The 144179-nt window shown below is 45.6% G+C and overlaps 2 protein-coding genes and 1 non-coding gene across 5 annotated transcripts; all 3 read left to right on the top strand.

Moving 5' to 3' along the window:
- The first annotated feature begins 52006 nt into the window (after positions 1-52006).
- AGO2 (argonaute RISC catalytic component 2) lies at positions 52007-112162 on the top strand. Of its 2 annotated transcripts, none has more exons than XM_066578760.1 (19): positions 52007-52191; positions 76593-76791; positions 80222-80342; positions 82053-82237; positions 82354-82490; positions 84068-84202; positions 85056-85143; positions 91531-91678; positions 92685-92804; positions 94854-94976; positions 100052-100185; positions 104103-104287; positions 105982-106141; positions 106946-107036; positions 107695-107889; positions 107968-108102; positions 108552-108653; positions 109583-109782; positions 110961-112162. In XM_066578760.1, the coding sequence occupies exons 1-19, from the start codon at positions 52170-52172 to the stop codon at positions 111067-111069; spliced, it is 2589 nt and encodes an 862-aa protein (XP_066434857.1). In that variant the 5' UTR covers positions 52007-52169; the 3' UTR covers positions 111070-112162. The 2 variants fall into 2 exon arrangements, with proteins under 2 accessions (XP_066434857.1, XP_066434856.1); XM_066578759.1 differs by having other exon boundaries at positions 94854-95003.
- Positions 112163-132215: 20053 nt separating this feature from the next.
- RPLP1 (ribosomal protein lateral stalk subunit P1) lies at positions 132216-136197 on the top strand. Of its 2 annotated transcripts, none has more exons than XM_066578758.1 (4): positions 132216-132437; positions 134469-134543; positions 134964-135075; positions 136077-136197. In XM_066578758.1, exons 1-4 carry the CDS (start codon positions 132366-132368, stop codon positions 136154-136156), a joined length of 339 nt encoding a protein of 112 aa, XP_066434855.1. In that variant the 5' UTR covers positions 132216-132365; the 3' UTR covers positions 136157-136197. The 2 variants fall into 2 exon arrangements, with proteins under 2 accessions (XP_066434855.1, XP_066434854.1); XM_066578757.1 differs by having other exon boundaries at positions 132217-132437; positions 136074-136197.
- On the top strand, positions 134575-134730 carry LOC136579389 (small nucleolar RNA SNORA62/SNORA6 family). Its single transcript, XR_010786861.1, has one exon. It is a non-coding gene; the product is annotated as a small nucleolar RNA SNORA62/SNORA6 family (small nucleolar RNA).
- Positions 136198-144179: the final 7982 nt, after the last annotated feature.

The following is a 144179-nucleotide window of genomic DNA, read 5'->3' as shown; positions in this document are numbered from 1 at the left end:
CACCAGTCCGGCTGCCAGAGGGGAACTTGGCCCAGTAACCACATCATCAAGGAAAGTGACCTGCCGCTGCAGAAACCCCGATAGCCACTTATCTGTGGCATCCTTAGGAATACAGTCCTGGGAAAGTACAGCGTCTCCCACTGGCTGGAGTACAGAGTCGGAGGATGGTGAGATTTATGTAACCCAGATGATACGGCGGGCCAAGAACATTTCTAAGTTCTAAAGAGACTATGTTTAAAAGACATTGAACTGTTTAACCAGTTAAGCCCCTTAAAGAAAAAGAACTTTAAAGTAATATTCCCTTTGCATAATGCAAGAAAATGTTTTTCATGTTGAAAGTTTAAAGGTTATGCAATGTTCATAGTGTTCAACTGATGTGCATGACGAGAAGTAAATGAGTGTTTGTTATTTTTTTCTCATTTACTCATGCTTTCAAGTGAATTCATTTTAAAGTCATTTATTCCTGCAATGCATATATGTTTAATTTAAATATGTCTAATTTAATTATGCCAATTTAGAAATGCTAATTTTCACAATGTCACCATGTGCATGAAACCATGTGCATAGTGTGAATGATACATGGGTATGACTGGAGATTTCTTGTGTCCCTCTAAGTCATGTCTTGGTGTTTACAGCCCGTTCTAGCCTGTCCCAGGGGGCAGGGCCTTCCTTTCACCTTCTCACAATCACAGACAGCAGTATTGACTCAAGCTACTGACTGCTCCACTGATTTTTGTCTCTACACAGATAGAGTGAAGTTCATGCCACTCGTTTCTTGTATTTTTCCTGCCACTTACCCTTTCATGTTTTTGTAGTGGTAACAGTGTGTTTCATCCTCAGAAAAGACAGTGACATTCATTCCACTGATCTTTTCTTTCTAGCCTTTGGAGTAATGAGTCATGTATGAAGCTCCATAGCAATACTAGTGCCCTTGAATTCAGTTCAGCCTAGTAGAACCTTACAAATGTACTTGCCAGTCATAGTACTTACACTCTGTCATGAAGAAAAACCCATATATAGAAATTACATTTCTTTTAGTCATAGTACACTGGGAGTGGGTTTATCCTAACACATAGGTGGCCAGGGGTAGGAGTTGTGTTTACAGGTCTCACCTTGCACACTCCATGACTGCGCAGAGATCTCTCAAGGGAATGCAAGTTATACAGTCAAGATGGCCCAACTCCAGATTTATACACACTGTTTTGGAGGCGCAGGGGCAGCTTGTTCTTAAGTAGGGGGGAAACTGTAGTGACCCAGTACTTCATTCTGGTATAAATGTCATAGATGTATGTCTTGTGTTGATGCACTGTGCAAAGCTGTCTTGTCATTTCCAGTGTGAATGTTGCACAGTTGCAGCGCTTGACAGGTTAATTTCTAAGAAAATCCAAAGACTGCCTGTAAATGTATCAGTTATGTCCTGTCATGTGGTAGGAGAGAGTTTATAAATGTGAGTGATTGAGAGCGGGAAAGTAGTTGTTCCATCTTCTAAGTTGTTGAAGATAGAGGAAAGGGAGAGATTTCACAATCTGGATGTGAGCTGGATGTGAGGAGAGTGAGCCCCAGGAGAGAGAGAGAGAGAGAGAGAGCATCTATAAGTTCTAATGTGTATTTCTTCAAGGCCAGTGCAGAGGTACTATCTCTTCTGTTTTTCCTACGTGGCCGTTTGAAGTCTGGGTCACCGCGTAGAGGTACACCTTTTATTTGTCACACCCATGCGTCCAAAAGGCTGGGTGGTGGTACTGCAAGATAATCTGTGTTCACACATGTGCGTCTTCGAACCTGTAAGAGCCATGTGGAAGTACTAAGTTCTGAAGTCTATTCATTTGCCTGCACTGTGAAGTTTACAATTGAACTGCCTTGTATTGTTTATTCTTTATTCAAGTAAAGTTTATTCCAAGCTCTGACCATTCCCAGAGACCCGTGGTACTAAATAACTGTCTGTGGCTGAATTACTTATCCACCGAGAGTCATACCGAGGTGTGTAGGAACGGGGGCGTCACGCGTGACAATTACTCCCCTGTTCTCCAGTTTGGTGGGCATTCCCTATGCTAGGGTTGTCCGAGGTGGACTGCAGTGCTGCTCTGGCCTTGGCTGCGTGTGTCCCTCCGGGAAGGAGCATCGTAAGTGCCACCATGACAAGTCAGCACTTTACCCTCGTATGTCAGGTATCCGGGGTCTCCCTATGAGATACTGCATTACCATTTATGACAGACCATCATGCAGTAACACAGAATTAGCATTGCTACTACTGTGTGATCTACATGGGGCATCAAGAATTGTAGTAAACCATAACCTGATCTCCATAAAAAGGAGTATAGGCACCTAGGGCCTAGACGAGGACACCATAGGAGCATGGGTATACATTTGAAAATTATTCAATTTTTCTGCAACAAGTTTTTCATTATATTTAACAACTTATTGTCCCAATTATTTTCCAACATATAATCCAAGCCCCAAACGTATGGTACTATAACCATAACTTAAAGGATATGCATAGTCTAGCAGGTATTTGATTCTTCTCTTTGGGCAGAGACTTGCATACAGTGGTTGGCATGGACCCAATTGTTTTTCACCTTCAATTTGACTGAAGGGGCAGTCGTTAACTGGATCTGGTGTGATCCATCAAATATCGGTCCCAACATTTTTTCCTGATATTTCCTTTTGAGGACAGACCAGTCATCTGAAAACACAACTATGCGACTTCTCTTTTGAGTCTGGATCTGGAGTTGAGGAAAATACACATTTATGAGTAACAACTAACTCCTGACATAAAGTGCCAGTTAACTCCTGATATGCCAAGACTGGAAACAGTGTAGGCCTGTTACTCGGCCCTACCAAACAAAACTTCATAGGGACTCAACTCAGTCTTACGATTAGGCACAGGTCTGACTGAGAAGAGAACTAATGAAATGTGTACCTCTATTATTTTCTATGACTTCTGGTACATCATATATAAACTGTAGTGGCACAGAACATATATTCCTGGCCCCTCCATAAATGTCATGCATGTAATGTCTTGTGTAGATGCACTGTGCAGAAACTGTCTAGTCATTTGTTATGTGTGTTGCACAGCTGCAGCAAATGAAGAGTTAATGTCTGCGTGGGGCTGGAATATATCTGCAAATGTAACATTTTCATGTTCTGTCATGTGTATGCTTGAGATTATAAGTATAAGTGATTTGGGCGTGATAGAGAGTTCCATCACAGTCAGCCAGAGTCAGAAATCCATCAGATTTCTGGTCTGGTGTTGTCTTGGTTTTGAGTGGAGTGCCAGCCGCATGGGGGTACCATCAACTCCCATGTGGTGAATAATGGAGGAAGAGGAGCATTTCCCTGAAGCCTGCTATTCCAGGGACCACTAAGGAGTAGAGAGAAAGAGAGAGAGAGAGAGTGAGCGAGAGAAGAACCCAATCACTGTGCAGAGGTATTGTGTCGAGAGTTTATCTGTGGAGAGTCTATCCCTTTTCCCTTCCAGGAGCGGTCCCGGACAGATAACAAGGACTGTCAGCCTGGTGTCATCATGATTATATCCTCTTCCAGGAGTGGTCCCGTACAAGTATCAAGCACTGTAGGGCCAGCATCACCCTGAGTTCCTCCCAGACCTTCTTTCTCTGTGTTGCCTGCATCAGTGTATCGTTGTGCTTTTGTAAAGTGTTCCAGTTATCTACAGTAAAAGTTTGACCAGACCCTGACCGTTCCCAGGGACTGAGGTACTTAATTATTATACAGTGTGTGGACAAGTGACAGCTTTACCCTTTCAGCTCCTCTGCATGGGCCTCGTGTCCTGAGTGGACCCTCCTGGTCACCATATATATATATATACACTACCGTTCAAAAGTTTGGGGTCACCCAAACAATTTTGTGTTTTCCATGAAAAGTCACACTTATTCACCACCATGCGTTGTGAAATGAATAGAAAATAGAGTCAAGACATTGACAAGGTTAGAAATAATGATTTGTATTTGAAATAACATTGTTTTTACATCAAACTTTGCTTTCGTCAAAGAATCCTCCTTTTGCAGCAATTACAGCATTGCACACCTTTGACATTCTAGCTGTTAATTTGTTGAGGTAAGCTTGTGAAATTGCACCCCACGCTTCTAGAAGCATCTCCCACAAGTTGGATTGGTTGGATGGACACTTCTGGCGTACCATACGGTCAAGCTGCTCCCACAACAGCTCAATGGGGTTCAGATCTGGTGACTGCGCTGGCCACTCCATTACCGATTGAATACCAGCTGCCTGCTTCTGCTGTAAATAGTTCTTGCACAATTTGGAGGTGTGTTTAGGGTCATTGTCCTGTTGTAGGATGAAATTGGTTCCAATCAAGCGCTGTCCACTGGGTATGGCATGGCGTTGCAAAATGGAGTGATAGCCTTCCTTATTCAGAATCCCTTTTACCCTGTACAAATCTCCCACCTTACCAGCACCAAAGCAACCCCAGACCATCACATTACCTCCACCATGCTTAACAGATGGCGTCAGGCATTCTTCCAGCATCTTTTCATGTGTTCTGCGTCTCACAAACGTTCTTCTTTGTGATCCAAACACCTCAAACTTGGATTCATCCGTCCACAACACTTTTTTCCAGTCTTCCTCTGTCCAATGTCTGTGTTCTTTTGCCCATCTTAATCTTTTTCTTTTATTGGCCAGTCTCAGATATGGCTTTTTCTTTGCCACTCTGCCCTGAAGCCCAAAATCCCGCAGCCGCCTCTTCACTGTAGATGTTGACACTGGTGTTTTGCGGGTACTATTTAATGAAGATGCCAGTTGGGTACCTGTGAGGCGTCTGTTTCTCAAACTAGAGACTCTAATGTGCTTATCTTCTTGCTTAGTTGTGCAACGCGGCCTCCCACTTCTTTTTCTACTCTGGTTAGAGCCTGTTTGTGCTGTCCTCTGAAGGGAGTAGTACACACCGTTGTAGGAAATCTTCAATTTCTTAGCAATTTCTCGCATGGAATAGCCTTCATTTCTAAGAACAAGAATAGACTGTCGAGTTTCAGATGAAAGTTCTCTTTTTCTGGACATTTTGAGCGTTTAATTGACCCCACAAATGTGATGCTCCAGAAACTCAATCTGCTCACAGGAAGGTCAGTTTTGTAGCTTCTGTAACGAGCTAGACTGTTTTCAGATGTGTGAACATGATTGCACAAGGGTTTTCTAATCATCAATTAGCCTTCTGAGCCAATGAGCAAACACATTGTACCATTAGAACACTGGAGTGATAGTTGCTGGAAATGGGCCTCTATTCACCTTTGTAGATTTTGCACAAAAAACCAGACATTTGCAGCTAGAATAGTCATTTACCACATTAGCAATGTATAGAGTGCATTTGTTTAAAGTTAGGACTAGTTTAAAGTTATCTTCATTGAAAAGTACAGTGCTTTTCCTTCAAAAATAAGGACATTTCAATGTGACCCCAAACTTTTGAACGGTAGTGTATATATATATATATATATATATATACATGCACATAATTACTTCATTTGGCAATCTCTTTGCCACAGATTTGGCATTGACATTTCTTTAATTCATTTTATTCTACAAGCCATGCCTCTAGCTGAGAAGAGCTTTATGCAAACCAAATAAACTCCAAAACACCTACGTAAAAATATATATAAGTACGCGCTCACCTCTCCTGCAGCCCTCGGTAGTATGAAGAAGATGTAGCGGGAGCTAAATCCTTGGAAAGCCGTCGGCAAGCGGCTACAGTCCAATTCCAAGGAAAAGAGGTGGAGGACAGCTTCAAACACTAAAAAAATCTTCTTTATTAATTAAAAGAGCATGGCATTCACAAACATCGTATACAGGAATTCTGAACGCGTTTTGGCCAACTGGCCTTTGTCAACAGTTATAAAGTAGAAGCTATGCACAACATATATAGCATATACATTGATTAAAACCAAAATATACCTGTTTGTTGCTGTCGGCTACAAAAGAGATTGAATGAGCTTCAAGGAAGTGGGTGTGATCCAAACACGTTTGATTCACCTGTTACTGTGTAGTAATTCATTAATCCTGTTATGGGAAGAAGTCCTATTCAAAAGCTTCTATGGAGAAATTCCCTTACTAAAGGAATCCACAAGGGGCGCTACAGTTGGAACTCTAAATGAATGCACAAAACAATAAACCTATATACATAAAAATAATGATATTAAATGGAGATTTACATAGCAACTCCAGATAGTATATACAGTCAGTTACCAAATGTGGGATGCTTTAACGAATCATTCATGAATAAGATTTATAAACAATTAATTGTTACAATACATGAGAAAATTGTGTACTAAGGTGATTATTATTAATACATTTAATGAGATATATGCATTTGTTTTGCTTTGATTATCAAGATGCAATCAACAGCAGTTATAAGAAAAAATAATAACATCAAAAACAAAACATAATTGAAAGTTATACAGATAATTATCATAATTGAGCTAATGTATAAAAAAAATCTGATTTATAAGTTAAACCACGTGGATGTCTGGTATTTAGATGAAAAATCCAAAAAGCTTCTCTTTTATATATATTGTACATTTCAATCATCTTCCTTTGATTATTTCTAACAAGAGATGAGCGAGTATACTCGCTAAGGCACATTACTTGAGCGAGTAGTGCCTTAGCCGAGTATCTCCCCGCTCGCCTCTAAAGATTCGGGGGCCAGCGGGGGGCAGGGAGCGGCGGGGGAGAGCGGGGAGGAACGGAGGGGAGATCTCTCTCTCCCTCTCTCCCCCCCGCTCCCCGCCGCAACTCATCTGTCACCGGCGTCGGCCCCCAAATCTTTAGAGGCGAGCGGGGAGATACTCGGCTAAGGCACTACTCGCTTGAGTAATGTGCCTTAGTGAGTATACTCGCTCATCTCTATTTCTAACCCTTTCAATGCCGTAGCGTGAAAAGTTGTTTAATTCCCCGTTATGAATTTTTTATGAAATGATTTGCAACTTCCAATATTGCCCTTTTTGGACATTTCTTATATGTTCAGAAATCCTAACATGAAGTTTCCTAGATGTATACCCTACATATCATACATCGTATTGTGTGCATGTAACCATATAAATAATCCCTGCGGTTTTACAGTTAATGCCATTTTTTATTGACATTTTTTCTTTTTGTCTGAACTAAAAAACTCTTACGTTTTGTTGGCCATATACCTGCAGCACCCGCATCGCGGATCGGCACATTTGTAACAGCCGCTAATCCTTAACCAGTTGGTATTGGATTTTATATTGGATAAATTGCTACCCGATATTCTATCACCTATACTTCTATTTATTACTCCATGTTACAAGATACTTTTAATATCCTCATCTTAAGAATAGGCAAAAATGTATAGAATACAATTTTAATATTTGATAACTCCTTACTATATGGTGTTGTAAATGTTACTTTATTTGAGATACCTCTATCTTTATGTCTTTCCGAGTATAGCAAGGAATTTCTCTCAATTCTTTTCATCTTATTTTTCGCTTAGTTTAAATGTGTGTATTATACCTTCTTTCCCGTAGTCTAGTACAAATTTCTAGTTCTGTTGTAACATATGTCTCCAAATTAGTGCATATTCTTCTGGCCCTGACTAATTCTCCAGTTGGTACTGCACGAAAAGTGCATTGTGGATGACAACTGGTGGCTTTTAGAGTGGTGTTCCCCGTCCCTGGTTTGTGTAATGAGATACGGATGTTTCTCTCGGATGGATTAGTCTCCAAGAGAAGATCCAAAAAGATCATTGTATTGGGATCATAATTTAGTGTAAATTTCAGATTACATGAATTATTTTTAATATAATCCTGAAAATCAGAAAGTCCTAGAGGGGTATTCACAGCTTCACTATATGTGGGATCCAAAACATTGAAATCTACACCGCAATTCCATATAAGTAGGATATCATCAATGTATCTCGCATACCACACCACACTGCCAACAATAGGATTATCCAAAGAAAAAGTCTAATGTTCCTCCCACCATGCCATATATAAATTGGCTAAAGTGAGTGAGAATTGTGAGCACCTACTAATTGCAGAAAAAAATGATTATTGAAAAAATTATTTTTTAAAAGAAATTGTGTACAAATCATAATAAATTCTTTAAATCATTATCATAATCACTATATTTGGTCAAAAGAAAACCCAAAGCTTGTAAGGCAGTGTGGTGTGGTATGCAAGTGTACAGACTAACAACGTTACAGGTACACAACGCATAAATCTTTTGCCAAGAAAATGTATCCAACCAGAGGCGTAACTTGAAGCTCCTGGGCCCCGATGCAAAACTTGTAACAGGGCCCCCAACTATAATGCTTTACTCATAGTACTGGGTTCCCTATATGGAGAAGAGAGGCCATATGGGCCCCCTAAGGCTCCTGGGCCCGGGTGCAACCGCATTCCTTGCATCCTCTATAGTTACGCGCCTGTATCCAACTGTTTTAGAACATCTCCGCTATCCTTCAAATACCCTGGGGTGCGTGTACCAAGAGGTTGAAGGACCTTATCTACTCATACACTCAATCTTTTACATAAAGATTTGATGCCAGAAATGATTGGGTTCATGGGAGGAGAGAAAATATCTTTTGGGGGTTTTGGGAGGCCTTATATCATAGGAGTTATAGAACTACTAGGTATAAGATGTTCTGCCCTTTTGGATGAAATAACTCCTAAACTGAAACCCTCTTGTACGATAGTGTATAATTTTTTTGAAAAAGCTATGGTTGGATCAGAATCTAGCTTTTTATACGTTGATGCATCATCTAAAACACTATTCACACAGTTTATATATAAGGTTGTATCCATGATGGTAATATTCCCCCCCTTATCTGCTTGGCGTATGATGATATTAGGGTGCCTTAATAATTTTGATTCAATTCTTTCCCTTGCAATAAGATTTCTTAAATTAACCTGTTTATATTGATCCTCTTGTGCCCTTGTATATAATGACCGCAGTTCTTTCTCCATAATCATTTGAAAGTCCTCTACCGGTTGTGTTCTAGTTTGGGTGGGGTTAAAATATAGATTCGGGATTCTTGTATGCAAACTATGGGTTAGAGTGGAGACCACAGTATTTTCATTTTCCAGATGTAAGTCCAGAAGTAGGGATATATCCTTTGGATAACAGCCCATATGTTCATTTTCTTCCCTTCTGGATTTGATTCTGTGTATCTAGAAAAATGTGATTTTTCTCATTCAGAAAAATTTTTAACCATTAGATTGTGTACAAATCTGTTAAGGTCCAAAATAGTTTTGAATACATTTGAGGTGTCTAGGACAAAATTGAGTCCATTAAGGCAATCCAAGAAAGGGGACCAAGAACAGAGTACCAAGAGATCAAGGCGCCGACTGAGACCCGAAGAGCAACACAACTGGCAAGCTGTTTTATACTGGTTCAAGTCTTCACGACGACCACCCGTGATGAAGGCCCTGATAGAAAGACTCCCTCCTACTCGAACTCGAAACCGTGACCTTGATTCCTCCTTTTATTAAAGGGTCCTGCAGCGGACACGACTGTAGTCTGCAGATAAGCAAACTCTCCTTTCTACTCTTTAGTCTACCCCTTTCCTGACCCTCCTTCTTACTCTCCCCCCCCCCCCCATTTTTTGGGGCTGTCCCCTCCCCTTTTTTTTTCTCCTCTTTCTCTCTCTTCGTCTTCTTTTTCTTCGTCCTTTCTCTATTTTTCTCAACTTGCTAGTTCTTCATTCCCTTTCTCCCTCCCACTATACCTCCCTATTCCTAGGAGAGCATAAAAGTTGCACTTGCTCGGCGGTGAAGGTGTGGGCAGACCTCTGTTGTCAGTCTCCCCTCTCCTCCACCTAGACTAGGCTGATAGTGTATTTAATTGTAGTTAATATTATAGTTCTGAGAGGCCTAACTAAGGCCGAATAATGTTTCTGGTTTGTATCCCCCCTCACCCACCCCTCCCCAGACATTATCCAACTCCCTTTTTCCCACCCCTATCCAATCTCGACCTCGATTACATTGTATAGGGAACTTGTCTGAAATCCGAGCCAATGGCTAGTCTAAGGGTGTGCTCCTACAATGCCAAGGGGTTGAACATCCCCTCCAAAAGGGGACAAATCCTGTATCATATGCAGAAAAAAGGGAGAAAGGTGCTCCTCCTCCAGGAAACACATTTTAAGTCTGGGGAGATCCCATCCTGCTCCACGAAAGCTTACCCCTCTTGGTTCCATAGTCCGAATCCAAACCGTAAAGCAGGAGCAGTATCCATTGCCTTTCATAACTCCCTGCAAATTCAACCCCTTGGCATGAAGAGCAATCCCGAAGGCAGGTACCTCTTCATCAAAGCTGATGTCTCGGGCAGAATAATTACACTAGCTAATTTGTATTTTCCAAACCAGGGACAGACCGCCTTTGGAATAGATACCATGAGGGAATTCGCAGACGAAACCTCTATCATCCTAGGAGGCGATTTCAATTTAGCGATGGACCCAGAATTAGACTCATCATCTGGTAAGTCCTCGGTCTCTCGCACGGCAACACGGTCCTTGGTAAGGGAGCTGGGGAACATGCACCTTGTAGACCTGTGGCGCTTGCTCCATCCGGGCGTCAGGGACTATACATTTCACTCAGCAGCGCACAACAGCTATGGCAGGCTTGACTATATTTGGATCTCCCATGTTCTCTTACACTTCAAGCCGGCATGTACGTTTGGACCTTTCATCTGGTCTGATCATGCCCCGGTATACGATGATCTAGACGGCCCCCTTGGGGATCCCCCGGCATGAGGATGGAGACTTAACGACAATATTCTAAAAGACCCCACATGCGTACAAGAGATCAAATCAACTATAAATAACTTCTTAATTGACCACAATAATGACCCCACACGGACCCCATTTAAATGGGAGGCACTAAAATGCGTCCTGAGAGGCATCTTAATTAGAGATGAGCGAACGTACTCGTCCGAGCTTGATACTCGTTCGAGTATTAGCGCGTTCGAGATGCTCGTTACTAGAGGCGAGTACCACGCGATGTTCGAGTTACTTTCACTTTCATCTCTGAGACTGTGGAGGCTGCTTTTAGCAGTGTTGCACTTTTTTTTTTTTTGGTATATCGGCCGTGCAGAGCATTGCGCCCTGCAGTAATACTCCAGGGACAGAAGTGCTTAGGCAGGGAGAGCGTTAGGAGTATTTTAGGCTTCAAGAACCCCAACGGTCCTTCTTAGGGCCACATCTAACCGTGTGCAGTACTGTGGAGGCTGCTTTTTGCAGTGTTGCACATTTTTTTTTTTTGGTATATCGGCCGTGCAGAGCATTGCGCCCTGCAGTAATACTCCAGGGACAGAAGTACGTAGGCAGGGACAGAAGACATATTAATATTATTGATTGAATATAGGCAGTGGGCCTTTGCTAAAAAACTTTGGGCAAAAAATCTATTTGGCCTGCCTGTCACTGTGCTCAGTGTTCTGGGTCTGTGTGTGCTGTGTGTAGTAGTTCTACAAAATCATACGCAGCCAGCTAAGTGTTACAGCAGGCTTGTGCCAAATTATTTCCTGGCTCTGTCTGGGCTCTGAAATCACCGCTGTGTTGCAGTTCACAGTGCAACACTCTGCAGTTCTGTGACATACTCCAGGGACAGAAGTGCGTAGGCAGGGGCAGAAGACATATTATTGATTGAATATAGGCAGTGGGCCTTTGCTAAAAAATTTGTGGGAAAAAAACTATTTGGCCTGCCTGTCACTGTGCTCAGTGTTCTGGGTCTGTGTGTGCTGGGTGCAGTAGTTCTACAAAATCATACGCAGCCAGCTAAGTGTTACAGCAGGCTTGCGCCAAATTATTTCCTGGCGTTCCGTAAGCGAAGTCAGCCTCCAACCACAGGCCAATAAGCGGCACATTTAATTACAGCGTTCTGTTTCTGCATTACTGGTAATACAGCATGCTGAGGGGTAGGGGTAGGCCTAGAGGACGTGGGCGCGGCCGAGGACGCGGAGGCTCAAGTCCGGGTGTGGGCACAGGCCGAGCTCCTGATCCAGGTGTATCGCAGCCGACTGCTGCGGGATTAGGAGAGAGGCACGTTTCTGGCGTCCCCACATTCATCGCACATTTAATGGGTCCACGCGGTAGACCTTTATTAGAAAATGAGCAGTGTGAGCAGGTCCTGTCGTGGATGGCAGAAAGTGCTTCCAGCAATCTATCGTCCACCCACAGTTCTGTGCCGTCCACTGCTGCAACTCAGAATCCTCTGGCTGCTGCTCCTCCTTCCTCCCAGCCTCCACACTCCATGAAAATGACACATTCTGAGGAGCGGGCAGACTCCCAGGAACTGTTCTCGGGCCCTTGCTCAGATTGGGCAGCAGTGGTTCCTCTCCCACCAGAGGAGTTAATTGTGACTGATGCCCAACCATTGGAAAGTTCCCGGGGTCCGGGGGATGAGGCTGGGGACTTCCGGCAACTGTCTCAAGACCTTTCAGTGGGTGAGGAGGCCGATGACGATGAGACACAGTTGTCTATCAGTGAGGTAGTAGTAAGGGCAGTAAGTCCGAGGGAGGAGCGCACAGAGGATTCAGAGGAAGAGCAGCAGGACAATGAGGTGACTGACCCCACCTGGTTTGCTACGCCTACTGAGGACAGGTCTTCAGAGGGGGAGGCAAGGGCAGCAGCAGGGCAGGTTGCAAGAGGCAGTGCGGTGTCCAGGGGTAGAGGCAGGGCCAGACCGAATAATCCACCAACTGTTTCCCAAAGCGCCCCCTCGCGCCATGCCACCCTGCAGAGGCCGAGGTGCTCAAAGGTCTGGCAGTTTTTCATTGAGAGTGCAGACGACCGACGAACAGTGGTGTGCAACCTTTGTCGCGCCAAGATCAGTCGGGGAGCCACCACCACCAGCATGCGCAGACATATGATGGCCAAGCACCCCACAAGGTGGGACGAAGGCCGTTCACCGCCTCCAGTTTGCACCGCTGCCTCTCCCCCTGTGCCCCAACCTGCCACTGAGATCCAACCCCCCTCTCAGGACACAGGCACTACCGTCTCCTGGCCTGCACCCACACCCTCACCTCCGCTGTCCTCGGCCCCATCCAGCAATGTCTCTCAGCGCAGCGTCCAGCCGTCGCTAGCGCAAGTGTTTGAGCGCAAGCGCAAGTACGCCGCCACGCACCCACACGCTCAAGCGTTAAACGTGCACGTAGCCAAATTTATCAGCCTGGAGATGCTGCCGTATAGGGTTGTGGACACGGAGTCCTTCAAAAGCATGATGGCGGCGGCGGCCCGGCGCTACTCGGTTCCCAGTCGCCACTACTTTTCCCGATGTGCCGTCCCAGCCCTGCACGACCACGTCTCCCGCAACATTGTATGCGCCCTCACCAACGCGGTTACTGCCAAGGTCCACTTAACAACGGACACGTGGACAAGCACAGGCAGGCAGGGCCACTATATCTCCCTGACGGCACATTGGGTGAATTTAGTGGAGGCTGGGACAGAGTCAGAGCCTGGGACCGCTCACGTCCTACCCACCCCCAGAATTGCGGGCCCCAGCTCGGTGGTGGTATCTGCGGCGGTGTATGCTTCCTCCACTAAATCACCCTCCTCCTCCTCCAACGCAACCTCTGTTTCGCAATCAAGATGTGTCAGCAGCAGCACGTCGCCAGCAGTCGGTGTCGCGCGGCGTGGCAGCACAGCGGTGGGCAAGCGTCAGCAGGCCGTGCTGAAACTACTCAGCTTAGGAGATAAGAGGCACACGGCCCATGAACTGCTGCAGGGTCTGACAGAGCAGACCGACCGCTGGCTTGCGCCACTGAGCCTCCAACCGGGCATGGTCGTGTGTGACAACGGCCGTAACCTGGTGGCGGCTCTGCAGCTCGGCAGCCTCACACACGTGCCATGCCTGGCCCACGTCTTTAATTTGGTGGTTCAGCGCTTTCTGAAAAGCTACCCACGCTTGTCAGACCTGCTCGGAAAGGTGCGCCGGCTCTGCGCACATTTCCGCAAGTCCCACACGGACGCTGCCACCCTGCGCACCCTGTAACATCGGTTTAATCTGCCAGTGCACCGACTGCTGTGCGACGTGCGCACACGGTGGAACTCTACGCTCCACATGTTGGCCAGGCTCTATGAGCAGCGTAGAGCTATAGTGGAATACCAACTCCAACATGGGCGGCGCAGTGGGAGTCAGCCTCCTCAATTCTTTTCAGAAGAGTGGGCCTGGTTGGCAGACATCTGCCAGGTCCTTGGAAAGTTTGAGGAGTCTACCCAGGTGGTGAGCGGCGATGCTGCAATCATTAGCGTCACCATTCCTCTGCTATGCCTCTTGAGAAGTTCCCTGCAAAGCATAAAGGCAGACGCTTTGCGCTCGGAAACAGAGCCGGGGGAAGACAGTATGTCGCTGGATAGTCAGAGCACCCTCCTGTCTATATCTCAGCGCGGTGAGGAGGAGGAGGAAGATGAGGAGGAGGGGGAAGAGACAGCTTGGCCCACTGCTGAGGGTACACATGTTGCTTGCCTGTCATCCTTTCAGCGTGTATGGCCTGAGGAGGAGGAGGAGGAGGAGGATCCTGAAAGTGATCTTCCTAGTGAGGACAGCCATGTGTTGCGTACAGGTACCCTGGCACACATGGCTGACTTCATGTTAGGATGCCTTTCTCGTGACCCTCGCGTTACACGCATTCTTGCCACTACGGATTACTGGGTGTACACACTGCTTGACCCACGGTATAAGGAGAACCTTTCCACTCTCATACCCGAAGAGGAAAGGGGTTCGAGAGTGTTGCTATACTACACGACCCTGGTGGACAAACTGATGGTACAATTCCCGTACGACAGCGCTAGTGGCCGAAGGCGCAGTTCCGAGGGCCAGGTAGCAGGGGAGGCGCGGAGATCAGGCAGCATGTACAGCACAGGCAAGGCAACACTCTCTAAGGCCCTTGACAGCTTTCTGGCTCCCCAGCAAGACTGTGTCACCGCTCCCCAGTCATGGCTGAATCGGCGGGAGCACTGTAAAAGGATGGTGAGGGAGTACGTAGCCGATCGCACGACCATCCTCCGTGACGCCTCTGCCCCCTACAACTACTGGGTGTCGAAGCTGGACACGTGGCCTGAACTCGCGCTGTATGCCCTGGAGGTGCTTGCTTGTCCTGCGGCTAGCGTCTTGTCAGAGAGGGTGTTTAGTGCGGCTGGGGGAATCATCACAGATAAGCGTACCCGCCTGTCAACTGACAGTGCCGACAGGCTAACACTCATCAAGATGAACAAAGCCTGGATTTCCCCAGACTTCTCTTCTCCACCAGCGGACAGCAGCGATACCTAAGCAATACGTAGGCTGCACCCGCGGATGGAAGCATCGTTCTCTATCCCCATCAAAAACGGGGACCTTTTTGCTACATCAATCTGTGTATTATATTCATCCTCCTCCTCCTGCTCCTCCTCCTGAAACCTCACATAATCACGCCGAACGGGCAATTTTTCTTAGGCCTACAAGGCTCAGTCATATAATTTTTATAAACAATTTTTAGACATTTCAATGCTCATTAAAGCGTTGAAACTTTCACCTCAACCAATTTTTATTTTAACTGGGCTGCCTCCAGGCCTAGTTACCAATTAAGCCACATTAACCAAAGCGATTAATGGGTTTCACCTGCCCTCTTAGTTGGGCATGGGCAATTTTTCTGAGGTACATTAGTACTGTTGGTACACCAATTTTGGGGGGCCCTCGCCTACAGTGTAATCAAATTAATTTTTAGCCCACCTGCATTACAGCTGACGTTACATCAGCTGTGTTGGGCACTGCAATGGGATATATTTATGTACCGCCAGTGGCTTCCTGGCACCCACCCATGCTGTGGGTCCACAGGGAGTTGTAACTGCATGTGTCCACTTCTAAAGAACCCCAGTCTGACTGGGGCATGCAGTGTGGGCCGAAGCCCACCTGCATTAAACATGAATTTATTACCTCAGCTGTGATGGGCAATGCAATGGGATATATTTATGTACCGCCGGTGGCTTCCTGGCACCCACCCATGCTGTCGGTCCACAGGGACTTCACAATACGGAGTTGTACCTGCCTGTGTCTATGAATTAAAAACCCTGCTCCGGTTGGGGCATGCAGTGTGGGCTGAAGCCCACCTGCATTTAATCTGACGTTAGCTCTGCTGTCCAGGGCACTGCAATGGGATACATTTATGTACAGCTGGTGGGTTCCAGGGAGCCACCCATGCTGTGGGTGCACACGGAATTCCCATTGCGGAGTTGTACCTGCCTGTGACTATTTATAAAAAAACGCGGTCTGACTGGGGCATGCAGACACCTTGACAGAATGAATAGTGTGTGGCACATAGGTTCCCCATTGCTATGCCCACGTGTGCAGCTCCAGATGGAGGTGGCACAGGATTGGATTTCTCATTGCTTCTGTACAGCATTGTGGACTATCGCCCCGCCCCGTTTAAAGAGGGTCGCTGCCTAGCCGTGCCAACCCTCTGCAGTGTGTGCCTGCGGTTCCTCTGGCAGACGCACTTATAAATAGACATGAGTATGGCGTGGCATGAGGGCAGCTGAAGGCTGCGCAGGGACAATTTGGTGTGCGCTGTGGACACTGGGTCGTGCAGGGGGGGGGGGGTTGGGCAGCATGTAACCCAGGAGAAGTGGCAGCGGAGTGTCATGCAGGCAGTGATTGTGCTTTGTTGGAGGTAGTGTGGTGCTTAGCTAAGGTATGCCATGCTAATGAGGGCTTTTCAGAAGTAAAAGTTGTTGGGGGGGGGCCCACTCTTGCCGCTATTGTGGCTTAATAGTGGGACCTGTGAACTTGAGATGCAGCCCAACATGTAGCCCCTCGCCTGCCCTATCCGTTGCTGTGTCGTTCCCATCACTTTCTTGAATTGCCCAGATTTTCACAAACGAAAACCTTAGCGAGCATCGGCGATATACAAAAATGCTCGGGTCGCCCATTGACTTCAATGGGGTTCGTTATTCGAAACGAACCCTTGAGCATCGCGAAAAGTTCGTCTCGAGTAACGAGCACCCGAGCATTTTGGTGCTCGCTCATCTCTAATCTTAATCTCACATGGGGCCAGGCTAAAAAAAGAACGCGCTAAGGAATTAGGGAACCTGCTTACCACAGTGCAGGAAAAAAAACTAGCAAATAAGAGGTCCCCAAGCGATATCCTGCTGGCAGAATTATCGACACTTCAACAAAAAATTATATGAATCTTAGATCAGAAGACACTAGCCTTCAGAGATAGACTCCGAAGGGAAGCTTATGAGACTGGGGACAAATGTGGTCGCCGCCTTGCGCGAGTCCTCCATCCCAGAACACCTCAAACGTTCGTCCCTAAGATCCAGAGGGCCAAGGGAGGGGCGTCGATCTCCACAAAAGACATCCTGGAGGAGTTTCGCCTCTATTATAAGAAACTATACGACATAGATAGGCCCACCGAGACAAGTGAGGGGGAACAAACTGAAGAAAGAGACTTCCTCGATAGATACGGACCGGCCCTCTGGCAGCAGAGGAGGCTGGGGCTATGGAGGAGGACTTTACCTGCGAGGAGATAACTGAAACAATTAAAAATCCTAAGATAGGGAAGAGCCCCGGCCCAGATGGCTTCTCAGCCAGGTTTTTCAAGCTGTTTGCGGAAGAACTATCTCCCTTTCTAACTCAAGTTTTTAACGACATCTCCAGGGGAAGCCCCCTACCTCTACAGGCTCTCCAAGCCCATATAGCGGTAATCCTGAAACCAGGCAAAGACCCCTCTTCGTGTGCTAGCTATAGGCCTATCTCCTTGTTGAACTTAGACATAAAAATGGTGGCGAAACTCCTAGCAAAAAGGCTCAGCAAACACATTCCCGACCTAATACACAAAGATCAGGTGGGATTTGTCCCTGGCAGGGAAGCGCGGGATAACACCATCAAAGCTATTTCCCTAATCACTCATGCAAGATTAGCGGGCAAACCACTGTGCCTGTTAGCCGTAAATGCTGAAAAGATGTTCAACAGGGTCAGGTGGAGTTTCTTGGAGGGGACCCTCCGCCGAGTGGGACTGGGGCAAAGGATGAGACAGTGGATCATGGCGCTGTATAATGGCCCCTCCGCAAGGATAGGAGTAAATGGTGCCTTGTCGGACGTGATAATGATAAAGAACGGGACACGGCAGGGTTGCCCTCTTTCACCCCTGCTATACGCCCTTACCATGGAATCCTTCGCCAATGTCATCAGGGAAAACGGATCGGTCAGAGGTCAGGCGGAGGGCCCCTCCGAGCGCAAGTTAGCATTGTTTGCGGACGATCTCCTTCTGTTCCTGTCGAACCCTAGGGTAGGGCTACCGGTGGTGATGAAGGAGTTTGAAAGATATGGCCAGGTCAGCAACTTTAAAGTAAACCTCCAGAAATCGGAAATCCTTAATGTAACCCTACCTCAGGAGGAAGCCGAGGCACTTGCTCTCTCCTTTCCCTTTAAATGGAAGACCTCCTCTATAAAATACCTAGGGGTTCAATTACCGGCAAACCCGGCACAGATTTTTTAAATTAAATTTCCTTCCTTATGTAGACAAGCTGAGGACAGACCTAAATAGGTGGAGCCCACTGTATGTTTCGTGGATGGGACAGATTAACTCTATAAAGATGAATGCTCTCCCGAAGTTTCTATATCTTTCTCAGACTCTCCCGATCCATCTAGGACGACAATATCTTCTTAACATTCGCTCCCTAATAATTAACTTCGTATGGATGGGACGTAGATCGAGGCTTAGCCACAGAGTGCTTACACGAGCCAAAGAGGAGGGAGGTCTGGGGCTCCTAGATTTCACGCTTTACTATAAGGCAAGTGTAGCCGACTTTGTCCTCACACTACTACAAGGGAAGGCGACAAAATTGTGGGTAGAAATGGAGCATGAGTCAGACGCTAGGGCGATACAAGGAACCCCATGGTTCCCAAGGCAATTCCTGGGAAACCTTACCTCCCTGTCGCCCCTCATCAAGGGGATTCTCAAGAACTGGGGGACTTTCGTGCCGAAGCTAGGACTTGTAACGATACCGGGCCCCCTCACACCGCTGTTGGCCAACCCCCAATTTCCAGCAGCTAGAAGTAACACATCATTACTATCCCTCCCTGGCCTTCCAATACCAAGAGTCAGAGATGTAGTAACACAAACCAGAATGAAGCCTTTGATGGAGATCCACGGGAACTCCATTCCACATCCGGGAGCCTGGCTGAGATACCTTCAAGTTAGAGAGTTTGTGGGGTCCCTGGCGCCTGAGGGGTGTGGCAGTAAACAGTTAACGTTTGTGCATGTCCTCAACTCCTACCAAGCATGGAATATCATTTATTTATAAGATGCTGCTGAGAAAGGAGATGGGGGACGAACCACCCAGTTATACAGCCCAGTGGGAATTAGAGTTAGGAAGAAGCCAAACGAGGGCAGATTGGCAGAGAGCATTCCTTCTATGCCATAAAAGCTCTAGATTCGGCAGGCTTCAGGAGCAAAATTATAAGGTCCTATCTAGGTGGTACTGGACACCATCGAGACTGCACCAACTTGATAATCAAATAACCCCAACCTGCTGGAGGTGTCAGAGTGGCCCCGGGACAATGTCGCACATATGGTGGGACTGCCCCCCAGTTAGGACCTCTAGCATAATATAGAAGCACTATACAATGAAATGACCAGGTCGGCGGTGTCCCTGACAGCTGAAATGTCCCTTCTCCTGATGCTCCCTGGATCTATTGCCAAAGTTAAAGCGGACCTATTAAGGATGGTTATACTGGTGGTAAGGATGTCTGTCTCTGGGTTGTGGAGATCCGCGACCCCTCCGTCTAGAATAGTATGGACTGAGAAGCTGATCCTCCTCATGAGATATGAAGAAGAGGGGGCTGAGTGCGAGCAGGAACGATTGAACTCCCACGATTTCTGGAGTCCCTGGATCGCGATGAAAGCCTCAGATCACTTCAAACTATGGCTGGAATCAGGTCGTATAGCTCAGTAAAAACCATCCAGAGTGGGTAAGCGAGGCCGACGTACTCCCCTAACCCCTTCTTCCCCCCTCCCCGCTTGATACGAGACGTAGGAGACGAATCTGTATAATTTAGTTCATACTGTTACGGCACTCTGACCCCCCCCCCTGAGCGCCAGATGGGGTGCCCTGTACTTACCGCACCCCACTGTCCCTGCCTACTTGCCTCGACCTGGCTAACCAGGCGGACAACTGGGCGGTGGTCCCTACTCTGGCTAGGGACCTGGGGACTACCTAGATGGAACTAACTACCGGGGGATAGAGTGCCGACAAGGAAGGCAGATGGAGATACCAACAGAAAATGCTGAGCACTAGACAAAGCTAGGGAAAGGAAGCTGACAAGCAGACTAGCGGACTGACTGGAGGGAACTGCAGACAGAACTAACTAGTAGCTGACAGAACCAATAACTGGCAGTGAGCTCAGGTCACTGCCAGCCTTATAACTGCAAAACTCCGCCCCTGGGTGGAGAGTGGGAGGAGCCAACTCCCCCACTCACACTACAAGAGAGAGGAAGGGGTGCGGGCGGCGCCCTACGGGTGGACCCGCCCACACCACCGCACACCGACCACCCAACGTCGCTGGGAGAGCCCAGACGTCACAACTCCGGGACGCCAAAGCCGAAGCGGCGCGCGCCGACCGCGGGACCCCGCGCTGTATGGTAACACATACTATATGTTATGCGACACCAAGATGTGACGAATATTGTATCTACATGTTCATATGAAGTCATTAATGACATTTGCACTATGTCTTTATAATACTTCTTTTTCTGAAAATTCATAAAACCTGATTGAACCCTAAAATTGAGTCTATTATTCAATATATTTATTTGACTTTTAGAAAAAATACGAGGAGTTAAACATATGATATTATTGTTATGATAACATACATAGATATAATATTATCCAAAACACCTACCTTTGGTAGCTCTGAGCTTTCAATCTGCAGTCACTGAAACAAATAGTCTGTCTCAAAGCGAGGAGGTGCTTTGACCAAATGGTCTGGATTGTGATGGGTGGATACCATGTAGCCCTTTACAAACCGGGTCCCAGCAGTGTTGATCCCTGTGGCAAGCCAAGCAGAAGACACTATACCATACAGTACCTCCTTGGATTGATGGGCTTGCTCATGGCTCAGGTGTGACATCATGGAGTAGAGAGTGCTGGGATGCGCAGAAGACTCCTCCTTCTGACCTCGTCAGTGTTCTGTTTGCTGTTCTTTCTTCTACCAGTTCTCCTTGTCTCCCTTAGAGACCTGTTCCTGCAATTTAAGCAACGGAGAGATATCTACACCCGCATTAGGTGTAACCAGGTTAACAGCCGTGCCTCAGTCAAGGAGAGTCTGGTTGCTGTGTCTATTCTCTCGGTCTTTGGAGCCTTAGGAGTTACATCCTTGGTCTGAGCTTGGCGGACCTTGATGATAACTATCTGTGTGGTAAGAGCCAACGCCTTGTGTAACAAAGACATTGCCTCTGTGTTCTGGATTGGTTTATCCAATGATTCAACAAAAATTTCCACTGCACCACAAGGGTGTGAAATCGAATTCGATTCCCAAAGCATACCTCGAGTCGGTGCTTACCTTCAAGCCAGTGTACACATTGTAGCAAGCGCCATCATCTCCAATCTCCTAGGATATATCCCAGGAAAGGAGTTTTTTTTCCCTCCGGATTACCAATATTGGTTATCAATGCCTAACCTGTTCTGCTTGTCAGTCTTGATGATATCTGGGACAATCTAAAAAAAACTCAAAATCTGCATTAGCAATTGGTTCATCTTTGACATGCTCAAATGTAACAGTTTTCTGCATCATAAAGGCAATGCAATCATGTTGACCTGGGACTTCTTTCATGGTGCTCAGTAGTTACTGTGCCCATTTCCCCCCCTTTTGAATCCACGCAGAAGTAATATTGTGGGATTCAACGTAGTTACTTTATGGTCCCAGCCTGTAGTAGGGCATGAATTGCTACTTCAATGGCAGCCTCCTGTGTGGGATTCAGGGGGTGCTGAGGTGTGGGAGGAAGCACAACTTCTTCTTTAAGCTTGACTAAAACAGGTGGGACTGGAAGCTTCCTAATTTCTTTCTTGTTGGTCATACCACAGGGGTTGTCTGTGATCGTATAGTGACTGTGTTACACTAGGATGGGCCACTTATGGCTCACTCTCATGATTGGCCAACAATAGTGGTTCGCTGGGCCGCCTCACTCCAGTATTCTGCCAGATTGTAATGGCCCAGCTTGGGATGGCAAACCAAGTTCCCATTTACAAAAATGAAAATTGTGCCATATAGCTCATCAGTTTCTAATTGCATCCCTACTATTAAGTAACATTATATTACTGGTATCAATTAAAAATAGCTAGTTGTGATGTCTGAATGTATACTGCAATGTTTATTTATAGAAGGAAACTACCACACTAACAAAAAAACTCACTTTTTATGCTTCTTGCTACAAATAAATGCACTACAGCCCTGTCTAGACAAGCCTACAACACTGCTTATCCCGAAACGTCTGAGTTCATGAATAGAATGTCAGAGCTACAGTGAAGACTGACACTTAGATATGTAAAGGCATAGATAAGAGAGAGCAGAAGTAAAGATGAAATTCTACCAAAATAAAAGTGATGGGAGCAGATTTTGGCTCTTATATGACAAAACATAACCATAATATCTGAAAAATAACTTGAATAATTCCCATAAACCACCCAGCAATTTGCAGGATTAAATAATGAAAATATTTCCACAACACTTGCTCTTATCTGCGTGTTTCCTTCTGGATCTAAGTAATGGCAACAGGTAGGTCTTAATTATCTGACACATCCCACCCTGAGGGGCCATTAGAATCTTATGCATAGGGGAGACAATTGTTCAACCCCAGTCAATATCTGCATTAGGAATGAGACTTAACCCCTTAGTGACGAAGCCTGTTTGCGCCTTAGTGACAGAGCCAAATTTTGGAAATCTGACATGTGTCACTTTGACATAGAATAACTCCGTAAAGGTTTTGCATATCCAAGGAATTCTGACATTGTTGTTTCGCCACATGTTGTACTTCATTTAGGCGGTAAAAATAGACAGATACAATTTATGCATATTTATTAATAGCGCCAAAATTGGGAAAATTTTGAAAAATATCTCGAATCTGTGCAAACATGCTGGACAAATTTTTGATAAGATATATATTTCCATCTGTTTACTTTATATTGGATGCACATTGGAAAAACCTTTGTTTTTTTTAACCATTTAGATGACGTACTAATTTAACATTGATTATCCACATTTTTCCTGCACCAAGCCAATATTGCAAAGGCTCATAGGTGTCAGAATGATGGATACCTCACACAAATGACCCCATTTTAAAAACTACAGCCCTTCATTCACTGAGGGGGTCAGGGGGATTTTTACCCCACAGTTTTTTTCAGGAGTTAATGCAATTTAGAGGAGAAAAAATAAAATTTCATATTTTTGCAAATATGTCATTTTAAAGGCTGATTTTCTTTTCTATAGGGCACATGAAAATGAGGATTTGCACCTCAAAATTGATCCCCCTGTTTGTCCCGCGTTCAGAAACATACCCATTGTGGCCCTAATCTTATGTCTTTATGCACAACGGGGCGCAAACCGAAAGGAGCAGCCGGTGGCTTTCAGATCAGACATTTTGCTTGAAGGCATTTTAGGCCCCATAGCACACTGGTAGAACCCCTGAGCGGCCAAAAACAATGGAGAACCCCACAAATGACCACATTTTGAAAATGAGACCCATTAACGAATTAATGTAGGGTTCTACTGCGTATTTTGACCCCACAGTTTTTGAATGAATTTAAGCTAAACAGAAGGAAAAAATTATGATTTTCATGTTTTTGTAAATTGTGTCATTTTAAAAACAGTTTTTTTTGTATGGCACGCACATGAATGAAGACTTTCACCCCAAAATGGATACCCCTGTTTGTCCTGTTTTCAGAAAGCTATTCATTGTGGCCCTAGACTTATGTCTCTATGCACCCAAACAAACAGTAGCAGCTGGTGGCTTTCAGAACAGTCATTTTGCCCACTTGTAGAGCCCTTGAGCAGCCAAAACAACAGAGAACCCCCACAACTGATCCCATTTTGAAAACTAGACCCCTCAGCAAATTCATCTAGGGGTGTACTATGTACTTTTACCTTACAGTTTCTGCTTTGTTTAGATTCAATTTTTGGCAATTGTGTAATTTTAAAAACATGTTTTTTTGTACAACATACATAGGAATGAAGACTTTCAACCCAAAATGGATAGCCCTGTTTGTCCTGTTTTCAGAAACATACCCATTGTGGCCCTAATTTAATGTCTGTATACACAAGGGCACCCAAACCGAAAGGAGCAGCCGGTGGCTTTCAGAACAGAAATTTTGCATGAAGGTGTTTTAGGCCCCATTGCCCACTTGTAGAGCCCTTGAGCGGCCAAAACTATGCAGAACCCCCACAAATGACCCCATTTTTAATTAATCTAAGCAAAGCAGAAGGAAAAAAATTACGATTTTCATTTTTTTAGCAATTGTGTCAATTCAAAAACAGGTTTTTTTTGTGCAGCACACATATGAATGAAGACTTTCACCCCAAAATGGATCCCCCTGTTTGTCCCGTGTTCAGAAACATACCCATTGTGGCCCCAATCTACTTACAGGACACATGGCTCGGCCTATAATGGAGGCCCCATTGCTCACTTGTGCGGCAAAAAATTGACTCCCTAAAAATATCCCCCCCTCCGCGCCCTATTTTGGCGTTCCCTAAATCTTAGATAAAAGTAATAATGTAAACTGTTTGGTATGTCCGAAGACAGGGGTAATTACGGAGGCCTGCAGCGGATCCCAGCTGTGAGCCCGTCCATGGCGCTGCGTACGGCTGCGTATTGTTCTGCGCATAACTGCAAATTTTCAGCATTTTGCCTCCCAAAAAACGCAATAAAAGTGAGCAAAAAAACCGTATGTACCCCAGAATGGTACCAATAAAAACTACAGCTCGTCTTGTAAAAAATAAGCCCTCTCAGAGCTCCGTACATGGAAAAATAAAAAAGTTACAGGACTTGCAGCGATTCAGAGAAAAAAAAAAGATTTCCCAAAAAAAAGGGGTTTTAGTGCAGGGAAGTGTAAAAATCTAAAGCGGCGGTGGCTCCATTGAACTCAATCAGGGAGCTCAACAATCCTCTGCCACAGCTGTGACAGCTGTGGCAGGGGATTCTTCGCTCCCTGCGGGGAGTCCCCTTGTCACTGAACACTGTGACAGTGCTGTCACAGTGTTCAGTGATGAGGGGACTCCCTGCGCGGAATATTGACACGCACCACGGACTTATGGTGCACACATGTCCTATGTTTTATAGGTGTGCGCGTTTGCATGCCTGTAAAAACATGGAGATGTGAACACAGTATAGGGAACCAATGGTTCTAATAGAAATGTGGTTATGTGTGCACTTATGTACGCACACAAACATGTTCGTCTGAATGCACCCTGAATGCATAGGGTATGTGCAGTTAGGATGTTAATAGTCGCATGTGTGTCATGAAGGGGTTAATTTCACACTTCACTCCACCATAAAACTATAATTACATTGCTGCGCAACTTTTAATAACGGGTCACTTTCTACAGCCATATGTTTAGTCAGTGACAGCGAGACTTGGTAGCAAGCTCTCAACCTGTTAAAGGAACCTTGCCACCAGGTTAATGCTGCCTGAACCATGGGACAGGTATATACTTTGCAAGCATGTATGTTTCATTGTGAACCACTACAGTATTGCAAAATAAACATACACTCATACACAACAGAGGTGATGTGTCAAAGGTCATACACACAATGGGCGCCATGAGACCAAGTGTTCTTCAGCCAAGTGCCTGAAAATGGTTCCGACAGACACAGGAGCGTAACTGTTATGTTCGTGTGGGCTAGTGAGCACCGGGCCCCATGAACATGACCATGGATAGGGAACGGAACACTGGATGAAACAACCACTGATTAACACCTCTTCCTATGTTCTACAAAAGAAAATGACCAAGGATCTATCTAAGCAGGGAACATTGGCCTAATAGGGAGCGGACCAGCGGTCTTCAGATCTGGGCCCTTGCTGCCCCTAGGAACCCACGCACCCAGGCTAGGATGCATACACATGCTGCCATTGACAAGCACAACTGGACAGGATAAGAAGTTACACAAAGCCAAAATCACATCATACAGCAGCCAATACGCAAACACTAGCAACAGATGTTAATGCTAAGAATGCCAGGTATTTGTTGACATTTTGGCCAAAATATGAAAGCTAGCAGGCCACATCATGGCTCCTGGCTATACCGCTAGTCCCTACACTAACCAGGAGTCCAGCGACACAACCAAACAAAACCACAAGACACAAACCTTTCTTTCAGCAACTACACATAGAACCTGTTCACACCACACACAGGGAGAGGATGAGAACAGAGAAAGCTGAACACACCCACACCTGGGAAGACAGCTGACCACACCCACACCTGAGAAGACAGCTCCTATGTGTACTGACCTGGAGTGATTGGCTGACTGGAGACACACACACACCCAGCCAGCCCAATCCCCCACACCTGAGCAGGAAAGCTCTTGAGCACCTGTAGTACCACAGATCTCAGGAGACAGGCGTGACAGTAACGATGGCGCTATCTGTCTCTAGATGGCGGACAACGAAACAGTTGGAGCTGCTCATGCTTGTTGGATGATCAGGCAATTCTCTCTACTGGTGGTCTGTCGGGGGCGTCCTGAGCCCGGTCACCTTGTGTGCCCTTACACTTCCATTGGTCCCAACACCTCCTAACAGTCTGGTCAGAACGGCCGGTGGGGGACAATTCATCGATACGACCATCCAGCTTCTCACATTCCAATAATGCGCCCCTCTCAGACTCTGGTAACGGGGTGAAATCTCTTCTCTGCCTTGTAGAGGCGTCTAGTGGTCAACAAGCTCTACACTAGTGGATAACAAGCTCTACTAGCAGAAGAAGATGTCACTACACACAAGGAGCCTCCGAGAGCCTCTTATAGGACAAGGGGGGAACCACTTATAGGGCCTCCGGTGACAAGACCGTCCATCTAATCACCACAACTCTCATCATTTACATATCTGCCTGAGATGGAACTGCATGCCGGGTTTTATAGCAAAACAACTTCTTCTACTGGAGGGATTCTTCTTGCAAAAGAGTATATTTTGAAGATCCAGTCCAAACGAAGTTCCAAGTCACGGGAGTGACACCACGCTGCACTCTTTCCCGCCTGGATTGCCTTGAGTGTACGCTCTCTTCCTGTTTGTATCTGGGAGGGAGCTGTCACTCTACATGATGCGTCAGGAAAAGGCCACAGCACCATTGACTCCATGACTTGAAGCTTTGTTTGGATGGGATCTTCAAAGTGTGCTTATTCTACAACACTGCAGTGTTCCAGAATCATGCATACAGGCCTGCGATGTACATACCTGCATGTTCTGTTCTGGTCTGATTTTTCAGATGACAGTCATTCATTCAACTCAATGGGTGCGCAAAATAAGTGCACCAACTGACACCAATGTGCCTTCTCCTTTCCACAGATAGTTGCTACACAGCACTAGAAACAACTAGGACTGCTTTACACGTGAGAGAAGCAGATGAAAAACAAATGACACACAAAAGTAAAAAAATGGGCACTTGTAAGCCAAATGCACGCAACACGGGCATACATAATAGATCAAAATCAGAAACACTTAAGTAAATAAGTCCTCAACATATATATGCGCATCTATACCCATAGAGTTCTCCTGACGGTAATGTTTGAAATGAACCACGATGAGTGAGAAGCATTATCTCTTATACAGATGACTGTGTCCGGTTTTAGTTTGTTAAAAACGGTCCTAATTTAATGTGTGCGTGTATCCATGTTGCATTCTTATACATTGCGTGTGTCCGTTTTTCATGTCAGTGTGTCATGCGATTTTCTTTTGCGCATACAAAACGAAAGCAAGCTTGATTTCTTTTTTCTAGCTTCTCTTAACAACCTATTATTCGAGCGCGCTCCGTTTTTTTGCACACCCATTGACTTGAATGGCTGTCAGTCATTCAAGAAATCAGAAGGGAATAGGACATGTTGAGATTATTTTACACTGAATATCAGTTTGTGTAAAACAAAGACACGTGTGAATAGTCCCATTGACTGTAGTGGGTCAGTGCACTATCTGTGTACAGTCAGCACACATATGGACAGCTTGCTATATTGCACTCACGTAAATAGGCCCTTTTTCCCGTAGAAAATATCATAGATATATCATAGATATTTAGCACTTTTCATAAAAGTCTTCTTGTACTACAACCCCAATTCCACAAAAGTTGGGCCACTGTGTAAAATATAAAGAAAAAAAGAATGATTTGGAAATTTCATCTAACCAAATTTTTTTTTTACAGAAGAACATACAACACATACCCTGTTTGACTGAAAAAATAACCTATCTCAAAAATAAGCCCTAGCCGGATTTTGGGGGAGGGTTGAAATATAAGCCCTACCCTGAAAATAAGCCCCAGCCACACTACATTTTAAAAAAAGGAATACATAATCTATCTGGCTAGGTCCTGGTCCAGGTCCCTCCCACTCCTCTTCATAACTCCAGCACGCGCATTAACCACAGTCCTCAGCATCAGAGATGCAGGCTTTTGAACTGTGTGCTGATGACAAGCTGGATGGCCCCTCTCCTCTTGAGTCCGCAGGACACGGCATTCGTGGTTTCCAAAAGAAATTTCATATTTTGATTCATCTAAACACAGAACAGTCTTCCATTTTGCCTTAGTCCATTTGAAATTAGCTTTGGCCCAGAAAAGATGCCAGCATTTCTGGATTATGTTGGCTTTTACTTTGCATGATACAGCTTTAACTTGCATTTGTGGATTGTACGGCGAACTGTGTTTACAGACAGTGATTTCTGGAAGTATTGCGGAGCCCATGCAGTGATTTGTATTACAGAATCATGCCTGTTGTTAATGCCGCCTGAGGGCCCGTAGATCTCAAGCATCCAATATTGGCCATCGGTCTTGTCCCTTGTGGACATGAATTTCTCAAGATTCTCTAAATCTTTTGATATTATGTACTGTAGATGGTGAGATATTATAAGTCTTATCATTAGAGGATTGAGGATCCAATGACAGTTCTACATTTCAGCTGAAGATAGATCTCGTAGAATAGTAACACTGTGCCAATGTTTCCAAACCCTTTAAAAATTTCCTTTGATTAATTAATCTCCATTCCTTATCTAAATCTCAACTTAAGGGCGCCCACCCACTGGCGATTTTTTTCCCTGCGAAATTCGCAGCATTTTTTTCTCTGCAGGGGTCTATGGGACTTGTAATGTTAAAATCGCGATCGCGCAAAATCGCAATTTACCGCGAAATCGCGATTTTGCGCGATCGCGATTTTAACATTACAAGTCCCATAGACCCCTGCAGAGAAAAAAATGCTGCGAATTTCACAGGGAAAAAAAATCGCCAGTGGGTGGGCGCCCTAAAGGGGTTGTCTCGCGGCAAGCATCAAAATTTAACATTAGCCCATTCCCCCTGTCACCCCCCTGGCATAAAATAGCAAATTAAAGCGGTTTTTAAACCGCTTGCTACTCACCGATCCGACGAAATAAGGAGTTTAAAAAATCTCCCTAAGATGGCCGCCGGTCCTTTCCCAGGGATGCACTGCGGTTTTCTCCCATGGTGCACCATGGGCTCTGTGCATTCCATTGCAGATTCCAGTCTCCTGATTGGCTGGAATCGGCACACGTGACGGGGCTGAGCTACGATGACGACGCGGTGACCAGCTCTCCGTCACGAGCGGCCCCATTCACCAGCCAGAAGCACGGACTGCGCAAGCGCGTCTAAAAACGCCAGAAGACATCAAAATTAGACGGAGCCATGGAGACGGGGACGCTAGCAACGGAGCAGGTAAGTGAATAACTTCTGTATGGCTCATATTTAATGCACGATGTATATTACAAAGTGCATTAATATGGCCATACAGAAGTGTATAACCCCACTTGCTGCCGCGAGACCACCCCTTTAACTCCCTCAATACCCCTGTACTTACTTCTGAAGTTACTTGGGTAATACATTCTCTCAAATTCCATAAAGCTCCAAGCCCAGACGGTTTCGCCAACAAATATTACAAACTTTTTGCAGATGCTCCAGGCCACCATAGTTACGATACTCAAACCAGGGAAAGCTCCAAATATATCAGCCAACTCCAGGTCAATCTCCTTACTTACTCGAGACACCAAGATCTATTCTAAACTTCTGGCCCAAAGACTCCTTACTGCACTTACGTTATTTACAACAATCCAGTTTGCTTTACGAAAGGGAGACAAGTCCATGATGCACTGGGAGGGTTTTGGATCTTATTGCAATGGCTGAGCTTTCTCTGCTCCTCACCTGGGATGCCGAGAAGGCATTTGACAAATTGCACTGGGATTTTGCATTCGCAACTATTCATAAGTTTAGTTTTCATGGTAGTATTTTTAATGTGATACGAACCCTACACAGCTCTCCTTCTGCTAGGGTTCTCATTGATGGTGTCTTTTCTGTTTCATTCCAGATTACAAATGGAACTTGTCAGAAATTCCCCTTTCCTTGTTACTTTTCATCTTAGTGATCAAACCCCTGACAGAGTTAATCAGGACAAGTGCATACATTAAAGGTATCTTAGCAAGAATAAAGGCCCATTTACACGGAGCGATGTTCACTCAAAGATCGCTCAAATGACAGTTTGAGTGACAGCTTTGAGCGATCATTTTGCATAAAGAGCAATTAAGTGTGCAAATGAAGCCTTAAGGCCCATTTACACCAGCCGATGATGGGTAAAAAAAAATCGCTACTTGGCGATGGTTTTAGCGATAATCAGTGCGTGTAAATGTGCACCCATCGTCCGCTTTTCGGGTACTGTTAGCTGATCGTTAAATTTAAGCTAACCTAAAAATCGTCGTTCACTTTTATCAGAAGTTCTCCACTGGGAGTGCTGATAGCATTGTTTCCCCGTCGAGAACAAAGGATCTGAGCGCTGCCTCTGTTTGGCTGAGCACTGTGACCAATCAGAGGCAGCACACAGCTGTCATTCATTAAATGAGCACTGGCTCTGATTGGTCACAGTGCTCAGCCAATCAGAGGCAGCACCTTCAGGGTGCAGGGATTTTTAAATCCCCGTCCGGAAGACAAGGAGAAGAAGAGTGCCGGCACCTGCAAGAAGACGCGCTAGAGATGACAGCGCTTCCCAGGTGATGTATTAGTTTTTAGTTTTTTTCGACAGTCATGTATTATTTTCAGAGAGGGGGGGGGGCTTATATTTTTGTTTTAAAATATTTTATTATAATTTTGTGATAAAACATAGCATGTTGTTTTAATGAGTTCCTCACGCAGGGGGCATCTTAAGATCAATATTATTACAGAAAAAGGAAAGAAATACCAAAAAGAAATAGAAAAGAAAAAAGATAAATGAATAACTAAGGTTCCACATGATTTGTTGAGCTCTATGATGTTAGCCGTCAGACTCCGAATCTTCCCCTTCTCCTCCCCTCTCCCCCCATCCTCCTACATCAGGTATGTGTTGTGTGAGGTCCTTGTCGTCCCACTCCTCTCTCACCTCTACATTTTCCGACGGTCCCCCCCCCCCCAACCCGCAGCCCCTCCAACGCTGTTGCTTCGTCATATACTCTATTCTGTCTTCCACCCTCCACCTCCAGGGCGCCAGGGGAAGCCGATCATCAATCCTGGTCCGTCGTCTTACGAGCTAAGAGGCCTGGATATGCACGGTATGTCTAGATGATCCACCCAAGGTTTCCATGTCTTGAGGAACAGTTCCATACTGTCTCCCCTCATGGCCGACAATTTTTCATATAGCATCATTCTCGATACTCTTGCTATGATAGGCTCCAAAGGGAGAGTGGGGTGACAGCCACTAAGAAGCAATATAAATTTTAGTCTCCATGCAAATATTCTGAGAAAGCTTATGTTGCTGGTTGTTGTAACTCAAGGGCTTGTCGGCCAAGAGGCAAGCAGATGGATATAGGGGGAATGTTCTGCCCAGGACTCCAGAAATAAGTCTGGCCACCCGTCTCCAAAGCGTCTTAACCAACGGGCAAGTCCACCATGTGTGGGCCATTGAGCCCAGGCTGTCACAGCCCCTGAAACAATTCGGGGATGTGGATGGGGAGTATTTGTGGATCGTGGAGGGAACCAGGTATGACCTATGTAGGATCTTTAGCGGGAATTCAATAAGAGCTACTTGATGGCTATCCTTTGAAATGAAAGTACAGCAGTGCTGCCATCAGGGTAGAGAGAGGGAAATGCCAAGGTCTGATTCCCAGCAACGCATAGAGGGGAGTTTGGTTTCTGGTAAGGGTTTGTTCATGAGGGCATATAGTGAAGATATCATGCCTGGTTGAAGTGGAGACCAAATGCAGGACCTTTCAAAGGCTGTGGGAGTGACGGAAGGGCCGGTGGCGCCTAGCTGGGAGTGAAGGAAAGTATAGATTTGTCTCATTTCTAGCCATAAGCGATCCGGGATCGAGTATTTCTCGGTTAGCTGTTGTGGGGTAAGGAGTTTGCCATGCAGCATAAAATGATAAAGAAGTGTGATGTTCCTATTTCTCCACCACAGGAAGCTCTCATCCTGTAGACTCAGGGGGAATGCCTGGTTAGGGAAGGGGGGGTGGTGGTGGTTATATTTTAAGCCCCCCCCCCAAATCCTCTCCACAGGGAGTCCCCTGCCACTGCTGTCACAGCAGTGGCAGAGGACCGTAAGCATCTTCCATTAATTCCAATGGGGAGGTGCTGCTGCCAGCCCCATTGAAATGAATGGGGGAGATTGCAATCAATCCCAATATCGCTCTTGCCAGTGTGCAGGAGCCCTAAAACATGACCCGTGATTATAGCCATACCCCCTTGAGAAAGCAGATGCGAAACGTGCTTTGGGTCACAGGATACAAGTCTTGCTTGCTATGTGGTAACAACTTCGTATTTATATTTTGTGTGATCAGACAGTCTTTAATTATCGCCTTGCATTGTCTGGCTTGTATTATATAAGACTTAGTAGATCCACTATTGTATATATTGTTATCCTACTTATATCATGCATGAATTCTTTATTCCATTATTCCAGTCCTGCTCCTATATATCCAGATTCTCTTTTCCTCCTACTACTTGTTTTTAATTATTGTCCTGTTTTGCAATAAAAATAATTTAGTTTAAAGCTCCATGTGTGGATCCTTTTTTGTGTTCTCATAGCTATATAATAGCGTTTTTGCATTTGTGCCTATCTTTTGGTTAATTTTACTTGGCACTTTTGCCTATTAGTACTAAATAGTAGCGTGTGAGCCGACGGGAGCTGTAATCGGGGAACGCACCACTCACTGTTCCCTGATTACTTTCACTTTGTTCTGCTCAGGGCTGACAGCTGAGAATTGCTAAGACAAAGTTAAAACAATTCAGGGGTGCTGGCCGACCATTGCCAATCAGAAGCAGCTGTCTGTGATTGGGTGAGCACCTCAGCCAATCACAGGCAGCTCTCACTGAATGACTGACAGCCGAGAGCTGCCTGTGATTGGCTGAGCGCCTCAGCCAATCAGAATCAGCTATTTCAGCAGGCGGGGATTAAATCCCCGCCTGACGAAAGAACTACTTTGAAGAGCCAGGGACAGCACTGAGAGGACACAGCTGAGCCCCAGCAGCTGAAGGAAGGTATGTTTTTTTTTAATGTTCAACACCACTTTTCCTTTTTTTAGGGAAGGGCTTATATTTAACCCCTGAAAAGCAATTACAGGATGCTGGCAGCTTGATCCGCTACCGCAGCTGTCATCTGTGACACTGACAGCTGTGGTAGGGAATTTTTATTCCCTGCAGGGATGAAGAATTCCTTTGCTGCATCTGTCACAGATGTGGCAGGTGCAGCAGGGAATTCTTTTCCCTTGCGATGATCAAGGAAACATCTGCTGCATGCGGCAGATGTGTTCTTAATCCCCACAGTGACACGGCAGCGGTGGACAGGTACGTTTTTTTTTTTATACACTGAAATTCTATTTTTTTCAGGGAAGAGCTTATATGTAAAGCCCTTCCCTGAAAAAAAATTCAGGGGTGCCGGCAGCAGCTGTGGCTCCATTGAAAACAATGTGTGCATTCCCTGTGGTGCACGCATGTCCTATCTTTGCAGGCACATGCCTGTAAAGCGCGGACATGTGCACACACCATAGGGAATGCATTGGTTCTAATAGAAGACTGTTTTTGTGCACGCGTATGCACACACAAAAACACGCTCATGTGAAGCCACCCTTAGGCCTTAGTCACACGGGCGCTTTTTCGCGCGATTTGCGGATCACATGATGGATGCGCATCCGCAAATTGCGTGACCGGGGCCAAAAAATCGCCCGAAAAATCTGCTCCTAGCCGCGTTTCATTAGAAACGGGCCGGAGCTGTCCAGCGCATTGAATTCAATGGAGCCGGCAATACAGCCGACTCCATTGTAAGCAATGCGCTGCGGGCGAGCGAGGGATGAATTGTCGGGAAGGGCTTAAATATATAAGCCCTTCCCTGCAATTCATCCAGAAATGTATAAAAATAAAAAAAAATGTATACTCACCTTTCCGCTGCAGCCGGAGACCAATCAGATTGATCCCTGTGCTGAGCCAATGAGAGGCAGCATTCACTCACCCATTCATGAATTCATGAATGGGTGTGTGAGTGAGATCTGCCTCTGATTGGTCAGCCTGTGACCAATTAGAGGCAGCTCATTCAGCAGGCGGGGATTTTAAAGCCCCGGCTGCTGAATACTATAGAGAAGCAGTTCAGGAGAACTGCCGGCGGCCGCCACTGATCTCCGGCTGCAGCGGAAAGGTGAGTGAGTATACATTATTTTTTTTTTTACACCTTTCTGGATGAATTGCAGGGAAGGGCTTATATATTTAAGCCCTTCCCGACAATTCATCGTGCGATTGCCGGCAGCCCATTGCTTTCAATGGAGCCGGCTGTATTGCCGGCTCCATTGAATTCAATGGGCAAACATCGTTCTTCTCTGCCACAGCTGTTACAGAGAAGAATGATTTGTCTTCTATATGTTCTCAATGGGGTCGGCGCTGCTGCCGCCGGCCCCATTGAGCGCATATAGAGAAGAGAACAGGAATCGCAGATCGCAGATAGGTGCGATCTACGATTTCTGTTCTATAATTTATCGGACGAGCGCATAAAAAGCGCTTATGTGTCCGATACCATTGCAAAGCAATGGTTTTATAAAATCGCCGGACGCATGCGCATGCGCAAATCGCGCGAAAAAACGCCCGTCTGACTAAGGCTAAATTTGATCAGTTTCCTATCAATTCCCTTTTCCAGGTCATTAAAAAAAATGTTGACCAACACTGGGCCTAGGACAGAGCCTTGTGGTACCCCACTTGACACATTCTTCCACTTGGATGTACAGCCATTTATTACCACTTTTTATGACTCAGCCAATTGTGAATCCACCTAACAAACAGTTCCTTGTCAATCCCATATTTGGTCATTTTTTCAATAAGTATGGTATGAGATACTTTGTCAAATGCTTTACTAAAGTCAAGATATACTATATCCACCGCATTTCCCTGATCAACCCAGTCAGTGATTCTGTCATAGAAGGAAATTAGATTCGTCTGGTATGACTTGTTTATTACAAACCCATGCTGGCTCTGGTTAATTACTCCATTTTTATCCAAGTACTTGCATACATACTGTTTAATAATTTGTTCAAAGCTCTTTCGCAGTATAGAAGTCAGGCTCACAGGCCTCTAGTTTCCTGGATCCACCTTCTTCCCCTTTTGAAGATAGGGACATTTACCATAGGGACAACATGTTTATTGTGGTACCTTATGTGGCTGCATTTGTTTTGCATGTCTTAAACATTAAAAAAAAAAACAAGTTAATGGAAAAAAGTGAGCGGCAACTATGAAACGGATGGATTGGTTGTTGCAATGACTGTGGAACCACTGTGTCAATCTACTGGGTAGATGATGATCCAGTCCAGTATGATTGAAAGAAGACCCCAGCATGGGAGGTAAGATACCGGATGTATGAACCCCATATGCAGATGGAAACTAGGTGAAGTATCTTGCCCAAAACTTATAACTAGGAGAGGAACACCCCTGCCTATAAGCAGAGCACTCATCCCAATAAGGATAACCCCACGGTCTTCTTCTAGGCGCTGACTTACCCTGACAGGACAGAGCACCTGTAAAACAAATGACAGAACAATACCGGGACGTACAGGAACCAAGGAGAGACAGGCTGACAAGGATAAACAGAGAAACAGACTCACGAGGATAACAGACAGCAGGATCCACGAACAGAGGACACAGAACATGAGCAGGAAGCAACGTAGCAAGGAAAACTGCCAGAGCAGCGGCTAAACATGCAGTTATGGACACGAATCACACAACAGCACTACAGCATTGTCTGAAAGGCCCAGGGCAGCTATATAGGGAGGTGATTAGAAAAAGTGCATCAGCTGAGCAGACGGCCCAGAAGCAATTAACCCTTGGAGGACTGGAAGAGAATAAATGTAAGATCAGGGAACAGGGAGAGCAGGGCGGCGCCCTCGCCTGCCAGACACAGAAGCAGAGGATTGTGTCTGAACAGTGCACCTAACAGTTGTGCAGATGGTGATGGCCTCCACGTTCCACAGATCGTTCACCTTGTGATCTTTTTCTCTTTGAGAGTGTTAAAGAGAGTCTACATACCACCCACCATATATGATTTGCAAAGATGCATCAGATCACAGAAGCCATTCCATCAGTCATGATCAGCTACAACGTGTATGGAGGAACTTGACATCAGGCTCTATGTGTGTGGAGTGACAAAGGGGGCTACACTGATCACATCTGATGTTGTGCAACAAAACCTTTAGAGCTTCTGCTTCCACTAATATCAGATTTATGTATCTGAGTGTCATTAAATGGGAGTTATGAGCGTTTCACATCAGGAAGATCATTTGTAATAACCTCTCACATCAGACTCTTTCTGGCCAGTGCTTCCATCTTCGGGATAATTTGTTGTAGACTATCAAGACACCCTTGAGAGTTATTCTTGTCTTTAATTTATTTCCCCAGCTAATCCTATCATCCTCCACTCCTGGAGATAAGTGTTGGAAAGTCAAGTATACATATTGTTAGAGGATCTACAAGTCTATCAATATCTTATCTCTGAAACAAATTAAATCACAATGACAGTAAAAATGCAAAGTATAGTGATCCTCAGGCTACAATATGTTTAATATACAATGGTTTTTCCTGGATCCTTGGAACTTGAAACTACATTCAACATAGAATGACAGAGACTCTGGCCAATCAGCATGGACATTTCACTGATAAATATACACATCTAGAGTGCAGCCATAGTAATCATCTACATATCCACAGTGAGTAGACTCCCAGTATAACATACAGAGCTGTACCCCAAGTAGACACATAGTGCATACCACATCGTGTAATTTGCAACAGCACTGGCCCCCTCGCAACATCACATCTGGCACACACCCTTGCAATATAGTCAAATTTGTCTCCCCAGAGTATAATAACATCTAAAGCATGCCCCCACAGTATAATCATAGCAAGAGCACACCTCAGTGGATAGCTAATGTGGGTTTGTCTTGGAGATGATGGTCCTCAGCATACCATCTTGTCAGCACCTCCTCAACTCTTTGCGGACAGTAGCATCCATGAACCTGCTCACGGCTCTGGTCTACACAGAAGCCACACAATATTGGCACCTGTGCCTTCTGCAGCAACCGAGACATGAGGCCCACGCTGAGGAGCTGGCGGGGTAGAGGTAGCACTTGTCATGGTGGCTCTACCAGGCTCCTCCCCAGAGGGACGCACGAAAGCCCAGCCAAGGCACCGATAGGCCTCTTCTAGGCAATGCTGGGACAGTGGTTACCTGTATAAGTGTAGTGGACTTGAAGATATCACGTGTGACGCCACCATTCCTTTCACACCAGCAAAACGGGCAATGTCTTGAAACTTTACTGTGTGCTTGAAGAAATACAGCTTATTCGCACGGGAGGAGAGCACAGGATGAAACTGGGCCCACAGTCTAAGTTATCTGTAGTGCTCCGCTCCTGGACACACATACACTCCGGGACTCTAAATAACTCCGGAGAGGGAAACAACACTCCAAGACACTCACTCAGAACTTGTTTGGGGAACACTGCAGAACCTTCACTCCTGGTGGTTCCTAGAATGGTGGTAATCTGGATACCTCTCCTCCACTTCCATTACTTCACCACATGAGGGTTGAAGGTACCCCCATGTAGCCGGCCCTCTCCCTCCTTTTACTACCATTGAAGTAAATAGAAGATCACGCCTTGCTCTCAATCACTCATACTTATAGAGGGTAGACATCACGTGACTGTTAGAGATGGGGTTTCCACTAGGGGCACCGGTGTTCGGGTGAGGCAGATCGCTCGTCCTGGAGCTGCGGGGGCACGGGCTGGCGGCTGCATCCGGGGGTTCCCCCGCTCTGGTGGTTGGTCGGGGCGGTCAGCAGCGCACCCCGCGCGTGCGCACCTGTCCGCTGGTCGGACGTGCGGCGCTCTGGTCAGTGCGCGCCTCCGGGGGAAGGCGACTTTGTAATTCCCTCTGGTGTCATGTGACTTCTCACCGCCCCTCTGGGTGGGGAGTTCTGCTTATCTACCTGGCTGGGCCAGACACAGGTTGCCAGTGTGTGGTTCTGACTATGTCTGCCTACACCCGGCCTTTTTCCCGACTCTCTCTGTTTGCTTAGTTGTTCGCGTCTTGTCTGCTACGCGGTACTCACCTGCTGGTCTCCCTGCCCTTCTTTCCTTGAGCTCCCTGTCTCTAGTGCAGTGCAGTGACCGTTGCTCAGTTGTTGCCCTGGGGCCTAGCCCAGGGGGGCAAGTAGGTAGGGACATGGGAGAAGGCTGGCGTAGGGACCCCCTGTCCACCTGTCCCGACCAGCCTTAACAGTGACTACACAGAATTGTTACTTTCCCAGACATATCCCAGCCAGTTTTAGACATTAACCTCTTGCATGCTGCAGCTGGGCAATTCACATAACAGCAGACAAGACACTTTGCACAGTGCATCCACATAAAAGACATGACATGTATGACAATTATGGAAGGGCCAGAAATATATGTTTTGGGCCACTACACTTCTATACCCACACCACCAACACTGGCCACAAACCATCCAGCATCACAGGGGCCTCCCGGCTGCAGCATCTTCCAACTACAACATATGAAGACTTTGGCACCACCAGCGATCATCTGCACCAAAATAGTGGTGGGGCTAGTCACAAATGGCAACAAAACTGAAAAATCTTATAAACATTTGCAAAATCGTGGTTGCATTGGTAATCCTTTTGGTTGCCACCTGGAACCCTGAGAGCGGTACTACATGTCCTGTACTCCTCCAGCTCATCCCCTTCCTGTGCCGGGATGAGCTGTTCCTGTGGACACCAGATGGGATGGCGCCATTTTATTTTTCTGGCACACTGTGTGCTTGCAGGATCCTGAAGAATATCCTGTCCTCTGCACAGAAAGTGATTTATTGCTCTCAGCAGCTATTTTTCGCTTTAGTGCTTGAGGACTTGCTTTATCTGTATTAGTTATCTGCTTATTTTTCATTTAAAGTGTGTTGTACCAAGATCTAAAGTTATCTCAAATCCACAGGATAGGGAATAACTTTATGATTGATGGGGGACCAACCACTGGGACCCCCACTGATCCAAAGAAAGGAGGGTCTTGCCGGTTTACATATGAATGAAGCGGAGGTAGTGCATGTGCCCCACTGCTGTATTCATTTCAATGACAGCGCCAGAAATTGCCAAGTATCAGCGCTCAGCAATCTCCGATACTAACTGAAATGAATAGAGCGGTGGTGAGCATACATAACCTCTGCCTTATTCAAACGGGGACTGTCAGAACCTCCGTTCTCAGGTAGTCCCAGCTGGCGGATCCCTAACGATCATAAACTTATCACATATCTTGTGGATAGGTTTAGATGTTGGTACAACCTCTTTAAGCATAAGTTTGTTTCTTATGAACTATGACACTTATATGGCTTTGGACCCGGGCAGCGGTGTTCAAATCCAACAAGTAAAGAGTACCTGCACTTTCACTTCGGAGTGCTCATGCTCCGCTGGACATTTTTGACTCCTTCCACCAGCTGAAGACGGTCTCATATAGCCACTTATATAGTACTATATGGGGCTGTCTCCAGCTGCCAGGAGACAAAAATGGCTGACGGTCCAGGACACTCCGAAGTGAAAGTGCAGGTACTCTTTAAGGGTGCTTTTACACAGGTCGATAGTCATCCAAACAATCACTCAAACGAACAAATCACCCAGTAGTTGCTAGTCGTTGTGTAATGGATAAACAGACAGTTGTTCATTTTTACCTGTTTGCAGTGAATGGAGGCAGCCGGTCAGATGAGATCCCTGGAGCGGTCCATCTCCATTCACTTAATGACTATCACTCCTATATGAAAGCACCGAAGCGATAATCATTGGAACGCCCGTCGGGCGCTTAAGCATTAACGTCATCCTGTCTAAAACCACCCTAATTTTGCAAACTAGACTCTGCCTGATAACATTTCCCATTCTCTGCTTATTATTAGTGATGAGTGAACATTTGAAAACTTCAAGTTTGCCCGATTCGATGAACATTTGCAAAAAGTTTGGTTGGGTCTGAATTAGTTCACCAAACCCCCTAAAATTGGTGTAAAACACTTTCTATGAGCCATAAAAGCCTTCCATAAGAACGTATTTACACGGCTAATCTTCTCATGCAAGTTTTGTGCATTACAAGACACACAAAATCCACATGAACATGGTTCCATTTGTTTGCAATGTGTCTATTTACATTAGTGATTTTTTTCCTGCAGCGATGCTGTGAGACCGAGACATTGCAGCAAGTTTAATTTTTGTGCATGTCTTGCACGAGAAAAGGACCTGCAGATGCAAAAAAAAAAAATGTCACGTGAGATGCAGGGAGATAAGGTGAAACCCCCGCTAAATATCACCTGCCTAACACAGGAGGGAGTGCAGAGTCGGTTAAAAAAGATTAAAATCGACAAACTGCCGGATCCAGGTGGAATACGATTACCTCAAGGAGAACAATGGAATAACTCCTCACCAGCACGGGTTCATGAAGGGTCGATCATGTCAGACCAATCTGATCAGCATCTACGATGAAGTAAGTTCTAGGCTGAACCTGGGAGAGTCTATTGATCTCGTATATCTGGATTTCTCTAAAGCATTTGACACCGTGCTGCATAATAGGCTGATATATAAAATGAGAAGCTCGGATTGGGTGAAAACATGTGTAATTGGGTAAAGAATTGGCTCAGAGATAGAAAGCAGAGGGTGGTAATAAATGGTTTGTACTCTGATTGGGCCCCCGTCGCTAGTGGGGGCCACAGGGTTCAGTATTAGGCCCCATTCTGTTCAATATATTTATCAACGACCTGATAGAGGGGCTGCACAGCAAAATATCAATATTTGTAGACAATACGAAATTATGCAACATAATTAATACAACGGAGGACAATGTACGGCTACAAACGGACCTAGATAAGCTGGGGGCTTGGGCTGAAAAATGGCAAATGAAGTTCAATGTGGATAAATGTAAGACTATGTACATGGGCAGGAGGAACGGATGTCACCAATATACACTAAATGGGGTACTGCTAGGGAAAAGTGAGATGGAAAAAGACCTGGGGGTACTAGTGGACAGTAAACTTAACTGGAGCAATCAATGCCAGTCAGCTGCTGCAGAGGCAAATAAAGCCTTGGGGTGATCCAGTGATTATTCTGACTGCCATTATGGGATCAGGAAGGAAAATTTTCCCCCCACAATAGGCTACATTGGCTTCTGCCTCATTTGAGTTTTTTTTTGCCTTCCTTTGGATCAACAAATGTGGTGGGTGGGGGGTGGAAACAGGCTGAACTGGATGGACATTATCTCCCTTCAGCCTAATATACTATGTTACTATGTGTGGTTTCCTGCACATCGCACAGATGTGCTGTCTGTGTTCTGAAAACTTTGGTGCTCAACTCACTACCAGCCGTGTAAATATGGACTAACACAGTGTTATATGAGGCTTTTATGGCTCTTAGACAGTGTTATACACCAGTGTTCAAGACTAGTGTTGAGCAAACCAAACCAGCACAACCTGTTTCAGGTAGACCTTGGCTAAAAGCTAAGTTCGAGCTTGTGCTAATTCGAACTTTTAGCAAAGTTCGACCTGAAACAGGTTCTACTGGTTTGGTTCGCTCAACACTAGTTCCTATATATGCCTTGCACTTCATTTGCAACTTGCTTTTTGGTCAGTGTTACCTGTTCTGTTCCTCAGAATCTTGACTTTGCTGAAGCCACCTTGTATTACCTTGTTTTGGTCCTGTCCTGGGTGAATCCTGATTCTTTGCTTTGTACCTGTGAGGACTTGTTTATTAAAGGTTTTTTTCCCACTCCAAAACTTTCTTTCCCTTTCCCTGTATGACATTGGCCAGCATCCCAAATGCCCCGAAGTACAGTTGGCGCTTGTATTTTAGCTGCTGTGCTCTCTATACACATTTTGGAGCTCCAGTCCTTTTGCTGTGGTCCTATGTGCTCGGCCGCGTCAATTCTGGTTTCAGACAGTGGGGTTTATATCCATCTGCACTAGCTCTTGCTTTTAGGCTAGCACTACTTCAGCCCTATTCCTGGTTCCTTAGAACATGTCTCCCCCCCCCCACACACACACACACCCACAGCGACCATATTAAAACTGCATTATTGTTTCATACACCCTTTCATACAGCAAATAAAACAATATATTTATTCAACAGTCTTATAGACCCTGTTGGATGCATTAAAATAAACTGGTTATTTCCATAAACGTCAAGGCAGGAGATTGGCTGGCCTGGCGCATGTGCTGTTTCAGTGTTCCAGCAATGTGGCTTTTGCTCTAACAATAGAGAATTGACACAGAGCATTTGGAATGTGCATGCACAAATATGCAGCTGTGGCAGTATTTTCAATACATCTGGTCTTGGTTGGAAGTAATAAGGCAAGCATACATGCGACATCAGTGGTAATAAAGAGGACGGCTTGGGGGATGGTCACCTGACTCCATCTCATAGGTCAAAGATGTTTGGGTAGGAGAATATATTAAAAAGTTGGAAGCGGTAGTATAGCTTTTAGATTGGAAAATATTTAATGAAGTGGGACAACCCCTACAACACCCTAATGATGCAATAAAGTTTTCATGTCATTCTTGCTGCAGTTTTTATGCCGTAAAAACAAGCCTTTCTCCCAACATTAGTCGTCAAAATAATTTATAGAAAGCGGGTGTAAACCGGGCCCAGGCGTTTTAATCGGTGTATATTTAATGGCCGTTTCTATCTCCTCCATTAGATCAGTCTCTGGTGCCTCCCTAGAGTCAGTATCAAGCGTCGTCGGAGCCGTCTCCGCTATGTACTCAGAGATGCGCTCCAGCAAGCTGGATGGATTCATATCTGCAAATTGTCCTCTAAAATTGTTCAGTTGGGATTAATACATTTGAAACACATTGAGGATCTTTGTAGGATTATAAGTAGAGATGAGCGAACGTACTCGGTAAAGCACTACTCGTCCGAGTAATGTGCTTTATCCGAGTACCTCCCCGCTCGTCCTGAAAGATTCGGGGAGCGCCGCGGAGCGGGGAGCTGCAGGGGAGAGCGGGGAGGAACGGAGGGGAGATCTCTCTCTCCTTCTCTCCCGCCCGCTCTCCCCTGCTCCCCGCCGCAACTCACCTGTCAGCAGCGGCACTCCCCGAATCTTTCAGGACGAGCGGGGAGGTACTCGGATAAAGCACATTACTCGGACGAGTAGTGCTTTACCGAGTACGTTCGCTCATCTCTAATTATAAGTATCCAAACCCAGAGTTCTTAATCCGAGGGATATAGGTATGTACAACCCATGGAAGTATCAGACGAGACAGGGGCCTACCCACTTTGCTAGTATGTTTAGTAAATGCGCTAGCATTGATCTTTAAGATGCAAGCATTTTTGGTTCAGCCTGGATTTAAGTTAGTTTCTGACCTGGACTAAATCTGCTAGTTTAGCTGGTGAGAATTTCTGTTTATGGGAGGCTTCCAAAGCATGGTTCTGTTGGAGAAGACTAGATATTTTAAATGCCCTTTCTTTCTTACGTTGTGTGCCATGTTTGATTATCATGCCCCTAAGTACGTACTTCCCATGCTGACTCTGGTTACTGACTCCATACATGCTGTTTAGTAATTTGTTTAAAGATCTTTTCCGGTATAGAAGTCAGGCTCACAGGTCTGTAGATTCCTGGGTCCACCTTCTTCCCTTTTTGAAGATAGGGACAAGATTTGCCCTTTTCCAATCTTCTGGGACTTTTCCTGTTCCCCAGGAATTTTCACAAATTACAAGTGGTTATGCAATGGCCTCTGCTGCTTCCTTTAGTATCGTAGGATATAATGCATCTGGTGTCAGGGTACTGGGGTTTGGGTACTGGAAGTCCCTAAAAGCAGCCCGCAACCCCTGTCCCTACCTACTTGCCCCTCTGGGCTAGGGCCCAGGGTGACAACTGGGCGACGGTCCCTATACTCACTAGGGAATCGGGATCAGGGGGTCAGACTTACAAACAAATACCGAGACAAACAGACACAGAGGGAAGTCAGGAAGTCTGGGTCGGCAACAGGAGAATACGCGGTACCAAGGATCAGGCGAAGTCAAGGTCAGGTGCAAAGCAGAGGGTCACAACGGGAAATTAGATGAGAACAATGCAGGTGTAGCCTGGAGACAAACATACACTGGCAATGCTGGAGAGAAACAGGCACATTTAAATGCTGTCAGAACTCCCGCCCCAGCAGCTGATTGGGGCGGGGAGCCTGCCAGCAGCCAGACCCAGGCAAAAGGCAGCGAGTGCAGGTCCCAGACATCCAGCAGCAAGTGCAGATGCTGCTAGTCAGGATGTCATGGCAACGTGGACTGCATCGCCGCATCTCCAGCAACTGACCACCCAGGCGCCGCTCCCTGAGCCCAGGAGCACGCGCCCGGAGCCAGTGTCCGGGACCCCGACGGCCTGGGGAGATCACCAAGACCGGAGCTCCCCTGCGCCGCACCCGATCAGCTTGGGCGATAGGACCGATGGTGCGGGCGCGGAGACCCCGAGAGCTGCCGGTCCTAACATTTGGACCTAGAGACTTGAATTTATGTAAGATAGCTAAGTGTTCCCTCACCATCTCTCTGCTTATAGATGGCCTGCATTCTTTTATTTCCCCCAATATCACAGGGAAGATCAGTTGATGCTACATTTACTTTCTGAAAGAAAACATACAAAATAGGAAATTATAAGTTCAGCCTGCTCAACATCATTTTTAACCAATTCACCATTTTCATTCTGTAAACATCTTATAGCAGTGATGGCGAACCTTTTAGGGACCGAATGCCCAAACTGCCATTGAAAATCCATTTATTTATAGCAAAGTGCCAACACATCAGGGGCGGGGCTTATCGCGACGTATGACTTTTTACCTGGCCATTTCAAAATAGACAGGGAGGAACACCCTGTGTTTTTTTTCCTAGCTGGAGCACCGGAGTAACCGTTGGTGCAGATTTTGACGTACCCACAGCTGATTTCATACTATGCAGCGCTCTCCCTCACTTCCTCCATAGGCTTCCCGCTGTCAGGGCTCCCCACCTTCCAGTCCCCAGTGGCCTGTAGTGGCCTCACCTGACCAGTAGTGCCGCACCTGACCAGGCCGCTGGGAACCGGAAGGAAACCGGCGGGGCGCTGACATCGGGAAGCCTTCGGAGGAGCGCCGCATAATATGAAATCAGCTGCGGATACGCAACTGATTTCTTGTCAAAATCCACAGCAATAGTGCAGATTTTGACTGTTTTTTTTATTGCAGAAATTGCCATGGAAATTTCTGCTGTGGACATTCTGTTGCATTTCCACCATGTGTAAACATACCCTAAGTCAGCTTGAGGTATGCTGCCAAGTGCAGAATGGCCTCAGTAGCAATACCGTCCCCCATAGTGGCCTCAGTAGAAATACTGTCCCCCACTGTGGCCTCAGTAGAAATACTGTCCTCCACTATGGCCTCAGTAGAAATACTATCCTCCACAATGGCCTCAGTAGTAATAGTGACCTCCTATAGTAACCCCATTAGTAATAGTGACCCCCACAGTGGCCTCAGTAGTAATAGTGTCCCCTGTATCAGTCCCAATAGTAATAGTGTTCCACACAGTGGCCTCAGAAGTAACAGTGACCCCCACAGCAGGCTCAGTAGTAATAGTGTCCCATATAGTAGCTCCAGTAGTAATAGTGACTCCAACAGCAGGCTCAGTAGTAACAATGTCCCCCACAGTAGCCTCAGTAATAATATTAACCCCTCTCAGCAGCCCCAATAATATTATTAACCCCCTCAGTAATAACAATATTCCCCACAGTAGCTCCAGTAGTAATACTGAACCCTTTAGCAGCCCCAGTAGTAATATTAACCCCACACAGTAGCCCCAGTAGTATTAACCCCTCTCAGTAGCCCCAGTAATATTTATCCTCTCAGCAGCCCCAGTATTCATATTAACCCCTCTCAGTAGCCCCAGTAATATTAACTCCCTCAGTAATATTTTTCCCCACAGTAGCCCCACTAGTACTATTAACCCCTCTCAATAATATTATTGACCCCTCAGTGATATTATTCCCCACAGTAGCCCCAGAAGTAATATTAACCCCCTCATCAGCCCCAGTAGTAATATTAACCCCTCTCAGTAGCCCCAGAAATATTATTGACCCCTCAGTAATATTCTTCCCCACAGCAGCCCCAGTAGTAATATCAACCCCTTTAGTGGCCCCAGTAGCAATATAAATCCCTCTCAGGAGCCCCTGTAGTATTAACCACTTCAGTAGTAATAGTCCCTACAACCCACATACTTACCTCCTCCTTGCAGTCAGCGCCGCTCCTCCTCTGCTCGCGCTGCTCCCGGGTGCACACTGATGTCAGTGTGCAGCCCAGAATGTTTCCTCTCTTGTCCTCTCTACTGTGGAACTGAGGAGGGGAGGACTCCGGGGAGGAGGATCCTGGGTGCACACTGACGTCAGAGTGTACACCGGGATCAGCGCTGCCAGCGTGATTAGCAAGAGGGAGGGAGCTGCGACACCCGAGTTGGTAATCAGTACAGGGGTGAGCGGCTGATGCCTCTGCGTGCCAGCAGGGAGGGTTCTGCATGCTGCCTCTAGCATGTGTGCCATAGGTTTCGCCACCACTGTCCTAAAACATCTTTGACATTTCTTTTGCTTTTGACATCCCCCCCCCCCCAAATCCTTTTTTATTGTTCTTGGCCTCTCTTGCAAGCCTCAATTTATTACTAGCTTTTTGACACTTGCCTTAAATTTTCTGCAGACTTCCTTTTTAACATGTGTGTAAGTTCTGTGTTCATCCATCATGGTCTTTTTAAATGCTTCTTATGGCCCATTTAGACACAATGAGAATCGCTTATAAAAAAAATTGCTCAAAGCCATCTTTTGAGCGATTCTCATTCTGTCTAAATGCAGGGACATTGTGCAGTTTTCGTGCACGAGTCGTTGATCACTGAATTCTAGTTTGCTAGAATTGAGCAATTAGCTGTTATCAGTGGAGTAGGCTATCACAGCTGGATGCGCTGATAAGATTCTCTCTTCTAGTTTCTCATTGTAAATTCACAGCAGGTACACTGGAAGTCAGAGCAGAGAATACATCTGTTTATTTATGCAAAACAGCTGTATTGTTCTATTAGTGGCCATGGCTGTGTCCCGCTCTGGCTGCATATTCTATAGTAGCTATTTAGCTACTATAAAGTATGCAAAGATGATCGCTTAAAACGGTCACTCAAACTATTGTTTGAGCAAGTTTTGAGCAATTATCTTTAAGTGTAAATGGGGTCTTATTCTACCTTCTTTTAGGGATTGTTAACGATTGTGCTTTGAGAATCGCAATATTTCCAAACCTTCTTGGACATTTCTGTCCCTAGGAATATCCAGCCATTGGATTCTTCCTATCTTCTTTCGGAGTTCATTAAAATCTAAATTCCAACCTTGAGGTCTGAGTTTTCTCAGGCCTTCCTCCCCTTTTTATCCAACATTCAAGGATAGCATGATCACTGCCTCCTAAGGTCCCAGCCACATTAACTTCCTCAACCATTCCCTCCTTGTTGGTAAGAATTAGGGCCAAGATAGCAGATCCCCTTTTTTCCTCTTCTACCTTTTTGGAAGATAAAGTTGTCAGCAAGAGCGGATAAGAATTTGTTGGATCCATTGCTTTTACCTGAGAGAGATTCCCAACCAATGTCTGGATAGTTATAATCTCTCATGATCACTATGTTGTCCTTTTTGAGAGCTTGGCCATCTGATGTAGAAAGAGTTCCTCAATATCTTCTGCTTGTCCAGCGGCCTATAGTAAATGTCTACAATGGTGTCCTTTCTGCTGTTCTCTCCTTGTATTCTTACCCAGTTTCTACAGAACTCCCAGCTCTGAAGCTTGGATCTCTGTGGAGATGAATGTTTTCCTAACATATAACACAACACCTCCTCCCCTTTTATTAGGTTTGTTTCTTATAAATAAGTTGTATCCTTCAACCCTGGTATTCCAATCATGTGTATCATCCCACCAAGTTTCCGTGATGCTTATGACATCATATTTCTCTTCCTGTGTTAGGAGCTCCAATTCTCCTTGTTTGTTTCCTATGCTCGGCACATTTGTGATCGGTGTCTCTTTCTCCTCTACCTTCCTTCTAAATGTTTTGCCTTTGTTCTTTCTTTTCACTTCTAATAACAAGGTTCTCAATTGTATTCCTTTGCAGTTTGTACACACACACACACACACACTTGCTTATATATATATTTTTTAAATTCTTTAATTTAAACTTTTTCAAGTATATGACATAAGAAATTTCTCCTGGAGAGACAACATTAAAATACATTCTTTGGTTCTAAGTACTACCAGTCTTTGGTCTAGTGAGGGCGAGGAGGTTTTACTCTGCAAGGTAACCTTCCATAGTCTGGGGTTAAACAGTTCAATTTGCTGTCTGCTCAATATATGCCTCTTGTGTAAGCCAGTATACTTTAATAGACGAGTAGATTCATATCAGACACAGAGAACCACTTAACATTGTTTGCTGTATATTTCTAACTAGCCTTTTACTTCCCTTCCCATATTGTTCTAGTTTAAAGCTCTCCTAATGAGCGAAGCAAGGCATCCACCAAATATATGCTTGCCTGTCGTTGTAAGATGCAACCCGTCTATAGCAAGCGGTCCATCATATAGGTAATTCACTCCATGGTATAAAAATCCAAATCTTTGCTGATGGCACCATTGACGTAGCAAGTTTTCACCTCTAGAATCCTGTTCCATCTCTTTATTCCATGGCCACCCACTGGGAGGATGGATGAGAAGACCACCGGTGCGCCTAAATCCTTCACCTTCCTGCCAAAGTCTTCAAAGTCCCTGCAGATAGTTGCAAGGTCCTTTTTTGCAGTATCATCTGTCCCTACATGTATTAGTAGGAATTGATGGTGTTCTGTAGGACTGAAGCGTCTTGAAAACCTATCGGACACAGCTCTGATTTGTGCACCTGGAAGACAGCACACCTCTCGTGGGGTGTCAGGTCTGCAGACAGCGGCCTCTGTTCCTCTCAGTAGGGAATCCCCCACAACCACCACTCTCCTCTTCTTCACAACAGCACATCCTCCAACCAAGAGGATTCCGAGTGCTTTCTAGACTGTTCTTTGTAGGTAGAGTCATTTCTTGCTGTACCTCTTAATTGTTCTCCTGCGTCAGAGCCTGGTACTGGTTCCCGAGCAGTATGGGTGCTGACTGACTCCTGATCCTCCTGCTTCTTTGGGTCACATGCTTCCATTCCTCGGCTTCTGCAGGAACACTAAAAATGTATTTTCCTTCAATATTCTGAAAGCTCATTTCTGCTCTGTCAAGAAAATCATTCTTTTCCTTATTGAGTTCAATGTAGCTATCCTCTCCTGAAGACTTTTCACCTTTTCCTCCAATGAAGACACAAGCTTGCATTTCTGGCAGGTGAAGGTGAACATATAGCATACGTTGTATCTCACCATATGGTTACGATTCTCTTCAATGTTTATGTCCACTTTCAAACTTCTAAAAGTCAAGAATTCTTGTGATGATACTAAGTGTAAAACTTTGTGTGCCGTTAGGCGTGTGGTCTGACGAAATCCTCCGAGCAGCTAGACCCAGCAATTGTTCCACTTACAGTGACTCTCTTTGCTCTTCCCAGAATGCATCGTGAATATGCAAATTACTTTCCAGGAGCTCCAAAAAGACAATCCTGCCTCCATTTTAGAAGCAGCGAACTAAACTCTCAAATATGGTGGAGCGTTTACTCAAGTTTTGTTGCTCCACATCTTTGGGAATGCCATGTACTCTAATACTATTTCTCCTTCCAGTTTTCTACGTCATCCAGGAAATCTGCCAGAAACTGCATTTAATAGGTATGGGAGGATATGTGACTCCTGTGCAACCACTTGGGCAGTAAGGTCAATTAGGGAAGTCTCTACAGTAGTGACTCTCGTGTCTACTTGATGTACCTCAGTACGGACAGAGTTCTCCAACCAGAGATATAAGCCTCCATGTCCGCTTTTGTTGGTATAATTTTAATGTGTGAAAGCTCTACTCTCTGCCAGCGCGGCCATATTCTGAGTTGGCTAAACCCATCATGGGAACTGCCAGGTCTTCTGTGGAGAGGCGTGCTGTCTGCCATATTGGGTGAGCTTTCCCTGTAAACAGTGAATGGCAGGAGAATCAAGGAGCCGTACTATGCAATGAAGAGGAACAGGTAGGGGAGGAAGCGGGGTATTATTATGGATGTTTGCCCTCACAGACAGCTAGACCTCCTACAGGTGACAGCCTCCCTCCATCATCTCCTCTGTCTGCGGGGTGTGGAGCCCGTGAGCGTCGCTGCCCGGAGAAATGCTCGGTGTCCTGCAGGGTCCGCAGTGCTGGGGCAGGAGTCCCCCCCCCTTGATGCCGCGTAAGGGATGGCTGTAAAATGCCTCACTTACGCGGCCCGCGATGGCGGGTGTGCTGCCACGGCCGCCATGTCTGCTGAGGTCCGCTGCGGGCTGGAGAAAAAGTGCTGGATTCTCTGTGAAGCTCCTGCCGGGGAGGAGGTGGGCTGGGAGGTTTTCCTTCATCTTCTGCCCAAGCAGGAGTCAGGGAATGCCTTAACGTCTATGTTAAATGGCAAAATCCCAAAGTAGGAACGGGAGAAGGAACGGGCGTCCTCAGTCCTCCACAGCCAGGCCATGCCGCCATTTACAGTACATTATATAGTAACATTGAAAAACACAAGTTGTCCTGAAAAAAACAAGCCCTCGGACAGCTACGCTGATGGATAAAAGAGTTCTGGTTTTTATTTAAAGTGCAGATTCAAAAATGAAGAAAATAAGGTTGTGTCCATAACTGCTTAAAAAATATATAAACCCTACAAATCTTCTCTCCGAATATCATTTGCCCACATCAAAGATGGCAGCATTACCTCGTAATGATGCAAGTTAGGGTTTCCTTAATTTCTTGACGACAAGAATAGTGACATATGATGTATTTCTCCTGCTTTATGTGAATATTACCTTAAATATCCACAAGTTTTCTCTCAGAATATACTTTGCCTACAGCAAAGATGGCCGCAATGGCTTAGAATGATGCCTGTTAGGATTTCCTTCATCTTAAAAGGCAAGTGTAGCCACGCATGCAGTATGTTTCATGGTAAATGTGAATAATGTCTTAAATAATCCCGTAACACACACATTTTCCCTAAGATAACATTTTGCCCACATCAAAGATGGCGGCAGCCAAAGCCAAACCAAATAAAGCCACTTGTTGCTGTTGACTAGTAACCACAACCGCCGCTCTGGCTCCGCCCCTTCTGGTTACCCGCCCTTTTTTTTCTCCTCAGATGACATCAGTGAGTCGCGGTTGAGGCTCCTCCTTCTCGCAAAGACGCAGCGAATGGGAGTTGGGATCCGCTGCGTGACGTCGCCGCTCCGCCCCCCGCCTTTCTCCCTCAGTTCATGTCGCGTACAGTGTAGAGACGGCGGCGGCGGAGTACAAGGAGCTCGATGGAGACTTAGCGGAGGAGAGTTCACCCGCCGGGAGCCGCCATTACTGCCTCGTTGAGAACTTTATCTCCTCGATTCGCTCCGTTGTGTGTGACTGACTGGTGGAATCAAGATGTACGCCGGAGCCGGCCCTGGTGAGTCCTGGTGAGGGGGCACGGGGTCTCCGGTGTGCGCCGGAGGGGAGCGGGGCTGCGGTCCGTTCTCTCTCCTCCATGACCGGACCTCCTCGGCGCCATTTTGAAAGGCCACCGAAATAGTTTCTCCCTTTTGGTAACGGTCGCGGCGCGCAAAGTCCCGCTTGAGGAGCTTTTGGTCACGTGCCAGGCTGCCCCGGGAATGCTGGGTAAACCCGTCTTAAAGGGCCAGTCCGTTTATCGCTACCTGCTCTTTATTTATAGCCTTCCCCTCCTGTATGAGTGGCTGAAGCGCCTTCCTCGTATAGTAGGGGGCCATAGAGAAGTTGTCTTCAAGACCTCTGCTTCTTGTCAGTGAATGGGAACAGCTTACACTGTGTGGCGGGGGGCCATTCATATACATTGTAGGCAGTCTAAAGCCAGCCGGTTAGAAGCGGACGGCTGAGGGTCGTTGACTCGGGCGTATTCCGCAGTGAATGGAACCTGTTGGCTTCCCCCACATGTCCTATTGGGAGGGTGTTTGCTCTGCCGTTACGTGTTTCTTTTTTGCGCACGTGAATACGCAGTGTGTTCACACGCCTGTAAACCACCTAAATATGTCTGTTGCCGCCACTAAGACCGGCCTACATGTGTGTGAAGGAGCCCTTAGGGCCTATTCTTCTTGTCCGCATCTCGTACTCCTCGCCGCGCAGCACACGGACGCAGTACGGTTATTTGGCCCCTTCGGACAGGGTCTTCTTGCGCCGACTGATGTACGTAAAATAATTGCATTATATCCTGGTTTATATTCATGTCCCCTGGGTAAATGGAATTGCGGATTTGCCCATAGGGCATCATTGCCATCCGCGGTCCCTTAAATTGATTTTTGCACCCGCGGATGGCATTTTAAAAGAATTGCGTTTTTCATGCACGGGAGAAAAAACGCGGCATGCTCCATTTGCCGCGGATCGGCAGCATTGCTATCACATTGATATCTGCATGCAAAAAAATGCCAATTAAAGCAAATCCGCCGCAAAAATCCACGGCAGATTCTGCGCGGATTGTATTTTTTTCGTGGACATGAGGCCTTAAAGTCTTCAGGCGCGTAAAGACATCGGAGGACACGCTTGTTACATGCGTGTCCGCTGCGGGTAGTCTTGTTTTTTTCCTCACCGTCTCCTGCAACGCGTAAAACAAGTGACCCCGGTTTGGGCCGCCTTGCAGGTTTTTTCTGCGTGCGTGGAACCCGTAGCTGGTACACGGACACGTATGTGTGGGGCTCAGCTTTACGTCACAACGAACGCCTGCTGCGCGCAGCGGGATCCGTCCGTATCTGTAGACTGAAGTGAAGGAGCCCTAATGGAGGCGGGAAGTATCTGATGGAAACGTTCGGCCGTGATCAGACAAACGGACTCCGATCTTCGCTTGCGTTCCGCTTCCATTTCTGACTGATCCGTTGATTCTAGTCGGCGTGCGTCAGAAATAACGGAAATCATTCAATTTATGTGTTTTTTTTTTAACCCCTTTGACTTTAGTGTTGGACGGAATCGACCGTTTGTTGTTGCGTTATTTTCCGGCTGGTTTCACGCGGGCTACAAGTGGCGTCTATGTGGAGCCCCTGCTGTTCCGTCACACCAGCGATGCTTTGTAGGCTGCCATATTGTGAAAATACAAATCCGTGGCGCGCGCTATACAGCCACAAATTGCGCCTTTTTTGCAGTCCATGTTTCCTTATGAAGCCTCCTTGTTTATCACATTTTCGTGCGATGCTATTTTAACATTAGAAAGTCCTATCCGTGTTCTCGCACAAGAAAATTGTGGCTAGCAGCGATACGAGATTTTTCACAAGATAGAAAGTGTCAGTGACGCTACAAATCGCGTGTCCGCTGCAGCGCTATCACTGTCGTCCGTGTGAAAGAGGCCTCAACAGAGGAAGCAGAACTGCCGACTGCGCTATGTCCTTCGCCTAAAGAATGGTTACAGAAAGCCCCCGAAGTGGGTTGGAAAGCTCGCTGTAACATCATGTATCTTTGTAAGCCATTAAAAGGTATCCTGTCTACAAGATTACTTGGTTTCTCTTAGGTCTCCTGCCCACGGACGGAGATTCGCTGCGTAGTCCTCGGCAGGCGTCCGCACCGTCGATCTGTGGCGAATAGCGCCCATAGCATGCTATGGGAAATCGAGTCTTCCTGCACTTGTGGCAACCAATTGCTGTTTCCACAAGTGGAAATAAAATCGCAGCATGCTCCATTTTTGTGCGGATTCTGCACTGACGGCTTCCACTGAAGTCAATGGAAGCCATCCGACCTGCGGCCCTTCCACAATCGCTTTTGCCGCGCGGACCATCCACAGCATAGATGAAAATAATCAGGTACGCATGGGCACCGCTGCGGGAATCCGGCTCTTCCGTGTTCAGGCGGCCTTACTGAGAACAATCCCATAACATTACGTGTTCTATCGCTGATTACTTCGGACGGGGATTATTCTGACTGCCAGGTTGGAGTGGGGAGGGAATTTTATATGAGGAGAATTGGCTTCTATCTCGTGGTGTTTTTGCCTTCCTCTGGATCAACATTGGTGGCGGCAGCTTTATAAGCTGAACCGGATGGACAGGGGTCTTTTTCTCAGCCTAACATAGCATTACTATTTTGGTCCTTATTACTGACCGAAGCGGCCCATTGAAGCCATTGGGTTTGCGTATTTATGCATGGGGTCATTGGGGCCTTTATGCACGAATAAATAAGCAGTGATCCAAGTTGTGGACGAGCCCTCAGCGGTTGTTTAATAAAGCTGGATCCTCATCTAATGGAAAGGCCTAAACGTTGTGTAGCGATTGATCACCATCTTGTGAGTGACCTTGTACAGTGTTACAATTGTATCTCCTCTTCTGAGCTGTGTGCTTCAGTGTATCAGTTTTGGCCCCGTTCACTTCTAGTTTTTTCCCCCTGTTGGGTCATTCCAGTAAGTCACCCACGGGGTAACACCCAACCATCTTCAATTTTACAAAAATTTGCCCACTTGTTACTAGAATGTACTTTATATAAAAAAAATCTCAATTTTCAGACCCATCAGGTCAAGCTATATAGAGGGGTCCATTTCCCGAAGGCCAGTGATGGCCATAATCTTGATGTAGATGGTGTCAGTTTCTTTGTGATATGTAGATTTATACCCTGTTTTTCCTGTAATTTGGTGATTTGTCCTAGAGTGACCCTATTTCTATTTTGTGTGTACAGAAGGAAGAGCTCCCGGCGTACCATATTAGGGGTCGTTCACACCAACGCTCTTGGTTCCCAAACCTCCAACACAAGTGTGAAGCGTCCCTTAGGCTCTGTCAGTACTTTTTGTAGCCTCCAGCGCTGATCTGTTCCAAAATTCTGGATGAAATGGTGCAGAACGGCGCACTAATTTATCTGGGCAAATGCCAGGAAGGCATAACTGAGCCCAAATACGGGTGTCAACCCAGCAACATAGTATACGCGGTGCAGATGTTTTCTGCATGAGAAAAAGGGGCCATGCCGCTGCTTGATGTGGATTTCGTGTCAGGAATTGCGCATATAACCGCCCATTTAAAAAGGCTGAATCCGCAGGTATCTCTGTACAAAGCCGCAGCAGAAATCTGGACTTCTGTAGCGTATTTTTAGAGGCAGAATTCATGCTGAACAATCTGTATGGGGCTCCTCTGTGTGAACATATCGCAGCATTCATCTACCGAAGGCTATAATGGCATCCCTGTAATCATTACGTACCCGTTACACAGGTGCCATTATCGCCCATGGGGGGCAGCGCTAATGTTGGGCATGTGTTTACTACGCTCGTCTCTCATATTGGCATCTATTTAACAAATTGGTTGTGGAAAGTTAAATCGGTGCCACATATTGGCATCCGTCGCCCACAGGCTCCCATGTTGCAGACTTTTCGGCTTTTCTGACTCGTCTGTTTTAGTAAATACTCGTATTCTGCTTAAAATACGCAGTCTGGAGTATCTTTTCTTAGAACTCTACATTGTGCTGTTCCTCTGTTATTCCTCTTGGAAATGTATGAATATATAGACATCTGGGTTTTACCAATTGGGGCAGAATACTGTTTAATCAGTATGGGCAGTGCGAGACTGTGGGACGCACCTGAACTGGTAACAGCTAGTTCTCAGTTTTCTTCATTTTTAGGAGGAATAACAGAGGAATGGTGCAAGACAATTTTGAGAAAAGATGCTCCAGAACAATTTCTTCCTAGGAAATGTATTTGGTAAAATGGGAAAGTCAGGATAGAGGAGAGCTTCTGTTAAAAACATATTTACTATGTGGTTTGTACTGTTTCTGGACGACACAGAAGAAGTAGTGTAACTTTACTCGTTTATATACTTTTTTTTTAATGCAGTATGCTGGTATATATGGTCTTATAGAGGCCATAAGGACATTCTTTGCCTTGAACTAATGAACCCCTATAGGCACTTTAAGTGTGCCCCTCAGGAACTCTCAGCGTACATGCTAACTGTTAACAAGAAATATGTGATCTAGCATTCTACACCCACCAGCTCAGGGAGGACTGAGAATTAAACATACTCTCTGTAGATTGGAAAACTGGTGATGGATACAAGTCCTGGGCCTCATGTCTACTTGCACGCATAGATGGCAACCTGCTGAATCCCGCAGTGGTATCCTTTTGTGTCTGCGGCCATGGAGAGGGAAAATACATTTTTTTTTACCTCTCCAGACGCTGCGGGGCTCTCCTCCGTGCAGGCTGGATCTTCTTTCCTTTGCCCGGCGGATGTACTCTTCACACTTAAAAAAAAAAAAAAAAAAAATCTCCTGCTCTCCCGCGGATCTGTGGCACAGCACAAAACGGCTGTGCCGCGGGTACGGATGGCTTCCATTGACTTCAATGGAAGCTGCGGGAGCCGCCCATGCGGGAGGTCCGCAGAAAAATAGAGCATGCTGTAATTTTCTTCTAATGCATCCCTATGGGCAGCAAGACGCGCCGATTTTATAAATAAAATCCGCATGTGGACATTGGGCCTTATAGTAGTATTTCTGGTGTGCTCTACACTTCCAACAGCTTATTCTAAGTAGTTATGAGGCTGTATTTACATAGCCAATCTTATCGCGTGAGATTCTTGCATTGCGAGACACAAAAAAAGCTTGCACGAGAATAGAACCCATTATGTGCAATGGGTGTTTTTTTGTGGGTGATTCTCCATTTGCTGCGAAATAGAGAAATCGCAGTATGCCATGTTTTCGTCCGAGCGTCACGCGATAATAGTACTTGCAATGTGAGGTCTTGCGGACATGCCACGGGCGTTGTGCGAAGTGAGTTGCGCCTGACTATCTCGGCTAGGACTTGCAGTTGTTCATGTAAATGGCGCCTAAATGTGTGGGGACACCTTAAGACCTTTTCCAAGATTCTGCAATCCATGATCACAAGCCGGTGCGACTTCTTGATGGCTTGGCTTCTTAACTGTCACTGAATAACACAAGCAAATGTGCAGCCGCCGGTTATTGGAAGGTGAACTTCAGTCCTTGTAAAATATTTACAATTTGGCGGTTTCTGTGACTTCTCTTACCACCCCCACAACGTCGCCTCTTGTATTCTTCACTGTTTCTTCCAATCTCTTCAGCTGCAGACGAGAGGTAAGGCCGCTCTCACACAGCCCGCTTTTTAGGGCGTTTCAAACGCCCCGCTAAATGCTTTAAAACGCCTCCATTGATTTCAATGTGGCTTCTCAAACTAGTGTTCTAATGCTGCGATCTTAGAGCGCCGTCTACTATTTTCCAGTGTTTGAACGTTTTTAAACGTGATGCGTCGCCCATTGAAATCATTGGGAGCGTTTTTAATGCTGTCACGAATGCTGTGGGCGGGATTAGCCAGCCTGCAAAAATCTCGTCCACATGCAGCGGCCAATCCGATGCGGTGCGGAATTGACAGCCGCAGCATGTCAATTTGTTTTTTCCTGTTTCGGCCTTACTCTTCTCTATGGGGAGAGAAAACCACAATGAAACGCCGGCCGAACCGCTTTAAAACACGGCGAGATGCCCCGGTTTTTGAAGCTTCGGCTCTCCCGCGGAAATCTTGGGGCTTTTCGGTGCGGCCAGGCTGCAAGATTTCTGTCCCGTGGAAACCCAGCATTAGTGTTTTTGTGCAGTTACAACGCAGGCAAAGCAAGCTGATAACGTCGCCATTTTCCCCCTTCCTGGAGGCGTAGTAAGCAGCGTTACAAACGATGTACACAGCGTTTTAAAGCATTAATGCACTCCATTTATTGCGATGGGTAATGCAGGGCATCAAAATCTTGCTGCAGTGTTCAAAAATAGAACATACAGCATTCGTTTTAGCGTGCGTTACAAACTCTGCGCTAAAACCCTCGTGGGAGAACCCCCATCGAAATTAATGGAGGCTTAGTGCAACTTTTAGCAGGTTTTAAAGGCCTCAGACTTGATACTGCGTTAGTATGGATGCTGTTTCCAGCGCTTTCACGGGGATGTGCTGCTAAACCATCATCTGATGTATAATGACTAATGAGTCACACTAAAAGAAATAGTTTCTGGGCATTAGTCACGCAGCAGTCACACTGTAATACGAAGGAAGGCTTACCCCAAGGAAGATGCGCCCTCCGGACATGGAGCCAGACGCCTTCTTCCCAACATACATGGCTTTGTGGCTGCAGTTACAAAAATGGGAAAAGTGTAAGTTCCCATCTGAACCCCAATTCATGTACTCAAAATGCATTATACCCCAGGGCTGCATTCTGAAGGTCCCAGCAGATCGGATAAGGGGTTATAAGGGGTACAGGTCCGGTAACAACTGGCAGAGTTATGGCTGCAGCTCTTGAGTATAAGGTTATGTTCTCCAGCTTCTGATCCTTTTTTTTTTTTTTTCCTGCTACTGAACCTCAGGTCACAATGAACGGCCGCATACATGTGCATGAATTCATAGAAACTCCAGTTTTCTGTGGAGCAATCACTGAAGTAGTTAAAGTAAATCCGTTTAACTTAGGATGCGTTCACACATCACTGATTTGCACCAAAAGCTGCAACAAATGAGCAATGTGTGAACACACCCTTAGGGCGAGCTCGCAGGAGTGTAATTTCATCATCAATCCCGTGCGCATGCAGTTAATGACAGTACATTGATTGTCATTGACCCGGTCAGCTACCTGCATGATGAGAGGATGCATCTATATGCACTCCTTACTCAGTAAGTAACGGCCGTTTACTGTGATTGTCATTGACCCGGTCAGCTACCTGCATGATGAGAGGATGCATCTATATGCACTCCTTACTCAGTAAGTAACGGCCGTTTACGGTGATTGTCATTGACCCAGTCACACTAGCGTTTTTTTATTGCGTATAATACATGCGTAAAAATGAACACCTCGTGTTCTATTTTACCACATATTATGCCCGATGAGGCCCTATTGTTCTCTATGGGTGCCTAATAAACGTGTACGAAACATCGCTAAGAGGGCGGAAAATGTAAAAAAGAAGCAAGTCGGACTGCGCATGACGGCGTGTGTGAGATGCGGTCATGTGCAGTGCCAGTGCTGCCCTAGCAGTGATACGCCTGCACACGGCTTGTTCACACAGCGCTAAAATGCTGTTATCAACGCAGCATTTTAAGCATATGCTTGTGTGAGCCCACCCTTAGGTTTTTCGCTCATACTCGTGGATACAAATTGCGTGTTCCGCAAGTGGAGGAAAAATCACAGCATGCTCTATTTTGCCTAGTGACAGCGCTGGAAAAAACACTTAAACTGGGGTCACAGCTGGATTCTGCTACGGGAACCCGCATGTGGAGCATGATGTTCACTTCAGCCCAGCCTTAAGGCTGATTTACACACAATGATTATCGCTCAAAATTCATCCAAATAACTGTTTTTGAGCAACAGCCGTTGCGTGTAAATGTGCGCGCATCGTGCACTGTACGTCCATCGCTGAGTTCAGCTCAGCATGAAATACTTGATGAGAGGGACGGCATGCTGTGTTCTCCGCGGGCAGCGCTGATGGCATTGTATGCAGCCCGCCGCAGAACAAAAGTAATGTATTCAGACAACAGACCACCTGCTGTTCTCTAAATACATGCAAATGAAGCTAGTTATGGGCAGATTAGATAATTGGTACGTAATGAAAATGATCGCTCATAACTGACAATTTCTGATGAATTTTGAATGAGCATCTTTGCATGTAAACGACCTTTAGTCTGTATGTCAAGATTATTCCAAGATTAGTAATGTATGTACACAGTGACTCCACCAGCAGAATAGTGAGTACAGCTCTGGAGAATAATACAGAATGTAACTCAGGATCAGTACAGGATAAGTAATATATGTACACAGTGACTCCACCAGCAGAATAGTGAGTGCAGCTCTGGAGAATAATACAGAATGTAACTCAGGATCAGTACAGGATAAGTAATATATGTACACAGTGACTCCACCAGCAGAATAGTGAGTGCAGCTCTGGAGTATAATACAGAATGTAACTCAGGATCAGTACAGGATAAGTAATGTATGTACACAGTGACTCCACCAGCAGAATAGTGAGTGCAGCTCTGGAGTATAATACAGGATGTAACTCAGGAGCAGTACAGGATAAGTAATGTATGTACACAGTGACTCCACCAGCAGAATAGTGAGTGCAGCTCTGGAGTATAATACAATGTGTTCTATCCTATCTGTTATGATAATCATAAAACGAACCTTTTGTATTCCCTGTAATGCAGTTAGTGGTGTTTACTTACTTTAGTCATTGTGATTGGTAGCGATTTGGCAGAAGAGAAAGATTTCAATCAGATCAGCCATTTAACAATACCCCAATTTAGCTTTAACAGCTACTCTCAGCAGTATCAGACTGCAGGCTGCAGCCCCCAGTGGGATCGACCCTGGCAGCAGTGGTGTCTGCATGTACCTGCCATTTCTGTTCTACATCTGTACTGCAGATGGACCCAGCGAGCCCGCTGTCTGACGTGCAAAGGAGACACCCCCGCGCGTCGTTGCTAGGCAATGACGCAGAATCCGCATTGCTAATTGCGTACAGGCCGCGGGTTGGACGGCTATCGTTGACTTGAATGGAAGCCATCTGTGCAAAAATGGAGTGTGCTGCAATTTTTTCTGCTCGCGAAAACTAATTTTATTTTTCCGCAAGTGTGCAGGAAAAAGCATTTTCCCACAGCATGCAATGGACGGTATTTGCTGCGGATTTCACAGCAAAAATCGGTTTGTGTGCAGGTGGCTTAACTCTGTAAAACTGCTGACAGCTAGTCTAGGGGTCCTGGAGAGGGAAGTCAACAGACCTCTGGCTAGGATTTCACCATCACCAGCAGTCAGAGCACTTTTATTCCCGCGTGTGCTACTGCGACAAATACCCCAAAGGTGGACCTTCTCCCCGATGCGCCTCTTTCCAGCTCTGATTGAAGCTCTAGGGGTTTCTGGTTGGGTGCTACAACTGTGTACCCTCCTGCAGCTGGGGAGCACTTCATAGAGAAGGTCCGTAAATGTGGACTCCCTTTAGTAGTAGTCTAACGGCTGTGACGTGCAGCCATATTTCATCCATGCTCTTGTGTCCGTAATACGGACATGTGTCCCGGCCGGACTGCGCGTCTCTTGACACAAACTGAGCATTGGAGATTCCTGTAATATTCGCAGTTCAGGTCAAGAAATGCATCCGAAATATGGTGACGTCACCGGTCCAACAGGTGGATTTATATAGCAAGATTGTTGTCGAAATAGTCGCTGAAGTGCACCAATTACTGCTTTTACAAAGGGCGATTGTTCACTTGTTAATTTCTGCAGTTTCTGAAGTGCACACCTACCTGCACACCTACCTGCACAGTTTTAGTCGTGCTTGAAAGACAAATAATTACCTATTTACAGCGGGTGATAATAGACCAGTAACTATTCTTAGCTGAGATGAAGCAACTACCATAGTGAATGCAATCTTGTGTATCACCCGCTTGGTGGCTGTGTTTACACTGAATTGTCACTTAGCGTGGCTTTAGACAGAAGGACTGTTAAGAACATAAGTGCCTGATGCTCATCCCAATGGCTCTCGCTCTTAGGCCGCCTGCAGACAGCCGGGTCAGATCCCGCTGCAAGGATTATCGCAGCGGGACCCGACCCGAGCCCCTGCAGGGACCAGCGCGGCACTCGCCTCTCCCGCGGCTTCAACTCTTTGATGTGCTGGCTGCCGGCCAGCATGCGCAGAGCCAGCGGCCAGGGAGTGACATTTCTGTGTGGGGCTCTGCGAGCCCCGCATGAGAAGAGCATGCCGCGATGTGTTTTCTGCAAGTGATTTTGCGTGGACAAATCGCGGCAGTCTGACTAGGATTGCATTTTCTAATGCAATCCTATGGCAGCTTCCACGGGCGGAAATTCTGCGGGAAATCCCACCGTGGAATTTCCACCCGTGTGCAGGGGGCCTTAGGCTTTTACACAGGAGCTATAGTTATAAAGTGACTGTGGGACGCGTCAGATCTCTACTGGCTGCCCACCTCTATTCATGGTGAACAGGCATTTAGTTTTTTCTCCATCTGATCTGCTTATCAAGATCTGACATATGTCTATATAAATATACCGGTGTACACATATTGTATTATACATGTAATAACGGCCAATCAAAAGCTGAAGGTGCAAAGATAAATCCCAGGAGAACACGAACAAAACAAGAGTTTCTTCATTGAGATGTCGATGAAACTACATTTCTGTGATTTCCTGCGATGACACATCCAGCGCAAATGCCTAGGAATATCTCATCAGTAGTCCGCCATCATATGCATCTCCCATCGTTCGCAGTCCGGTTCTTCCATGGTCACCAATAGTTCGCCATCGTATGCATCTCCCATCATCCGCAGTCCTGTTCTCCCATGGTCACCAGTAGTCCGCCATCATATGCGTCTTCCGTCGTCCACAGTCCTGTTCTCCCACGGTCACCAGTGGTCCGCCATCATATGCATCTCCCATCGTTCGCAGTCCGGTTCTTCCATGGTCACCAATAGTCCGCCATCGTATGCATCTCCCATCATCCGCAGTCCTGTTCTCCCATGGTCACCAGTAGTCCGCCATCATATGCGTCTTCCGTCGTCCACAGTCCTGTTCTCCCACGGTCACCAGTAGTCCGCCATCATATGCGTCTTCCGTCGTCCACAGTCCTGTTCTCCCACGGTCACCAGTAGTCCGCCATCATATGCGTCTCCCGTCGTCCACAGTCATGTTCTCCCACGGTCACCAGTAGTCCGCCATCATATGCATCTCCCATCATCCGCAGTCCTGTTCTCCCACAGTCACCAGTAGTCCGCCATCATATGCGTCTCCCGTTGTCCACAGTCCTGTTCTCCAACGGTCACCAGTAGTCCGCCATCATATGCGTCTCCCGTCGTCCACAGTCCTGTTCTCCCACGGTCACCAGTAGTCCGCTATCATATGCGTCTCCCATCGTCCGCAGTCCTGTTCTTCCACGGTCACCAGTAGTCCGCCATCATATGCGTCTCCCATCGTCCGCAGTCCTGTTCTTCCACGGTCACCAGTAGTCCATCATATGTCTCCCATCGTCCGCAGTCCTGTTCTTCTACGGTCACCAGTAGTCTGCCATCGAATACGTCTCCCATCGTCCACAGTCCTGTTCTTCCACCGTCCTTATTTCTTGGTGAGATCGTTTTCCCTGTTTATCACTTACATCACCAAGACAATCTGGAAATCCATCCAGAATGACTGCCGGTCCTGCGGTCTGATGCTCATGTTACACCCGAGTGTTCAGCAACAGGAGTGAGTGTATTCTCCACAAGTTCAATGAAGTTGACGACCTTGGGCTGCGTTCCCACGGTGGAAAGGCAGCTTCAAAACCTGACAGGTTTGAAGTGGTTTGTACGCCTCTACTTCGCTGTGGGACTCTCTCTTCCTATAGAGAGAAGAGTCCGCATCACAAACAGTGATACAATTGACATACCTCAGCGTGTGGATGAGATTTTTGTAAATCTCGTCCACTTTGTTGCTTAGGCCGAGTGTCCATGGGCGATTTGTCATTGTGTGATCCGTGGCGATAAATCGCATATGGAGCACGCATGACACGTGTTTCATAGGATAACTCTGGAAAGCGCAGCTCAGTCTACGTGAGCGGATTTGCTGCGATTAACTTATCAGTAAGATCGGTTCATTGTGGAAAATTGCAGTAACATTAGTGCTCCCCCACAGCGGAATGTTGCTCGCGATATTCTGTCCCACCCGTGGACACTAGAGCTCCTAGAAGGAAATGGATTTTTAATATTGTCGGCATAAAAATACCCATACTAAGGCCTAAAATTCCAGACGTCATAAAAACCTTTTTTTTTGGTTCCCCTGCAGGAACAATAATCGTCCTGTGTAAATGGGCCTTAAGGCTGGGTTCAAACAGGGCGGATTCCCGTCGCAAATCTCGCGGTTTGGCCGCAGCAAAAAACGCGAGATTCCCGCTGGGAGAACCGCCGCGGTTTAAGCCGCGGCGGCTTTAAAGCGGCCCGGCCGCATGCTTTTCCGTTGCGGCCGGCTCTCCCATAGAGGAGAGCGCGGCCGTGACATAAATGAACAAAAAAACGAAAGTAAACAGACATGCTGCTTCTTTTGAAACCGCGGCGGCCGCGGTTTCAACCGGATTTACCGCAGCGGATTAGCCGTCCCGTGTGGACGAGGTTTCTGAGAAACCTCGGCCACATGGCTGGCTAATCCCGAGATTAGCAGCCGCGGGTGGATCTGCTGCGGCAGAACCGCGGCAAATCCGCCCTGTGTGCACCTAGGCTAAGGGCGCCCTTTGTAGATTAGACAGTGATTGATAAAGGGAAACAATGGGCTGCATTCAGCTACACATTAATTTGAAGGTAAACATTTTAGGTTAGATTGTCCTTTAACATAACAAATTAGTAATGCAGATTAATTAGCCGTGCTATAGTTTTCACTATTTGGATTCTTATCTTTTAGGCTGGGTTCACATGGGGCAGATTTGCCGCGGAAATTGCCGTGCATCTGGAATTTTGCTGCGGCAAATCCGCCTGCAGCCGCTAATCCCGGGATTAGCTAGCCATGTGGATGAGGTTTCTCAGAAATCTCGTCCACATGGGACGGCAAATCCGCCGCGGCAAAGTCGGCGCTGCGGCGCCGATTAGCCTGTCACGGCCGCGTTCTCTATGGGAGTGCCGGCTGCAGAGGAAGAGCGAGCGGCCAGACCGCTTCAAAACACGCGGCTAAGTGCCGCGTGTTTTGAAGCAGCGCTTCTCCCGGCGGAAATCTCGCAGTTTTTCGCTGCGGCCAAACCGCGAGATTTCCTCTGGGAATCCGGCATGTGAGAACCCAGCCTACGGGCTCCTTCACATGGGACGTTGTCAGTCCGTGAAATATGCAGCACTTTCACGGACAAACTGAACATATTCACTGTGCATTATGGGTTTTTTTTGTGCACGTATTCATTATGTTCATACACACGCACACAAGAAGGCCCTATAGATTTTTCTTGTCTTTATGCAGAAGTACACATGTACTGTGTGTTTATGCAATCCCATTGACTTTACTGAGCAATATTGGACCAAAATAGGACATGCTGTTTGTTTTTTATTCACGCATGTCTGTTGATCCTCATGCTCATCAACGGGGTCTCAGCTCTTATGTGTTTGAACGAGCCAACAATGTTATCTGTACAAACAGGCTACACAAGCGAAAGGTAGCTCTGACATGGTTTGCTTGTTCAAACGACAAATCTGCTTGTCTAAATGGACATTTGTTGTTGACCAATACCTAGAGTTTGGGCTAATGTTTGAGAATGACTAATAACATGTGGCTGGTCTGTTCATGCTGATGGTTGGATTTAAGCATAACTCTTGTTACAAGCAGCCCCATGCCTTGCGGTCTGCAGTGATGTCTGCGATTGCTGCTTTATGATTTCCGTGTGTTGGGTTTTGTTTCTTTTGGGTCTCTGAGAAGCTGTCGTCTGTGAAGTGCCGCTCGTTACTCCGGAGGTCTGTTCTCCTGAACTACTGGCCGCACAGGAGGCCGGGCTGTTTGTTGTGCCTTTCACATGGTGATTTGTATTGTGGGCGACACTGCGGGATCATCTGAGGACGCGGGCCTTATATGGCAGTAGATGTTCATTCACAAGACTCTACCTTGTACAGTTGGCTTTACATCACAATGCCAGCTGCTCCGCTGGAGATACTGCAGAGTTCCCACCTCCTGTTATCTGCATGGCCGTCCGCTTCCCTGGTTTTCTTCTCTTGTGTATTGTGCGTAGAAACGAAGTTTTAAGGCTTGGTTCACACGGGACGGAATTACAGCGAATTGTAGCACCGAAAAACTGTGAGAAATCTGCTGGGAAAGACGCAGCTTCAAAACCTGTGGCCTTTAGCTGCAGGTTTTGAAGTGGTTTCGCCGTCGGCATACCGCTGCGGTTTTCTCTTCCCATAGAGAGGAGAGGTGCTGCTGCGGAAACAAAAGAATTGACAAGCTGCGGAATTGAACTCCGTGCTGCATGCCAGTTTCCGCTCGGCTTGGCCGCAACGTGTGAGCGAGATTTTTGCAAAATCTCGTCTACTTTGCTGGCTAATCCTGGGATTAGGAGCAGCGGGCAGAATTGCCGTGCGGACATTCCATACGGAAATCGCGCAGCAATTCCGTCCCGTCTGCACCCAGCCTAAAGCCTTTTTAGGAAGGATTATCGTTCAAACAAGCAAAAGTAAAGGATAATCATTCACTTTTCGTTTGGCCGTTTTACGCAGGCATAAAAATCCTCATTGGTTCGTTCACTTATCGTTTGGTTTAAATGGCGCATGTTCATTCAAACTATGATTGGTGTAAACAGACCCTTTCCTGAACAAAACCTCCCTTCTAACCAACGTATTCCATTGTATAAATCTAGATATAAAGTTAAATCCTATTTTTATTCATATGCAGGCCCAACTATTTTTCCTGTTGGCAGAGAACATTGTGTGAATTCGGATGGCTGTAAGCGCCTGTACGCAGGTGTGATTGTAATACCGCCACCCAACACGACTGGATTGTATGCAGTACATGGCATTTATTAGACCCCCTAGTTCTCTCACAATTGGCGCTTCCCTGTGTGAAAATTATTGCCGTGACCCCGGAGCATAAAATCACGCGACTTCCAACGAGGTCGGTCATCGGTGCTGGAATGATCAGTGTTTGAATGTAACAAGAAGCAGACGATGATTTTTATGCCGGCTGAAATTAAACGACGAAGCCTCACAATTCTTTCGCCGGTCAGTCGTTGGCTTGTGTTTAAACGATTATTGTTCACTTTTATTTGTTTGAACGATTTTTGGAGCGATAATCATTGTCTAAATGCACCTTTACAACTTTTAAAAATAGAATTGTTAATAGTTTGCATTTTAATTGACAAAAATAAACTGACTGAACGAAAGAGATCTGTAATCCCATCCGTATCTGGTGTGACGCCTTTTGCCTTCAAAGCAGCATCAATTCTTGATACACTTGCACACATTTTTTGAAGGGACTCGGCAGGGAGGTTGTTCCAGACATCTTGGAGAACTAAGGCCAGATCTTCTGTGGATGTCGGTTCGCTCCAATTCTTTTGTCTCTTCATGCAATCCTAGACAGACTGAAGGATGATGTGAGACTTCCAGGACTCCCTGTTCTTTATGTTATAGATAGTTCTTAATGACATTGGTGGATGTTGGGGGTTGTTTTCCTGCTTGTGGAATAAATTAGGTGCCATCTATTTTTGAAATAAGTTTCTGGTAGCATTTTTTTCCTCGCCTGCCTAAAACTTTTTTGCAGAGTACTTGCGTAGGTGTCGCCTCTCGGTGTAATCCTGCCTGTGATGTTAGTGAAATGACTGCAGTCAAACGCAATCCTAGGCAGACGGCCGCGGTTTGTCCGCGCGAAATCTCGCGCGGCAAACAAACCGTGGCATGCTCTTTCTCGCAGAGCCCCGCACAGAAACGTCACTGCCTGGCCGCCGACTCCAGACTGCGCATGCGGCAGCTGCCTGGCAAGCCGGCACATCAAACAGCCAGAGCCGTGGGCACGGGTGAGTGCGCACCGCTCTCTGCAGGCGCTCGGGTCGGGTCCCACGACGAGAATCCTCGCAGACGGATCCGACCAGCCCGTCTGCAAGCGGCCTATATGTTGATAGTTTAATGCCCCATTAAGATGGAACAATTATCATTCATAAAATCGTTCAAACGAAACTGAACGATAATCGTTCAGTTTAAACGCCAGCAAACGATTGAACGACGAGTGAGAATCATGAGGTTTTTGCTCGTAAAAACCAGCGCCGGCTTGTGCAGTTTGTCGGGCCGTTTAAACACTGATTGCTCAGTATTGTACATAGGGATGTGAACCGCTGAAAGATAAGTGACCGAAGACTGACAAAGTCTTAACGAGGATGGTGCAGTCTAAACGGGCGGCCCGAGAGCGGGCGAGCAGGTAAGGACGTCGTGAAATTCTGTATCCGTGTAAAAGGACCCTGAGGCTGCTCTACAAATGCAATTAGTGCTGCTACACAAGTGTTAAAGGCACTCGTGTAAATAGCAGCCTAACGAATTCCATTAATTTATTTACAGCGCATGCATATTAACGTCACTAGATATTTGACTCTGCTCTAATTGGGGCTCACAATCTATATAGAGGGCATGCTCTGTGACCCGTGCAGGGTGGGGGGGGAGGTGAGCTGTGACCTCACATATTGTCAATGTTGGTTCCAGTGTTATCTATATGTACAGATGTGGCAAACATCTACATTTAAAGGGAACCCGCCACCTCCCCTACAGCACTGTAGACTAAGTTACCATGCTGTTTGGGAGGGATGATGATTGGTTTTTCTTATACTCTCCTCGTTCTTGCGATGTCCCTCGGTGAAGATGGCACGAAAATCTGGCTCTTTTCAGACTGTACATGCTCTCACATCGAAGTCTATGTTCCCTTTAACGCGTTCTGGTAACTTCTGGTTTGTTCAGTTGTACTTGTCTACTTTGGTTTGGATATGTAGATTATTGATTAGACATGAAAGCCTCGTCCTACTATTAACCTTTACCTGACCACTGAGGGTCTGACTGCCGTCTACAGAAGGGGTTCCTTCTGCCGTCCATGGCTGCTGTCGGGGAAGGGTTACTTGTATAGAAGTTATCAGCGTGGACGATTCTCTCGGTGCAAGCCAGGGGTTGTAGTTTTGCCACAAGTGAAGAGCCCTAGTTGTGGTAGGGGGTCTCAGAAAGAGCCAGCAAGCCATAGAATGAATGAAGAGAAATGCAGGACCCCCACCCCCACAATCGCTGCTTTGTTGGGTGTCATTGTATTTACAGATTTGCTGATGTGTCGCAGCAGGTGCTTCGCCTCGTAGAGGTTATGTGACATATGGAAACGCTGTGCTCTTACAGGGAAGCTCTTTTGGATGCATCACAGCCAGGATTTGCTGGCTAGCGTCTATCGGCCGTTACTGGACAAGCTTTGGCCTATTTAGAGGTTTTAATCTATTTTAGGTTGGCCATAGACATAAAATGTAAACCATCTGCAAGATGCGCCGTCTTCTTTTGGGTGACTGTAAATTGTCAGGCTAACCACAACAACTAGAAACAATTGGCTCGTTCATTACGCATCTATCTAAAATCACAAAATTTATAGTGAGGTTTCTATTTATGTCGTCGGGGTGTCCCTCATTCACGGCTCTCCTATAGATGCCTTGCTCCTTAGGAGCCCCTTGGGATGACATGGGATTATACAAACTCCCAGATCACTTATTTCTGCTGGCCTCTTATTGCAGCCGATGGGAAGAGATGGTTTTGCTTTTTGTTTGGGGTTAGTCTGAAAAATTCCCATTCTATCCACTGACTGTAATGAGGATGAAGATGTAGCCGCCATGAATGTCCCAAACATGGAACAGTTCTCTAGAAATCTGTTTATAACTGTAATGGTATTTACGTTGAGTTGTTGTCCGTTCTCCAGGATCCTCAGTTGTTCCTGTCTTTAGAATTGGCTCCATCTTGACTTAATAGCATTAAAGGATTGGCACGGCAGCTGAAGGGTCTTCGTCAGAGAAAGATAACTTTGCAATGTGGTTCCTGGGGAAAATGTTTGACGTAGAATTATGGTAGACAGAGTTCGCATTAATGCCTACACAGGCAAATTGATGCTTTGAAATCTGCCTCATATTTTCTATCCATGAGACTGAACTTGGCATGTGTCCGCTGTAAAAGGAGAGCTGCAAGTTACTCGCCTGTCTTGTTTCCCATTTCTTCAGCTGCTCTCTTCTGGGTAGTGCCATCACTTGCTAGCTGGCGCTTGACTGCTGCAGCCAACTCCTGACCTCAGACTCTGGTTTGGCTGCAGCCGTCGCTTGCCGTGATGGGGCTACCCAGAAGAGAGGAAGGAGTGAAGCTGAGAGAGGAGCGATCACTCAAGCTTAATTTTACGGCAGATGATAGGACATTGCCGTGTACGGCTTTCTAATGCCAGGGTTGCACATGAAAGCTGTTGCCTGGTTGCTATGCTCAACCAAGTGTGTCAGCTGCTTTTCTCGGCATTTGTTTTAGGTTGCAGTCACTGATGACATCGCTCTTCTTTTCGATAAGTTGCATTACGTCACAGCCTTACGCTCGGTGTGTGTGATGTGGAATGTGAAAGGAATCCTTTACAGGTTCTAGAAAGGTTTCCTGCTGAAATCGAGTTTTTCACCCCATGTGTGCATATGTAGTGTTAATGTGCATTGCTGCAAATTGCATCCTCCTCCTTGGCTAAAATTACTCATAAAAAATGTTACGAGCAGGATTGTTACTCTTCTGAAAAATATGTAGTGGAATGTCTATTTAACTTGTGGATTTTGCATGATTTCACTGAGTATTCCCAACATAGTAAATTATGAAATGTCACTAGACTTTGTGTAGCAGCTCTCTCATAAGTAGGAATGTTGCCTGTAATAGCAAGTCTGGCCACAGTCGTGCGAATAGAGCTGTCTGCTTCCTATAAAAAATTAACCCAGAGAACAGCTGATTGGCAAGGATCCCGGGTGGCAGAACCAGCTGATCTACTATTGATGATCCTGTGATAGTTTACACCTGGACAATACCTTTAATGTTGGGTTCTGCTATGCACTGGTGGTGACCTCCATCCAGACATGTAGCCTCAGTTTATCCAATATTGCTCCCACATTTGCAGTTTTACTGATTACTGGGAGCCTTGCTTGCTGCCTGGGATAGTAGATATGTGTGGCTCTTGCTGCTCGCTTCATGTGTATATCTATGTAGACAGAGCTTCAGGCTTTTAAGGTGTGACTGTAAGCGTGTTTCTCCTAGATAAGGTCCCTCTTTGCACATCAGTTAAAGGGCCATCATAGCATAAATTTAGGCTATCGTGTTTGTAGATTGCAACAGTTGTCTTGGTGCTGTATGTCCTTTTTACACAAGCGGAGGGTCATTTAGACAACACACAAGTAGGGATGTCGGCGCCCCTGCAGAGCATTTAGACTGCTAGACATCGCTGGCTTCTTGCGGGCCTCGCTCAGTGCTTCCCCTATGTGAAGCGCTGACTGGGGAGCCTTTGCACGCAACCAGAAGCCAGCAATTGATTTAAAGTCAGCAGTAAACAAACGCAAACAAATAGCATTTATTTATTTCATTTACACTGAACAATTATCACTCATTTGTTCTTTTGAACGATTTTTGAGTGAATTATAGTTATGTGTAAACTGGGCATTAGTTTCAGTGGAAAGAAGGATGGATTGGAGCTCCCTGGCTGGTGTGTAGGTTTTCTTTAATTCTATTCTAGTAGATGCAGCAAAATATTAGATTTTGTACTATAAACTACATTTCATAGAATCATAGAGTTGGAAGGGACCTCCGGGTTTTACATAACTCCATTTACTGTGTTGGTCCATATGCCCAGCTCACATTATTGGAGCCTCACTCACTCTTAGAGCTGAAGCCTACACCTACCCATGACATGTACAGTCCTGGTCAAAGTTTTGAGACTCCATAAAGTATACAAAAAGTGCCTAAGGGTGTACACTGGGTTTATTAACACTCCCGATTGAAGACACTTATTAAAATCTAATCCAATAACATTGCGTATGGGCTGCAGGTATACACTGCACAGCTAAGAGTCGCCACAATAGCAGCTGCAGCATGTAAGCAGATCACCAGGGGGATCCCACGTCCCATTCTAATACTTAGTAGCATGCACTGCACAAGTAATGCAGTGTACTATCCTAATTGAATGATTGCATCTTTGTCCTTTTGACAGACTGAATTTTTTTCTGCTTTCAATTAAACTTTATTGAGCTTTTTTTGAACACCATTTTTTTTAGTTTAAAAATAATTTTTCCCTAAAAAAAGCAAACTTGTTTTAAATGGCTAAAATGTTTTTAGAATGGATACATTTTATTGAATCTATACAAACTTGGTATTGCCGTAATCGTGCTGATCCAGATAACAAAATGATCGTTACTTTTACTGAATATTGAACGCTGTAAAAACAATCTGTCTGCCGCGGCTCCCCCTATATATTCTCGACCTTATACATCCGATCTTGCCTAGAAGCCTACAAATTCAGGTGTGACGTTAGTGGAGGAGGATATTGGGCACAAGTGTAGTTGTGAACGTGTTGAGTGCTCGATAGAGTTTGGCTTTAGGCGTGTGATACAGGATGGAGTAAGCGGCATTAAGAGGGGGCTGAGGAAGTGATGCATCGGAAACAAGCTTGTTAATGAGAGCAGCCAGCTTGACCCTGGTGTGCAGGGAGATGAGCCAAGATGGGGCGGAAGTTTTTAGTATGATGTGGTGATACAAAAGGACACCCACTGAGAAAATAAACGAGGCGGAGGCTCGTTACAGAGAATGTGTAGTGATAAAGAACAAGCAGCACCTACACTTGTCACTATACATCATGGCTCAATCAGGCATGTGTGTCCTGTATAATATGTGATGCTGGAAGCCCACTGACTTCTATTGGGCCACTCACACCCGCAGGTTTTTTTTTCACGTGCTTAATGCGTTTTTGTCACACATATGTCCTATTTTGATACATATTACGCATCATTGTACGCTATGGGGGATTAATATATGCAGCTAATATGTCGGTACGATGTGAGGGGTTTTGGATTGCTTGTTACGGGGGGGGGGCTCGGTACGATGTGAGGGGTTTTGGATTGCTTGTTACGGGGGGGGGCTCGGTACGATGTGAGGGGCTTTGGATTGCTTGTTACGGAAGGGGGGGGGGGGGCTCGGTACGATGTGAGGGGTTTTGGATTGCTTGTTACGGGGGGGGGCTCGGTACGATGTGAGGGGTTTTGGATTGCTTGTTACGGGGGGGGGGGCCTCGGTACGATGTGAGGGGTTTTGGATTGCTTGTTACGGGGGGGGGGCTCGGTACGATGTGAGGGGTTTTGGATTGCTTGTTACGGGGGGGGGGGGCCTCGGTACGATGTGAGGGGTTTTGGATTGCTTGTTACGGGGGGGGGGGCCTCGGTACGATGTGAGGGGTTTTGGATTGCTTGTTACGGGGGGGGGGGGCCTCGGTACGATGTGAGGGGTTTTGGATTGCTTGTTACGGGGGGGGGGGGGGGCCTCGGTACGATGTGAGGGGTTTTGGATTGCTTGCTACGGGGGGGGGGGGGGGCCTCGGTACGATGTGAGGGGTTTTGGATTGCTTGTTACGGGGGGGGAGGGGCCTCAGTACGATGTGAGGGGTTTTGGATTGCTTGTTACGGGGGGGGGGGGGGGGGGGAGGGGCCTCGGTACGATGTGAGGGGTTTTGGATTGCTTGTTACGGGGGGGGGGGGGGGGAGGGGCCTCGGTACGATGTGAGGGGTTTTGGACTGCTTGTTATGGGGGGGGCCTCGGTACGATGTGAGGGGTTTTGGATTGCTTGTTACGGGGGGCTCTGTACGATGTCGGGGGTTTTGGATTGCTTGTTACGGGGGGCTCTGTACGATGTCGGGGGGTTTGGATTGCTTGTTACGGGGGGCTCTGTACGATGTCGGGGGTTTTGGATTGCTTGTTACCTGCTGACAGGTTCCCTTTTTAAAAAGAATTTGTCACAACGAATATTCTTGCGCTGCCAGCATAGCGCTATATGCCACCTGGCACACTAATGGAGCATGTGTTTGTAAAAAGTAGAAGATTTTTCTTTATTGCAGTAAAAACCTGGTTTTATAATCTGGCACCGTATATCCCAATAAGGGTGGACGCTCACTTGCGATATTTTCTCTCCTGCGCTGCGAGAGCGCGAGGAAACTCTCGCCTCGCAGCGCAAGAAAGATGCCGGTATAGAACCGGCATATCGCAAGTGGTTTCAATGGGGCCAGCGACAGCAGCGCTAGCCCCATTGAAAGCATAGGGAGAATGCAGCGGACTTCTGCCACAGCTGTGGCAGGAGTTTCCTTCATCCCTGCGGGGATGAAGGAATCCTCAGAAGTCCATGGCATTCTATGCCATTGCTTTCAATGGGATCGGCACTGCTGTGACAGAAGTCCCCGGCATTCTGCTTCTCTTTTCAATGGGGCTAGTGCTGCTACCGCTGGCCCCATTAAAAAGACTGGTGATATGCCGGCGTGATGCTGGCTTTTTTCTCGCACTGCGATGGGAGACTTTAACTTTAGTCTCGCATCGCAGTGGAGGAAAAACCGCCAGTGGGTGTCCACCCTAAGACTGACTTTGAGTTACAGAGATGAGCTGCCTGAGCCCTAAGCCACGCATTCTGCATTTATTCACTCTCCTCCACTGTTTCGGCGCTGGCCGTAGTCGTAGTGCAGGCAGCTGTGAAATCCCACTCTTGGGCTGTGCGGCTCTCTGAACCGCCAGGAAGAGGACAGGCACTCGCAATCCACAGGCCTAGTGCTTGCTCCTGGATGACCAGCGGTGTAGTGCAGGGAAATACAATGCATCACACCTAATCTTCAATGCGTATGTCCGCTACTCAATGGGGCAGAGAGCTGCACAGCGCAAGCATGGGATTTCACTATTGCTTGCGCTGACAGCAGCGGTGGAGGCGGAGTGAATAAAGGCCGGACTGCGTGACTCGGGGCTCTGGTGACCGGTCTCTGTGACTTGAGGCCGGCTCATTTGTGTATATGGAGCCAAATTCTAAAAGTTTTTGTTGCAGCAAAAACTTAATCTTGTACTTTTTCGAACACATGCTCCGTTTGTGCCACGTGGCACTTAGTGCTGCGCTGGCAGCTCCAAAATCCATATGTGGTGACAAAATCTCTTTAAACTGGAGTTCTACAGTGGATGTGATAGGTATCCTAAGGTGAGGGTCAAATATGACTCGTTGACCGGCCTATTAAGTAGACATTTTATATTCTGCATGACCTTAATAGAAATGTAATCCCTCCAATCCCCCAGATGACCGGCATTACTACTTTTGTCTCCATCTATTTCTATGATTTCTATGCAGCCAGAACAGTTGGGGACGCTTTCAGATGAGGAAATGGTTGTTTTTGGTAGAATTTCAATGCCTTTAAAAAAGGAGCGATCACAGGATTGTCAGCGGGCTGGTTGCGTGGCTCTGCAGAATGTTGTAGCTTGGCCGTGGCTGCAGAGCATTGTAACAAGCCCCTACAAGTGACCGTCTCATAGTCATTCAGTCTACGTACTGGTATGTTTTGGGGACGTATCTTAACTTCATTAAAGCTGCTTTAGATGAGAGTTGGTTAAATACTACTTCGGCCACCGGCTCCACTCTAAGCATGCACGTTCAGCCGATTCTCATGAATGTATATGGGCAGTTTAAAGGGGTTTTGGGGGACTTAAAGTAAAATGGGCAAGCAATGTTATAATATAAAACAATTGCTGTGTAGAGCATCTTTGGCATGCATTCATCAGTTCTTCCTGTCCCAGCTGCCCTGGAGATAAATGGGGAGGCTGGGATTCAATGCATTTCCCCGCTAGTGTCGGGTGACCGAAAACTAAGATTTGTATCTTATTTTTTTTCCCGCTCTCTCAATATCTCCTTGATTTTAATATCCCTTTTTTATGCTAAACAAGCGGAAATACCTTTTTTTGTTTTTTTTTTACATAAGGGAATTGCATATGCAGCATTTGCTTAATATATTCTTCTTAGAATTGCATGGGACGATTTTCATAATCAATACTTTATCAAAGAATTGCTGTGTATGCGATTCCCTTGTGTAAAAGATTATAGTGTGAGCTTTAGTTATATCCCCCCGTCATCACAGCCCCTCAGTTATATGTACTATACACACACCCCATCCCAGGCATCCTGCACACCCACAGGGGGCAGGGCTAATGTCACAATTATGACAAAAGCTAAAGCAAAATAGGGATTAATTGAATGAATACAATTTATTGCCCAGCCTTATTGGGCAGGCGAAGGACACAAAGCCCTACTTTTCTTTAATATAGATATGATTAGTGAACTGTATACAAATTCTCCTGTTCCTTGTTTCGAAGTGAAATAATTAACATCCACTTGTGTTTTCTCCTAGTGCTTGCGCCTCCACCTCCTGCGCCTCCTCTCCCAATGCCAGCATATACTTTCAAACCTCCGCCAAGGCCAGATTTTGGCACCTCAGGAAGGACTATCAAGCTGCAGGCTAACTTTTTTGAAATGGACATTCCCAAGATAGAGATTTACCATTATGAAATAGATATCAAGCCAGAAAAATGTCCCAGGAGAGTGAACAGGTAAGAGGCTGACAACGGGGATGCGGGACTTGGATGTAGCTGCACTGTGACTCTATTACTGCTGGGAAAGAGGTTTGGGGGTTTTGCGCTTCTATACCATAAAGCTCAGTGTGCACGACGAGTATCGGGCAAGTAATAGTCCTTGGGGAGTACAATTAGGCATCACTTTATTTCTCAGACACCCGTATAAACCCAAATTATAGCAATTAGGTTAGCACTGTTGTCGAGCAGCACCCGGGTCTGATGTTCAGATCTCGCCAAGGACAACTTCTACATGGAGTTTGTGTTCTCCCTGTGCTTGCGTGGGTTTATTCTGGGTATTTCTTTTTCCTGCCACACTCCAAAACCATGCTAAAAGGGAACTTAGAAATTGTTAGCTCCAAAGAAAAATACCAAGTCAAGTAAAGTGCTTCCTATTATGTATGTGCTATATAAAGGTGTGGTGGTTGATGTCGTTGGGGTTGGTTGTTGGTGTGGCGTGCTGATGTTACAAATGGGGTTGTGCCTTTTAGGATTTGTGTGTTAGAGTGGAGTTCTTCCCTTGGAACCCTTTCTATGAACCTCCCGTTCCATGGATTTTCTGTCTTTGTATTACAGGACAGCCATTCATCACTGCAGGGGATAGGTCAGGCTGGTTGCAGTTTCCCAATGAGAAATCAGCTGTTCACTGGGACCCAAGGCAATGAGCTGTTGAAAAGGGGTTGTGTCTGATGGCACGATCCCTTTCATCCCCACAAACTTTGCTTTTGTGACCTAGTGATTGCTCAGAAAGCCCTGAATCAATGTGACAAAACTATTCTTAAGTTGCTTTCTCCTTGAGAACTTCTCAGGAAATTCCTAGTACTCCAGGCTTATCTTTGTCTAAGGTCCAATGAAGACCCCTACTTTGCCTCAGTCAGCTTAGGTTGGAAGAAAGTCATGACCCTCTTCCTAGAGCTGTGGCAGCTTGTTTTATTCTATGTCCAATGATGGCGTGAACACCTTCTGAGGGTCCACTAGTGGCTCCCTCCACTTGATGATATTCCTCCTCACAGAGAACTGTTTGCTCTGTGGCCCTGCACCTTTTTGCATGCTGCGACTTGCTGGCCGCGAGCGGAGAATCGCAATGATTCTCTGCTCATGGACTCAGTGCTGGCGCTTTACATAACAATGCTATGCAAAGCTTCAGAAGGTGTGATTCGTCGGCGGTTTACTGCTGGCGAAATCACTGCCGTGGACAGGGGGCCTAAAGGCAAAGATCGCTGGGAAACTTGGAACACTGCCTTGGTTTATTTTGTATAACTTTTAACTGGTTGTTTTGATGGCGAAAAAATGCTAAGTCACCCGTCTTATTAATGAAAATAGGTCATTTTAAAAATGTTTATCTGGTCAGAAAAGCACAGTGTGTGGGGACTAAATTGAGACAAAATTCTGGCCAAGGATCGGAGGTGGATGTTGGTCTTCTGCGCTCATGTCCTGCAGATCTTTTGGTTCTGGGCCTTTCTTTTTTTTTCTGCAATCTTCTAACTAAATTACCTATTAATCCAAAGTCCTCTGTGCCGCCAATGCTGGTCACGCAAGCTGTGCTGGCCAATCAGAGCCAGTGTAGGGTATCGGTAGTCTGACAGGTAGTCTGAAGGTTGTGGTGGCTATGTTGAACTTGTGAAAATGTTACCTGAAACTGGAAGATCCATGGAATATTGGCACAGCAGAGAAACTCTGTGAAATACAGCTTTCCCCTCTGGTCTCTGGATAGAATTTTTTTCTCCCGGGACCAGATGGTCACTTTAACAGCATTTTTAAAATTGTTTTTAGAGATAAGCAGTTAGAAAATACCACTTACTAGCGAGGATGAAAAATACAGAAAGTGCCTGCTATTGTGTCCCCCTCACAGGTTACAGCTAGTTGTCCAAAGTCGAGAACCCTTTTATTTTTAAAGGGACTTTTTGACATTCAATAGCTTTTACAGAAAGTACATACAGTATAAAGTCGTTTGGTACTATTGTACCTTGACTCCACCGGAAGCTAGGGGCTTTGGTGGAGTGAACGCCCCCTGTCCGGCCCCTAGCTTCCAATTGGCTGTTAGTTCGGCAGGGAGGACATTGACACCGGGACCAACTTGTTTGCTCCCATGCCGAAGAACTCGCACCTTTCCCCGCCACTGGGCAATCTCTGCTCCCATCCAGCCTTCGGCCACTGCAGGCGGGAGCGCTGTCACTCACCCCGGGAGCAGTGACACTCCGTCGCTCTCCATTGTCCCCCTTCCCGGTTGCAGTGCTGTGACAGTTAACCCCAACGCCCCCCTCACCTCCCGCGTGTGCTCAATCTCCCCTCCAGACCCTGCAGCTGTAAGTGTCCTGCTGCCATCTCCCCTCCCGGGGCCGCTGCAGTAAGTGTCCAGCGGGATCTCCCATCTCTCGACCCCTGCTGCTAGTCACTCCAATAAGCGCCAGCTGATGGTTAGTCCGTGTTCTGTGCTGTCTCTATCTGTGTCACAGAGCCCTGATACGCTTTCTGTCTCTGCTTCCACTGGTGTCTCCTTACATGCTGCTTGGAGAACCGGGGAACCTGACCTACAGTCCACAGCCAATCGGCAGCTAGGGGCGTGACAGGGGTGTCCATCCATGCAAGGCCTGTCAAACCCGTAGCTTCCGGTAGCGTCAAGATACAAGTCGTTCATTATCATTGAAAGTTACAACTTGAAGTGACCGTCTCGTTTCACAGAATTCTGTCCTGGGAAAATATTACCTGCAATACTTCTCTGCCGGTGTTCTGATCCACTAGTTCATGGTCCGGTTTTCGACTATCCAAGATGGTCTTATGTCATCTGCAGGCTACCTAATTACGATAGTGCTCTTTGATTGGCCAGTGCTGCTCATGTGATCCATGCTGGCCAATGAGTGCACAGTATGCATTAGATAGGTAGAAAACTGTGAGCATTTTGGGCAGCCGAAAATGTGACCCAGGGCTTGTGGATCAGAGGAACAATGGAGAAGTTCAACTTCAGATAAGAGACCTCTCTGCAGTCTCGGGACAGTATTTTGTCCTAATAATTCTATGCTAACTTTCATAAACTCGCATGAGATGTATCTATTGTTCATCTAACCTCTTCCAATGGTCAGTAGTCATGTAAGTGGTGCTGGACATGCATGGCTCTTTGTTATGGTCCTGTGATTGCATTATGGCCAACATGTTGAAGGCTAAAGGTACAATTTTTAGATCATGAGTAACTTCACTTTTACTCAAACTCCTCAAACTCTAAAAAGGTTTTTTTTTTCTTTTTTAGTACTTTGGAGAAGTGCAGCTCACACAGCTGGTGTATGTCAGCCCTTCGTCTGCATTGTCTGTGTGAAGTATTTCCATGTTAGAAAACTGTCAATTTAGCCTGTTTGATAACGTGTTTTTTTTTTTTGTTTTTTTAAATCAAATTAAAATGTCTTTTTCTCTTCAGGGAGATAGTAGAACACATGGTACTACATTTTAAGGGTCAAATCTTCGGAGATCGAAAGCCAGTGTTTGATGGCAGGAAAAATCTTTACACTGCAATGCCCCTTCCCATTGCCAGGGATAAGGTAAGCATCTGATATAGTTGTAGTGTTGTATCGTGTAGCAGGGGATTGTGCACTTTAATGTTTGATAGCATTATGGAAACAGACCTAATCTGTGAGAAGTGTTCTATATTCTTTGCTTGTCTTATCTTTTTTTTTTTTTTTTTAACTGAATGGATATATGCACGTTTAATCTACTTGTTTCCACAATCTACTAACTGGATATTTTTAATTTGGATGTGCGGTAGTACCACAACTCTCATGGTATGTTTAGACTAAACTATTATCGTTCACAAAATCATTCAAACGAACAAATGTGAATGATAATTGTAAAGTTGATCCACGAGCCAACAACTGAACAGCAAGCGGGAATTGTGCTTTTTTTCGTTCGATGTTCAGGATCAGCTGGCATACAAATCATCGCTGGCTCAGGAACTCCTCATGCAGTTTAAACACTGATCATTTAGTATTATACATAGGAATAAGAAACGCTGGACGTCTCTGCACGATTCTGCGTGAGCGCGAACGAGCTGGTAATGACATCACCAGCTTACTCAGGCAAACGAGAACCAGGCACTACATGTTACGTCTAAAAGGAACTTTAGGCTGTCTTCTGTCTTGGGGTGTTTGATTTGGATCTTTCCTTTGCACTTTATATTCAATCCCTCCTGTCACTTGTGTAACTCCAGAATCTGCCCTTTTCTGACTGTGAAAGCAGCCAGAAGTCTTAGGCTTCATTCACATGGACATGTTTACGGTCTGCATTACTCACGTACCCCCATAAGCACCATTGATTTGGATTGGGGTATTCAGATGGGCACTTTTTATATTACGGACCAAACTTGCCTATTTATGGGATCTCGTGAATATGCATGAAGGCAGGAGAAATCTATGGGACAGTCTTGTTTTATGTTGCGCAAAAAGGACCAAATATGCAGTACATAAGTGCAGTTTTGGTCTGTGAAAACTCTACGTATTTCACGGATTGAACTTCATCTGCCCATGTGAATGAGCCCTTATTGTTTCTCCTATTCATTCTCATCTTGATTACTTTAACTCGCTAATTAGTCTTCCCCCTCACTAAACTCTCCCCTCTCCAATCTATCCTGAATGCAGCAGTCGGGATTGTTTTTTTGCCCTGCACCGATACCTTTGGGCCTATGCCCTTCACAGGACATAAGTATACGTCCATTTGCAGTAACCCTTCCCATCCAGGAAGTAAACTTGCATCCTGTGGGGGGGAAGTGCTTAAGTGTCAGAAATTTCTGAACCAAATCTGCTGGATGTTAACATATCCTATAAGGGTGGTTTCACCTCTATGTCGGAGCCTCCGGCCGGTGGTTCCATCGCTGATCCAGCTGCAAATACTGGAAGAAAAAGCGCTGCATGCAGCGCTTTTTTTTCCGTCCCAAAACCAGACAGCTAGGGGTAAAGCGGGTGGATCCCCTTATAGTCAGTGTTCTGTTCCACCCATAAATGGAACTATTCGGCTGTGGAGATTCCCCTTTCCTGCTCCCCGAGCAGAGTAGGGAAGTGGAATCCCCAATGCAGATGTGAAAGCACCCTGAAGTGTTTTTTTTTTTTTCTTTGGGAAGTTTGAAAGTTCATTTGTGTATATCCACCTAGCAGTACTTGCTTGTTTACTATCTCACAATTGAGCCACCTTATTCTTAGTATAAGTCTGAGCTCTGTTAATATCAGCAGAATCATTTGGCGTTTGTTTGCACATTACAGCAGGTGGATTTGGAGGTTACATTGCCGGGGGAAGGAAAGGATCGCATCTTCAAAGTATCTATCAAATGGATGGCCTTAGTGAGCTTACAAGCGTTACACGATGCATTGACTGGACGTCTTCCCAGCGTTCCTTTTGAGACTATTCAGGCATTAGATGTAGTGATGAGACATTTGCCCTCTATGAGGTACGTAGAATGTTCTATGGGGTGGTTGTTTAAGGAGCCATCACTGGCTCCTTGATCTGCGTAGTCCAGGATCTCCTCTCCATTTCAGTCATTGAACGGTCTGTCGCACTCTTTAGGTACACGCCTGTGGGCCGCTCGTTCTTTACTGCATCCGAAGGATGTGCAAATCCTCTTGGTGGAGGTAGAGAAGTTTGGTTCGGCTTCCATCAGTCTGTTAGACCTTCCCTCTGGAAAATGATGCTCAACATAGATGGTGAGTTCTTGATTTTCATGATTAATTTACAATGATGTGCATAGGTGCAATAAATTGTGCTGCAGGGACAAAAAATGTAATACTGTCCTGGAGGAAGCTCAGATTCAGAAATTGTTTCATTTCTGTAGGTAGTTTGCACCATTCAATTATCTCAACAATCTACTTTCCTGTTTTTGAAGTTTAGCATAGCTTTAACATGCAGCAATCTCTGCTCTGAGTTAACTCCATCACGCCCTGGGCGCACAGGGTTAGTATTGAGTTGGATCAGGAGCCAGTCCCACTCTATATACGGCAGGTGCCGACTGTCTTTAAATATCCCAATTGGTGTTGTAGTGTCCCATTCGTCTGCCCTATGATAAGATTGCGAGCCAAGGTTATGATGAGACAGGAGAGCGGAGCATGTAGACACATCAGCAATAGCGGCAGCGTTTCAGGGAACCTACCCCTTAGTCAGGCAGGATGCACTTCATGGTGAAAAAAGCCTTGTGTATGTATTACTGGAAGACCATGAGATAAAGTAACAGGCATTGGACTATGGTGCCTGTGACTTACGATATTGATAGACTGCCTGTCAGAATGCGGTATTCTGTAATACTATGGTATTGTAACACTATTGGGAATATACCTGGCTGTGTCTTCCAATGTCAAAGTTGGCTGCTTGTAGAGAGCACGTCCCGCAGCACTCGGCTGTTTGCACTCAAAACATGGAAAGTCCCCATGGAAAAGTGTGTATTTCTAAGAAAATATATGCATTTAAAGGGGTTGTCATCACAGCTGACAATCCTGGATTGGAAAACCCTTAATCTTCAGGTAAAAAGGAACTGTGCTTGCAATACCCTTCTGAACTACAGTGTACTGAGCTGTTTCTGGCAACATGGTGGCCCCTGACAATCAGCTGACTGGGTGGGGTCTGGAGTGCTGGATCACCAACTATCTACTATGCAATGTCAGAACTTAAATAGCAGCTTTAGGCCTTTCTCAAGCAGGCATTTTTTACCATGTTTTAGCGGGCAATTGAAACATCTGCTAAAACTGCTGTACTGAGCCTCTATTGATTTCAATGGGGCTTCTCAGACGAGCAGTTTAGTGCGGTGTTTCTAACGCCGCTCTAATTGAACGCTGTCTGTTCTATTTTAGTGCTTTTTAACGCAGCACATCACCCCAATGCAATGATGGGGTGCGCTAAAAATGCTGTTGAATGTGTTTGGAAATGCCATTCCAAAATGCTGCATTTTTACAAACAGTTGTGTGAGATTAGCCCTTAGGCCCAATGTCCACAGACTTTAATTATAAAATCTGTGCGTTTCTCCCGCAGCTCCAAAAGCCCATAGGGAGGCATTATCATCCGCAGGGCAAATAAATGCATGGCGGATGTGCTCAGTGGACAGTTGAGTAGAATTACATTTTTGGCTTCATGGCTGCGGGCACAGGTGGAAACTGCTGCGGGATTCCACCGTGCGTGCCCGTGGACATGAGGCCTTAGATTGGGTTGTGGATTGGCATTGTGACACTAATTGCCTGTATTGGTGTGTAAAAATATTGTGAACATGTAACAAACATGTTTGTTTCTTCTTCAGTATCTGCTACAGCGTTTTACAAAGCACAGCCAGTAATAGAGTTTATGTGTGAAGTTCTGGACTTTAAGAGCATAGAGGAGCAACAGAAACCTCTGACTGATTCCCAAAGGGTTAAGTTTACCAAAGAAATAAAAGGTAAATATAAGTAAATATGAGTTTGGCAACTGAAAATTGGAATGATTAACATGGCCTTGTAAACGGCTTTTGCAACATTCAAGGGTGATGCCCTCTCTAGTAGACATTGCTTGGGTGCCGCCATACCTTCATAATAGAAGGCATTTTTGTGCATCAGTATTTGTGAACCAAAGCCAAGATTGAGTCCAAAAAAGTGCAAACTTTTTCCTTACACTTTTTTTTTTTTTTTTTAAAGTTTTCTACTCCTGGTTTTGGCTTACACATACTGACCAGAATGCTGCCGCTTAACAGTCCTAAGCATAAAGCAAAGTGGATGCTAATCGTTCGGTCTAACCACGAACCAACGACTGATTGAGCGAGGATCTTTTGCTTTTCACTAGTATATTCTATGCAGGCATAAAAACAATTGTTGGCTCATTCGCTTATTGTTCGGTTTAAACAGCAATTGTTCATTCTTTCACATGTGCCAATACAGGTAATGTGAAAGACTCAACTATTCCCGTTTGAACAAGCCAACTATGCATTTGTTTAAACTGGCTGCACGAGGGCGAACAAGCTTGCGGTGACATGGCTTGCTCATTCAAATGAGAATCTGCTCGTCTAAAAGTGCCCCGAAGGCTCAGTTCACATCTATATTAGGCTTTCTGGTTTATGTGGGTTGTTTAAAAAAACAAAAAAACAAACTGCACTAAAAACTGTTTTTGTACAGATATTTTCCCCTCTTGGAATCATGTGATGAAGTGGCATGTGCGCATCTATGCGCTATATCATACTTGCTTCTGGTAACGGAATGTCTTCCTGTTGGATCAGCTGTAGAAAATCCCCCTGTATCTTATCCTTGTTATCCTTCTAGGTTTAAAAGTTGAAATTACACACTGTGGACAAATGAAAAGAAAGTACAGAGTGTGCAATGTGACGAGGCGACCAGCAAGTCATCAAACGTAAGTTATTTTTGTGTTTAGTCCGTGAAATTTGTGGTCAGTTTTTTTTTTTTTTTTTTTTTTGTCCCCCCCCCCCCTCAGAATAGTTCAACGCGTTTCTTTCAAGATTTGTCACTGAATTTGTTGCGCGATGAAAGTCCCTCCGTAACCTTTATGTTTAGTTTAGTTTGTTTTCCACAATTCGTCGAGGTAACTGGCTCTGCTGGTGAGCAACGTTTTAGATTCTGGTTATTATGGAGGGAATTTACATCATTGGCATCACTTTTTTGATCCTTTGTCTCACTGGGCTTCAGGGATTGATTGCTGCATGTGTTATGAAGCCACAAATTCCCACGCGGCTCCATACTTCAGAGCCCTGGGCACTCTGTTACTGTTCTCCTTATGGTGCTGATTGGCTCAGTCATTTGACCTCTGAGCATGGCACAATTTTCTTTTATGATGGATCCATGTAGAATTTGACAGAAAATTCCTCCATATGTAACGGAGGACAGTGAGGCCTGCAGTACAATCAAGTACTTACAGGAAGCTATTTCTGCTTTAGCAAACCTGGTGGTGATTCTCGCCTAGTGCCAGAATAAACCAATTATTTTTATTTTTTGTTGTAGTTGGAGTCTACTGTACAAATTCAGTAGTAGAAGAAATAACCTTCTAGATTGTAGCAGTTACTTTTTTTTTTAGGAAAGTTCAAAGTGGGGTTCCAGTAAAAATACTGTTTCTAGTTATATCCAGCCCATAATTATAAACCTTTTTTGTATTTGCACTTATTTCTATCCCCAGATATTCCGGGACTGTCAGCATAGTGCCTCCTGCTGTTATTACGGTGTCCACGTTCCAAGTTGATCACACCTCAGTCTTAAGGGCCATTTATACGGGACGATTATCAAGCAAAATTCTTCCAAACGAATGAAAATGCATGATAAGCGTTGCGTCTAAATGCAAATCCATCGTGCACTATTTGTTTACTTTTTGTTTGTCGCTCCCTTTCAACCAGGTTAAAAATAATTACCCAAGAGCTAACTAGTGGTGACGTCACCCGCTCGTGCAGTCGTTTAGCGGACAGTCGTCATGTGTAAATGCGGTATTAAAGCCCTTTTACACTGAATGATTATTCTTACTCGCTGCTAGCGACTGAATGATTAACACTAATTAGTTTGCTCATTGGTCGTCACTCAGTTTCTGCAGGCATAAAAAGTGAATGACAATCTACTTGTGTAAACAGGCAATCGTTCATCTATGAATTATCGCCTGTTTTACTGTGAATGGAGGCAGGAGGCCGGAAGCAATTTCCGAACTGCTCCACCACCATTCACTGAACGATTCAATCCTGTGAAAGAACAAGAGCGATTAATTGGGGACTTAGAGCACCTGACAATCAACCCGTCTAAAAGGAACATTGTTTTGAGGACTTGTTTTTGTGTGAAAAGTTGTTTATTTAACCCCTTCCCGCCCCATGACATAAGGGTACGTCATGGCAGGGTGGTACTTCTCGCAAAGTGACGTACCCTTATGTCATAGGGATAGCGCGAGATCATAGCAGATCTCGCGCTATCCCGCAGCGGGAGCCAGCTGTCACTAGTAGCCGGCGTCCTGCTGCAACAGCGGGGGGGGGGGGGGGGGGCATCGGAGATGCGCCACCCTGCTGTAAACCCCTTCCCTGCCCGCGATCTATGTTGATCGCAGCAGGGAAAGGGTTCACAGAGGGAGCGCGCTCCCTCTGTGAATTCAGCCGGCTCTCGCAATGTTATCGCAGAGCCCGGCTGGTTGTTATGGCAACAGGACGCCAGATACTGGTGTCCTGTATTGCCAGCGCCTAAGATCGCTATAGTAAGCATTTTAGCATTTTGCCTCACAAAAAAACACAATAAAAGTGATTAAAAAAAGCGTATGTACCCCAAAATGGTACAAATAAAAACTACAGCTCGTCTCGCAAAAAATAAGCCTTCAGAGAGCTCCGTCCATGGAAAAATAAGTTATAGGACTTTGAATGCAGTGAGTTAAGAAAAAAATAATAATTTCCAAAAAAAGGCTTTTTATTGTGGAAAAACCTAAAAAAAATAAGAATTTTGGTATCATTGTAACCGTACCATCCCGCAGAAAAAAATGTAGTGCATCATTTATGCTGCATGATTATCGCTATAAAAAAACCTCAAAATTCTATGGCAGAATTGATGCGTTTTCTCTCCCTGCGATCATAAAAAAAGATGTGATACAAGCGAGCATGGAGGCTCTAGTACCCCGTTGTCCCACCTCTAGCTTGGATACAAGATGTGATACAGGCGAGTATGGAGGCTCTAGTACTTTGTTGTACCGCCTCTAGCTTGGATACAAGATGTGATATGGGGGGCAATTGAGGCATACAGGTTCCATATGGTATTATGTGTCCACATTTGCTGTGACTGAGCCTCTAGATCATACAAACTTCTAGGCTGTGGAAGTTGCCGTCCTAAATGCGCAGACTGGTGCCAGCGGCCGGTGAGTGACGTTTCTGTGCGGGGCTCTGCGATCCCCGCACAGAAATAGAGCATGCCGCGGTTTGTTTTCCACGTGTGATTTCGCGCGGACAAACCGCGGCCGTCTGCCTAGGATTGCGTTTTCTAACGCAATCCTATGGCAGCTTCCATGGGTGGAAATTCTGCGGGAAATCCGGCAGCGGAATTTCCGCCCGTGTGCAAGGGGCCTAAGGCTGCTCTAAGACGTGCATTCAGAAAACACAGCTTAAAATCGTGGGTTTTTTACCTCAATTTTGAGCAGCACTTTTGAACGCATGGTAAAGCGGTTTTAATGCACCCCACAATTGTGATGGGTGGGGAGGTGCGTTAGAAAACGCAAATACAGGACAGATAGCGCTTAAAAATCACCGCTTCCGAGCTCACGTCTGAGTAATCGCATTCAAATCAATGGAAGCAGTATACCGCAATAAAAAGGTGTGTGTGTGTGTGTTTCTCATCTAGTGCAGGAAACGCGTTAATAGGGCTAATTCATGTATGGAAATTCGTTTTGCAGCTGTATGCAGCATGATTTAGGTATGGGTACGTGGTGAGAAAGGGGCGGGGGGGGGCCTGAGCTGAACTTTTGCACCTGGGCCCTTGAGCCTTTAGGTACGCCCCTGGATAGTGTTACTGCAGAGAAACAAGACTGTTCAAAGGCAGCCATAGATGTTAAAGTGGGCACAGAATTTAAAAAAAAAACAGCCGGTGGCGCTACTCTGACATTAGTCCTGGAATATCTGGGGATAGAACCCCACCCCCACCCACCTTTTTTTTTTTTCTCTCTCTCTAAGTGTTAATAAAATTACGTTTAATTGTCGGCTTGACGTAACTATATTTGTGTGACAACCCCTAACGTTTTCTTTGTGTATTAATACTGCGCAGAGAGGTTCCTAGTCCATTGCAGCGCAGAGCATTATCGCAGGGTGGGCTGTCAGAAGTTTAGTTTGCGTTGTGAAATGGAGCATGTAGGTTTTGCAAGGTTTCTTTTTTTTCGCTGTTTCATGAGGTTGTTTGCAATTTGTTGTAAATTTAATTAGAGCACTGCATTTATGCATTTGCGTGCTTACTTTAAAGGGACTTTGTCAGCTCCTTTTGACCCCCATAGATTAGGGATGTGAGCCAGGGGATGTGATTTTCATGCTTCCCTTACTCCCCATTCCTCTGCTGTGCACCCCACCAAATCTCCTTCAGCAGGGGCACAGGGAGGATCAGTAGCCGGTGGGCCTTTTCCTATGAGCTCATAACTGTAGCTCAGAGACGCTGCCGGGTCTATTTTTTAAGAGGAATGGATCCACTACCTTGTTGTAATGTGCACTTGTTACCTCAAACAGTGTAATGTGTGACTAAATAAACAGAAACCTTCCTGGCGGCCTGGTTTCCTGCTAATCTTGGGCGAGACACTTGATAATCAATGCAAACATAATTTATGATGGGAACAGAACAAATGCTACTGTTCATGCGCTGTATAGTCTCCTCCAGTGCTTGGGTAGATGCCTTTCACAGGAGGACTAAATCTAATTTTGAGGCCGCTTGCTCACGAATGAGTCTGATTCCACAGCGGAACACTGCTCTGACCCTGCGTACCTTTTACTTTCTGTACTGCGGACAACTGCGAATGCTCGCCGTCTGTCATGCGCAGAACAGATTGTTTTTTTTACATTTTCCTCTTCGATGCTAGCGATGACGTGGGCGCTTGCAGCCTATCCGAAATGTCAATTGCGGATGGACTGTGGGTTGGATGGCTTCCATTGACTTCAGTGGAAGCAGTCTATACATAGTCTGCACAAAAATAGAACCTGCTGCAATTTTAAATCCACTGGCGGAAATCACAATCGCTATCCGCTCATCTGAGTGGACATGTGAATGTTCTATTTTTTTTTAAATGGGTGCGGAATACCGCGGATTCTGCCATTGAAAGCTGGTCGTGTTCAGCCAGCCTAACTGTTTTCTGCAAAACAGTACAACAATGAACAATTAGTTTGAAAACCATGCCGTTAAGTATGTGTTGCAACAGTTTGTCGCACCGCAGCCATACTTTGACTACAACTTGTGAACAGTTGTGTTGCTGGTCCTTTTTCAACTCTGTTTTATGCTCATACAACATGTTAAACGGATTCTATTATCCCTTTTAGTGACCGCCAATACGCCTTTTTTTTTTTTTTTTACTGACCTCACTAATGGTCTTAAAAAAATTATGTGCAGGTTTAAAGGCGGTAGCTTGGCTGACTGACAGCCAGCCTCCTGCTCTAACTTCCAGGAGTAGAGAAACCTCAGATCCTGGCAGTTTAACCACTTACATGCCACAATCAATAGCAAATGCAGCATGCAAGCAGATGACGGGGGAGAAAGGGCTCTTTCTGTCACTCATCGAAATCCTGCAATGTGATCGCAAGGTACCAATGGGGGTCCTCAGGTCAGCTGATGAACTGATAGGCTTTTGTGTTTGTTATATAACTCAGCCTATTAGACCCTGCCTCCAACAGTCGAGTAGGCTGATATCATAGGCTTTATAGAATTCACTACATAAGTAATGCCGTGTACTATCCTAGTAAATAAACTATCACATCTACAAGTCCATTTGAAGAACTAAAGTGTCAAAGTTCAATAAACCTTAATTTTTTTTAAAAAAAACTGATCACATTTTTTGACAACTCAAAGCTAGGAGAGACAGCGAACACTAAAGAGGATGAGGAGAAGATTCAAAGATCTGGATAAGCTGGAACTGGGAGCCATGACTTAATAAAATGTTATTTAGCCCGGAGAAATGCAAAGTCTAACATCTGAGCAAGAAAAATAAGAAAGCACATACAGAATGGGAGGAATTGGGTTAATTAATGGCACATGTGTAAGAGTGGATTGTATTAATAGATCACAGACTGAACATGAGTCAACAGTGTGATGCAACAGTAAAAAAAAGCAAACACAATTCTGGGATGTATTAAGAGAGTCTAGATCATGTAGTGTAATTATCCCCCTCTACTCTTCCTTAGTCAGACCTCATCTGGAATACTGTGTCCAGTTCTCAGCACCCCACTTTAAAAAAGACATAGACAAACTGGAGCAAGTTCAGAGAAGAGTTACCAAGAATGTGAGCGGTCTGCAAATCATGTCCTATGAGGAACAGTTAAAGGATCTGGGAATGTTTAGCTTGCAGAAGAGAAGGCTGAGAGGAGCCTTAATAGCCGTCTACAAATATCTGAAGGGCTGTCACAGTGCAGAGGGATCAGCCCTATTCTCATCTGTTCAAGGAAAGACTAGAAGCAATGGGATTAAACTGAAAGGGAGGAGACACAGATTAGATATTAGACAGTGAGGGGGACCAATGAGTGTAACAGGTTACCACGGGAGGTGGGGAGTTCTCCTTCAATGGAAGTGTTCAAACAAAGGCTGGACAGACATCTGTCTGGGATGATTTAGTGATCCTGCGCTGAGCAGGGGGTCGGACCCGATGACCCTGGAGGTCCCTTCCGAACGATTCTGTGCTATTTTTCACCAAATAGGGAATGCTATAAAAACAAAACCCAAGAAACAATGGTGGGATTTCACATTTGTATCCGTGTGTGGCCATTAAAATATACGACTTGTCCCACAAACAAAAAATAAGCACGCCCTCATACAGCTGTGTCAGTGAGTTATGACTCTTTCAATGCAATGATGAAAATTGCTTGGTCCTTAAGGCATGAATTAGGCTGGGGGTAAGGGGGGTAAAAGGATACTGTTGTGCTTTTCATATGTGCTGACTGGTAGTGGGCAAAAAACCCACAATATGGATGATTACAGTGAAACGTCTCCAAAAGACCACCTCTTAGAGGATAGCCCCCTTATCCAGATCATATTGCCTTTAGCCAGATTGCCTGTCTCTTTCTTTTGATTCTAGATTTCTTTTCTTTTTTAACAGATTCCCCCTCCAGCAAGAGAGCGGGCAGACGGTGGAGTGCACCGTCGCACAGTACTTCAAGGATAGACACAAACTAGTATTACGCTATCCCCATCTTCCATGTTTACAGGTTGGGCAGGAGCAGAAACATACGTACCTCCCCCTCGAGGCAAGTATCTGGGATTTAATGTCTATTTATGAGTACCTGGTATATGTGATCTGAAAAACCGTGCTGTCTTGTTCTCGTTTTGACTTTTGCCATGTGCTCGCTCAGAATATTCTAAATTGGCTTGGTGTAATTAAAATATCCCAAAATCTGCAGTTGATGGATTGCAAATTAAAAAAATAAAACTAGTTTGCAGCACATCTCATGTGAACAAGGGGTGTGCTGCCAGCAAAGATGATACTGTATTGGGCACCAGCGAATGCTGTTGCAGTCAAGTCTCCATTGCAGTCTGTGCATTGGACTCACTGATCTGCTCAAACGGCTGCTGTTGGCTTGTGTAAAAGGGACATTTTGAAGAGTTTGTAGCTCATTCTTCACCTTTGTTTTACTGTTTAGTTACCCTAGTGTTACAGGTCTGTAAGGCCGCCTGCTCATGGGTGGGTATTTCCTGCGCAATCTGCAGTTGACGTCCCCACTGCGATTCCGCAGCAAATACCCCCAGTTACATCCTATGGAGATCCGCTGCTTCCTACACAGGAGCGGAAATAAATAGCAATTTCCACTCGCGGGGGAAAAGTCGCAGTGTGCTCTATTTTCATGTGGGCTCCGCACGGACAGCTTCCATTGAAGTTAATGGAAGCCGCCTGATACGCGGCCCATCTGCAATGAACATTGCGGACAGGACGCACATTCTGCGTCATCACATAGCGACAGCTGCTGGGGCAAAAAAAAAAAATCTATACTGCGCATGTGCGATAGCGAGCTGCCGGCTCCATCCGTGATACAGAAAAGACGGTGACAGAGCGTGGACGCCGCTGCTGCCGAACGCAGCTGTGGGATTCCACGTATGGAATCCAGCTCTGCTGTGTGCAGGCGGCCCAAGTGTTCTCTTTTATGTCCAGCCCCTATTCAATCAACACATGGAAAGTCTTTTCATTCTGCTCTTTCTGTTTCCTGTATGGGATTTGTTCGCTCACTGGTGTCTAAAATGATGTATGTCTCCCTTTAGGTATGCAACATAGTGGCGGGACAAAGGTGCATTAAAAAACTGACAGACAATCAAACCTCCACTATGATTCGAGCAACAGCTCGATCGGCTCCAGATCGTCAAGAAGAGATCAGTAAATTGGTAAGCTTTTATTTTTTCCCCTTTGCCAAAAATAGATGTTTTGCTGTGATATTCTCAAGAGCGTGTTACCAAGGACACAGAAAACCTATGTCAGATCCCTTGTGTATTGATTCACTATATGAAACCTTGCCTGAGCTTGCTGGCATGGCTGTTGTAGCTTAATCGTCTTGACTGATATCTCAGCTAGTTTGCGAAGATGAATGGCCATGAATAAGTTGCTGACTTGTTTTCTTAGATTATTGGGGTTTGTTCACATCGGGCATTAATATAGCGATATGCAAGATATGTGGATATAATATTACCAGCTCTCATCCACATGGTGGTGAAAAATGCACACAGAATGGGCCTGCACTTCAGATTTTAAATCTGCAGCATGTCAGTTGTTTTCCGCAGACCCGACCTGTCCGTTTTCATGGATGAGAATAGTCTATGCAACGTGCAGTGTCCATAGAGGTTGGATACAACACAGATTGGTGTCCGTGCACTGTACCGCATACAGCCTGTTGAATCTGGCCTTGGGGTAGATTCCACACAATGTATGTGTTGCAGAAATGTATAAAATCTTAATTGGGCTTGCAGAACTCAAGGTGGTTGTTGGCAAAACACCATTCAGATAACGTGCATGGATTTTCAGTTGCAGAAATTGCTTCAACCATTCTGCATCTGGACACACCTTTACACGAGGACTGGATTTGGGAAACCTTCTATATGGCCATCTCAACTTCAGCAGTGGTTGATTAATGGAAATGCAAGGTTAGGGCTTATTTACACTGCCATGATTTCGGCCCTTGTGCTGTCTGTGTATTCCATGGACCGTGCACAGCCCTATTACAACCTATGAGGCTATACACATGCGTGATTTTTCACAGATGGTGGCCGCCTGCAGACGAGCGGAAATCCCGCCGCGGGATTTCCGCCGCTGAAAGTCTGCATAGGAGTGCATTACAATACGCACTCCTATGCAGACAGCCTACAAACCGCGGCATGTTCTAATTTTCTGCGGGGCACGCACTCACCTGGCCGCCGGCTCCGGTCTGCGCATGCGCCGGCTGCGCGGCAGCCGGCACATCAAAGAGCCGGGGCCGCCAGGCGCGGGTGAGTACGCGCTCGTCCCTGCAGGCTCTGGGGTCGGATCGCGCGGCGAGATTTCTCGCTGCCGGATCCGACCCGCTCGTCTGCAGGCGGCCGGTCATTTAGAAAAAAATATTGCTGCATATCCTATTCTCCCCTGTTTACACAAGTAAGAGATGCAATGTGCACCGCTCATGCAGATCAGACGGCACATGGACGGGTGTGCATGTGCTGCTCGATGCGCATTGTGCCCAGATGCAACATGCAGTACAGACGTGTGAAGCCGGCTTTATTAATATTTTATATTAGGATGTTGTGCTCTGTGACAATTAGAAATAGCAGTATTCCTTGACCACATGGACAGCCCAACATCATCTATTTTTTTTCCACATATTACACTGCAGAGACTTGCTAGATATGTCTGCAGCTGCATGGAAACCAGGCAGGAGAGGAGACACTGCTGTCATTTATTAGAGTGACTGTCTTCCCAATTCCTGGACACGTGGTGCTCAATGACCGCCGTCTATTCTGGGGTCAAAAGAAAATAAGTATGGTACAGTGCTAGCCAGTAGGGCAAATTGTGCTTGTTCCCAGTAAGCGAATCACAGGGATCTTGTAGATGTGAGGACCTATTATGCCTGATGGAAGAACCCGAAGTAGGTTTGAAAGTTTGCTGTAACATCATTCTCTGTTATCCATTAAAAGGTATCAAATCTACAAGATTACTTTGTCAATCGCATTCTGTGATCAAGCGGCAATCCCACTTATGGCAATCTTTTCCCCTACTGGCGCAGTCCTAGTGATTGCTGGAGACTTGTAGGAGGTGTTGGGTCTTCTCTGCCACATCAGGATATCGACTGTAGAGTAGATCTGTCTGTTTTGTGTGTCTTCCCCAATTACTAGGGAAATCACAAATGTCTTGTTTGCACATGGCAATCAGCAGAAATGTCATTCCTCTTCATCTTGTGTTTCTTACAGATGCGTAGTGCAAGCTTCAATACTGATCCCTTTGTCCGTGAATTTGGGATTATGGTGAAAGACGACATGACCGACGTCACCGGCAGAGTCCTACAACCTCCTTCAATTCTTTATGGAGGCAGGGTATGGGAAGAGCCAAATGCTCCCTTGGTAGACATCTCCATGGTTCTTGATCTCTTTTTCTGTGTCTTGTCGTGTTTGTCTTGGCTGCGCTTTGCATATCACGTTTATGTGTAGCAGAGAATATATTATGCTTGTGTGAAAGGAAATCCTCGGACTGCTGGTTTTAATCAACTGTCTGAACCGGACAATGAGGAATGTTCCACTCTTGTGGGAGATTTTTATGGAGTATGTATCGGCAATTAAAGTCTCTAAGGAAGAAAATGTTAGGATGAGAGCAACAATGTTAATTGCTAGTAACTTCCTGTATGGAACTAAGCCAAGCTTAAATCAGGGCTCCAGCACCCCCCACCTCTGCTGAGGCTCATTTGGGTTGGTACTGGACCATGTGCTGACTTCTTGGTTAGCTTGTGCTTAGACACAGCAGACAATCTGATCACACAGAGCAGTAACCTGAGTTCTGTGATCAGGGTGCTCATGGGCTAGCATTGTAACCCAGAGCATAATAATGGCTCCCTGGGCTGCTACGTATAAACTCCTATGAAGCCCTTCCAGGGCTTGAAAGGCAACACCAAAAATTGCAAAAAATCACTGCAAGTTCAGGTCTCCTGTAGGCACTAAATATAAGTATTAAGAAAAGATTTAATAAAGTTTTTAACAGTAAAGAAAAGACAGAAAAATTCACATATTTAGCATCCCCATCTACATAAGTCTAAACTGTTAACATATCACAATATTTATCCTGCGTGGTGAATGAAAATTGTTAAAAGAAAACTGCCAAAATTGTGGGATTTAAAAAAAAATTAAAAAAAATAAAATTAAATCTTTGCTCCCAAACAGAAAAGAATTGAATATAAAGTGATCAAAAAGATGTATGCCCCTCAAAATGGTGGTAATAAAAACTACAGCTCACTCTGCAAACAAACGAGCCATCACAGCCCAATCGAAGAAAAAATAGTTGCTGGTCTCACGGTACGGCGATGGAAAGCAATTTTTGCTTAAAGGGGTTCTGTCATTAAAAATAAAAAATTCTGTACTTGCCCATACTTCCCCAGGAAGTCTACTTACGGCCTCTTCTCCCTGCTAATCTTCTCCTGCCTCCTGCAGTTCCTGGGTCACCCCACCTCCAGCTGGCCAGATCCTCTTCTGGCAATGAAGCGCCCATTCCTCTCATTCTTCTTCCTGCCTGGCAATACACTAGACCCCTTTTTAGAGAAAAAGGTATTTACTTTTAACCAAAAGAAAAGCCTATAAATTGGAATCCTTAAAGGGGTTGTCCCGCGATAGCAAGTGGGTCTATACACTTCTGTATGGCCATATTAATGCACTTTGTAATATACATCGTGCATTAAATATGAGCCATACAGAAGTTATACACTTACGCCCTCCGGTGCTGGCGTCCTCGTCTCCATGGCGCCGACCAAAACCGCCTTCTGCCTGGATTAGACGCGTTTGCGCTGAAGGGACCACTCCGGCGTGCTCGCGCCGCAAAGGTCTTCTGCGCATGCACTTACCGGAGGGGGTAAGTGTATAACTTCTGTATGGCCAATATTTAATGCACGATGTATATTACAAAGTGCATTAATATGGCCCTACAGAAATGCTTAACCCCACTTGCTATCGCGGGACAACCCCTTTAAGGCCTCATGTCCACGGGCGGATTGAATTTGCGGAATTCACGTGGGTCACCAGCGCAGAAAGATCCACAATTCAAAGTGCCCATAGGGAAGCATTGGCATCTGCAACTGAATTTAAGCATGCAGATTAGAGGCCTAATTGTACTGACCCATAGATCTAAGTTCATATGTCATTTTTATTGCACTGTGAACGCTGCAAAAACTAAATCCACAAAAAAAGGCGCAATTGCCATATTTTCCAATTGTTTGTATTTAAAAATTATTACGTTTTTTTCTGCACATTTTAACATTTACATAAAATCGTACTATTCAGAAATATAAGTACTCATATAGCCATGTAAATGGACAAGTGTAAAAGTTATGGCTCTTGGAAGGCGGAGACAAAAAACAAAAATGTGATAAATCTCTGGTACTAAAATAGCTAATTTCAGACCTACTTTAATAGGAGATGCTTCAATCTCTAATCCTAGCTGTATCCTAATGGGGCAGACGGTGTGCGGATAATGTAGATTAATGAGAAGGTGTGTCTATGAGAAGACACTCCACAAATACTTGGCTTCCTTTGCCATAGACCACTTAGTTCATTGAGCTAAAGAAGAACTAGCCAAGATGGAACTTCTGGAGGGCGTGTGAATTTATTAAAGTGTCATACGGATGTGATACCCTAAACCAATCCCTTAATTGGTGCTCAGAGGGTTGCTCTGCCCCCTATATTAGCAGTTTTCCCCAGCATGCAAATTGCAAATTGGACTGCCCATTAGATGGCTTGGCGTGAATTTGCTTGTTGCATGCTGGGGATAAAATTGCAATTTGGGGGGCACAGTAGCACTTTGAGCATAAATGAGGTATGTTCTGGTTTTCGTATCGCCCACCAACACTTTGGATTGGTTTAGGGTATGAAATCATTATGACAGACTTCCTTTAATAAAAGCGTTGATGACGCCCTACCTGCTCACTTATACACATAAGGGTGACTACCCACTAGCGTTTTTTTTTTTCCTGCTGCGAATTTGCTCCTATTTTTTTCTTCCAGTTGTCAATGGGACTTCCTAATGTTAAAACCGCGACGCAACTTTGTGTTTTTTAACATTAAAAAGTCCCATTGACAATTGGAAAAAAAAATAAAAGCAAATTCGCAGCAGAAAGAAAAACGCTAGTGGGTAGTCACCCTTAGTATAGCAGTAGAAGTTTAAAAAGCAACTGTACAGTTGTAGCTCAATTGCTATTTAGGTGCTTTGGAAAGCTCGTTTGACCCCACTACATATACTTAGTAATGCCTGACCTTAGGACATGTCCATCTCAAGTATTTAGAGAGCACCTGGCACCAAAATGTTGATGATTTTGTTGTAACTGACTGCAGTTTTCTTCCAGTAACTTACACTGCTGCTTCCTGAATGTTATCGGTCCCATAGTACCAGTACGTAAGGCGTAGGCCTCCTGTCCATGGACGTTTGGTCTCCCTGCAGCATTATACTGGTGTTTGTAAATGTTGGCACTGCGTATGAACAGTGTTTGCATACGCTGCCTATACAAAAGTATAGAGCTCACGCTACGTGGTACACCGAGAAATAAGGCATGTGATTGATTTCTCGCACATATCTACACGCTCATGTACATGGATCAATGAAAGTCCACTTACCCCATTCATTGTGTATTACATCACACGCGTAATACGTGGTGCAAAAACACCTGTGGACAGTAAGCACTTAAAAAGACCTAAGTCTGTCTAGTTCAGCCTATTCCTCAGTCTTAAACCTCACTTGCCACTTTTCTGCCCCCAACTTACCCAGATCCATTTGCAAAGACATTCTGTCCTCTCTTGTGGTAATTACAGATAGTCCCCTTCTTATGAACAGGTTCCGCTCCAGGAGCCTGTTTCTATGTTCGAACAAATGTATGTATGGAAGGGGACCGCAGTTCGATCCCACTCCATACAGCGCAGGTGCCGACTGTTTCTTACAGCAATCACCCGCAACAGCTCCAATAAGCTGCACTGCTTGGCGGAGCTGTTAACCCTTTAAATACCACGAATAATATTCGGGGGTCCCGCACTGCTGCGCACTGTAAGATTGTGGGTTGCCACTGCAGCCGGGGCCTTCTGAAATGCCCCAGGGCTGCCTATGCAGAGTGTCTATGGCATGGCTTGATAGAATGCCTGTTACCGATAGCATTAAATCATACTGTAGTACAATTTTGTTCGTATGTAGCGAAGTTCGTAACTTGGAACGTTTGCAAGTAGGGGACTATCTGTACTTTATAAGTTTTGTATCATTTGCAAATATTGTGTGTTTCCAGCTCTATCCATGATGTCAGTGGGCATTGTGAATAAGTGATCGGTTGAGATCCTGAGCAGTGGTTCTCCCCCCCCGACTTGATTATGACAAGCTATCCTACAGATGGGTCATCAATAGTAAAGTCCCAGACAGCTCATTTACCAAAATGTATGGTCAAGAATATTCCTGAGGGGTTCCTTTCTTGTCCAGCCCTCTTAGGCTGGGTTCACACAGAGCGGATTTGCCGCGGCTTTTGGTCGCGGCAAATCCGCCCGTGGCCGCTAATCTCAGGATTAGCCAGCCATGTGGACGAGATTTCTCAGAAACCTCGTCCACACGGGACGGCCAATCCGCTGCGGTAAGTCCGGCTGAAACCGCGGCTGCGGCCGCCGCAGCCGCGGTTTCAGAAGATGCAGCATGTTTATTTACTTTTTTTTTTGTTTATTTTCGTCGCCGGCGCAACGGAAAAGCGAGCGTCCGGGCCGCTTCAAAGCCGCCGCGGCTTAAACCGCAGCGGTTCTGCCGGCGGAAATCTCGCGGTTTTTGCTGCGGCCAAACCGCGAGATTTCCGACGGGAATCCGCCCTGTGTGAACCCAGCCTTACAATACTGTGCTTAGTATTGGTAGAAGCTGATTGGTAGATCATGTCACCTGACATACTGTGCTGTGTCTGATTGGTCAGAGCCCTCACTGCAACTTCAGACGTATTCTGAGAAAACCCAACAGTTTACTCTTTCATTTCAAAGTGAATGAAAAATGGCGCCACACAGAAACTAAACAGTGAAACCTTGTTTATCTGATCTATTTTGATACATTCAAAGGAACACGGCTAACGCAAAAAATGGCTGCTGGATGCTTTGTCAGGCAGCTGCAGTAAAACGCTGCAGCTTCCATAGGAGCGCCGTCAATAGACGGATTTACATTGTATTCACAGCTTAATTTTTTTGTGCATTTGGGGGCAGAAAAAAAGTAACATTGAAGTTGCTGATCTTTCCAACTAGCGGCTAGTTTTGTGCGTTTCTTTTGGCAACCAGTCCGGTATCCTTTCACACGTACACACGCTTTTGCTGAATCGCCTTAGTATTGAGTTATGTTGTTTTTTTATTTAATCTTTGTTCTCTTATGTATCCACAAATGTGTTTAAGTGTATTTATTATATACATTTCAGAATAAGGCCATTGCTACCCCTGTGCAAGGTGTGTGGGACATGAGGAACAAGCAGTTTCACACCGGTATTGAGATAAAAGTGTGGGCCATTGCTTGCTTTGCTCCTCAGCGGCAGTGTACAGAGCTTCACCTGAAGTAAGTCTTTGCAGTTGGACTCGAAAATTTTTTTTCATTTAAATACTTTTGCAAGTGTTTTTTTCCTTTACAGCAGCCGATCTCACAGAAGGATTCTGTTGTGTACATTTTCATTTGCTAAGCAGATATCGCTACCCGTCTGCATTGTGACCGTTCGTTTGTTTGTTTTTTTAAGGACCAGAGTAAATCAACATTCTTTAGGGGAATGTTCACATGTGGAGGACTGAAAAATCCATTCCACATACGTTGGGCTGCTGGCACACAAACAGATTTGCATTGCGGAATTCGCGGTCGGCATCCACACCTTGGATCTGCAGCAAATATTGTTCGTTATATGCTATGGAAAAGCGCTTCTTTCTTCACATTCTGCAGGGCACGGCTTCCATTGAAATCAATGGGAGCCGTACGACCTGCCGCCCTTCCAGAATTGAAATTGTGGAAAGATAGTGGGTAGTGATGGCGCAGAAAAAATAAACATTTTTGAGAAAAATTTGTACTGCGCGTGTCTGACGGCAGCTCGCGCAGCCATCCTCCGTACAGATAAGAGACAGGTACGTGCGGATGCCTGCCAGGCACAGGGTCTGATTCCGCGGTGGGCTCCCAAATGCGGAATCCACCCAGATTCTTGTGCAGGTGGCCTTAATATGGTTTTATGGAAAGTGTATATGTGGATTTCTGCAAGATGAATGGGGCAGCCACTGAAATTTCTACAACAAATCGGATTTGCATGACTTAGGCCAGCTGCACTTGGCGCAGATTTGCATTGCGGAATCCGTCTCTGGATTCCACAGCAAATACCGCCTATAGCATGCTATGGCAAAATGCGTTTTCCTCTCCACGAGCGGAAATCAATTGCCTAGTGACGATGCGGGAAAAGCTGGGATTGAAAAAAAAACAAACTGTACTGCGGGTATCCGTTGGCAGGCCGTGCGGACTGTCTGCAGTACAGCCGGCGCAAGAAGAAAGCGGGTACATGCGGATGCCTGCTGGGCACAGGGTCTGATTCCTCGGTGGGTTCCTGCATGCAGAATCCAACCTGGTCGTGTGCAGCCGGCCTTAAACTCTACAGTATTAACTAGAGATGAGCGAGCGTACTCGGAAAAGCACTACTCGCTCGAGTAATTTGCTTTATCCGAGTATCGCTGTGCTCGTCCCTGAAGATTCGGGTGCCGGCACGGAGCGGGGAGCTGCAGGGAGAGCGGGGAGGAACGGAGGTGAGATCTTTCTCTCCCCCTCTCCCGCCCGCTCTCCCCTGTTCCCCGCTGCGACTCACCTGTCAGCCGCAGCGGCACCCGAATCTTCAGGGACGAGCACAGCGATACTCGGATAAAGCAAATTACTCGAGCGAGTAGTGCTTTTCCGAGTACGCTCGCTCATCTCTAGTATTAACCCCTCCATGACCGTCCTATTTTATGCCTTAATGTCAGTGATTTTCATAGTCTCATTGCAAGGGGCGTGTAGGCATAGTCATATTGATATGAAACTTGTGCAGCTTGTTACAAGCCCTCACATGGCTTTTATGTTTTAGGATGAGTTGTATTTTTTAATGGCACCAACATACATATATCTTGTATAATTTTTATTGGATTTTTTATTTTTACACTATTTTGTTCCTCAAGTGAATTTGAAGATGTGATTGCTCACTAGGATAGCACTGCATTACTTATGTAGTGCTTGTACTGTGCTTATAATATCAGCCTATTCGACTCTGCCAGAGGTGAGGTTTAATAGGCTGAGTCACATGGCAAAGACAGAGGCCTTTGGCCGCCAGGTGAACTCATTTGTACCTTGTGATCGCATTGCGGGCTGCCGATGGATGAAAGGAGGAGCCCCCTCCCCATGTCATCTGCTTACATGCTGCAGTTGTTATAGATTGGTGCTTGTAAGGGGTTAAACTGCCTGGATCTGAGCTTTCTCCACTACTGGCTGTTGGAGCTGGAGCCTGGCTGTCGGTAGTCGGCCAAGTCACTGCCTTAAAAAGATTTATGTGCAGGTTTAAAGGCTTTTAGTGACTGCCTTAAAAAGGTGTATTGGCGGTCACAAAGGGGTTAATAGTTGATTGCTTATTTATATTGTACTCATCCTGCATTAAAGTAACTCGATTGACCCGATCTTCGCTATGTGAACATAAAATGTTTGGGAAAATGGTTGTAAATGTTTAAGAACTGTTGAGCCGAGGATTCGGCTTGAATTGTCCGCCGTCCACGGCTCGGTCTTCCACGTTTTGGGGACATGGCAGCAGTCAAACTGGTCAGCACTTGACATGAACATCGCTCAGCTACGCACAACAGCGCCGCTAGACTTCCCTTAGGAACTTTGACCCGGCCTGACAGTCACTCAATGTAGCAAACTCAAATGTTATGATTTTATGTAACAATTCTGACACCAAGATCATCCACCAAAGGTCACACAAAGGTCAAAGTGTGGTACAAGAAAAAGCCTGTAGGCCTCATTATATTCATTATATACCAGTTATCACATCTGCCTTCACAACTCCAATGGCTTCAGAGCTGAACTCGAAGGCCTCCTGTCCACGGGCGATATGTCACTACATTATCTGCACCGATAATCCGGCCGCTGGTAACGCAGTGAACGCTTCCCATAGGCTTAACTACAGAAAGCGCAGCCCGGCGTCCACGAGCGGAGAATCGTAGCGATTCCCCGCTCGCAGGATTCAAATCGCGGCATGCTGCGATTTCTCTATGATGAGCCAATCTATCAGATAGGCTCACCACGGAGGCCTGTCGGTGCTCCCCCGTGGCAGAATATTGCTAGCGATATTCCGTCACAGCCGTGGACAGGCAGCCTAACATCTACGGGTTGTTTTAGTTTCTCCAGCGCTTGCTTTGGTGCTCTGCGTTCTGGTAAGGGTAGTCTTTACACCTCTGAGATATAATCTGATGTAGGAAAACAACCACCTTCTTTGTAGGCATTAGAACTAATCCATACAAGTCGCTTTTCAGTCAAATACACTCTCCTAGCCTACAGTGGACCTGCCAGGGGTGTAACTACAGGGCATGCAGAGGATGCGGTTGCACCCGGTCCCAGGAGCCATAAGACTCCCAAGAGGTCACTTTTCTCCATATAGGGAACACAATACTATGAATAAAGCATTATATTTGGGGACCCTGTTAAAGATTTTGCATGGGGGGCCCAGAAGCTTCAAGTTATGCCTCTGGACCAGACTGACAGCACACAGACCCACAGTAGTCACTATGCCAACTTACGAATCTGCTTTTTAAAATGAAAAAATAAAAAAATCACAGCCACATTATTGCAGACGAGACTACTCTCCCATTCAAGTCAACAGCAATGCAAAAGAATCCACAAACAGCTTACAGATGCTGTCCATGGGCCGTCCGGAACCCATGGATCTAAGAGATGTAGATTGTGTTTTTTTTTGTTTTTTTTTTCTTCCCACCTTTGTTTTTTTGCAAAGGTGAAAACTGATTACATGCAGAAGTTATAATAAAGGACACACAAAAGCTTGCGTCCCTCATACAGATCTGCACACTGCTTTACAATTTTATTTTCTGGACGTAACAAGTTTTTATGCGCTCATGTGAATTTGGCCTCAAGATGTTGTTTCCATCTCAGAGTGATGGCATGTTAATAGGTTATGCCGTCAACTTATGATCGGTCCTTCAAATCGGCGCTGCAGAACTTCTGCTATTTTTGTTCTTGCACAGCAGCTTTCTTGGTCACCTGACTCTGCAGGAAACTGCAGCATAGCGGCGTTCTCCTGAAGGTGTAGGCTCAGGTGTGTGTAATGGCTATTTCGGAGAGTACAGTACCATAATGTATGCAGAGCTAATGTCTGTTCATGCAATGCTTGACCCCAAATTGTTTTAGTTTATAATGTGAACAGGTTTTGTTCTGTCTTGTTCTAATATTTCTTTCTTTGCGTTCTTGATCAGGACTTTCACTGAACAATTGCGGAAAATATCTCGTGATGCTGGTATGCCCATTCAGGGGCAGCCATGTTTCTGTAAATATGCTCAAGGAGCAGATAGCGTGGAACCGATGTTCAGGCACCTGAAGAACACATACACTGGTCTACAACTGATTGTTGTAATCCTCCCTGGGAAGACACCGGTCTATGGTAAGTGTTATCTGCTTCCACCTAACTGGGGATAAGGGAGCAAAATGTTGTATCCTCCAGTTCTACGTGTCTGCAAGTGCAGTCATTTGGTGGCTATGTATAATTACAAGATCACTGATATTACTGTTATGGGGTCTGTGAAGTAGACCCTCTCACAAAGACGCATGGTGCCATTGGAGTGTGTTTACTAGATGATACATGGGAACCTTTCACCAGTTCATAGCAGGTTAAACCAAACAGCAGCTGGAAAACAGAAAAGTAGAGCGCTCCAAATCTTTCCATGTTGCAGCACTTTATACCATCACACCTTGTAACATTGACTTTTAAAGAGAGCACCTTCAACCCTACTAGGCAGACTTCTCTGATACAGTTCTTTCCAACAATAAGTTTATTTTTCCATTACAGAAAACGTGTTTTAAAAGTTCCCACGCTGCATTCCGGTGGGCGGCTCGGACCATCTCCTCTGGCTGGAGTTTTTAGCATGAACCCATCCAGATCAGCTGCTTTGTCCTACGTCGTCCACAGATTGGCATGAACTCTCATGCGTCTGCTGGAAGTTTGCAGACTGGCAGATGGGTGTGATGAGTCTGCCCACGAAAGGGATAAATCTGTACATGCTCTGATCCACGAACTTCCACAGTATGCTTATGGGTTCGTACTGCTTTGTGGATGATGTAGGATGGGACACAGTAGTAGAGTTGGGCGGGTTTATGCTAAAAACTCCACCCAGAAGACTCTGACCCGCCCACTGGGCCGGACTGTAGACATTAGCATGTGGCGCAGGATCTTTTAAAACTCGTTTTCTGCAGGTATGATTTCTAATTAAAAAAAAACAAAAAAACCTTTGTTGGAAAGGGCTGTAATAAATTAGTGTGCTGTATGGCTTAAATGGCTTAGAATGGTCATGTGGGCGGGCCTGGGCGGCTTTTGGTGCCTGTGCTGCACTCCAATGCCTGGCCATTTTTTGAGTCTTCTACATCCGCCACAGACCTTCCAAATCTCAAGCAATCATGGACCGGTGCATGTGCAGATTGTTTAGCCCTATTATGGGTAGAATCGACTAGCTTTTCTATGCACGCATTGGTTCAAGTTGTTTGTTGCGTGAGTGAAATTTTGACAGGACTGTAGATGACTTGGGTGTTCATGTCATCCAGAGAGCGGTGAGGGATTGGATTGCCAGTATGCAGTAGATAGTCTGGCCCCAATCACTGGACCTTTCAGCCTGAATTAACATTCAGCATGGAAATTAAGGCAATTTTATAAGATATAATGGCATTAGGTTCTGTAACGAGGAAAGCTTTGGAATTATCTCTACTTTTGTTCACTAGCTGTCATTGGTTTAACCTAATCCAAGCCGGTGACAGATTTCCTTAAAGCAACCCCACAGTCCTGGACAAACAAAGATGGCCGCACCAGTTTCTCTGACTAGCTAACGCGCACTGTGCATTAGTATGCATCATTATTCTGAAACGCTACACTTGCTTTGATTACCCAGCGCTGTCCACGTGAGCGGTGCTGACCTGTCAGAGCAGCATGTAGTGCCTTAGGCTATAAGAGCATGCTATGCGTAGTCTGCATCAGGCAGTTAGAGAAGCCGTTTGGCCGCCTTTGTGCAGGCCTGAAAGGTAAGTTTAAAGCATTAATTGTATTTTAGTTGAATGAAGACTTAATTGAATTGTCATTTTGCTTTTAAGCTGAGGTGAAGCGCGTTGGGGACACTGTGTTGGGCATGGCAACACAGTGTGTGCAGATGAAGAATGTGCAGAGAACCACACCGCAGACACTGTCAAACCTCTGCCTGAAGATTAATGTGAAATTAGGAGGAGTCAATAACATCCTGTTACCCCAGGGCAGGTTCGTATTCAATTAACAGCAATTTGGTTTATTTGCTATTAGCCTCTTCCTCTGTATTTTCACCACACTACATCGCCAGTAATTTTTAACAGCAGTACACAACCTCTTGTCCTCTGAAGGCCACATTGTAGTCTATTAGAAGGGGACGCCCTAAATGGCCCCTTTGCACAGTCGGCTAAATGACTGCATGTGTGAAGACGTCGCCGCCAATGTCGTTGGTGCTTGGGCGTTTACACTGACAGACATCACTGCTGAATTGCAGGCTTCTTTTTCAGCGCTTCACCTTCTATGTGAAACAGGGAGTGTTTACAGGGAACGACGCGCTAGAGATCCAGTGATGGTTTTAGGCTGACTGAAAGTTGGCGATAACGAGTAGTGAACGAATAGTAAATGTTTATGCATTTACACTGGCGCCTGGTTGCCACATACAAACTGACATGCTGGCACCGATGGGTGAAAAGAGCTGCTGCTACCTCGGTGTATTTACTTAATTACAACAGGGTACTTATGAGCCTCCACCATTCCCTTGCTGTATGCTTGTACTACCGGTCAGCGTGTTAAATATACCGGAAGGGGTTAAATTGGACACACTGCAATTCCATTTAGATTGTAAAATGCGCTGTGTTTCACTTTATAGTACTCATTTTGTTATCCGTGTTTCGTTGGCTGCATTCCTGTCAACTTTCACACTTTGTGGTTCTGGAAGGGAAAAAATGATTTTTTAAAATATATTGCCTTTAACTTCTTCTGTGAAAAACGAAATTGCACTTTAATTGCTTAACTTTTTTTTTTTTTTCATCCTAGACCTCCAGTGTTTCAGCAGCCTGTCATATTCCTTGGAGCTGATGTCACTCATCCTCCGGCAGGGGATGGAAAGAAGCCTTCAATTGCTGCGGTAAGAAAGCACGTTGGTCATTAAAGGGTAAAAGAAAAGTACAATGACTTAAATGTACGTCATTGGTTTGCAGCGTCTGAGTGGTTTGGGCTCAGGCAGCTCCCTTCATACCTGGAAGTTATCAGCTGTTTCATGCTGATGGCAGCGGCGACGATCAGAGCTAACGTCGCTATTTTTAAAAACTGCAGTCAATGCTGCAGGGTTCTAGTAGTTGCTGGGGGGGACAATATACCCCAGTGAAAAAATTGTGAGGTCCTGAAGGGTTGCCATGGCAGCATGGGTCCGTGTAAGGGTTCCCAGGTCTTCCATGTATCGCTGCTTATTAAGCCCTGCCTGTAGAAGGACTTCATAGGCTGACATTAGAAGTACAATATACTCCAGTACTGAAGTATTGCAATATATTGTACCAGCTATCTGTTGATCGCAAGTTCAGTTTTTTCCACACACACAATTTACTGATTTGAGGTGAACTAAATTCGCATGTGGATCCATGATAAACTGAAGTGAAGTCGCAGAATCCTCCGTGTGAACATAACTCTGATCTTTGTGTGAAGTTAACATTCTAACATCGATTGCTTTACTGCAAAAAAAAAAAGTCACTAGTCTGACAGTTTACAATATACGGGTTACTAAATTGTGAATGTGGTTTTATGCATAGGTTGTAGGTAGCATGGATGCCCATCCCAACCGATACTGTGCCACTGTAAGAGTGCAGCAGCACCGACAGGAGATTATCCAGGATCTGGCCGCCATGGTCCGAGAGCTACTTATCCAGTTCTACAAGTCTACTCGCTTCAAGCCCACAAGGATCATTTTCTATAGAGATGGCGTTTCTGAGGGACAGTTTCAGCAGGTAGGTCTGTGCGCACAGGCTGCTCTTATTTTACAGCTTTACTTTAATTAGAGTTCTGAAAAGATTTTGTTTGTTCAGGTTTTACATCATGAACTTCTTGCCATAAGAGAAGCTTGCATTAAATTGGAGAAGGATTATCAGCCTGGTATCACCTTCATCGTTGTACAGAAAAGGCATCACACTAGACTCTTCTGTACAGACAGGAATGAACGGGTAAGGGCCAAATGACAGTTGTCTCCTTAGCAATTGTGACTTTCTTTTTTGCCATGGGATCACGGTGGCCAAATAGCAGCCCCACATTCTGCCGTGTAACCGCCTGTATGATGTGTATCCTGCACTGTAAATACATAAAAAAATCTGGAATTGCTGCTTTTTCTTCAACCCTTAACGAAGGAGTAATAAATTACATTTTTGTGTACCACGAAATGTTATTGATGCAAGCTACAGCTGATCCTCCAAATAATTTTATGGATCCTTTAATTCTACAATGGGGAAACAAATTTACAAGTGTTTATTGTGCAGAGGTAGGAAAACTGTATAGATTTGCTATTGCCTAACCTGCAGAATAAAGCTCTGTCATTTATACTGTACCGTGAAAAACCTAAAAATAAATGGAATTAAACTAATAATCCCCCCTCCCTATATTTAATCTGTCTTCACAGGTTGGAAAAAGCGGAAACATTCCTGCCGGTACCACGGTGGATACAAAGATCACACATCCTTCAGAGTTTGACTTTTACCTGTGTAGTCACGCTGGTATACAGGTAGGTTCTTAATTGAACACACATTTACTATTGAAGCAACCCCCAATGTCCGGAGAGGCAAAGATGGCCACACCAGCTTCTCCTCTTGCCTGATGCACACGGTGCATTAATATGCATTGTTGGTCTGAGACCCTACACCTGATTTGACTGACTAGTGCTGTCCAAACAAGCAGTGCTGACCAGTCAGAGCAGCGTGTGTCTAAGACTACCAGTGCTTGCTGTGCAGTGTGTGCATCATGTAGTCAGAGAAGCAACTCTGCCATCTTGTTTGTCCATCGCTTCAAGCTCCCCCATACAGATGACTGTTAGTCATCTGAATTCACGGATAACAGTGGGGCTGGACAACTCGTGTGTATGGGGGAATGGCAGGCTTATTTTTTTCCTGACAGATGATGATGGGGGGAGGTGGGGCACTACATATCCTGCTGTTCCTTGGGAGATGATCCAGCGCCAAAGGTGTTAGGCTGTGGCTTAACTCTAAACACATGAACATTTGGCGAAGCTAAACATATATAAGGGTGAGCCGGTGTAATTCACTGGACCAACCATTTGCCCAACCATTGTTGGTGTACGAGGGCTTCTAGTCATGGTCTCCTTTCCAATTATCTGAATACATTTAATAACTGTCTCTGAGAAACACATAAGATTAAAAGCAAAGCTCTAGTTTTGGGAGTAAAATGATAAAGCTTTTCTAAGGTAATGGAGCACCCGGAGAGCTGTATGTTTTGTTGCATTGAGTCCTATATGAGTAGAACCCTAGATTCATATTTGTTCCATCTATCAGCTGCCAAAATCTTTATATTTAAGTAGGGAAAACGACAGTTCTCTGACCCTTGTAATATAATCAAAACTTTTTAATCCATTTTTATAGGCGTTATTTCATGGTAATTTGTGTGTTTTACTTGCGTTTGGCTCTTTTTGAAATACAGGGAACAAGCAGACCTTCACACTATCACGTTCTCTGGGACGACAACAGATTTTCCTCCGATGAGCTGCAAATTCTCACTTACCAGCTGTGCCACACTTATGTCCGCTGCACTCGATCCGTGTCTATCCCCGCTCCTGCATACTACGCACACTTAGTGGCTTTTAGAGCCAGATATCACCTGGTGGATAAAGAGCACGACAGGTACAGTACTTGTATAACTTTTTTATGATTTGCCTCATTTATGTGTAGCAAATGACCCCTTTTTACAACCTGAGTGAGTGATTCAGTTCTAAAGAACCAGGTAACTTTTAGTGTTCTTGGTGACTTAACAGCCTGAATTATATTTATTTTTGGTTGGGGTACCAAAATGTTTGTGCTCTCTATTTAGGGCTATTTTGATTATTCCCTTTCCCCCCTTTAGTTGTTTTAACGCTGTGCTTTTCCAGCTGTCATCTTCTCTCTGCTGCTGGATACGAATGCACAGAAGTCTATGCTTCTGTCTTGAACTTCAGAGAGGAGCCAAGAAGCAATGATGACAGCTGAGGGGGGGCACATTGTTTTGTAAGCTTCAGCCCCCTTCATTTCAATGATCAGCGGAAAGTCTCGGCATCTGGACCCTCACTGATAAAAACTTTTGATATGTTGCTTTGACATGCCAAAAGGTTTTTTAAAAGTGCAGTTACTCCTTAAAAGCATCATGGATGTTGTTTGACTGTCATTAAAGAGGTTGTCCAGTTGCAGACCACTAATGAACCTATCCATCAATAGCTGATCAGTAGAGGTCCGCTGTCCAGAATACCTACCAGTCAGCTGTCTTTTGGGCTGGTGTGTTTCTGCAAGAAGCAGTCAGCTTTGTTCCCACTGCAATGGTCAGGTTTGGCATTGCAGGCCAAGTTGCTAAAGAAGTGAATAGGACCTTTGCCTTTAACCCTTTCCAATCCACTGTGTGACGTCTGAAGACATTATGATTTAAGGCTGTACAGCTCCGATGTTGGAAAACGGCCAATCCAACGTGTCACCTCATACAATACTGGCTTTAGCCAGCATATAGCGTCATTGTATAACGGCAGAAAAAGAGTAAGCCCCCTAGGAAACCCAGGATACAAATTGGATTGGAAAGGGTTAATAGGAAGTCTGGCTACTGTGGTGGGAATGGAGCTGTCTGCAGATACCCGCTCTGTGACAGGCCAAAAAGCAGCTGATTGGCAGAGGTCCTGGGCCAATGTAGTTTGATGGCCTGTCCATTAATAGCTACTGGACAACCCATTTGAGGGCTTTTGGGCACTTTCTGCAGTGCCTTTACCTCTTATATTCTCTTCAGTTTGTTCAGCTTTACCTGACTATGATGTAATCTATATTTTATATCCTTCTGTTTTTAGTGCTGAAGGCAGCCACACTTCTGGCCAGAGTAATGGCAGAGACCATCAAGCACTTGCTAAAGCCGTACAAGTTCACCAGGACACACTTCGTACAATGTACTTTGCTTAACTGGTGCTGGTACCAGGCACTACTCAAAGGAGCATTCATGCCAGACCAGCTGCACTTACCTGTAACGTAGTCTCCGATACAGTGACATCCAGCAAAAGTGCAATCTACCCATAGCCCTGTCAGTCTCAGAAAGGCCCTCAGTATCCAACCAGCCTTCCGTCCAGACCCGCCGAATATTATTTTTATCTTGAACTTCATACCTGCATTGAATCATGTGAGGTTTGTGAAATACATATACATTGAAGCGTTTACAAAAAATTACCATTTTAAACAAAAAGGTTCAACTTGACCGGTTTTTCTCAGGGCTCAAAAAAAGAAAAAAATGGATATTTCGTGTTGAATTATCAGATGTTACAGCCTAGGAAAAAAAATAGAGGAAGAAAAGGATCTTGCAATTTTTAAAGCCTTAAATATTTTAAATGAATTTATCAAAATGTTTTATGGCGGAAAAAAACACAAACTTTTTGTTTTCTTCCTGACATTTGTGTCAAATATTCTAGTACATAAAATGTGTGAAAATCAAGTCAGTCACCAATTACTATCGAGGTCAGGTTTGACTAAAGGATGAATTTAATGGTATTCATTAGTTGTTGTTTTTTTAATGACTGTGCCATGCAGATAAAAACACCTCTTGAGACTTAGTTTTTAATTATTACATTTGTCTGGCTGCACTAGTACTTTTTTTTCCTCTCGTCTCTCCCCCCCCAAGGTTGCTGACTAATACGGGTCTGTGGCAATGTGGACAGTACAATCATGTTAAGCTAATGTACAGAAAATAATCTATTTTAGCAGTATTAATGTGAGATGATGTGCTATTTATTTTATTTACACAGATCACCCTATTTCTATTAACCTTATGTTATGTACTCGGGCTTAAATGGTGTCCTGTTTAACCCTTGCACTGACAATGCGACCTGTAGAGCCTGACCTTTTTTAACGCCTTTTACAGGACCACCGGCAGTGAATGGATAATAAAAATAAATAATAAAAAGTTTTTTTATGGAACTGCTTCACCTCCAGAGAGCTCGTATTACATTGCAATGCAATAAGAAGCAATGTCTTTCTGATCCCTCTGGTTGCAAACAAGGTTAATGTTGAGGAGCAACCCCCCCCCCCCCGTTCACCCCCCATCCCCCCCCACACCCAAGGGTTTAAAAAAAGAAAACTTAGAAAAAAAATTTTACTCAAAAAAAAATCTTTTATGCAAACTATTTTGTTAGTACCGTACAGACTGCACCTTTTTAATGGCAGCAAAAGTTTGACACTTACAAATACTGACACTCATCTCTTTCTACTCTAGTCTTTGAGGTTCCCGCACTGCGTTGCTCTTTCTAATGTCCCTCGCAGTAGAGGAATCTTTATGCTGTCTGCCTCAAAGACCTCCATATGCAACCTGTACTATTTTTGCTGTAACATTGTTTTATTTATTTTCTTTATATCTTTTCTGCTCCTCCTAATGCTTTAAGGAATATGCAATTCTGTAATGAGATTAAATACAAAGACTCGGTTTTTAAGCAATATCATGACATTTTTTTGTACAGTGCAGAAGTATGGGTCTGTGATCGGAAACCATGGGCATGCCATTTTATGTATCGAGCCGTAACACGCTAAATGTTGACATAGGACAGGAGTTCCTGGTCAGCAGGCTCTCCAGATGTTTCAGAACTACATCTCCCAGCATGCCCTGACAGCCACAGCTTTTTGGACGTGAAGGTTTTGCTTGTCATTTTACCACTTGATCAGTACATCTGTCTTCTTAGGCATATAGTTATAATTGATACCAAGGAAATTTGTTGGGGGGAAGGGGGTGTTGTATCTGTCAATATAGTCTATGGACGATTCCTACTTGGAGGGATATGATCCACCTTTGATGTTTAAGGTGCTGAATTTGCTGGCAGTTTTTACTGCTGGCACGTATCTATTGAATTCAAGGAAAACTATCATGAAATTCTCGTTTTTGGTCATCGCCTTGATATTTCCTTAAATCAAACAGTTTAGAGAACTGTTTTGGGTGGGGGTGGGGATGTTCCTTTATGTGTGCACTAATGGCTTTATAGGGTACTTGGGGAAGGCACCGATGGCTATTTTTCACCCTGTGTTTTTATCCAGAACATCTTTGTTGGGGATTTGATCTATGCGCAGTATGCACGTGTTTGTTTCCTGTGATATAAGGGCCCATCATAAAGGTTGTAAATACAAAAATTGTCTCTGCCCACTTAGATACACAATATCTATGTACACATAAAATTACACTACCCCCAGCGCCGCACACCCTTTTTTTTCTCTAATAATTCAATAACTAAGTTTGAAGACCTGAAGCAGCTCCTTTCCCCTCTATCATTAGGAAGTCCCAGCATGATTTCAAATATCAGCTAGCAGTTGAATTCTGCTGCTTGTAACTAAACCCTCTTTGGCTTCAATATTTAAATCCCCGAAAACTTCCTGGATATCGGTTACTACATCCCACATAAAGGATCTTCAGAAGTTGGCCAACACTTGTAGAATGAGACAGGGACGGGGGTTTCCATCGTTTATTGAACAATGTTACAATTGAGAGCTGCAGACAGTTCACCTTACTGTAACACTTCAAACATCCTGCTCAGTTTTTTTTCCTTCATACATTTTTACATGCAGTTTTCCAGTCCAGTAGAGAAGAGGCCTATAGGAAAATGCATGAAAAAATGCACACCTAGAGTATTGCAAAAACGCCAAAAAATGAACCAAAAGTGACACAAACCGCCTAAAAAAAGCACTTTTTGTAGTGTTCTTTCAATATTTGCTTTAACCTAGCACCTGGCTGCAGTACCTAGGGAAAACCACTGCAAAAAATGCCATTAATTGGCTGGGTTTTTTCATTCTGTCAAAATAAGGATAATCTTTGTTCATCGGCTAGACCCTCTGTCAGACATTCATTCATTGTTCACCTGACAGCTGGTTTCCATCTTGTTTTTATAAGCTTCCTTTGGGCAATCCCTTTTTGTTAAGTGTTCCCTGATGAGCTGATGTAATGGTGGTCTGCTACTACATCCCCCAGCAATAATTTACGTGATAATTGCTCCTTCTTAAGTACCCTTAAGACTAATGACATACACTGTGCTTTTAAGACCCTTTTACATGGGTCGACAGTCTTTTGGACGACTGCACGAGCGCTGAGGTCACCGCTTAGGTGGTCAGCGCTCGTGCAGAGCATTCAAACAGAAAGAGTTGCCGCCAGCTTGTGGGCTTCTCGCTCAACACTTCTCCTCCTATGGGAAGTTCTGAGCGGGGAGCATTTACACAAGCTAGTGTGTTAACAACTGCTAACTTAAAGTCAGCTTTTTTTTTTTTTTTTTTTTTTTTTGCATTCACACTGAACGACTATTGCTCAAATTTGTTCGTTTTAACAAATTTTGAGCGATAGTAGTTACGTGTAAATGGGCCTTTAGTACAGCATTGAGTATCTCAAGAAGCTGGTGCAGCCATCTTTGTTTTTCTAGGCCTGGAGAGTCACTTTTACTCTGTGGAGAAATCTAAAAAGAAGTGGTTTTGTTTCCTTGCAGCGCCACCACTGATCATGATTGAGGCACTCCTCTATTAACTACTTACTAAATGGGGTGTTTGAATATCGCATTTCAAAACCAGACAACCCCTTTCGAACCAGCCTGTCATATCCCAAATGTTCTCTGCCGGTCAACCCTGTGTGGGCAAATAACCCAACTAGTATCTGTCTCGTGATTAGCAGCTTCAAGTGCTTATGTTTGATGAAATATACATATTTTATATGTAGCCATTATATCCAAGCCTTTAGCGCACTTTTCATGATAGTTTTCCTTTTTAAAAGCCAATCCATATCTATGCTATGAGTGAGAGCTTTGGGAAAGTTGGGGGTCGTCTCACTCCATAAAGGAGAGGGGGGCGTCGGAACACACCGTCGATACGTCCCATGCAGGCAGCAGTCTGTAATCTGCAGAAAGGACCCAAAAGAGCCTCGACAAACTTGTCCTTTACCATTTACAAGGAGTGTGGTGCTTAATTTTTATTTTTATTTCCTTTTTGTAAATTAATCAAGAATCTATGCATTGAACTGTTTTTGGAGTATCGATTGTAAGTTTCTTATTCCTGGTGTCAGTAGGCAGATTTGCTTCTGTTGAAAAGTTTGCACACAAATCATTAAAAGGCAGATATTGTATATGTATAAATTGTTGCACTAAAGTCACACCCCAGAGAAAAAAAAAAACTTTTTATTTCTGTATTTTTAATGTAACGGGAGCAGCGTACAACTGTAAGAAATAGTCATGAGATGGAATGCTTTCACTTACTATTTATTTCACTTAAATCCCTCAGCTGCAAGGCTGTAATAAACTCTATATAGCTGAAGTTTGTAGTTCATCCCGTGTGTCTAAAACCTGTGCATTTTGTGTTTTTGTTTTTTTTCTTGAGCACTCATTTAGATGAAAGGTAGCGCTTTTTTAGGAATTTTTTTAATGAATTTTTTTTTTAATGAGGTCTTCAGGACACTTTTTAAAGGGCATTATTACCTTCCCTATAAAAAAAATTTAGTTTTATTATCTTCTGTCAAGTTGAAGGGGGTCTCCACTTCGGACAATCCCTACTTATAGACTATAACGGCTTCATCACAAAAAGTTCTGTTGCTGCGATCCCCGGCGATCAGTTGTCACCTGGAACTAAGTGTTGCCCACCAGCGCCACCAAAGGGGAAATGAAGCATCACAGTGTCCATCCGTATCAATGGGCTGTCTGTGTAACGCAGGGCACGACAGGTTCACGAGAGACGCTCTTTGTAATTAGGGTGTGAGGGTCCTGAACAGAATAAAAGTACCTTTGGACAGTGTGACTGTCAGATGCATAAGTGCCCGACAGCCGTACTAGTGACTATCGGGCCGGTGCTTTACGCAAGAGCAATAGTTGTTAAAGTGTATGGAGGTGGAGCGGGTTGTGGATCGTACCGGCCGCCTGACTCCATTCACAGTAAACAGGTAGTCGCTCAATGATCAGCTCCTGTTTGCACTGAGTGAGAAGACGCTCAGCATCAGGGAGTTGAAACAGGATGACTAGCAAAAACTGAGCGACTTTTCACTCAGCGCCCTGTCGGGGGCCGTATGTACATGGGCTGACAGTTGCTGGAAATCGGCCCTTTCAGCGATAATTCATGGACTGTTGACTTGTATAAAGGTACCTTAACTCTACATCTGTGTTTATCAAACTCCAACCCATATGAGCTCCTAACGGGTCATGAGTTCAGGATATCCTATCGACAGAATGCCTATGGCAATGTCTGAGGCTCTGACCAGAATTCCATCACCTGTGCAATACTATGGAGAGCCTGAAAAGTTGGCTTGTTGGGGAAGGGCTTGGAGGGGGCTTTTAGTTTGTGGTTGGGCTTAAGTCGCTCCCCTGTGTTGTAATGTCTAAGGCTGGGGCTACATGAAGTCACTTGAAATTGAGCAAAGGCAGTGGTGACCTCAGTTTTTCCTTATGGGGGTAAATATCCCCATAGGGACCCGATTGCATTTGCCTTGTCACTGTGTTTATATTGTGGTGGCGTTGTGTGTGGGCCCCCAGCCTAAAGAAATGTACTTGGTCGTGAGTCGTCATGAAATCGGTCGAGTTTTTCCACCAGCATTTCTTAAACTGTGACTTCTGTTGTTCAGGCGATGGCCACCAAACCCTTGACACCTCTCTCCTCCCCCCCCCCCCCCCCCCCCCCCGGTGATCTGATCCTTGACTGCATGCAATCCTTTTTTTTTTTTTAAATATATATACTATATCTAATAAGGTTGTGATCACGTGTTGTGGTTTTTTTTGTTTGTTTTTTTTACTGCCTTTTTAGAGATTTTTGTATTATGTTTTTCCTTCTTTTTGCATACAAACCTGGATGGTGTCAAAGACCCTGGCGTTTTACTTCAGCCAGTTTTTTCCTCCACAGTATAATAGGGCTTGTTAATCAGTCCAGCCATTGATCACTAGGAAACCCCAACAAGGCATAAGTGATCTGAGTGAATGATTTAGTGAAAATGTTGATCTGCAGATGACAAGCTATTTCTAAAGGAGTTTCCCAACAGTTCAAAAAGTTTGAGAATTTTCAAGAATTTTTAACCAAAACTTTGCTATTTTGTCCCCTGCACTCCATTGGGACAACTAGGCCATGGCAAAGCTTTTTTTCTGTAATGATGTCCACTGTAGCCGTTAACTATTAAAAGTTTTGTCCAGGATTAGAAATAACATGAATGCTTCCTTCCAAAAATAGTGCTACACTTGTTAACAGGTTAGTTGTGGTATTGCAGCACAGCCTTATTCCCTTCAATTGAGCTGGGTTGCAGTTCCAGACACAACCTGTGGACAAGTGTGGCACTGTACATAACAAGACAGTCATGTTTTTTAATCCTGGACAATCCCTTTAAGGGCACGTGTCAGGAAGTAATTGAGGCTGTATGTGCACTGCTGCATAGATATCCCCTTGGGTGAAGGGCATAGAAAATGAATGTGAAAAGGGAGTTAAAAAAAAAAATATATATTTGAATGACGTAAAATGGGAAGGAAAAATGGATACTGCCCTCCTCCAGCTGCCTCCATATCCATTGCTGGGGCCCGGGCCCAACATTGAAAAGAAGCTGGTGGGCAGTCAAGTGGTGGTCATGCCGCTCGCTGTAGAAGAATCGCTCCCGAGGCCTGTTTGGCTGCGCAGGCACGTGTACCATGACTGACACGTAGTGGCGGGCATTGGGGCTCCAGTGCTGATTTATTTCACACCACTTGAAGCCAGTAATTTTTTTTCCGTTAAGTTCCCGGAAAACCCATTTTAATATGAACTGTTCCCAAAATGTCTTTTACAGTATTTTTCACTCTAGAAGACCCATGTGGTGGACGGGGAGGAGAGAAAGGATAATAGGTGCGTCTTATAAAGTGAACGTGCGAAAATTTGAACCTGCACGGCAGCTGTGTAATAATGATGGTGTGTCCTTATCACACAGCTGCTGGCCAGGTTCACTCTATAGCAGGGGAAGAGATGTGCCTGTATGTACCGCTGATTGGTAACTGCTTTCCTGCCTCCACTAATGAGCTGTACATACGGGCGAGTCTCCTCACCTGCTATGGAGCCGATGCGCTGGCAGCTGTGTGATAAGGACGTGTGATCCTTATCACACAGCCTTTGGCCAGGTCAGAATTACGGCACATTCGCTCTAATCTAGAAGACCAGTAAACTATGTGCCTAGACATTTGCTATTGATTGTCTAACTTATGCTCTTTGACATAAGCCGGAGTCTTCACTTTTGGGAACCCTCATGATTGTCTGCTTTACACAGTTCCATTTGGAATCGATCTGCCCTTGTAATTCATGAACATACTGGTCCTTACTATATGAGGTCTTCATTCCGAGGCGGCGGTACTGCTCTGTATTCCTCCTGCGATGCCGCCCTCACTGCCTGCTCTGGATGACTTTAAATATATATTTCTTTCCTATTTTCCTCCTCTAAAACCTAGGTGCGTCTTATAGAGCGAAAAATATGGTATTTATATATTTTTAACAAGAACTAAGAATATATGGCACGCCCTTTTCACATCAACTTTGCATTCGGCAGTGTACGACCGCTACTTTCCTTTTGTGATATGGACTGTAAAAATTAGTGCCTATCAGTGGGTGAGCCCTGGCACTCTTCTATAAATGTGCCCCATTGTCAGGTGTTGCCGGTGCGATAGAATTATCACCGTAAACCAATAGCAAGAGCTGTGTAGGCAAGGTAGATACATCCCAGCTGTAGCACAGCTATCAATGGTTACAACGACATACCTGAATAGTAGATGTTTGAAAATTTCCCACGCCGCATGTGAATGAAGCAGAGCGGGTCCGGTCAACGTGCCAGACGGTGTCCGTTAGCTGCATGCTTTCCACAAGTGTGCGCCTCTAGCCGCCTCTGACTTTGATAACTCCCACCACCACGTTGAAGTCTTGTACAGAAAAGCCCTTTTAACACTGCCTGAAACTGGGATGGTTTAACTGTGCATGTGCCAGCAGCTGATTAGGGGCGGACCCTTGTGAAAACATGCGGCAAGCGGAGACTCTGACACGCCCACTGGTTGGCTCTACTACATTTACATGCGGCGTGGTAAATTTCCAAACATCCACTACTTTTGGTTTTGCTGTCAGTGATTCTAAAAGCATACCTTAGTGCTGCTATTGGCTTGCTGTGATAAGTGGTGACACGTTCCCTTTAAACGAAGTGCATACAGAAGACGGCCCATAAACCAGCGCGACAGTAGACCATTGGGCAGATACAGACTTTTAACTGTTCGTACGCGCTATGTAAATGAGCTGTAAGCCATCCCATAGGGGGTATTGCAGCTCGTTCTGGTCCGGGCTGTCTAACAAGGGAGGAGCTGAAGACAACAGAAGTAAAGTTGTAGATGTCAGACAAGGGGGAGGAGCTGAAGCACACAGAGCCAAGACCACAATGAGCTCCGAGTCTGCCCATCAAACTGCAGCTTATTTACATTGGAACCTGTAAAAGCTCATCTCTCCCTATGAGAACCGAATAGACTATTCTCTTCATTTTGTCCAGTGCCAGTCTATGTGGGTAGGGGATAACTTGCAATTTTGCTACAACCCCCTAAGTAGAAAATAAGTACTTATATGTTGAAACGGGTTACAGAAACCACAAATGTTAAGCTTGCTCACTTATGTCTAGGAAATTATCTTAATGCATGAACCCGGCCCTACAGACTATCGTCCCGCCTTGTTGTAGACTATTGCATCACAGTTTGCTATCCATGCAGTAACACCGCATCTTTCCAACCAAGGCCACCTACCTTATCGTGCGCTTGTAATGGTCCCAACTGTGTATTCCAACTAGGAAATAATAGAATTGGTGTCTGCCCAAGTAGGCTGGAAGGTCTCTGTAAATGGTCATTGTGTCTTGGATTTCACGTTGAGCTTGATCACTGTGGTCATTATGTGACAAATCCAGTGAAGACCCTCTTGACTGGTGCTTTAAGCCATAATCGCTCTGTAAATGCAGGGGCGGGGGCAATCTCTAATAAGGTCCCCTTTTCTATTATCTGTATCGTTCCTGTCTTTACTCTTACGTTTTCTAAAGAGCCATCTTTTTTCCGTGAAGTTTCATTATATCCGCAGTCCTAGTTTCAAGCTCCCTTACACACTGAGGTCTTTGCCATCGACAGTCAAAAACTTTTTGCATATTGCATCACAGGAAGAATTTTTGTATTTGCTGCAAACATGAATTATATCTTAAGATTTTTTTTTAGTGTATGTGGGTGTAAATTATGTATGTTTTATTCTTTTGGCGCTGCGGCTGCTGTTATAACCTGTAATAAATATAAATATTAATGGCTACCTCTTAACTAAATATTAACGCATGACAAAGACTTGAGTTACAGCCAAAACTTTTTGGAAAGCAGCCAAAACCTTTGCCTGGTTGCAGATCTTGAACGGAGGTTTGGTGCCACTGTACTAATGAGCAAATGATTTCCAAGAGCGGCTTATTCTAAGAGAGATGCCAATGCAACTGGTGGTCGTTGCATGCCAGCGTGTCTAGCCGTGCTCAGTTCTTAAGGCCAGACCAATAGAATTCCTCCACTTAGGGCAATTCCTCTCCTCTGTGGACAACCACTGCTCAGTCTTATTTTGAAAGGTGGTGCCACAATCAAGGGTGCTAAACTTTTATATTACTTGTGAGTTGTTGCTGTTTTCTATGGCTGTTTTGGGGTGTGAGACAGTGCTAGGAATGCTGTCCGAGTGCTGCCGGACTTTCCTAAGGGATGGATCGCGGGGTGATTTTAATTACAAGTGATCAGGCGCCGCCAGCGTTTTGGGTAATTTATATTTTTGAGCTCAAAAGAATATTTCTAGTCCTGGCTAGTTTGTCGATGGAGTTTTGTTTTCATCTATCTGTCACTTTTAAGATCCAAGCTTGTACCTATAATTCTTGATAGGATGTAGGGCATTGTGTTTGCATTTTCTAGCTGTGAATTTAAAGGGGGACTCCACTTTCTAGAAAAAAAAGATGCTGGTTGAATGGTAGTTTATTGGGGCGTTGGCTGCTTATTTTATCTTTTTTGTTCTAACGAGCTGTAAATTACATGTGATACGAGTTTTGCTCAGGACCCCAGTTTTGGAATAGCCTTGATGTGTCATTTGAATGTCGATAGAGCAATACGTCACATGTTGTATTGTTGACTTGTAGGAGTGCAGAACTCCAACTTATTTCCAATTGACAAATATATTACGGTAGGAGAAAAAAACAAAACAATCGCCAATGTCCCTTTAAAAAAAAAATATATATAATTTAAAGCGATCAACTGATCCCCGACAAAGCAAGATGTTCTCGCTGCTTCTGACTTCCTGATTCACACTGTGTACTGGTAATCTAAGACACTACTGACTGATTGGCCAGCGCCGCTCACATGAGCAGCCTGTGGGGTCTTAGATTACCAGTACAAAGTGTGCGTTAGAGAGAAGTGATGTGGTCATCCGTTTGTCTGAAACGGACTATTCTGAGTATTGGTGACTTGGAAGCTAAGCTGAATTAAAATAGGACAATTGTTAAAAAAAAAAAATGCTGAAATCAAAGGCGCCTTTGCAAAAACATTGAGATTCTAGGTTGTAGGGCGCGTTGGCATGTGTTGCAAAAATTGTTGAGGTCTCTGCTGGGGAAACAGCACCAATATATTTTGCTACGTCAAGCATTGTTCATTTCGATTTTGGCACTTTAAGGGGTGTTCCAAGAAGGGAACTAATTATCCTGATTTAGTTTGCTTCCAGGAGTGTCTGCACCGTCACTTCCGACTCGGTTCCTACACGGGGTCACATGGTATAGACCTCTCGTCATCACAGGGGACTAACTCAATTCAGTTACTAAGCTAGTTCTCTTTTTCTGTCACTGATGATACATAAAAGCGGGTGGCTTAGTTATTAAAATTAGCTTAACAGCCAACCCCCTGCGATGACGTGCCCGACAACAAGAGGGCCCGTATTGTCTCCTGGAAGTTGACTTAATCGGGGTATTTCCCTCCCTGGATAACCCTTTTAAGCTTCAAATGTTGGAGATGCTCTTAGGACTAGTAACAAAATCTGTTACCGGTTTCCCAACCTCTTATGGCTCGTGGCACATATCGGCAAAAAAATGTTTCATCCCAGCAAAAAAAAAAAAAAAAAAGTCTCCCCCTTTCCTTTCCTGCAGCCCCCCTAGGAGCTTCTCGGCCCACACTGGAGAGCCCCAACAATGTGGCTGGGAAGCGCTGTTGTAGTCTATTCCTATGGGAGCTCATGGGTTAATTTTATATATGATTTCATGGGGGATTTTCCATTTTCTTTTAGGCTAAAATCACATCTGCAGTTTGTACTTTTGGTGCAGTTTTTTTTGAGCCAAAGGAAGATGTGGATTCAAAACCTTACTAAAAAGTGCATGTATGATGGACGTCCTTTTTTACATTTTTGCTCTTCTCTTAAAGTGAACCGATCATGCTTTTAGCAATGCTTAAACTTAGCCTAACAACCTGTTTACCATATTATTGGGATCCTCCAAAAAGAGCTTCTTTGCCGAATGTATCGCGTGAAATCCAAAGTTGTGTCATTCAAGGAGATATGCCATAATCTGTTAGATGTTGGATTGCATCATCTGTGATGTTACCCTACTGCCTTGATTTGCTCTCCATAGACGACTGCCCAGTCTCCGTGTAGCACTTGTTTTGGTTGTAGAGAGCTGGTGAGGATATTCTTTTTAGCCACTTCAGCCCCCATCTACGCAAAGGTAATCATCTTTTTCATAGGGTCTACGCCAGAGACATCTGGACATATTTAAGGGTTTTGAAGTAGCTTAAAACTGCTTACCCTCCAAGGAAGGAAACAAGTCTGGAAAATTTTTGTATCTTGTATATGGGAATCTCCTGACTGTGGAGTCTTTGTGCTCTGTCACTAAGGTCTGGAATTTCTATGTATTTGGCTAATCTCATAGATTTTCCATCCCACTTGATTATGCTGTAGCGCCAGTCTACTGGGGGGCGAAGTAGAGTTCAATAGCTTAAGATTGATTTGCTGAAGACCATATTTGATGGATGCGTTGGAGTCGCACACCATCAGTCAGTCTATGTGAATGACTCCCGGACTGCAGAAGGTGACAGTAGGGCTCAACTCTTTGCAACCTTTTGACTTTTGCATTCTTAGCAGACGCACCTTGGACTAAAAGTATTGAAACTTCTGTCCAGCCCCAGACTAATTGCACATTCTGCTACCTTTTGATTACAAAGAAATTTAAAAGGCAGGAAAGTCTTCCATTCAGACCTAATGTCTTCAGACTAATGTGATGGTGCTTCTTCCGGTTCCTACACTCGAGTTGTGGTTACTGACCCATCATCTATATTCTATAGACCACAAGCAGGTGTTGCATTAGAATCTGCAGCCAGCCTAGGGTTTCCTGACGTTCTTACTTCTAGACTCGGACCCTCTTGACTCTGGACGGAGGCTGTTTTTCTGATTTACCTCACAATAAGGCACCATATTAAAGGACCCGAACTGCACTGAAGTTTAGTGTTTGGCAGTCTGAAAGGGAAGTAGTACTCTTCTGTAATCTGAGACCTCTGTGCCCATTAACCGCCTTCCGATTTGCACATTCAGACTAGTGTGAGGGTCTTGTGATTATTGCTACTGTGCCATACCTGGGCATCTTAACATAGAAGACCTGTTTGCTTGCCACTCTGCCAATCAGTGATGAAATCCCCCAGTTCGTTCCAGATCTAGACTACCTCACTTTTACACCCCTTTGCTGAATTGCAAAATGGGGTTGGGTTGAACAGGAGAGGGCACCTCTAAATGGCAGCCCATTTCATTTACTATGTAGGACTTATACACTGGCAGACCCATTACAGTACAAAACACGGCTGACTTCCAGAATAACTGGGGTAAAAACAAGTTTTTTGGGTTTTTTTTCATTTTTGGAGGAGTTACTGTTGCCCCTTCTGTGCCTTTTGTGTTGACCCTTGTGTAACTTCTTAATGTTGCCGCAAATTTAATTTTACAATTTCATGACAAGCCACAGTCCAGAAAGTCGCATTGAATTTCTACCCAGGACTTATTGTGAAAAACCTTGCGTTGGGCAAACCAGATTATAAATTCATGTCTTCCTTAAGGCTTTTTTTTTTTTTTTACTTGAAACCATATATATTGTTACTTGCCTTTTGAAAGACCTAAAGCTGAAGTACTTTGTACACCAGAAAAGCAAAAACATTCCTGTGTAAAAAAAGATTTTAAAAGGCATTTTAAATTATTTAAAATAAAATTAATTTGGAGATGATTTTCTAAAGGTTGTGATACTGCACCATTTTGCTCGAATACCTTATAAATATATATATTTTTTACAGGACATTAATCATGCATTAAATGCTGCATATCTTAACTTATCCGCATCATTGCACTTTCTCAATGTATGCCCTATAGACTTGGATCAACACTGCTGCACGCATGTGTGTTTTTAATTTCAAGTTGGAGCGATCATATTTTGGGCAAAAGTAAAAAAAAATAAAATAAAATTTTAGGTACCTCAAAAAGAATCCTGACAATGCTGCATAGTGTTTCCTTATATCAGTTTTTATTTTTTTTTTCCTCTAGGAGTTTTAAGAGTTTGCAATCTGTCTTTTTATAAAAAAAAAAAAAGTAAAACCTTTTTACTGGTTTTCATTTTCTTATATGTAGTGTGTATAGATGTATATTACGCTGTGTTCTGTACTCCACCTATATTCCTATCGTACTGCCTCTTCAGCTGTAGAGAATACTTTTTTTGTCAACTATTTATACCAAACCTGGAGAATCCGAAAAAGCAAATTTATTCTTCCCCAAATATGAATTTTCTAAATTGTTGTTGTGGAAGAATTTATAAAAAGTTATCAAAGACCGGTCAGACAATTCACAAAGCTTTCTTCCTTCATTGTTAGACGGTGGTCTTGGGCTGGGTTCACACATCAGCATTTCAGCTATGGCATTAGGCTCTGTTCACGCTAGTGTCATGGCTTCCGAGACGCCTCTTTCTCATAGCAGTATTTGTAAGCCTAAACTAAGAATGAAACCTGGAAGACGAGGCGCACATTACCGTATTTGGGGAGGTCTGCGGTCCGTGTTAATCCACTACCAGCAGACCGCCCCGTTATAAGGTCTATGACACGACGCACATTGACATTTTTTCACACGGACCGATCTGTCTGAAAATGTCATGGTATGTACTATTCCTGTCCGTTGTATGGACAAGAGATGGGACATGTCAATGCGCTGTCTGTGTAAATCGGTATCCGTGCGCTGTATAATGCGAGTTGCGTCTGAATCTCTTGTGTGCAGCCAGTGCGCTGGAGGACGAAGGGGAAGATTTGCATCTGAGTTCTGGACCCCTTTCTGGTTTTGGCTTACAAATATTGCCATGTGAAGGAGGCCACACACAAGTTCTACATTCAGATGGATTGGTTAGTAATGGAGTCCATCCTGTTTTTCGGTGTTTGACCAGGACGGAAGCCATGCAGGATATGCTATTTCTACCATAAAAATACTCAAGCCCAACGGCTGGGGATAATGCCAGTGTGAACAGACCCGAAGGCTATTGTGAGGGCTTCTGATGGCGCCACAACTTCCATCGTAGATTAAACATGTGAGCAAAGCCTTACTAAATCATCTCGATGCATTAGCTGTACCTTCCACATGGGGGCAGTGTGCAAAAAGAGAAACTTGCTGATTTGTCGTACTCGAACACGTATCTTTGAAGGAGGAAAATATAACTGATGCATAAGATTCTTTGTGCCCTTTGCTGGCGCTTATTGGAGCTGTCCAGGATTTGAAAAAACATGGGTACTTGCAGAAACGGCGCCACACCTGTTCACAGGTTGTGTGTTGTATTGCAATTCATTTCCGTTCAGGTTGGAAAAGCTGAAAAGAAGCAACTATGCTCTTCGAACCCGGGACTTCTTCTTTAAGTAGAGTTCGCTGTTTTAACGCTAGAGCGCTCGCTCAATCTTATGTGTGTCTGTATGTTCAGCTTAATATGGAACTTATATCAACTCTATGGCGTTCTGAAACCCTTACTACCTGTATTTGCAGCAGACCCTAAAAGCCAATGAAGGGTTAAATTGTATTTAGAAGCTTTCTAGGTAACCTAGTTTGCACTAATAGGCTGGTTTCACACAGTTTTTCAGAAAAACATTGCTGTAATTTTTGTTGTAGTTTTTTTATTTTTGTTTTAGTTTTTAGTCCAAAGCCAGAATTGGGCCCGGCAGGAAGGAGCAGAAGTCGTCCTTCCTTTAATTTCTTCGTTCTCCACTTCTGGCTTTGGCTCAAAAAACTACTACAAAAACTGTGGCTTTTTTAACAAAACAAGAAAAAGTGTAAAATCGCCCCCCCCCCCCCTTTTTTTTTTTAATATAATTTTTATTTTTTTGCAGTAAGTTTCACTGACTCCTCCCTGTTTTACTTCATGTATCTTAATACTAAGAGCTTTACATTCAATGTGGTTTATCTTCTCCGAATGCTGTAAACTCCTGAAAGAGTGATGTGAATGAAATTTTATCAAGATTTTTTTTGTATGTTGTCAATATTGTCTCTTTTTTTCCCTTTACAAAAAGTTGATGAAAATAAATCTCTTACATCTTTTTTTGGTTTTGTGGTTGCATTTTATTTCTTGTCATGCATACGATATAGCATTATACGATTCCAATCGTGGAGAGAGAACACATGACTGAACGGGTGTCGTATTTACCGGGTAATAAGCCTTTCTTATAAATACGTAGAAGACTATAATAGTCCATAAAAAAAGAAAAACCAAGCAGGGACTTGCTGTAATTAAGTGATAGTGGGGGAATCTACCAAGGGATTCCATAGCATGTTTCATTGCCTGGTCCAGATTGTGAGAAGGTTGTGCGCACAAATCACTGACACATGACACCGCAAGTATCCTCCGACAATGAAGCGCTTCTAACTTTATTAGGAGGCAGACACGTATGTGTGTGTGCATATATAATATATGCTTTACTACGTAAGCGAAACTAAGGGTGGTTATGATCTATACGTTTGGTGTGAGAGAAAGGGGGTGTCATTTAAATGTAGATGAAGCTAGTATAGTTCATGCTTCTACTTCTTATAAACCAGCTCGTAGCTCTCCGGTGTGGCTGCAGGAAACAGACGCCATTGTCTCCTCTGAAGTATGAAGCGGTCTCTGTATCCTATCTTCAACATAAGTTTTAAACAACCCTGTATAAAATAAAGCAGTACTGCCTCTTTAAATGTAGAATGAGGGAATTAGAAAAAAAACAGACAGCGCCTCAGAATGTGGTAAAGGATGTTGTAAAAAATGTGGGGCTCAGCTGATGTAAGCCGATGGGCTGCTACACCGCTGGCCCGAGTTCACCTGTAAAACACTGGTCTCCTTCCTCTTCACCTCTGATCCCCGTCGGTGTCTGCAATGACTGGGAGAGCATCTGGGATACGTCCGCAGTCCGGGAGCATCTCAGCCACAGAGCCAGGAAGAAAAAGTTAAAAAGAATCCAGCACTCTGGGTGTTGGCGAAAGGGACAGAACTTTCTTGAGAAATTTGTTGCCACAGCGAACCTCCTCACAAATCCAAGGTGGTCATTTACAATTGGATGATCCGCAGCATTCGGCATCCATTAGCAAGAATAGAACATTCTCATGTCCGCTTACATATGTGGACAGCAATTGCGATTTCTGCTCTCAGAAAAGAAAATTGCAACATGTTCTATTTTTGCATAGATTCCGCATGGACAGCTTCCATTGGAGTCAATGGAAGCCGTCCGACCCCTGACTCTTCTGCAATTGACATGGCGAAAACGTCACAGATTCCGCTTCATTGGCTAATGACGGCACGGGAAAAAAAAGTACTGCGCATGTCCAACGGTGAGCCGTCCAGACCATCCGCAATACAGAGAAATACAGGTACATGCGGACGCTGGCCGGGCACAATGTCATTGTGAAAGGGCCACAGATTGGATGGCTTCCATTGACTTCAATGGAAGTCATCCGCGCACAAATGGAGCATGCTGCGATTTTTGGCCATGAGCGGAAATCGCATTTGATTTCCGCTCCTAGGTAGGAAGCAGTGGATCTTCCTAGGAAGTAACAACCGGTATTTGCTGTGGATTCGCAGTGCTGACTCCAACCGCGGATTCCGCAGAAAATAACCCCCCGTGAGCAGGAGCCCTTAATCGGAGGATACTGTTAAAGGCAAACGCACAGCATTATAAAGTCAGGAGCCTGACTCTGTACAGTAGCCGGGTGCCCAGGTTATCGAATATATAGACAGCAAGCAAAATGAGGGGCGTGGGCACTCAGGATGCTGCAGAAGTGAATATTAAAGATTGTGCAGTTACACCATGGCTAGAACTTAAATTTTAGACACTTTTGCTGTAGTGTCTGAAAAAAGGTTTTGTCATGTGACCTTGACACCATGGCACCATTGAAAACTACAATTCGTCCTGCAAAAAACAAACCCTCATACAGTGAGGTTGATGGATAAATAAAGGAGTTACGTTTTGGTTTTTTTTTAAAGCGGGAGGAAAAAACGAAAATGGAAAAACAAAAAAAAGCTTGTTCACTAAGGGGTTAAGGTTTCTACGTAAATCTAGGGTGCAAGGCTGGAAGTGTTACAACCTCCTTTGTATTTAAGAATCTTAAAAGGACCTAGTCTGGTAAGAAAGTACGGTAGTATAGAACTCTACAGCCACGCCGGCCGGCGAGTTACTTTTAGATATTTAAAATCAACCTCCTGTAATGGTTCAAAGGGAAGATTACATAACCCCTTTAGGACCACTGATAGATCCCATTGGAAGAGGGTCTGAGGACCACTGCTCTGAGCCTTGCTGCTCCTTTGGGGAATCTCTTCACTAATGAATACTGTGAGACTTGTCTTCCCTAGAAAGCCGTGATTGCCAAACCTTGAACGTTTAAGGTTCATACACTGAGACCTTTGTCAAGTCCACATTGCGAAAGTTCCAAAATGTTGATGATCGAGAGATCTTCAGGAGGGACTCTATTTTTTGACCATCAGATCATAAACGCTACAAATTCATGTATATAGTCTTTTTGTAGAATCCACTTCGGACATCTCTCTACCTTGTAGTAGGGACTGGTCAACCTCCAGGCTGTCAGGTTGACTCTGTTTAGATGTGGGCAGAGCTGTGTGCCCTGACACATATGGTTCTGCACGGGGGGCGGGGAGCCTCTATTAACGCCATTGACTCATGTACATGAGCCAGGAGAACTATGACTTTCTGGGCCCAAACTGTATGGTGGCTACTACCATGGCCTGGTCTTGCCTGATCTTCATTAATACACCCAGTATCATGGAAACTGGAGGCAATAAATAGACCAGCTTGAATCTCCAAGGGATGGGCAGAGCATCAACTGCCAGGGGACTGGCACCTTGATGTTGAGTCTGGTTGCCATCAAGTTGACCTCCGCAACCCCCTATCTAATCTAATGGAATATGTCTGAATTCAGAGCTCACTCTCCTGGAACAGAGAGACCTTGGCTCAATCTGTCTGCTATTACATTGCATGTCCCTCAGATATGTACCGCTGTAAGGTGCGTTACATTTTCCTCTGCCCATGTCATGATCTTTGCCACCTAAATTTGGAGAGGCTGAAATTGAGTGCCACCCTGCTTGTTGACATAACAGATTGCAGTCATGTTTTCCGACCTGACTTTTACCACCTTCCTTGATCCGCGGGGTTAAGTGAGTCAGGGCAAGCCTGTTTGCCCAAAGCTATCTCTGGAGTATATATTCTTCTCCTGGGATGGCCAAATCCGTCAAACTGTGTACTCCTCCAAATGGGCGTTCATTCTAGATGGGATGCATCAGTAGCTAATACGATCCAAAGAGGTTGAACCATAGACCTCCCATCCAGCATCAAGTTGCTCCACCCATGAAGGGAGAGACAGGTCTTTTAAGACAGGTTGGATTTCTTGTTCAACCCCTTCGGGGAAACCTCCTCCTGAATAGGTTGAAAGTGCCAATGGGACCATGGCACAGCCTCTATAGATGCAGCCTTGAGACCTAAAGCTCTCATCATGGCTCTGATCATCATTGTCCTTGGCAGCAGCTAGTATTATTAAATCCTCTCTTCCTTCGAAGGGATTTACAATATTGTCATGCGAGTGGAGTTTATAATAAACCACTGAGATTTTTTTCTCTGTCTCGGGCAGGGTGTTTGATTTGTCCCAGTTAATCATCTAGCCCAATTGTTAGAGGAACTCTGTAGTTACACAGATTTGGTGTGTGAAGACCTCCTTGGGGGCTGCCAGCAGGAGCCATTCGTCCAAATAAGGGACTCCGGCCACCTGAATGGCAACTCTTAGAAATGTTCTGTAAGGACCGGCCATCGGTACATGAAGGTATATACATCCTTCAAATCTAGAGTGGCCATAAAATCCCCCACTGTAGAATGTTTGTAACGAGTCCCATCGTCTCATTCTGAATCTTCTCTTCCGTACATAGCTCTTTAAGTATCTGAGGTCTATGAGCATCCTAGCATTCTCTAACCTCTCCTCCCAGGGATGGCATCCTGTACGCACAGCAGATGCCACGGGAGCAGTCAGGAGTTAGGCTGCCTTCACACGAGCTACAAATCACATGTATGTGAGGTCCATGCTTTCTTATGGGCTCTTCCACATTAGCCATGTTCTGCTACATTGCGATACAAAGTTGCGGCGTGCTCTATCCTTCTGCGATATCTTTTGTAGCCCATGTTCCCCTATGGGGAATTGCGTGAACATAGCAGCGATATCGCAGTGTAGCAGCGCTGCCGCCTGTGTGAAGGAGGCCTTGCAGTCTCTGGTTCCAGCTGAATGGATGCTAGACAGACTGAGTGAAGTGCGGCATCTGCCAATGCAGAGTCGCTGCCCGCCGGGCGGTATTCTCAATTGGCATTTTTTCAAAATTGGCCATTAATGTGGCTGGTAAACGGAAGAATACGGTCATCGGCCCTAACACAAGCTGGGCAGCCATCCTACGTGTGGCGTGGATGACATGCAGCATGCTTTGTGCTGTGATTCAGCACATGCAAGGATCATCTGTTCCGTTCATGGGCAGAGTCACCATGTACATCTGCGCCGGTCAGCTGACTCATGGCGCAAGCGTGAGACTTTACAGAGCCGTATGGATGGCGCCTTACACCTCATCCACATTATAGGGGATGCAGCTAACAGAGACGTCCGCCCGTCAGACCGCTTTTATAAAGAGACATCGGCCATGATTGTGGCGGTCTGCTTGGTTTACTTGCTTCCAAAGTGATGACTGATTCCCTGTAATCTTTTCTGGCAACCTTTGACCCGATAACGACCAATCACCGTAGCTATATAGTGCTTGGTCCTGGGCGTTCACGCCTCCAGCCCGCAGCGTCGCACCTGAGACGGACCCCACTGCTGCTGCGGAACCTCTTGTACATTTTCATCCATTTGCTGAGCAAAGAAATTACACGCGGGCAGAAGAGCGGATAAGACGGCGGACGAGTCCCTCCCTTCTACGGCTCCATCGTGAATTGTGATGCACCTTATTCCTTCATCTTCCAAGGAGCCCGCACCCTTACAAGCATCCCCTCCCCCTCTGTCGGCCTGCCGCTGCCCCGCCGCTCCTGATAGGCCTCGTTCACATCAGCGGTTCTTGCTTCAGTTTTCCAGCTCCGTTATGTAGATGTAAAAGGCGCCTGAACAGAAGTCACATGACCCCACGGGCGATAAAGGGGCTGTTCAGCTCCAACCGGGCTTACCGCGTTCTACAGGACGAAGTAGCGCAGCACAGATACTACCGATATTCAGAGATGGCGGAACCTCCAACACGGATGTGAGCAGGCCCTAACATACATGTTCTAACATTATAGTATCACACCTACAAAGCAGACAGTAAACACTACAGGATTAGATACCCGGCTCAGCAGCCAGTATCACACAGAACAGGATTAGATACACTTCAGGTTGGAACTGTCCTTATTTTATAAATAAAGTTTTCACGAACAGTCTGTCAGGACGTTTGTCTGTGGTGTGTAAATAAAGTTGTTGAGGCGAAGCTCGCGCGTCAGGTTTTCCCGCCTCCTGCGTGCGCCTATAAGCGCCGGCGTGGCCCCGCCCTCTCCCTCTGCCTATAAGCGCCTGCGCGGCCCCGCCCTCTCTCTCTTCTCAGTGACGGCGGCGGTAGAAGGTGCTTGGTTCTTCCTGTGAAGCTAAGGCCTGGTGTCCATCCGGCGACTAGCACCCTGTACTCCGGCCATCCGAGCCCGCAGCAACCACCACTCTCCGCAGCAATGGCTTCCGTCTCCGAACTCGCTTGTATCTACTCGGCGCTCATCCTCCATGACGACGATATCACCATCACGGTGAGGAGGCCGGGGGGGCAACATGGCGGCGGGGGTGGGGACTGTGCATGGCGCGGACTACAAGGCTGAGCAGGGTGACGGGGACCTGTCTGGGCGGAGGACTACAAGTCCCAGCAGACTGGGAAGAATCGTGTGAGGGCCTACAGCTCCCGGCATGCTCTACTGCCCCCGCTGACTCCACAAGGGGCGCCGACGAGTCTCTTGGTGATTCCTGCCGCAGCGTTCTACATCTTGTGGGATGGGATTGATTGCAGACCCCAAAAGCTAACACTCTAATCTCGGAGACCCAGGAGCTGCAAGACCCCTGCGCCCCTGCTGTACCCCATAGACATCAGTGGGGTCTCCTGTGCCCCTCCTGATCATTCAGGCTAGTTAACCCCTTCCTGTACCCCAATGTGTGATGCTGACTGCATGAGAAACGGAAGCTTCCAGCACTGATGTCCCCGATCAGGGAACTCCGCTCCTCGCCGCCGCTTCAAGGCTTGTGCCAGGTTATAAAGCTGCCAGAAGTGTGTGACCCGTGACATCTTACCTCTTGGGGTGCTGTTGATCAAGGGGGAAGGGGTCACAAAGGTCCCCCTACATAATGACTGGGTTGGTGCAGTATGTCTCCACCAGAAGCATGGGTGGCCTGAGTTACAGGGGAGGAGGTGGGCACGGCTGCGGACTGGCTGTACCGGCCCCCACTGACCGCTCACACATCCCATCACTGCTGAAGCCAGGCCCGCTGTCACATGGGTGGATCAAGGTCACCGCCGGCTCGCCACCAGTGAAGCCCCATTTAGACATAACAATCACTCAAAAGATGTCTTTTGAGCGATTATCGTTGTCATTTTCAGCGCAAGATGAGCGATCACCTTGCGCTGCGAACAGAGGATGCAGAAGACAAGTGGGGTGTCCCTGCTTGTCTTCTGCATCCAGCTGTTTTCTGCACGGAGCGCCCGGCTGTTATACAGCCGGGCGCTCCATACCGGGTATGGAGAACACAGCTGGACCGCTCTGTTCTCCATACCCCGCCTGTGATCAGGGAGCGGGATGAAACAATAGTATCAGCTGTATCCCGCTGTGAATCCCTGATGAGGCTCATCGTCAGAACACTGACAGACAACGATGAGCGACGGCATAACGAAAACTGCGTGATGTCAGTGAGTTACACACAACGATTATCGATCAAAAGACGGCTTTATCGTTGTCTAAATGGGCCTTGAGGTAGCCGGTCGCCAGCTGTGGGCGATCCCTATAACTCAATCCGGACAACTCATGTCTCGCCCTGTACTTCCGGTGGAGACCTAATGCACCAGTACCCATAATGACAGATGACCCGCTTGTACTCCGCAGTACCCAACACTCCCAGTTATAGGGGGGCAGCAGCAGCCCTCAGGGACTCCTAGCAGTTCATCATAGTTATGGATGGGGGTAACTTGGCGCAACCCTCTAGTCCGTTCTCTGCAATCGGATGATGGTGCTGATGGGGTCACCACCTCCGGCCCCTAGTGTGTAGTACGAGGCCCCATCACCCTCACCGCCGCCCCCCACATTGACTGGTTTATAGGTCAGCCCTGTGCAGGACAAGCCCCCTCAGGTGTACAGTCCCATGGCTGCCCCGACAGATGCCTGCGCGTTGTCCCCTCCAGGCAGGAATGTTCCATTGTGCAGTGGGTGGAGACATCTAACTTATTACATATGGAGTTGTTGGTGAAGCCCATAAAGCCACAGTTGGTTATTCTAGGGGCTGGACCGCTCCTTCCACATGCATTAATATAACCCATGGAGCTGCCTCAGTGGGTGACTGCGCTCGGTGCCCGCGCTCGGTGCCCAGCTTATGGGACGTCACATTGACTGCACCCAGTAACAGCTCAGCGATTGATTGGGGGGTCCGAAGGCAGTCGTGGGGCGCAGCAAGAGAGGAGAGTAGATCACAATTTACATTACTGCATAGAGTTCTGACAACCCCTTTAAAGGTTAATAACGCACTTGTGGCTGACAACTCCTTACAGTAGAACGATCTGACAACCTCTTTTCTCTCTGCAGGAAGACAAGATCAACGCTCTCATCAAGGCGGCGGGTGTCAGCGTGGAGCCCTTCTGGCCGAGCCTGTTCGCTAAGGTGCGTTCTCTAGTGGTGCCGCGGACGTAGAGCCGCACACGATTAAAGCTCGCAGCCGAGGCCGTCATGGCCGATGAGCTCTGAGTGTCGGAAGTGTGCTACAGGAACACGGCAGATTTTTCGCTAACACCACAAGGGGCCCGATGGCTCCGATGAGTGGAGTTTGATAGTAATTCTTGCCACATGTGAACTGGATTGTATGAGGATGATGGGGGTTGTGATACGAGGGTCCCTGTGACTGGTAACGTTAGAGGGCTCTTTACATCTTGTATTACGGAGATGGGGCCCCTCTAAGCAGCGTTGTCACTGAGGACTTGGCGTTTGATGTAATTGGGGGTGGGGGGCACTCGGGGCACAACTTGGCGGCTGGTATAGGATCGTCATGACGACTGATGCAATCTGTTTTGTTTCTCCCTTTAGGCTCTGAATAACGTGAATATCGGCAGTCTGATCTGCAACGTTGGTGCCGGAGGTGGCGCCCCCGCTGCTGCAGCTGCTACCGGTGCTGCTCCGGCGGCTGGTGCTGCTCCAGGTAATGACTCCAGAATGTACTGTACAGTGGCTCAGGGCAGCGGACTCTGTGTATTAACAATCAGCATGAAGTGTCAGTGAAGGGAATCTAATTCCAGAGGATGAAAACTCTCCCTTTGTCATCTGGATGGGATCATTCACTGACGGCAAGCGGTGATCTGGGAGATAGTGAGGAGGTGGAGCTCGCTGTAGGAAGGTCTGCAGCTCTAATGTCTATCAGCTGGACAGACAAATCATCTACAGGGGTCTTGGCAGCCGGGGTATGTGGCAGCGACTTCCTCCCCTCGTTCATGGCACACGCAGGCTCCCTTGGGGGGGGGGGGGGATCTCTGCAGCAATGGCCAGAGGTTGCAGGCGTTCCTCTGAAATCTCTATACTGTAAGGGGATCTCGAGGGTCACTTTGCGCTGCCCTTGCAGTAAATATTTGGGGGATTGTCCTATGTTGACCTCTTGTGTATTCTGTGTGGGCTTAAAGTGCCAGCTGTCATGGGCTCCACTAGGGAAGCTTACGGACGCCTGTATGCCAGAACATTGTGGACTTCCCTCTGTGCCGTCTTTGCCACAGTGAGTGGGGCTTGTTGGAGGCAGTTTGGCATCCTGGACCAGCAGATTTGACAGAAGTGTGCATTGTGTGCTGCGAAGGTTATACGAAGACTGACCCCCCCTTCCCCCCATTGTTTTATGTATACGGTGCACTATATTATAGCATATCTAGTATATCTGGTGTCGTAGTTAGTCTGCTGATGTATACGAACTTCGGGGAGGTCTGTAGGACGCTGGGGACCGCTGTAGGGTGACTGGCTGCCGATGGGTACATTAAACGTGTTGTACGAAGCTTCTGCAGAGCAGGATTTTTATCAGATGCTACAAAAAGCCTCTCTTTATACATGGGAGATGATAAAAATCACGGAGAGGTGGAGCATGCACAATTTTTTTATTGTCCCCACATCACATGCTTTTCAGATGGTGGAATTATCCTAATGTATTTTTATTTGCAGCAGAAGAGAAGAAAAAGGAGGAAGAAAAGAAGGAAGAGTCGGAGGAGTCGGATGACGACATGGGCTTCGGTCTTTTTGACTAAATATTTTGTAAGAGGACTTGTAATAAAGAGAATCCATCAGATCTCAGCGGTTCGATCGCTTTGTCCTCCTGCTTTGGGGGGGGGAACTGCTAAGAATGTGGCAAAATGGATTTAGCCAAAAATGTACATATTGTATGTCTAATCTTTAAAGCAGTTGAGGGAGGTGTGATAAGATGATTACCATGCAGGAAAGTGCTGGGACAGCTACATGCCGCCCGGAGATGTCGCACCCGGAGATGTCGTTTTAATGCATAACTTGTGCTGCTGCTGTCTGACTTCTAAAGCAGATCTCACAATGTAGCTTGGTGACTCCTGTTCCCTCTTTCAGTGGCCACTAGGGGGCGTTGGGCTAGAATGCTGCTCAGTTCCATGGTTAGCTGAAGTGCCGCAAGTGTGTTCTGTGCAGGCGGTTTGGCCGTGTAAGAACAGCTAAGCTCATGTTGTAACGGCTGTAGTTGGATGTTCTTCTGATCCCGCTGTTTACGACAGCATTGTTGCCCCTGACCCAATGTGCATGCTGATTGTTTGTTGTTGGGCGTCTAACAAAATGATGCTGACGAGCATAATATGCTGTATTACATAAGTATTCTCATGCTGTCAGTCATGTTCAGGTCACCTTGTGGGGACGACTAAAAAAAAATCTAGTATTAAGAGTCCTCGTGTTTTATTATGGGGGGGCGGGAGAGCTACACTAGTCAGCGGCTGGTGGTCTCAGAAATCAGACATCCGCCTGTAATTGGTGCAGCTCCTCCTGCACTTCGCAGGGCAGTAACGTCATCCGCAGGCTACATTGTGCACTGGACAGCTATTGGCTGATGATCTAGCTATTTTGACCACAACTTGTGCCAAGAGTCGGGAATCATTCAGGAGTTGCTTTGTTTCAGCTCACTGAAACCGAACGACTGAGCAACTTCTCGCTTGGTGTAAACGGGTAGTCCGTGAATGTAGGTGGCTGGAACATCTCTGCTGTGTTCTGCCTCAAGTCCCTGAGCGACTGTCTCACATGTGAAGGCAAGGAAGCCAGAGTTGTCTGGTCTAGAATTACCCCTGGGCTCTTGAAATGAGACGTGATCAGACCCTTGATAGCAGATGCGGGCAGGAGGGCCAGGCCTCCATGGCACACAGTTGTAGTTATGAGGCTGGTATTTATTAGGCTCCTCATAGAGAAATCTGTCATGTAAGGCAGAACATGCAGAAGTCCAATTGTGGATCCAGAGGAAGATAAACACAGTTGTCATGTTAAATTGAGTATGGAAGGAGTTCTCTTCCCTTCTTGTAAGCAGAATAAGTCCCTGGCTCATCCGTACCTCCAGTACTCACTGATGGTTTAACATGTCCTATTACTCTGGGCCAGTCTCCAACAAGACGGCTGAACTATTGCCTGCTGCACACTGCGTATCATCAGTAGTCGGGACAGGGCAGCGCTGGTTACTGCAGATGTACAGTCACATACTAATGCACCACATCCAGCAGGTAGTCAGCAGTGTGGCCATCTTTGTCCGGGACCAGCAGCTTGTTTTAAGATGAGCATCTTGAACTATGTGTCAACGGTAACTACATTGTGGTGCTCTTCCAGTAAAGAAGTCTATTATGGAGTTTTCCCTCTGGCTCCTGCTGCGGCTCTGTCCATCCACTACTGTATATGGAGGTCAGTGGAATAAACCTGGGACTTTTTCGCAGGTTTGGTCAGTAGTTTGTGACTATGATCCAGGGCTGGCTTTTGTCTTACGGATCAGATAGGAGTGCGGCTCCTGGTGAGGAAGTTGGACACGTGGGGATTTCTTTTCTTCTCTAAACTCATCCATCAGACTCATCACAGTGTTACCTTAGCCTCCATCCCCGGCTGGCTGCTCCACTAATGTCCGTGGGATAAATTCCAATTAATCCTTTGAATGAGTCAATGATGTCCGTTTGCTGTTTATGCAGGCAGATACATCGCTGGCGTGTGCAAAGGAGAAATCGCTCTAAGGCTGCCTGCAGACGGGTGGAAATTCCACGGAATTTCCGCCTGTGGAAGCTGCCATGAGATTGCGTTAACAAACACAATCCTAGGCAGACGGCTGCACAGCAAACAAATCGTGGCATGCTCTATTTCTGGCCCCGCACAAAAATATCACTGGCCGTCGGCACCGGCACATCAAAGAGCCGGAGCCGCGGAAAGAAGTGTGTGCCACGATGCTCTGCAGACGCTCGGGTCGGGTCCTGCTGCGAGAATTCTCGCAGCGGGATCCGACCCGGCCGTCTGCAGGCGCCCTAAGTGAGGAACGATGACTGAACGAGCCAACGCTTTTTATGGCTGCATAAAATTAACCATGAATAAAAAGTGAGCTCTTTATCATTTGGTCAGTGGCTGTTTTTAGACTTGTTCTTAAATTGTCATTCAAACAAGTAAAAATTTATCATATCCCTTATAATTGTTTGTAAGAGGACCCTAATCTGGATCTCCCACTCCCCTTTGAAGATTTTTCCTGAGCTGCACTAGTTTGCTGGAATGCTTTCCACCAGACACTCAGGTTAATTCCAAGTGCTCACAGCTATGTGTGCCACAAAACCACAACTTTTGAGACAAGTTTACCACATTCCTTAATTGAAGCTCCTTATCGACCCTTATAGACTATAAACGCTTGCGGGCAGAAATGTCACAACTATTGTTCAAGCTGTGCATTGCTTTATCACTGGATATGATTTAATAGTTATGTGTAAATGGGCCTTATCGCTCAAAATTCCTTAAAACTATGGCTTTTGAGCCATAATCCTTGTGTAAATTGCTACCATTGTTCACTTCTTGTCTAAAGATTTTTAGATGAGTTTAAAATCCATAGTTCAGACATGCTGTTCTCCAGGGGAGCTAGAGATTATTATATTGTATTCTCTTAGCAGCCCCTGTCTATATAATGGAGATAACTGCAGAGCTGAGACCATGTGCTGAGTTCTGCAACAGCTCCAGGAGGCTCATTTGCATGCAAATGAAGCTGATTAGTACTTTATGCAAAACAATCCATAATCTTTCAGTCCTTTGAAAGATGATTTTTGCGTTTAAATGGGCTTTTAGTTTGTGTTTCACCCAAGTTGTAAAGTGCTGCAGAAGAGGTAGTTGCTATATAAAAACATAATTACCATAAATTGTTCTATGGAGTCTAGGCGCTCACTGAAAATGCTGTGTAACCACTAGGGGGAGTTCACTGCACACAAATTGAACCAGCTGTACGTGTATGGCATGTACTCCCTTTAGTAGTGGCTGCATTGCATCCCTCGGTACAAAAGTTTGAGAATAAGGTGAAGGTCTAGAATAATCTCCCAGTTGAGTGGCAGATTACTCTCTGAAATGACAAGTTATAGCTGCCCTATAACGGTATGTGAGAGGGAGGTAAAAAGGTGAACTTTCTTGGGTGTTCTGAAGCTATGAGGGATTAAACTACTACCACCCACTTGTCCGTTGTATGTATGTGGGAGCTTCTCATGCTCGGCCGCTGGTGACATCATCACAGGTCCTACAACATATATAAAAGAGCCTGACCAACAGAAGAACAAAGTTAGGCCTCTTGAAATGGGGGGACAAAAGCAACAAAATGAGATTACAACTAAGCCATTATCTCAGACACAACTCAGCAGTCCTGACAGACGAAAACAACCTACTGCCACCAGAGAGATGGGCTGAAGGACCTGTGGTGATGTCACTGCTGTGGGAGGTGCCATGCTGGAGTTTGGTAGAAAGTACTGGATAAACCAACAGCAGTTACCAGGACCTGTGATGATGTCACTGTCGTGATCACCTGTGGGTAGAGTCAGGGATCACATAAGCAGGGGCAGATCATTCCCAGGAATCTGGTATGCAGGTACTGTCTAGAAATCAAAATGAAGTTGGATGTACCACAGTTGTGTGTGGGAATCAGGACGGATGTAGTAGAGCTGTGTCTGAAAAGGCATGGATGTAGTAGAATGGTTTGTATACGAGGGGCTGCTGATAGGTCTTTGGCTTTGTGGGGTTTTTTTGTTTCTATGGTAACGAATGTTACATCACATGAAAGCCTTATGTGTCTAATATGTGTTTGTAGCTTATGGCAACAGTGATCTCGGAATGTGGGGGGGGAAAAATTGAGTCTAAGGCGATAGTTACAACAAATGAGAGCAGAGGAGTGATAAAATTCTTGTTTCTGCAAGGAAAGTCCGCGAAGGATATTCATGGTGATATGTGGCAGACATTGGGGGATCAATGCCCTTCATATTCTACAGTTAAGACCTGGGTGGCCACTTCAGCAACAACAATGAGAAACGTCCTGGACGGCCGAGAGAGGTTGTTGTTCCGGAGATCGCCGATGCTGCGCACAACCTCATACTGGAGAATCGGCCAGCTGCAGGAATAGCCGACATCATGGGGATTTCTGGTGAACGTGTTTGTGGCATTATCTATAAAGAAGCGATCTGCAAAGTGGGTCCCCAAATATCTGACAACAGATCAGAAAAGCATCGAGTGAAAACTGCCCAGTCCATTTGTCAGCGTTTCCGGACTGATAAAACATTCCTGGATCGACCGGTCACTATGGATGAGACCTGGATTTATTAGTATGACCCTGAAACCAGGTCAAAAGAGTGGAGGCCCAGTGGTTCTCCTCGCCCAAAGAAGTTCAGCCACTAAGGTGATGGCGTCTGTGTTCTGGAATAAGGAGGGCGTGCTGCTAGTGGACGACCTTCACAATGGTTCCACCATCAATGCAAGATATTACATTAAACTTTTGGACCAATTGAAGGCAGCTCTGAAGGCCAAAAGGCGCAGCAAGCTGTCCAAAGGAATCTTGTTCCTGCAAGACAATACCTCCCCTCACACTGCACAAGCGACCACAGCAAAACTGGTGGAGCTAGGCTTCCAGCTGGTTGATCACCCACCTTATTCACCAGATCTAGCTCCCTCCGACTATCATCTGTTTCCAAACCTGAAGAAACACCTCAAGGGGCCAAATTTCACATCATTTCTGATGCCAGGGCTGCTACGGATGACTGGTTTGAGGCACAACCAATATCCTTTTTGCAAGGCTTAAAGAACTTGGAATACCGATGTAAGAAGTGTGTTGACATCAGTGGAGAGGATGTGGAAGAAATGTAATCTTACTGTCTCGTTTCTTTCTAGGTAAAGTCAAAGACTTATCAGCAGCCCCTTGTAATTATAGAAATCAGCATGGACAAAGTATAGTGCGTGGCATTTGTGGGAATCGGGATGGCTGTAGTCGAGCTGCGTGTGGGAATCGGGATGGCTGTAGTCGAGCTGCGTGTGGGAATCGGGATGCCTGTAGTCGAGCTGCGTGTGGGAATCGGGATGCCTGTAGTCGAGCTGCGTGTGGGAATCGGGATGGCTGTAGTCGAGCTGCGTGTGGGAATCGGGATGGCTGTAGGCGAGCTGCGTGTGGGAATCGGGATGGCTGTAGGCGAGCTGCGTGTGGGAATCGGGATGGCTGTAGGCGAGCTGCGTGTGGGAATCGGGATGGCTGTAGGCGAGCTGCGTGTGGGAATCGGGATGGCTGTAGGCGAGCTGCGTGTGGGAATCGGGATGGCTGTATTAGCTCGACTACACCCATCCCGATTCCCACACGTCACACAGCTCTAATACATCCATCCCGATTCCCACACGTCACACAGCTCTAATGCATCCATCCCGATTCCCAGGCATCACACACAGCTCTACTACATCCATCCTGATTCCCAGGCATCACACACAGCTCCACTACATCCATCCCGATTGCCACACACAGCTCCACTACATCCATCCCAATTCCCACATACAGCTCCACTACATCCATCCCAATTCCCACACACAGCTCCACTACATCCATCCCAATTCCCACACACAGCTCCACTACATCCATCCCGATTCTCACACACAGCTCCACCACATCCATCCCGATTCTCACACAGCTCTACTACATCCATCCCGATTCTCACACACAGCTCCACTACATCCATCCCGATTATCACACGTCACACACAGCTCCGCTACATCCATCCCGATTCCCACACGTCACACACAGCTCTAATACATCCATCCCGATTCTCACACACAGCTCTACATCCATCTCGATTCCCACACGTGGCACGCACAGCTCTACTACACCCATCCCGATTCCTACACGTCACACAGCTCGACTACACCCATCCCGATTCCCACACGTCACACAGCTCTGTGTGTGACGTGTAGGAATCGGGATGGGTGTAGTAGAGCTGTGCGTGCCACGTGTGGGAATCGGGATGGGTGTAGTAGAGCTGTGCGTGCCACGTGTGGGAATCGGGATGGGTGTAGTAGAGCTGTGCGTGCCACGTGTGGGAATCGGGATGGGTGTAGTGGAGCTGTGTGTGAGAATCGGGATGGATGTAGTGGAGCTGTGCGTGACGTGTGAGAATCGGGATGGATGTAGTGGAGCTGTGCGTGACGTGTAGGAATCGGGATGGGTGTAGTAGAGCTGTGCGTGACGTGTAGGAATCGGGATGGGTGTAGTAGAGCTGTGCGTGCCACGTGTGGGAATCGGGATGGATGTAGTAGAGCTGTGTGTGGGAATCGGGATGGATGTAGTAGAGCTGTGTGTGAGAATCGGGATGGATGTGGTAGAGCTGTGTGTGAGAATCGGGATGGATGTGGTAGAGCTGTGTGTGAGAATCGGGATGGATGTGGTAGAGCTGTGTGTGAGAATCGGGATGGATGTGGTAGAGCTGTGTGTGAGAATCGGGATGGATGTGGTGGAGCTGTGTGTGAGAATCGGGATGGATGTGGTGGAGCTGTGTGTGAGAATCGGGATGGATGTGGTGGAGCTGTGTGTGAGAATCGGGATGGATGTGGTGGAGCTGTGTGTGAGAATCGGGATGGATGTGGTGGAGCTGTGTGTGAGAATCGGGATGGATGTGGTGGAGCTGTGTGTGAGAATCGGGATGGATGTGGTGGAGCTGTGTGTGAGAATCGGGATGGATGTGGTGGAGCTGTGTGTGAGAATCGGGATGGATGTGGTGGAGCTGTGTGTGAGAATCGGGATGGATGTGGTGGAGCTGTGTGTGAGAATCGGGATGGATGTAGTAGAGCTGTGTGTGAGAATCGGGATGGATGTAGTGGAGCTGTGTGTGATGCCTGGGAATCGGGATGGATGTAGTAGAGCTGTGTGTGATGCCTGGGAATCAGGATGGATGCATTAGAGCTGTGTGACGTGTGGGAATCGGAATAAATGAATTAGAGCTGTGTGACGTGTGGGAATCGGGATGGATGTATTAGAGCTGTGTGACGTGTGGGAATCGGGATGGGTGTAGCCGAGCTGTGCGTGACGTGTAGGAATCGGGATGGGTGTAGCAGAGCTGTGCGTGCCACGCGTGGGAATCGGGATGGATGTAGTAGAGCTGTGTGTGAGAATCGGGATGGATGTAGCAGAGCTGTGTGTGAGAATCGGGATGGATGTAGCAGAGCTGTGTGTGACGTGTGGGAATCGGGATGGATGTAGCAGAGCTGTGTGTGACGTGTGATAATCGGGATGGATGTATTAGAGCTGTGTGTGACGTGTGGGAATCGGGATGGATGTAGCAGAGCTGTGTGTGACGTGTGATAATCGGGATGGATGTAGCAGAGCTGTGTGTGACGTGTGATAATCGGGATGGATGTAGCAGAGCTGTGTGTGACGTGTGATAATCGGGATGGATGTAGTAGAGCTGTGTGTGAGAATCGGGATGGATGTGGTGGAGCTGTGTGAGAATCGGGATGGATGTAGTGGAGCTGTGTGGGAATCGGGATGGATGTAGTGGAGCTGTGTGTGGGAATCGGGATGGATGTAGTGGAGCTGTGTGTGGGAATCGGGATGGATGTAGTGGAGCTGTGTGTGGGAATCGGGATGGATGTAGTGGAGCTGTGTGTGGGAATCGGGATGGATGTAGTGGAGCTGTGTGTGGGAATCGGGATGGATGTAGTGGAGCTGTGTGTGGGAATCGGGATGGATGTAGTGGAGCTGTGTGTGGGAATCGGGATGGATGTAGTGGAGCTGTGTGTGGGAATCGGGATGGA

This window comes from Eleutherodactylus coqui, chromosome 9 (genome assembly GCF_035609145.1).
Source record: "Eleutherodactylus coqui strain aEleCoq1 chromosome 9, aEleCoq1.hap1, whole genome shotgun sequence".
NCBI lineage: Eukaryota > Metazoa > Chordata > Amphibia > Anura > Eleutherodactylidae > Eleutherodactylus > Eleutherodactylus coqui.
This window is presented reverse-complemented; position numbering and strand designations above follow the sequence as displayed.

What these genes read in the sequence shown, in the direction of transcription:
- RPLP1 (XM_066578757.1), top strand. Translation starts at nt 132,366, where the DNA reads ATGGCTTCCGTCTCCGAACTCGCTTGTATCTACTCGGCGCTCATCCTC. An exon ending in ACGACGATATCACCATCACG is followed by an intron (nt 132,438 to 134,468) that starts GTGAGGAGGCCG and finishes TTCTCTCTGCAG; the next exon opens with GAAGACAAGATCAACGCTCT. An exon ending in GGCGGCTGGTGCTGCTCCAG is followed by an intron (nt 135,076 to 136,073) that starts GTAATGACTCCA and finishes TTTTATTTGCAG; the next exon opens with CAGAAGAGAAGAAAAAGGAG.
- AGO2 (XM_066578759.1), top strand. Translation starts at nt 52,170, where the DNA reads ATGTACGCCGGAGCCGGCCCTG. An exon ending in GTACGCCGGAGCCGGCCCTG is followed by an intron (nt 52,192 to 76,592) that starts GTGAGTCCTGGT and finishes GTTTTCTCCTAG; the next exon opens with TGCTTGCGCCTCCACCTCCT. An exon ending in GTAGTCACGCTGGTATACAG is followed by an intron (nt 108,654 to 109,582) that starts GTAGGTTCTTAA and finishes TTTGAAATACAG; the next exon opens with GGAACAAGCAGACCTTCACA.